This window comes from Ursus arctos, unplaced genomic scaffold (assembly GCF_023065955.2).
Source record: "Ursus arctos isolate Adak ecotype North America unplaced genomic scaffold, UrsArc2.0 scaffold_36, whole genome shotgun sequence".
Classification (NCBI taxonomy): domain Eukaryota; kingdom Metazoa; phylum Chordata; class Mammalia; order Carnivora; family Ursidae; genus Ursus; species Ursus arctos.
In genome coordinates this window covers 16,372,126-16,516,304 of record NW_026623050.1, presented here as the reverse complement: position 1 = coordinate 16,516,304, position 144,179 = coordinate 16,372,126, and the positions used below count along the sequence as shown (strand labels likewise).

The following is a 144,179-nucleotide window of genomic DNA, read 5'->3' as shown; positions in this document are numbered from 1 at the left end:
GAACCAGGAGCTTTGAAGCTTGAAGGCAATGATTTTAATTTAACTGAAAACCCAATATATCTTGGCTATCAGGGAAAGTAGCATCCAAGAAACTCAAGCTTCTAGATAATCAAGGAATTATTCCCTTACACATCACAACCTATTTCCACTCTTTCAGGCAGAAACCTTTCTAAAACGTACTTCTTCCCCAGCTTCCTATAGAGAATACACTATCCCTAGATCACCACTAAAGCCCTCAGTGTGTACAGTAATTATGTCACATAACCTCAAGTACCAATGGTTTCTGCTAAATGACCCCCGAGCCCCAAAATAGTTTAGTTCTAGTCCCTGCTTTTTCAGAATTCTTTCACTTTCTCTTTCCATCATTTCTCAGCTTTTTGTTCTTGTGGCATGATTAAGACAGGTCCCCCTAGACACAGGCCCTGAGATAGGATTAGAGTGCAAGTATTTGTTTGGGAGGTGATCCCAGGAAGCACCAGCAGGGGGCTGGAAGTGAGACAGGAATGGGGAAGCAGGCCATACAGGTGCATTACTTAACAGGTGCAAGTTACTTACCTCTGGGAGCAGCGGGGGCTCAGGGAACTGAGACTTCCACAAGACTGTGCAGAGCTGTTCCACATGAGGGGCAGGGACCTAGATTTTATCCTCAAATCCTGTCTGTCCTTCTTTAAGGGCTGCTCCCCCTTAGCAACCTGGCACTTCCAGAAGCCTGCAGGTGTTTGCAGGAGGAAGCCAGCAGGATATGGGGGAAGGTGAGTGTGAGGGACAGAAGCTCTGCCACAGCTCTGCAGCTGCCACCCCTCCCTCTTATTCTCACACCAGAATCTCAGGGTAAAGAAGGAAGACTAGACTATGACTGAGAGCCTAAGGGACCCTCCTTTGGGTAAAATATATCTTCTATGATAGTCCAGGAAAGTCTAACTTCTTCCGGTTCTTGGTTATATTCTTAAAAGGTGCTGTACGACAACTGACAGTTTTTTTAAAAAAATATTTTTTAGCCACTCAAAAATATCCAATCACACTAATTTCTGAAACAAAATAAGAGTCCACAAATTGCAGGCTGTATTAGGCAAACTCTCTAGAGATGAAAACTGCCTTGTTTGTATTACCTCAAATAATATGATATGGCCAGACCTCAGAAAGAGCCAGTGTCCAGGGTGGGGTTACAGTCTCAAGAAGGATGCATGAGTGCAAGTGGGGAAACTGAGGCAAAACCAAGCATACTGCTTCAAGCATACACCTTCTGTCGGGCAGAGCCAAAGGAGAAACTGTGGGTCAGTGGATATGCAGGGTTCAGGGTATGCTGGATGCCAGGTTACGAACAAGACTCATCCCCTCCCTCATCTTAGTGGGGGAGGGGACTTGGTCAGGACAGGCGCAGGCATTAGCAGGGAAGAGAGGAGCCTGTTCAAGACATGAGAGATGGCAAGCTGAAGGTCCTCAGAACTCGCATCTGAGAAGGGCTGTGACAAACATTCCTGACCTATTTAAAGTCACGTATCAAGTTCATGAACAGCTAGGGCAAAAACCCAGGTGTCTTCACTCCACCACGGCAGAAATTACCCAACAGCTAGTGGTCCCAAGGCAAAGCCAAGAAGAAGATGTGGGTTCCAAGAACACCAGGGCATGCTGGCCTAAAGTTCCTGCAAGGATAATTTCAGGGAGAAGGGCCCCAGGCCAGGCCAGAGAGTCAAACAAACTGAGGGTTTCAGAGGGGAGGGGGGTGGGGGATTGGGCTAGGCCAGTGATGGGTATTAAGGAGGGCACATATTACATGGAGCACTGGGTGTTATATGCAAACAATGAATCATGGAACACTACATCAAAAACTAATGATGTACTGTATGGTGACTAACATAATAAAAAATTTAAAAAAGAAAAAAGAAGAACTCCAGCCACCAAAGTGAAGCACCCTGGCTGACAGGAAGGAGACAGGCTTCATGCTGGGGAGAGAAGGAGCAAGGAGCCTGCACACCAGGGAGGGGGCTGCAGCAAACAGAGCCAGAGAACTTAAGTGTGCACCAAGATGGAAGCAGGGAGAGACTGAAATGGGGCAGACGTGGAACAGACCCATCACTGCTTAGACTCTGGCTAGTTCTCTGTTTTGATATGTATTCAGGGTTCTTCCGTGCATGGGGAGCAGTGTAGGATAGGAAAGACATAAGCTCTCAGATGAGAAAGACAGAACTTGAGCTCTGGCTTGGGTGTAGCAGCAACAAAGCGTTGCTGACACAGGTGAAGTGCAGAGAGGAGGGAGACTGCAGATTTGGAATGGAAAAGGTAAAATCAAGAGAACTGTAGAGAAATGGCATAAGAATTTGATAGGACTGGAGATGCCAAAGGGAAAGAAAAACAAAAGTCTGGGAACTAATCTGAAGACTATGAGCCTGGGGAAATGGGGGTTGTTGGCACCTTGGGTGCTGATGGAGACTCTGGAAAGATGTGATTATTTGGAATGGAGAGTCCACGTGGCGCTGACCCCAGCCTGCACTCTGTATCTGGGCGAGGAGAGTATGATGGGGCTGGGATCCAGTGTCCAGGGCTGACCTCTCTCCTCTGTGCCACTCCCCATTCTTGCTAACTCTTACAGCAATGTCACCGCACTAAGGAAGGAGACAGGTGTCCCCTACACTTGTTTTCTGGGACAGAAACCCAATACTGGATCCTTGGACTCATCAACTTCACCGAAAGAAATTTAAGTATGAGTTATAGGAATGTGAAGGGTGAACTGAGTTCCTGGATTCTTGACAATTATGTGACTTGACAAAATCCACATTGGAAAAAAGTAACACAGAGTTTGGAAGGATAGAGGAATTTAATTAAGCCAACTGGAAATATGGTGTTGATGTGTCTGTTCAGGGGGAGGATTAGTGCATCTGAACAAGGTCACTGTGACTCAAATATCGTACTGTAATGATGTTATCCTGAAAGAGCGTCAATAAATCTAACCTCTTGTGAATGTCCAGATAACACAAATTTGGAAAGATCTAAAAACCAGCTAAAACTGATACTGACAGCCAAAGAAGAAAGTTGTTGAAATACTGAAAACTACCATGGGATGATATGTGTTAATAGTTTGAACTAAAATAAATTTCATATTTGGGGCTAGAGAGGATTTCCCATCTATGCCATACCGTCTGAGATGTTAACATGCTCACATCCACAGTCAAGAGGCCAGCGGAGTAATAGAGATAGGCCCAGCGGTCCTTCTAAGGGATGACATTAATTTATGGCTTTCCTCAGAAAATGATCAAAGGTTTATGGCAACCAGGAATCAGATACAGTGTTTGAAAGATTTCTCCCTTAGAAGTGTTGATGGCTTCAACCAGGCAGATTGGCTTTGAACACAGAAGGGAGGAATCAATTAAAGAACAATGCTAAGGGAAGACTTGGTGGGAAAGAAAATGTTGGCTAGTAAGGAAAGAGAAATGGAAATTTTGAAAATCCACTAGAGAAGGATAGGGAAGGGAAGAGAAAGGGGAAGGGAAGAAGGGGAGGGGAGGGGAAGAGTTGGGGAGGAAAGGGGAAGGAAGGGAAGAAGGAGGCGAGAGGGGAGAGGAAGAAGTAGGGGAGGGAAGGCGAGAGAAAGGGAGGGGGGAAGGAGAGGGGAGGGAATGGAAAGAGGGGAGGAGATGGGAGGGAAAGAAGGGAAGGGCAGAAGAAGAGAGGAAGGGGAGGGAAGGGGAAGGGAAGAAGGGGAGGGGACAGAAGGAAGTCTTTGATGAGATGAAGAAATTAAAGAGGGGTCGGTCAAGTCCTGCTTTTGATAATTCCATTCCAGGTGGAGATGGGCTACTACAACACTGGTATGCAGGAGGTGATAAAAGGGGGAAATATCAGTATTAAGGAGAGAGATTTGGAAGCAGAAGTCAGAAGCAGATTGAAAACCAGATGTAGTGAAGAGTAAACAGCACGTAAAGGAGCATGGTACTATGATGGTGTCTTGAACTAGGGTTGGAGACCTGGGTTCTAGTCTCACTTCTGCCTCCAACTTTGGGCAAGTCACTCCCTCTTCCTGGGCTTGCCTTTTTATATGTAAAGTGATGGGCTTAGACTAGGTGACCTTGAACACACCCTCCCTCTTCTACAGCCCATAAACTCAGTGAAATGAGAGACTTACATAAATGGAACCTTCCAGACTGGAACATGTATTTAGCTTTCCTAAGTAAAAAATTCTTTGAATGGAGGGAAAAAAAGGTTCCATTCAACACTTGGCGAGCAGTATTTGCTCTGTAAAATAATTAGCAAGTAAGCATTAGTGAACTGGTTGTCCCGTAATTACAAGAGGAAGGAAAAAAAGAATTTAGGAGACTCAATTTTCCCTCCCATAGATCAGAAGAGTGATTCACACAAACCTTGGGTGGATGGTTAATGAAGCTATAAACAGGAGGAGAAAGCTAAGATCAGATGAAAAGAGTGCTAGTCTAGGGGTCAGGAGCCTTGAGTTCCAGTCCTAACTCTGACTCTTCCAGGATCTGGACAGGTTCTTTCCCCTCTGTGCCCCAACTTCCAAAGAAACCTAAAGATCATGGACGGCAGCTTCCCATGACATGTTCATCTATCTGTACTCATTAAAATAGTCCTTCTGCTCTCTGTGCGTCTATACTAAGAAGGTGCAACGAGGAAGGCAGAAGCTAGTTTATGTATTTTCAGTAGCACAGGGACCTGGCCACAGAGGTGACTGAAGAGCTGAGAAGCCAGACAGAGGACAGTGAAGCAAGAGACATTAGCAACAGCAGGGAGTCACTGCCACCCTGGGCTGGAGGGACAGAAGGAAGGCGGTGTTATTGCTGGAGCCCAGAGGCTGTGGTCACCTGAAAGAGGCTCAAACCACAGCGGGTCCATCTAGTGGAAGCTGGAGGAGCCACGGAGGAGATGCGGCCACTGTCGGACGTGCCAAGATCAACTGCAGGGGTCAGCGTTTCTTCCACACAGAGCAGGGAAACAGCAAGGAACGGATCTGAGGACAAGCAGGCCAGGACTGGCCCAAAATCCAAAGTCCACTTTCTTACAGTGTCCACCTATTGATCCTGCATCGGCCTAGAGTCTGGGTCTTCCACACATTTGAGGACAACATCCCTCCAGTCATCCCTTGTTTTTTTTCTTTCCTAGCATGATATTCAAACTTCCTCACACAGAATGGTTTCCAAACCTCTCTCATCATCCTGGTCCCCTTCCTCTGGGAGCAACCTGGTCCGTCTCCCTAAAATGTGGCTCCAGATGTTCACAAGACCCCAGGTGTCCATAACACCAGCTCATACAGAGGACTATTCCAGCCCTTCTCACGGCAACACAGCTGTTATCCCACTGTTGACTCATGTTGAGTCTATGGACAATCAAGACAACACATCTCTTCCATGTGATTCCAAGTCTTCTCTGACTTGTCCTAGCAGGGTAATCTACATATTTGATAAACACAACTAAATTCATCCTTTAAATCACTGATTTAAAAAAAAAGTGGACTAGACCAAGGACAGAGCACTGTGTCACTCCACTTGAGACTTCTGTCCAAATTAACTCAGAACAATGAATCAAGGCTCACCAGGTAGGGTTGTTCAACCAGCTCCAGATCCACCCTAACAAGAAGAGAACTGGGCAAGACTTCATCAAAGTCTTTACTTAAATAACAACTTACAGTATCTGTGGCAATCAGTTCCCTTCACTTTGCACCTGAAACACAGAGGGTACTCAACTAATATTCACTACTTTGAAGGTGAATAAAGTTATCTTGATTTATACACCTAGACACCTACTGACCCTGTTTAAAGGAAGTTAGCATGGTCATTTTAATAAGACATGAGAATGTACCCATGTTGGCTGCTGGTGACCACCATTTTCTTCTTTAAGTTTGTTCCAGACTTTTGCTAGAGGGTACCAAAAATGTCACCAATCTGTTATTCCTGGCATTTATTCCTTTCTTCCTTTTGAAAACTGGGGCAATATTGCCCTACCCAGTCTTTGAGTACTCTCCTATCTTCCTGGAAACTCTAAGGACTCTGCTGCTGCTAATGTCTTATGGGTCTTAACTGTCTTCCCTTCAGTGGGAATAATTTTTGACCCTTTCCATACCACAGAGTTGCATAAGGGTCCAGGATGACGGGAAGGCACTGAGCACAGCCGAAATAGTCACGTAGGGTGCCCACATCGGAGCCCTGTGGATCCGTGTAAGAACAGCCCCAGTACGGCACAGTCACACCCCACAGCCCCCAGGGTGAATGCCAGAAGCAGAACTAGACACCACACCATTTGCGATCAGGAAGACTCCCAGCGAGGCGGAAGCCTATGATCCTGGTCCTGCTGTTTAAAATGCTCACAAATGAGACCAGAGGAAGCTGGGCCAGAGCACAACAGAGATCGGGCCCATAGAGCTTTCTTCTTTCTCCCTCTTCCTCTTCCCTCTTTCTCAATTTACTTCTCCCCCTGAATCAGTGCGTTTGTTCTTTCTTTCTTTCTCTTTCTTTCTCCCTTTCTCCCTTTCTCCCTTTCTCCCTTTCTTTTTTTCTTTCTTTCTTCCTTCCTTCCTTCCTTCCTTCCTTCCTTCCTTTCTTTCTTTCTTTCTTTCTTTCTTTCTTTCTTTCTTTCTTTCTTTCTTTCTTTCTTTCTTTCTAGTGGGAGGTGGAGGAGGGAGAGAGAGAGAATCCTAAGCAAGTTCCACACATAGAACCCAGAGCCACATGTGGGGCTCGATCTCACAACCCTGAGATCATGGCTTGATCTGAAATCCAGACTCGGAGGCTTAACCAACTGAGCCACCCAGGCACCCATGAATCAGTACTTTAGAGTCACTATAACTGCATTAGCTGCTCCAGACGCTATCCTATAGCCAGCTCATGAGAGCAAAAGCTAAGAACATAGAACAGCTTGATGCCCAAATTGCCCAGTTGCCCACACCCTGCCTCCCACGAGGTGTCTGGACTTAGGGCTGTGCAAAGGACACACTGCCCACAAAGAAAATGTGAAAGGAAATTTTTCACTCCTCTCCTCAACCTAGAGGAATCCCCTCTGGGCTCAATCAATGTTTAATAAACGCAAGAGCGAACGCAAATAACTCACCCCCTGCTGAATGGGGATCATGCCCATGAAAATTCTTAATAATCTTAAAGTCTTGAGATATATACAGCAATTATTTTGTTAGCCACAATCTTCTGTCTCTCTCCCCGCCAAAAAACAAATGAAGCTGCTGAAGGTTCACAGACATTGATTAAAGATATATGCAAAGATTTAGACATGAAGATGTTTACTAATGCTGTCAGTTACATCAGAAAATTGCAAGCAACCTATATGCCCAATAATAGAGGATTGTTTAACTACATTATGGTACATCCATACGGCAGAACATTGCGCAGCTACTAAACATGTCCAGAAGCAGATGAAATGATGTTCATAACATAAAATATGTTCATAACATATATTAAAAGGAAAAAGCAAGTTAAAAAAGCGGAATGCTACACACACAAAGAGGGAAGTTTTTCAAAAAACGCATTAACAGTTATTGTAACTAGTGGAATTATGAACGGATTTTTAATTTTTCTGCAGTGATACTTTTGAAATAAGGGATGGAGGACAATAAAAACTTATTTTTGCCAGCCAGAAAGAAAGAGGGAAAGCCCCCTCTTTCAAGGTTGTCTTCAGGAACCTTGTTCTGCCGGATGAATATGAAGCCAGTTCAGACCCCACTGCCCAGCCTGTCTAGATTCCCATGAAGGCCACCTTGCTCTGGGCAGAGCTTCTTTGGTGCCAGGATCTACCTGGAGACAATTATTAAAAATGGGGCTGTCCTGGCCAACCTCTCATCCCAAAACACCAAGGGCCACTTCAGCTTAGAAAAAATGGCAGTACCAGAGCCCTGTGGGGTTCTGAAGCCGAGCAGCAGCCCTAGCCTGTGAGAGGAGCCTCCCTCCGCTCTCCAGGCTGCTTGCCCGAAGGTTTACAGACAGCTCCCTTTCCATCCCACAAGAGGAGACAGGCAGATGAGTCATAGCACTGGCTTAGATTAAAGGAGTATTATTGTGTTCGCAGAAATGGATCTATTTTATTATCCGTTTCTTGACACCTTACAAAAAGATAGGCTTTTCCCACCAGACAGGCAAGTTCCTTAAAAGGCCAAGGACTTCGTTAGCTAAAGCTAAGGAATGACCAATAAGAGTTAGAAACTCATGTGTCTGAAAAGCAGCCAGGCTGAAAAGATGTAGTGGAAACACTGAGGAAAGTGGTTTATAACCCTCAGACTCTAGATTCAAGTCTGCAAAGTGATGCCATTCTTCTAAAAATACACAGAGGAACTACGGAAATCCTTCCCTCTTTCCTAAGAGCTTTTTCTTTCCTTCTTTTTCTTTTTAAAGAAATATACGAGGATTGGCTTGTAAAGGAGATTCACCACCTCAGATTTCACTGTTTTCGTGGGGGTGATGGTCATGAGATACTATTTTCAGGACTTCCTTCTCTTATACAGATTTTTCCACACTGGGAGGACAGATAAGGTATGTTCCACTAATGTTCCTCATTAAACACACATGCGTGCCAGCAGTCATTTCCCTTTGTCTTGCTATCCCATGACAACAGATTGCATATCATAGGAAATTGGAATGGAGACCTTATTTGGTTTGGATCTCTCTTCTCCATTGTTTAATTTCACATCCAGTTTTTCATTCTAGTCTCCCTTTTTTTTTTTTTTTGCAGAAATATACTATGACCGAATATAGGAACAGATAAATGAAAGGTGTAGTTTTTCTGAAGACTCACATCATATGCTTTTCAGAAGCCCTTTGACCAGCATCCTCCACCCCCAGTATTTTGTCTCTGGGCCAAATGTACTAGTTATTCAGTAAAGATCCAATGACTGATGGGCCTACATGTATCATAAATGTGTGCTCTCCATACCTTGTTTACTGTTAATCAAGTTCCAGTTGTGAGCTTCCCTATTTCCTTTATCGCTGTGACGTACAGATACCTCCATGGGATTCTGTATCTCTCACCCTTCAACCTAGACCACCTGTCCATTAAAACAAACAAATAAATAAACAATCATAAAAAAGCTTCTACCATAATGAATCATGGAACATTGCATCAAAAACTGGGGATGTACTGTATGGTGACTAATATAACAAAATAAAAATTATTAAAAAAAAAAAAAAAAAGCTTCTTCCAAGTGCCAGGAAAGGAGGTTTAAGGGAACAGAGAAAGTTTCACATTTCCTGTTGTTGAATCTAGGCTTGGCTTTCAAAGGAAGCTGGATGTCTTTTCAATCTAATATACTCTGTTCTCTGATGCTACCATCCTTGTTTTTCTTAAGAATGCAAAGCTATGGGGCACCTGGATGGCTCAGTCGGTTAAGCATCCGACTCTTGATTTCAGCTCAGGTCATGATCTCAGGGTCCTGAGCTCCCCCCACCTGGAGCTCTGCACTCAAAGCGGGGTCTGCTTGGGATTTGCTCTCCCTCTCCTTCTGCCCCTCCTGCCACTGGCATGCACTGTTAATTAATTAATTAACTAATTAATTAAAAATCTTAAAAAAGAAAGAATGCAAAGCTATGATGGCAAACTTTTTAAAGGATCCCAGCTATTTATTTTTTGAGTATCAACTTTTATACAGATGTTGCTGTTACTTTTTTCTTTTCATTTAAATATATGATCTTAAAATATATTTTCTAAATGGGATCCATTAGATCTAAAAGGTAATGTTCCTCCCACTTATCAAACATTAACTGTGTGTCAGGTATTGAGTGATAGCTTCCACACTCATTATTTCATTTACTCCCTTACAACCACCCTGTGAAGGAGATGCCAACACCTGAGGAAAATGAGAGAGGTTAAGCCATTTGCCCAGGATCACACATCTAGTATGGGGCTCTTTTGACTGTTGCACAGAAACCCGTTCAACTTTTGTCAACTAAAGCCTATGAGTTTGGCCATCTAGAAAATGTTATTCTGGGGACGCAAAGTACAACTGTATTTGTACTCTGTGAAGCCCATACGTTCGCTAAAGGAGACAGCCCTCAGAGGTAGACAAGACGCCAGACTGACCTGTGCCACTACACCCTACCAGTTAGGAGCAGGTCTGGACATCAGATAAGCCTCATTTCAAGTCCCAGCTCACCCACTTCCTGGACGTGCGACCACAAGGAAATTATTTGCTCTGAGACTGTTTCCACGTGTATAAAATGGAGACAGCGATATAGGTAGAATTCTATGAAACTGCCAACTTCCAGCTATTTTTGAATTCCCAAAAAGCATCTGCGCGTGGTTCAAGCCAAACTCTTCACTGGGTCACTGTACAGATTAAACAAGTGCCCATAGGAAACAATGAAATGGAGCTTTCGAGTAGACTTTCTCCTCCTGACTTCATTTTGCTCACGTCAATAAAGTTAGTTTGCATTTTCTGTGGCACTTTATATACGGAGAAACTGGCCTGAAGTTACGTAAGTGCTGGGCGTTGATAATTCAGGGAGACGGTGAGACTGCAAGGACCGTCGAGAATTAACCACCAACGATCTCCTGAGTCCTGCTCCTGCTCAGGGCGTTCTCCCCCGTCGTTTTGTCTCCTAATTACTAAGGAAATTCACAAATACCTCTTTTTCGAAAGTGAAAGGGTCGGGGCTTTGGAGCGTGTTGAGCACTCCTTGGCAAGACGAGGTAGAAAATTCCGGTCTTGGCCCGAGTCGGGCGCGCGCAGCGGCGGGCGGGGGGCTGGCAGGGCGTGTGGGCCGCGCGACGGCTCCCAGCTCGGCCCCGCTCCGCCGCCGCCGCCCCGCCCGGCCCGGCCCGCCCACGCGGGCAAGAAGCGCCGCCAGAGCGAGCGTACCTGCCGAGTGCTGTTCGCTTCCTCGCCAGGTGCCAGGCCCTGCTCTCGGCTCCTCACGTGCATTAGCTTATTTACTCCCCCACAACATTCCCGGTGAAGGGCAACTGTCATTTCCCCATCTTCCCGGTGAGGAAACACCTCAGGGAGCTTCAGTCTCTCGCCCAAGGTCTGCGAGCGGTGGCCTCGGACTCCAACCCGGGCAGCCCCAGGACTCCCACATGGAACCTCTCTTTTTTCTAACTGGGCAGAGGCGCTTTTCGCCTCAAAATCCTCCCAACTTGGCCATCCGCAAGAGACCGCGCTCGGCCTCGCCGACCAGCAGGACCTCGCCGCGCGCCTCAAGTCCAGGGCGCCGGGCGCGGGCGCAGGGAGCGGGGCGCGGGTAGGAGGAGCGGCACCGCCCCCGGGGTATTTAAGCCGGGTCTGGAGCCCGCGGGGCCGGACGCTCCCGCTCCTCCCAGCTCGCGCCTCCCCTCCTCCTCGCAGCTCTCTCCCCGCGCGCCCCCACCCTCCGCCCCGCGCTCGCCTGGCGCGCAGGCACCGGCCGGCGGGGCGCGGGGAGCGGGGCGCGGGCGGTGCTCGCCTCTGCGGAGCCGCCCCCCGGCCGCCACCGCCGCGCATTGCCCAACCCGCGCCGCCAGGGCTGCCGCCGCCCGGCTACACGCACCGAGTGAGCCGCGGCAGCCGGAGCCCGGACGCCGGCCCCGAGCGCCCCGCGGACGGGCGGGCGGCTGTGGAAGTCCGGCCAGCAGCCCGCAGCATGGATTCGGATTCCGGCGAGCAGAGCGAGGGCGAGCCCGTGACAGCCGCAGGTACCGAGGGGCCGCGGCAGCCCAGCCGGGAGGACCGGGGGCGGGAGGAGGGGAGGCCGGGGCAGGAAATCTCGAGTATTTCTCGGAGCTGCCGGGCGGGAGGCCGATCCCTTCCAGGCCAGGACTCAGATTGCTCCGCGCTGTGAGTTTGCTGTGAGGCTTTCCACTGCACTTGGGCGCGCGGGAGGGAGAAGAGGTGCAACTGCGGGTGGCTCTCCGCGCAGCTGCGTCCTGCAGCGGGCTCGGGTCGCCCGGGCTGGGTGGGGGTGGGGAGGGGTTCGGGAAATCCGCGTCCCGTAGTTTGCTGCAGCGAGGGTTGCAACACATCTGCCCTTTGAAATAACTTTCCGAGTGCCGACCCCGTCTTCGAACCCGGGCGCCAGGGACGCTGCGGAACAGGTGACCCGGTCCGAAGGCGTGACAGGGGACTCCGGAAAGAAAAGGACCCGCGGGTGGACGGGCAGGGGTCAAACCACAGCTAGTGGCAGCGGTTCTCGAGACTGCTACACGAGCGGTGCAGAGGGGTTCGCCCATCACTACCCCGCACAGGCAAGGAGGTCCCGGCGGAGGGGTCCGGGAACACAGCCGCGGGGTGGGGGCGGGGGGAACTTGGGAGCCGGGCTTCGCCTTTAAGAGGCGCCGCCGGCTTTTCACAATCGATAGTTATCGAAGCAATGGGTGGATGCTTACTTTGGAAAAAATGAATGTCCTCCCCCGCCTCTCCCTGATACTGAGCAACAGGAGGAAGCCTCCCACAGCCTTGGGTCGACTTACCGCTGGGCTCTGCCCACCTTCACCGGCCGGCTCCACCCGCCGCCCACGGGTCCACGCACCGGAGACCTGACCGCCCTCCCCACCTATCCCCGGCTCCCGGCATCCTCGAGGCCCTGAAGGCTAGCCCCCGCCAGCCCGCAGACCTGTGACCTGAGACCCTCCTGTTACAGACCCGAGGTCCTAGACTAGTCCCCACTCTTCCCTATGTCAGACCAGCATTCTGAGAGTGGGGACCAAGTGCCAGGAGGCACTATCAGCCCAGGCGTGGGTGTAGGAAAGGCAGGCTCAGAACCAGACAGGACAGCGCCAGGCGCTGTGCCAAAGGCCCTACATAGATGATTCCCCTTCGTCTTCACAGCATCTAGCTGGGTGGTTTATTAGCTCCATTTTGCAGAAGCCCAGAGAGGCTAAGTGGCTTGCCCACGTCTCACAGCAGGGAGTAGCCAAGGGCAGAGTGTTTCCCTGTCTATTACATGGTACCCCTCAGCCTATCACAGGGCGGCTGTGGTCAACACCTTTGGGTGGGTGGGAAGAGCTGAGGCTGGCCAAGAAGAAAGATGGCATTACCAAGTTGCCTGTGTTGAGGATTCCCGTGTGTGTGCAAGGGCCACCTCCTTTGTGCAGGTATGTGTGGATGTAACTAATTAACCTGAGCCCCTTGCCTACTTGTATGTTTCTGTGGCTACGGAGCACCAAGATTTTGTTTCACAGGGGGCTTGTGGATCTCCTCACATCTTTTTAAGTTCCAGTGGGTGCTTGTGTGTGTACCTATCTGGAGAGCTGGGGCTGGATTGGGAGGAGGGCTGCTGACCTTGACACTTTACTGTCTCAAAATCCCAGGAACTAACATGCTGTCCCCATCCCACCCTCAGATCTCTTATGCAGGTTGATGTTTGAAGGAGAGGAGAAGGAAACTTAGAGAAAGAAGAGGGAGGAGAAGAAGGGGGAGGAGACACTCCAGAAGATTTGGTGCTTGGGTAAAAGGAGAGGGAAGGAGTTCTCAAGGGTCCTGTTTCTTTTCCCCTAAGCCTGCCGAGCCCAGAGTATCCCAGATGTGTGCATGTCCGTTTGTGTCAGGCCTCTGCACTGCTCACAGCGGACCTTACCCCTGAGGTCAGATGGATCCCATGAAGAATAGAGCAGCCAACTCTGTGAGCTGTCGCCATGTGTTTGCACCTTGCTGTTTTCTATAGTCATTTCTTCTTTTCTGTGTGTGCATGAATCTCCCAAGCTGAACATTTAATTGAATATCACAAGCCGTTCTGCTAAATGGCATTCCATCTCATTATTCTCAGTCTTAAACGATTTTTCGTGACAAAGCTTCAGAACTAGATGCTAATTCATTGTCTTGCTGTAGCTGCATCCTGTCAAATGGAAACCCTTGTGGCAGCTTCAGATACAGTTTAAATGACAGATATGTTATCCTTAGGGGTTGACCTTTGTCTCTATAAGTAATGAGGCGACCTGTATCTATGCAGGCTGGATGTGTTTGTAACCGGGGACAACAGAGAAGTAGGACTTCTTGGAGTATTCACCGTGTGTGTGTCTGTGTGTACCTACCTCTTAGGGAGTTGAAATGTAAGGGTTGCTCCCTCCTGAGTGGCCTTCCCTTCTAGAACTTGTTAAAAAGAAAAAAAAAAAAAAAAAAGCCTTGCCATGAAGATGTACCCTGTTAAGGTGAAGAGCCTGGACTCTGGGATCGGAAAGACCTAGGTTTCATTCTCTACCTGCTGGGCAAGTTACTTAACCTCTCCAAACCTGTTTCTCCCTCTGTAAAATGGGGATAACAGTAGTACCACAAGGAGGTTGTGAGGGTTAAATAAAATACCACATGAAAAGCGTTCCCTGTAATGGTTCAGTACATGGTAGCTGCTATGTTGATTATCACCTGACTGGAGTATTTGTTGTAAGAATACTGTGAAATAATGTGCCCCAGTGTTTTATAAAATGTAAATCAGTAGGCGTATGTAACACAATTAGTATTATTGTCATTATTATCATATTAATGTAATTGCCTGAGCAAGTTTGTTTTGAATTTTCTCTCTTTTATTCTCTCATTCTCTCTCGGGTGTGTGTGGGGGTGTGTTTGTATGTGTGTTTGCTCGTTGGTTTGGGGGAGGTTATCTTTAATTTACCTCTTCTTATCATCCTCATCTTCCAGCTCAAAGCGTGACGATGGGGACATTCAAAGCTACTACTTTTACCCCCCCTTTTCCTCTAGCTCTAGGTAAAGTTGTACAAAGCAGAGAACCCCTTTCCAACCCACCGGCTAACTTGGAGATAGCCACTTTCATGCCATTTCAAATAAAAGGAGAGGTGGTAACCCTTCCCAACCGGTGAACCATTTTCCTTGAAGGTAGCAGGAGGCCTAGGAAGTCCTCGTCATTCCCCTTCCCTTTTTACCCATCTCAGTCACCTTCCCAGTTACAAATTACCAGAAGAGTGAGAAAGTCTCCAAGGACCACCCACTCTTTACTGTACCCCTTTCAAGAGACTTTTCCAAAGATCTCCCCAGTGCCTGCGGTGCACTCATCAAGGAACCCAACACTCTGCGTAAGAGGGTGAAGAGGGGAGATGAGATTTGTCTCGAGCTGCATTTTCTGTTTTTCAGGAAGCGCACGATGATGCTTCTATGTCATTCTGCTGCCTGAAACTACTCTGCCTTTCTGTCATTTTGGGTTCTTTCTATGATTAGGAAGGAGGCAGGGTTTATGGAACACTGGATTTGTTCCAGAGACCCAACTTGGCAGTCTATCGTTTGGCAAACCCACCATCCATCACTCAGAAATCCTAGCACTTGGTATATTAACTTGACAGTGATTAAGAGACTTTCCTAAGAAACAACAAGCGAGTAAACATTAGCAGTGTCAGCTTTTTCCTTTTTTGGCTTGTAAGACCAAGGTAGTCTACCCAGCTGAGGGCACACAATCTCCTTCCACCCACAGCTAGATGGTGCAGGGCAGTCAAGCTGGTGGGGCTTCTTCACAGCTGGGCAGGTGCTACCGAAAAGCATTTCCATGCAATGGACTTGAGATATGGTAGGGGAGCTCAAGACAGTAAAAGAAATGGGAAGACAGCAGGCCCCTAACCTTGCTTTTGCCATCCTTCCCATCACCTAGGTCCTAAGCTTGGTCCTTGTGAACAAAGTGGCAAGGTGGATTAGGGAAGTAGGATTCAATAGGTAGCCAAGAAGAGGAAAGGTGTTCCAGAAGTCAGCCACCACTTGAGCAAAGGCACAAATAAGCAGAGAAGTGACTGGGGTGGAGGGCATATACTAGGGAGTACTAGGAAATAAAGTTATAGGAGTGTAGGGAGGGCCACATAGAAGAGGGTCTTAGTGACTGGTCCTGAGGGTGCCAGAGGAGCCCCTGTTGAGCTGATGGTTGTGCAGACAGGACTGACTGAGAGCTGGGTTTGCAGGAGCCACATCTGACAGACACACAGTGCGGGACTGCCTGGGCTCGGAGCCTCGGCGACCAGGGGTGGCCGTGGCATCGGAGCAAGTGGTAGAGGCAGAAGACGAAGGATGCAAGTGCATTTCAGAGAAGCAAAGAACAGAAGTTGCTGACAGACTGTATAAAAGCAGTGAAAGGAGAGGGAGAGTGACAGGAGCCTGACATGTTGAGTTGGGGTGAGGGTAGGGAAATGCAGGAGATGGACTCCCCCACTCAGGCTTCCCAGCCCCCCCACTTCTTTCCATCAGACATTTAGCGGTGATATTTTGCTTAAAGACCCTTTCCCCCCCTTAAAGACTAAACAGTAAACCATGCTAGGGCACTGGCTTCAGGGGATTGTGAGGTTCTGGAGTCTGTTGATTCTCATTGTTAGTTTCCTCGTGGAGACTGTTGAGTAATCCTTGTTGACTGACAGATTGACAGTGGATGGGCTGGCCAACCTGGGACAGAGACCATCTGGGGATCAGGTACCACTTGCCCGTTAGTCATTGTTCCATGTCTTGTTCCTATTTGTGAATGTTTTCAGGGGCCTCTGCCTTGTCCACACAGTGTCCCGTAACCACTTTAAGGGTCAGGACCTTGTCTTGTGCTTTCATGTTCCTGAGATTCTATGGGCATAACAAATGAATGTGCATCTTCAGGAGCCTCCCGGGAGCTCTGCACTGAAAGGCTAGACAGCCAGAAACCTTTCCTATGTGGTGGAACTGCCAAAGCTTTCCTTCAGTGTTTTGTTTTGCTTTAGTGTTCTAAGAGTTCTTGTATTGTCCGGGACCCTGTGTTGGGAAAGTATGGGGAAGGCAGAGAGCTAAGGACACCGTCCAATCTGAATTCCAGGGCTTAAGAGCAGATGGGGAGACAGGACACATACACCGATGGCCACAGCCTACACCAGTGCATGAAGACTCCTGACCCCCTTGCCCTGGGACTATACCCCGGCCAAATCCCTGTTGTCTTAATAACAGGCACTTTCCATTATGTGCTTTATGGTTATTCTGGTACATATCTCATCTCTTGTACTGGGTTGTTAGCTCCCGAAGGGCAAGGATTGGGTCATTTTTACCTGTATCCCCTCCCACCAGCACCTTGGATATTGAACACGCTGGGAGGTTTCTGGCTGGCTGGCTGGCTGACTGCACGGGTAAGTGAATACAGGCACAGCTCAGAGATACTGCAGGTTCAGTTCCAGACCACTGCAGTAAAGCAAATATTGCCATAAAAGGTAGTCCGATGAATTTTTAGGTTCCCCAATGCATATGAAAGTCATGTTTACACTGTATCGTAGTCTCTTATGTGTGCATTTGCATGATATCTTTTAAAAAACAATTCGCATACCTTAATTTTAAAATGCTTTACTGCTGGGGCATCTGGGTGGCTCAGTTAAGCGTCTGACTCCTGATTGCAGCTCAGGTCATGAGCTGAGGGTGGTTAGGTAGAGCCCCACATATGGCACTGTACTGGGCATGGAGCTTTCTTAAGATTCTCTCTTTGCCCCATCCACCCCCATCTCTCTCTCCCTCTCTAAAAATAAATAAATAAAAATAAAAATACTTTATTGCTAAAAAATGCTAACCGTCATCTGAGCTTTCAGTGCGCCATAATCACTGATCACAGATCGCCGTAACAAATGTTAATAATAATTTAAAAGTTTGGAATATTGCAAAAATTACCACAATGTGACACAGGGCATGAAGTGAGCAAATGCTGTTGGGAAAATGGCACTGCTAGACTTAACTCCACCAGGGTTGCCACAAACCTTCAGTTCGGGGCAAAAAAAAAAAAATCTGCAAGGCACATTAAGCGAAGTGCAACAAAATGAGGTGTGCCTGTGTGTGGACAGATGGATGGATGGATGCTGTTGTCAGCTGGTTCCCCTGGAAGCGGACTCAGTGATAGAGGTTGGCATGCAGCGGTTTCTTTGGGGAAGGAAAGGGGAGCGGAGGGCCACCGCACTAGGCAGTGAGAAGCTGAGCTGCAGTGCACCCCCAACAAGAGCGTCCAGCTCTGGGGCTAGGATAGCCCTTCAGAACTGTTCTGAGTCGGGGTGAGGGGCCAGGCCTTCGCGTCCCCTTACACCGCGGTCAGTCATTAGATGCAGGCCATCCCAGGGAGCAGGGTGTGAGCTGGGGTGAAGCTGTCCCCACCAGCCAAGGGCTATCTGCAGACCCCCAGCAGCTTGTGGCGTGCTTGGCTGTTCGTTCTCCAGGAGGAACTGGGCCAGTACCCTGCAACACCCCCTGCAGGTGGGCCCCAGAATCCTTCAGGAATGTTTCATTAGGGATGACAGCCCTGTCTAGCGGCAAAGGTCAGGGGATAGTCGTTGAGCTGTAAATTTTATCTAGACCTCACTAGGACAATTTAGATTGCCAGATGAAATTAGCCATTCCAGACCTCATAGCTCTGCACCCAGTTGTTCAATCCCCTCAATCCAAGAGATATTGGCCGGTCATCTGTGTTGTGTTCAGAGTGGTACAGGGTGCTCTGGTCACATAGAGAAATGGAATTCGATGGGACCCTGCCCTCTAGAAATTTGCAGCTGTGTTGGGGAGAGAAAACACCCACCCAGAACTGAATCTGCAAGACTGGGTGGCATCAGCTATAAATGCTGTAGGATTTGGAGCGTGGGGCACTGTGGTTTGGAGTTCTGGTGGGGAGACTTCATGGAGGAGATGGGCCTTGAGGGTAGCCTTGAAGGAGTGAAAGATTTCGATTGGGGGGAGAAAAAAGAGAGGGTGGCAAGGCCGGGAGCCTGTGAGGCACTTGGCCTGACCCAGTGGGGATCTCCTTAGAGGACTAGTGGGAGAAGGGAGCTGTCATACTCAAAAAGTAAAATTGGGTGTCGTGGTGATGCTTGTAGAGATGGAACGAGAATATGTGTGAATGTGTAAATATAAAGCCCTATTTCCTGTGCTATTTTTCTCTTAAAAAATATGGCACCTGTTTTTTTATTTGTCAGCAAAACCAAATTATAGTCACACTTTGCATTAGCTCTCTCCTCTGACTGGTTCCTTTTCCTCCGGAGTTACCATTGGCTCCCACTTGAATTCACATGGAGATCTCTATAAAGACACTATATACATAATTTGATTTTGTTTTTTTTCAGTCACTCAGCTTCCAACTCTATGTAAAATGCCTGTGTAGGTGGGTGTTTGGGCTGTATGCTGTGCAAGTATAGAAATAAAGGATAGCAAAGAATTTAAAAAACAAGTTTCCTCTAACAAATTCATCTAAGAAAATGTATAAGAACGGTGAATACCCTTGTCCCCCACATATATGAAGGCATGCCAAAAAATCTATTACTTTTTTTATACATCAGAGATGGGTTTTTTTAGGCAGTTGCATGGTCCAAATTCTGATGCTGCTTTCGAACAGTCTTCACTTTCATATTGGGTTTTCTAAACATCATTGCCTGGGAATAAATTTGAGCCTGTTCATGGAAAATCTAGTGTGCAGACTATAAAAGTGGAAGGCTTGGCGGCACAGAAAGTGCTAGACACACCCTAATAGAAACCAGTATTTTGTAACTCGGTTCTCCAGAAAAAAAAAAAAAAAAGACACTTTGGTGGTGTCCAAATACTGGTTTAAACTGTTGAAAAACCACACAAGCAGCCACCAGCTTGTAAGTTCTCTTCTCAAAAGTAAAATATGCTTTCTGTGAGACTGTTCTAACCCGGAAAGGAAACATTTCGGTGATACGTAGTTTTATGGAGATTCCCAGTTGATATTTTTATAGTAGAGGCATCCAGTTTTGTGTGCAGGAGGAAATTCTGTCAAGGGCTGTTCTGGTGAGCACGCACATCACGCAGGCCTGATTTGGGGCCTGTGGGTTATGCTGGGAAGGTAAACAGAGATTTCGGCGCAGACCACGGGAGGGAGATGATGGGCAGGTCTGCAGGCCAGGCCTCTGCAGCAGCCGTCGACCACGTTCCAGTCCGCTTCCTCAGTTTCCCTAGGAGAACACTGAGACAGCCAGGGAGAGAAGGCTGGGGTTGGAGTTACGGAGTAGAGGACGTGGGGTTTAAGAAATTGTGGCAAACATCACACAAGATGAGACACTGTGAGGATGGTCTTTGGCAGCCCGAGTCCAGTCCGAGAGGGCTAGTCCTGAATGTGAAATAATAGTGTTTTGAATTTTACTTACTTATTTCATGTTAACTAAGCACATACAATGTATTCAAGACTGGATTGATTGTTTATGTGATATTTAACCCTTATAGCAGCCTTCTGGGATGGGTGTTAGAAATAACATCATTTTATAAACCAGGAAACTGAGGCACAGAGAGGTTAAGTAACTTGCTCAGAGATGTACAGCTTGTCAGTGGATGTGAAGTCAGTCTAACTCTTAACATAGTGCTCTTGTACGAGGTAGATTAGGTACTTAAGTTGATGGATGCCACCAGGCTCCTTTGTATTCCCCACCAGCGCCCATGGCACCCGGAACCCTGACCATTAGGTTCCTTCATGAGGCTCCTTCTGTTAGGACATTCCATTTCCAGAAGATCCTGTGTTAAGCAGCAGACATTACCTGCATTAGCCCAGTAGCACATGGGCCGGGATTGGCTGGCACAGGTTCTGGTTCTAGAGCTGGTGAAGGGCGGTTTGGGAGGGAAGATGGGGAGAGGGGCGCAAAGCTCCTGCCAGGGAGAGAGGGTCATGGGAGGACCCTGCAGCCATGCACATCTCCAGAGCCATGGACCTGGTGGGTGGTGAACGTAGCAAACACTGAGATGGGAGAAGGATTGAAAAGCAGAGTCAGGAGAGGTGCTGAAGACGGACAGACATTCCTTTTATCAGAGTGTACTGAAGCTGGGTCCTCAGGCATTTTATTAAGAATCATCTCAGATACAGAATTCGCAGGGCATGGTGACCCGTTGGATTCGAGGATGAGCGAAAACCCAAGGATGAGCCTGCCTCACAGTGAAGAGAAGTTGAGATTCAGAGCTAGACGACTGGGGTTTGGGTGTCCAGCGCTGTCTCTTACTTGCTGCTTTTTAGTAACATTAGGTTCTGACCAAAGGAATGCAAGCTCATGGTAGAATATGGGAAAACAGTACAAAGAAGAAAATTAGATGGAGCCCTAAGAATAGACGTGCTTTTCCAAAGCCAAAGAACAATCCTGAAAAGATGCAAGGGAGCTTTATTTGGGGAGGGAGTGGGCTTTTTAAGAGAACAAAAGCCCCCCCTTTTGCAGGGTTTTCTTAGGGACACTAAAAACATCTGGTTACGCTGCCAGGCAGTGTCACAACCAGAACTGGAGGCCAGATCCTCTAGCTTCTCTGTCCTTCCCAAAAACATACGTAATTTTTAAAAAAGGATCAGCGTTATTCTGGATGTTTGCATATCAAAGGGACCCCTGCTCTGTTTCCTTCCAACACCTTGTCCTGGGTTCTTGCCACCCCCTCCCCACCAGGCACGTCTGTCCAGAAGTGAGGCCACCACAGGCCCACACCAGGCCTTACCCCTCTGCCCGGCCCACTCCTCCCCCTGCAGTCAGGAGAGCCTTGCACAGAGCCCTCAGAAGATGTGTATAGTTTTTAATAGCCAAAAGGTATTTACTAGGTTTTACAGATGCCCAGTGACAATTGCAAAGGTTAATTTACTTTTGAGTTTAGTAGCTACCAGCTTCAGGGACAGATTTATTGACCTCTGGTTCTCCGGTTATGTTTTTTATCTTTGTTTGGATCGACTGTTTTTGTAATGAAACAGGGAAATCTATTCATCTGTGTTAACCTCTCTACCCTTAGGATTTAACTTCATAATCCAGTGACTCAATCTCAGTGAAACAAGGCAGGCAGAGTTCAGTTAATACAGAGTCAACTTCTAGAAAGCCCAGAGCAGTATCCGATGGGAATTCAACAGTAATTTCTTGACTTTTTTTTCCTTTCGACTTCTCCAACTATATATAATCCTAGTTTTCTTGCACCCTTCCTCCATTGCTCCTCCTGCGTCCATCAGTAATGCTTTTTTCCTCTCGGTGTCTCCTCAGGCTGAGCCCTCAGCCTAGTCTTTTCTGACAATACACTTTCATTTGGGAGAGACCATCCGTTCTCACGGCGCAAAGCCAAAAATTCCCAAAGCTGCAGTGTCGCCCAGTCCTCTCTCCCAAGCAAGAATCCTGCCTTTCAGGGCATCTGGCCAGGAGGCCCCTCAGCTCAGCACCTCCACACCCAGACCATTACCCCTCCCTCAGCTTTTCCCAGCTCTTCTGTGGCCTCCTCAGCCACCAAGTCGTTCAGAGTAAAACAACAGTAAAGTCCTAAGAACTATGAAATATCCCATGCACTTGATCCGTGGCAAAACGAGGACATGGATAAAGCAGGTATTATTATTCTCAGTTTACAGATGAAGACACAGGATCAGAGATTACCCCAGATCACAAAACAAGTGGTGAATTTTCACTATTGAAAACTACACCCCCCAGAATGGGGCAGCAACAAACCTATGTATCCAACCTAAAAACCAATATTCTGTCAAATAGCTACTGAACGACTAAATACATAACGACATTTCCACACAGCAGAATATTATTCAGCTGTTAAGAAAAATTATTGTGAAGAACATATAATAATATAGGGAAGAGATTGCATTATAATGGATAAAGAAAGGTTGATAGCTGTGGTCCCAATTGTGCTACATACATGCACATACACACATATTATATGTACGTATATTTATTTAAATGCACACACGTCTCCATACATACATACACATGCACTCCTTTTTCTAGAGAAAAGGGGAAGAGACTCCCTTACATTCATTCATACACATAAATCTTTTTTTTTTTAACTTTTTAATGCTGGAACAGAATTAATCACTATATGATGAGTTTATAGGTAATTATAATTTCCTTCTTTGTACTTTTCTTCCAGATATTTCTGCAATGCGTGTGTATAACTTTCAGCAGTAAATGTCATCGTAAAAGCAACAGTCAAGTGAGATCCAATAGTCCACTGCTCACCCTGTGGGCTTCCTTGTAGTTTTGTCCCAGGTCCCTCCATCTTCTTCCTTGAAACTGGTTCTTCCCTCACTTTCCTGTGATATTCTTTCCTCTCAGACCAGTCCTCCCTGGGTCCGTCTCAGGGCTCCTCCTGGTGGGGGGCATGTTCCAGGCTTCTCTCCTCAGGCCTCTTCCTGCTCACCCATTGCCTGGACTTTGGGCTCCCCTCTCCCTCGTGCCTCCCCCGCATTACTCTGTCCCATCTAGGCCCATCCAACCTGGGCCTTTGGGCCCTCGTGCCATGAAGAGGAAGTGTGGACCGTCAGAATGGGTAATAAACCCATAGATTTGGGGGCTCAGAGTCTGACACAGGGCACCAGAGCCTCTCAAGCTGATTGCAGTGCTGGGTGAGCTTGCTGACTCAGCCGTCCTGGCCCTTGAACGCAGCCTCCCTGTCGCTAGCTGACTGGCGTATGCAGCTGGCGTCCCTGACCCTCATTCCCTCCATGACCCTTTCTCTGCCCCTGACCTATAGCTCAAGTATGAGTGACTTTCACTTTCTGTTCTTTCATTTACACATTGATTTTTTGTCTTTATTACTTTTACAATTAGAAAAAAAGAGGGGTAAGCGTTTAAAATTCTGTTATAGCAGGATTATTAGTTTTTAGAAGGTATTGGTCTGCTACCACCATTGGTCTGCTACCACCATTGGTCTACCACTTTGGGAGTGAATTAGATTCCAAAAAAAATCATTACTGAGGAGCTGTATGGTATTAAATATAACGTATATCTATTTCTAAATGAATTAGAAATTGAGGATTTCTTGTGCATCTTGGAGCTGAAAATAAGAGACATCGTGGCCCCGATATTCTTTACTGCCTCCCTATCTCCACCTTGTTCTACTCTAGCCAACCAAGTAGGGGTAGCCCAGTCAGGAAGCTTATAGGAAACAGAAGTGCTAACCATTTAGGTTCACGTTTATCGGAATTTTTAACCTTGTTTTAAATGAGCTGGGGCTAATGGTATTCCCCATCAGCCATGATTCTGTCTACTTTCTTGGTTTATATTATATAAATGATTATTTTTATGTCTTTTCAGATATAAAAATATATATTGACTATGTATTTTCATCTTTCCAGAAAAGTTCATCCTCCCATTAAAAAAAAAATCACTTACTTAATTTTCAAGTGGAAAGCAGTATCAGTTCTTTATTAAGCAGCCATATCTCCTTCTTATAATTGCAAGTGAGTGAATATGGCCACTGTGATTGTTAAAAGAGAGATCAGGGAATAGGAAAGGCAGAGTAATCAAGATAGGAGTGAATTCTTAGAGAAAGTAGGCATTCATTGCCAAGAATGATGAATGATAGGTACATCCTAAGACCAGCATTTGTAGTAAGCACCCAGGTGTTATCTCCAGAAAGCTGTCACCAAATACCTCTACCCTGGGCTTTCCACTCACCCTAGGAGGAAGGTCAGTGATGGACTAAGGCTCATGGGTGGGATGAAGATGTCTGGTTCCAACCATCCTTGGGTTTTGTTTTTTTCATTTTTGTTTAAAAAAAAAATCTCCACACAAAAATAGCTCTGCCAAATTGTCATAACCCAATGAGAGTAACTGGAGTCTGAGCAAAGTCTGAAGATTGTTGATAATTAGGGGCCAAGTCCGTCTTAAGGCAGGCTGGAGGCTGGCGAGGACAAAGAGCAGCTGGTCAGGACATCAGGAAGTCGGGTCATGTGGCAGGGAGGCCAGAGGGGCAGGGGTCGCAAGAAGAGCCATTCTCTTGAGTCACTTGGCCTCCAGTGGGCCTGCCAGTCATGGCTGCCCAGCCTTCTTGGGCCTCTTCACCTGCCGGATAATCCCTCTTAAAGAGTCCAACACTTTGAGAAAAGCTGTCTCCCCAGCAGGGGCCTCCTGACCTCTTACCTCCTGCCCAGAAGCAAGTCCTCCTCCTGACCTCTCCCCTTCTGCCCTGTCTCCCTGGCCGCAGATCTCTGCCTCATCCTTGATGCTTCCCTTCCCTGCAGCCTCTCCCACCCAGGTGCTTCTCTCCATTTCCTCTCCCTGAGCCCCCCACTCACCTCAGAAGCCCTCCTGGGCATTAGAGGGATGAAGGCAGGGGAAACTCTGGGACCTGTGGCCATGACTGGTCATGAGGCAAAGATCTTAAAGCTTCCAGAGAGAATCACCAGGCCCTTTTACCAATGGACTAGTTTTCCAAATAGCAGCACCAAGAGCTAAACAACAGTGGTACAATGCCTTGGAATTCTCAAGGCGAAGGATTTCCCATGTAGAGTACTGAACCCTGTCAAACCATCAGTTGTGTGGGTGGAATAAAGTCATTATAAGATACATTAGGTCTCCAGAAAATTACCATGTTCCCTTCCTTAGGGAGCTGCAAGATCAGGAGTCAGCCAGCTGAGGCCCCCAGGCCAAGTTCGGCGTGCCACCTATTTTTGGACGGCCCACGAGCACTTTTACTTTTTTTTAATGGTTGCATTTAAATGGTTTATATTTTGCATTTTGGCCCTTTATTCTCAGGCCCTTCCAGGTAGTTTGCTGTTGCCCGTGTTACACTAAGTGTCCCACTGAAACGGGGTGTAAGGTAAGAAAGAGGAAGCTATGAGATGGACACAGGAGAGCAGGGATAAAGGATGGAGGGAGAACCAGGGTGGCGGCCTAGGGCGGGCTTAGAGGGAGAGATGCCCAGATTTGAGCCAGAGCACAGAGAGCTCCCTGGGGGAGTCTCCAAGAAAGAAAATGAAAGTAAAAGATGAGTTGATGTGTCTGAGCCCATTGAGAACTCTGTATTGTGCTAGGAACTTTGGGAGTGAATTAGAGCTAGGTAGATAGAAAACTAACCAAAAGAAAAACAAGGCAGTGTTTAACTCCTGAGGAAACACGATGAATAAGAAAGGAAATGCAGTCACGAAAGTGATAGAACATGCATGAGTCAGCTACTAGTGGCGTCCAAGTCATGGTAATGTAAATCACTGAAGTTTGATTTAACCAAATGTTATAAACCAGAACTAAATGGGAAGGTGGCAGGAGAAATGAACGGGAAGAGAGCTAATTTTTCACCCTCCATAATAGGAAGTTAAAAGCAAATAAAGTTGAGGACTAATAGTATAAGCCTGTAATTTAAATATAAGGAGGTAATTATTATTTGGAACAGCTATAAGGGTTTGGAGCATTTGCCATGAAAAGCCAAGTGGGCCAGAGGATGCTGCGTTTTGGATAAGCCCTAGAATGACTTGACTTCTAAAATGATGTACCCGTATCACTTAGAAAATAGATTTCTAAAATAATAAAAAGGAAATGCGACTGGTGGGCCCAAGGAGTGATGTCCTGGCAACCATGCCCAGGTGGGAACGAGGCGCAGTGAGGGTGACCGGCCGGAGGATGCAGGCTTCAGTCCCCAGGGCCACGCTTGTTCTGATTATCGTTATTGCTCCCGACGGGAGTGTAAAGACATTTCAGTAAAATGTCAAGACTGATAGCCATTCGTTCACACAATGAACAGTCTCTGCGTTTCGATCCCTGGCTGGAGCCGTTGGAATGAATACGTCATGGTCCCCACCCCCCGGCTGTTCACAGACGGGTGGTACGTGAAGTCACTCCTCCAGCCGGCGTGTGACGGCTCTGCACTGTGATGAGTATACTAGAGGGAAGTGTGATTGCAGGGACAGGTGCTCAAAGGTCAGAAGTCCTTCGTGGAGCCTGGCAGGTCGCATAGGAATCGGGAGAGAGGGGGGTGAGGGAGGCGCAGATGTCCAAGCGCCAGGGAACAGGATGTGCAAAGGCACTGAGAGGACCCGAGAATGCTGGATCCTGGGACAGGGGGGACCTGGGTGTGGCCAGCAGTCAGGAGCTCAGAGTCTGTAGAGGATGAAGCTGGAGAGGGGAACAGAAGATAGATCTCGGCTCAGCAAGGTGGCATTCCGTGATAGAGTCTGTCCTTGTCTCTCCCCCGGCAACGTGGCTTCCTGGACTGACCAGTCACTACTGGTTTTTTGAGGTTTAAATTTATTTGAGCTCCTACTATGTGCCAGAGACACCACTGTAGACCCAGCAGTGCAGGTCCCCCCGCTCTTGGAATTTGCAATGGACAAACCAGTGCAGCCAGATGGGAGGTCCTTAAGTAGGCCCTGGGGGGTGGGGGGTGTTCTGGATAGAAGGAGTGTTCAGGGGAGGGGTGGAAGGGAGAGCAGCAGGGCATGTTTGCATCCCAGTAGAAGATGCATAGAGTAGAGCATGTGGGACTGGGGCAAGGATGAGCCACTTTCTGTTTGGGCAGAAAGGTGGGATGACAGGGATGTGAGGCCTCTGAGGAAGAACTGGCCTTGGGGGTCTGGGCACAGCTCCCCTCGGCAGCCGTGTCAGCACAGGGCGGCCTGCTGAGGCTGGCAGTCTGCGGCTTGGTCTGTGGGCGCTGAGGCCAGCACTGGGGGAGGCCTTGGGGAGAGTCTGCTGACCGCCTGCTCTGTGGTGAGCCCAGGTTGTGGTCTGATGGAGGAGGCAAGGGCCCCAGGAAATTGGTGGAGGGGGCATTTTGGAGGGAAGCCACAGAAAAGGAAAGCTGGAGGCTCTACGGTCAGTGCCCCAGGTTTTTCAAGGAGGGAAGAGAGGAGGCCTTCCATTGCTGAAATGGGCAGTTGCAGAGCTGGGAGAGAGCTTGGTGGATGGAGGGGAACCAGTGTGAGAGAAGGAAGCCTGATACCATCCTATGGATACCAGTTTGTATCTCATGTATGCCTGGTGCTGTTCTTATATGGACTTAAAAACTCAATTTCTGATTCTAAAGAAGTTAATATAACATTAGCAGAATCATCTAGTCCAGCTCCCCTATTGAACAGACCAAGAACCCAGGAAGGTAAAGACTTGGGCCCATGATATGCAGTGAGCCCACTCGGGGCAGGGGGCAGGGGCAGCCTGGGCGGAGCTCTGTCCTCCACCCCCTGCTGGGCACAGGAACCGCATCCCCTGTAGGTGGGGGGTGACTGCATGGCCACAGTTCTGGCATCCTGACTCCACAGGACAGCCAGTATCACATCTTGGGGTGACCACACCAGATGACTTGGTTTGAAATGGTGAAACCTTCTGGTGGTGCTTCCTTCTATTACCGTGATGTATAAATAATTTAGAGACATTTCCTGCCTTGGGACAAGTATGAAGAAAGTTTAATTTAGAAAGGAAGTCTCAGAGAAAGACACATTAATGTGTAACTTCCAGGAACACGAGCCTCCACGGCTTGTTTGGTTCCTGAGGGATGTGAGTGGGACCCTCTTGGCTCACAGGGGTTCTGTCTGAGGAGGGGTCCCAGCCGAGCTCAGGAGTCCACCCTCAGAGACCTCGCAGGTGAATGAGAGATCTGCCATCGCACCTTCCACCTGCAAACTCCATTCCCCAACACCGTCATTCCCCTGGGCCAGAAATGACCATGGCACCAGTGAATTTCCAAAACGTGGCCTGATTCATGCCGTAGATGTCAAACCCGTGGACAAAAATAACCAATTACTACACGAATATATGTAAGGGGTATTATAAGTGATATATTACATGTGCCCCTTTCCTGTTGTTCTACTTCCAAATTGACTGAAATCCAAAAATGTCATTGTACAAAATTTATATTTCACTAAAAAAAAAAAATTAAGTAGAACATTGAGCAAGGCACGGTGCTGTCTGGCAAGTCATCTCCCATCCAGAAGTACCTTCTGGTTTCTTCTCCCTCATGTGTTCCGACCTCTCTAGTACAGCTTCTGTTTGTTTATTTATTTATTTATTTTAAACTCACTAAGCTGTATTAATCTAATCACAGCACCTTCCAAGAGCCTCATTCCTTTAGGCTTACATGCCCACTATCTCAGGCCATATTTTGTTTATTTTTTTTTTCCAGTATAGACTGGAATGTGTTCCATTTTATTGCCTGATTTTTTTTAACGTTTAGGTTTTATATCTACACTCCAAACACTGAAGCATTCCAAAGACTGACATTTTTATTACATCAGTCTGTTTACTAATTTCCCATATTACCAAGTTGGCATGTTCCCATGGCTCTGAGGTGGCATCCTACCGGTGTCCTTGCTAGCAGTCTGCTGGCCTGAGCCTGGGTTTCCAGCACCTGCCGCAGCGAACGGTTTGGGAGCCGCCAGCAGAGAGAGGGGATCGCCCAGAGAGACAGACGCGGCCTGTGCTATTCTGATCCCCAGCAGCTCCTGAGTGTTAAAATAGCTGGTGAGTGTGAAGGGACGTGAATGGGGCGGCTCCGGGGGCGGCAGGAGGGTGGGTGCTGCTGCCATGGAGAGAGGGCTCCTGCTGGAATTGAGCACGGAGGGCGTGGTGGGCGGCACAGCTGGCACCCCCGGGGATGCTGCTGCCTATAGGGGTGCAGACAGGCGGAACCCCGCTGGGCCACGCAGGTGCCCCCTGGGGAGAGGCAGGGCACGGACCTCGTGCTGAGCTCAGCAGGTGCTTCATGCGTAAGCACGTCGTGCCAGCATGTATCCCGAACAGAATCTGGGCCTCAAAGCATGAGAAGGAGCACTCTACATCATTCGTCCAGTTACTCATTTACAGACATTTATCGAACAACTTGTACATGGCAGACGCTGTCCTCGTCGTGAGGGTACACAAGTCCTCCGAGCATCAGTCCTGGAATAACTAAGTGCCGATCCCAGTACAGCACGGGAAAGGGCTATGCTAGACTTGGAGGCAGGTCCTTCCTTCCTGGAAGGACGTGTGGCCCGGGGCTCAAGGACAGAGGAAAGCATCGCTGTTCCTCTGCCACCTAGGCGGGGGTCCACGAGATTCCGCTGTGGGCACAGAGGGCCGGGGCAGCCAGGCTCAGGGCACCTGCCCCAGGGAGAGCAGACTGAATTTCTGGTACTGCTTGCTTGTCACCTGCCTGTCTCAGCCATCCATGTGAAGGGATGAGCTGCCCTTTGGCATCTGATTTCAGCATGTCCTCTAACATCCAACGAGCAGGTGTCTGATGGGTGGGCTGGGATGTGGTGGACAGAGCCAGGGGGTCTGCGTATGGGGCTCCTCCTCAGTGTCTCCTGCCACCTCCTGGCTTAGGAAGGGGCAGTAGAAGGGAATCCTGCTATGTGCCAGTAGACAACTTTGGACACCCTTTCCCCCATCACGCAGCCTGCTGCTGGCTTATTTGTTACTTTCCGTAGATTAGAATATGGTGTTCTTCGCTCATGTGTCTGTGAATGTGGAAGTGCATATGCCTGGGAGAGTGTTTGGTAGAATACATACATGGTAACTGTGATGCTTGGTGGGCTTGTGGGGGACTCATTTTCTTCCTTTATGCATCTTTTCTGACTTTTCTCAGTACTCCTTAATCATTTTTTTGTAATGAAATTGTTAAAGAAAATATTTTGAGAAATAGATACTTGGTTTCCCCTCTTAAGATAAAACACGGAGAATAGCATTCAAAATTACACCAGTGGATGGTGCTTACCTCTTTATTCGAGAGTGATCTATCATTCACAGTGGCTACCTACTTTGTGGGTGCTCTAGGGAAAAAAAAGAAAAATCTAGAGAGCTTAAAACAGTTGTTAAAAAAATCATAAGTATGTGTTGATTTTAGGGGATTATTGCTCTTCTACACATGAATAAACATTAAAGAAATTGATTCTCCGCTCATCCCCAGTCTCAAAACACAACACTTGTCACAAGTGGCTTTATGGGTGAGTTTTACTAAACCTTTAAAAAACAAGAAGGCTACACAATCCATTTCATGAGGCTAGGTTACTCGAACATGAAAATCAGACAGGGAATGTACTAGGAAAACGTTAAAGGCCAATCTCACCTTTGAGCATAGTTGCAAAATGCTAAATACGATACTATGGAATCCCTCAGTATATTATAGGCATGTATATTACATACATACTTATACACTATAATATATACAATCTACATATGTAATATACATGATGATGAAGTGGGGCTTATTGTGGGAAAGCAATGATGATCTAAATCAGAAAGTCATTTGATAATTGGTTAAATTCACATATTAAAAGGGATAAACCATATGGTGATCTCAACAGGTACAAAGAAGGTGTCTGATAAAATTAGATACATATTTCTACCTTCAAACAAAGCCTTATTAGCAAAACAAGAACAGACGGAATATTGTTTAACTTGATAAGTGGTATCCAGCAAAAACCCACAGCAGAGATCATATGTGGCCAAGGCAGGGGGTGGGGGGAGTGGCGGGGAGGATTTTAGAGGCAATTCTGTTAGTTGGGAACAAGACAGGGATGCCAAATAGCACCCCTTATGATTCAGCATTGCCCTGGAGGCTCCCACCAGTGCAGCAAGGCAAGAAAAAGAAATGGGAGGTAGAAGAAAATCATTTTGTGCAGGCAATGTAGTTGTCCATATAAAAAAATCTGAGAGATGCTACATAAAATCAATTAGAACTAATTACAGAACTCAGCAAAATTTCTCAATTGGAGATAAATATACAGGAATCAGTTGGGTTCCTATATATCACTAATAACCATTTAGAAACTGTAATAGAAAAAAATTATACTTGCAGTAGCAACCGAAACTATATGGTACCTAGAAGTAAATCTAATGAAAGATATGGAAGAGTTTCATGCAAATAACTCTTAAAGCATCACCGAAGGACACAGAAGATCTGACTAAGTGGAGACATACATCATGTTAGTGGATGAGAGGCTTGATATCATAAAGATATCTGTTTGCTCTATAGATTCATACAGGGTGTTCGTGGCATTTGGTCAAAAGATCCTAAAATTCATATGGAAGGGTAAAGGCAAGAACTGTCAGGATATTTTTTTTTTAAGATTTTATTTATTTTTGACAGAGACAGCCAGCAAGAGAGGGAACACAAGCAGGGGGAGTGAGAGAGGAAGAAGCAGGCTCCTAGTGGAGAAGCCTGATGTGGGGCTTGATCCCAGAATGCCGGGATCACACCCTGAGCCGAAGGCAGAGGCTTAACGACTGTGCCGCCCAGGTGCCCCAAGATATTTTTTTTTAAAGATTTTATTTATTTATTTATTTATTTATTTATTTATTTATTTATTTGAGAGAGAGGGAGACAGAGATAGCAACAGAGATAGAGCACAAGCCGGGGGAATGGGAAAGGGAGAAGCAGGCTGTCCGCTGAGCAGGGAGCCCATGCGGGGCTTGATCCCAGGACCCTGATATCATGACCTGAGCCGAAGGCAGATGCTTAACCGACTGAGCTATGCAGGTGCCCCAGTCAAGACAATTTCTAGAAAGAATAAAATGGTGGTGGGGGGGGACCTTCCCTATGGCCTATAGTTAATACAGTGTGGTGCCAGTACTGAAATAGTTCAGTAGAACAGAGTAAAAGATGCGGACCTGTGCGATTTGGAAATTTGATAAGAAAAAGGTGGCCTAACAGGTCAGTGGGACAGGGTTGAACTAGTCAATACATTGAATAAATTGTGAGGACAAAAAGTACCTCATGCAATATGCACAAATAAATCCCAAATGGATTAATGACCTACATGTGGGAAGCAAAACCTTAAAACTTCTGGAAAATATATGAGACTCACCTCATGGCAGGAAAGGTTTTCTTAAAATTTAGATACAAAACCCACTAATAAAGGAAAATATTGATAAATTTGTGTTAAAAATTTTTACTTCTCTATGACTAAAGACACCACAAATAAAGTGAAAAGGTAATGCTACAGACTGGAAGGAGATAGTTGCAACTCGTGTGATCAGCAGAGGACTAGAATCCATAGCGTATCAAGAGCGCCTGCAGGGGCGCCTGGGTGGCTCAGTCAATCTGCCTTCAGTTTAGATCATGATCTGAGGGTCCTGGGATGGAGCCCCCTGTTGGGCTCCCTGCTCAGCAGGGAGTCTGCTGCTTGTCTCTCTCCCTCTGCTTCTCCCCCTGCTTGTGCTAGCTCGCTCTCTCTGTCTCTCTCAAATAAATAAATACAATCTTTAAAAAAAAAAAAAAGCCCCTAGAAATTAGCCAGAAAAAGATGTACAATCCAGTGCGGGGTGGGGGATTAGTAAATTCTATGAATAATTCACAGAGGAAAGACCCGAATGCTCAAAATACACAAAAATACATTAAATTTCCCTAGCAAGAAAGATATATTAAAACAAGATACTATTTTGTACCTATCAGATTGTAAGAAAATTAGAAGGTGGGCTATGTGAAGTGTTGATGAGCGAATGGAACTGCAGGCTCATGGGCTGCTGCTGAGAGTGAAAATGAGCGCTGTCTTGCTGGGAAGCCACCGGCAGCCTCCGGCACAGGCGCCGGCAGTCACGTTCTAGACGCAGAACCCAGGAGACTGTCGTGTGTGCGCACAGAGAGACAGGTCTGTGGACTTGACTGCTTGCAGAAAGGGGAAAGAACTTGGTGTCCATCATCAGGAAACACGGGGACAGCGTAATTCACATAAGGAACCACAGGATGAAATTCGATAAATCTTGAAAGCATGATATTGAATGAAGAGTTGCAGAAAAATGTGTAGTACGGCACCCTTATCTGAAGTTTAAAAACACTCTAAACAATATACCGGTGATGCATGCTTACTCGTGAGGCAAAACTATAAAAACGTGGAGGAGACAAGGACGCATCAGCTTCTGGAGTGCGATGAGCTCTGGGGAGATAAAAGGGGGAAAGAGGGAGCAGAAAACGAAGAGGGCTTTTTACCTCGCTCGGTCTCCGAGGATGAAATATTGAGATTTATCGCATCTGGGCAGTGGCTAAACGAGTAGAGTTTGTTAGATTAACTTCTGTTCTGTCTACATACTTGAAATGTGTCATGGTTTTTAAAAATTAATTTTTCTGAGATAAAAAAAAATGTCCCTTTCCAAGTCGGCAGTAATTCAAAAAACATTTGAACTGATTGCTGTTGGCCACGCACGAATGGCAGTTTAGTACGGTGGGTTGAAGCTCGGGGCTGTCTTCCAGGTGCGAACCCAGCCCGGCTGCTTCCTGAATGGGGGCTTCCCACGAGCTGTTTAATCTCTCTGCCCTGGGTTCCTCGGACCTAAGACGTAAAATGCCACGGCTGCTGCCGTTGATGCTGGTGAGGATGATGCAGATTAGTGCGTGCTCACAGAGTGGTCACAAGGGTGTGACGAGTTGTGTGCGTAAAGCACTAGGGAAGTGGACTCTATCACTGTGCCTGAACGTGACACCACTTACTTATTAGATGCGAGGGAGAGTGGGGGAGGGGATGACTAAGCTTGGTTTCAAGAACTCGTGCAAGTAGACGTTGCATGTGGTGATGGTTGGTCTTCTACTGCAGTAAGACAAAAATATCTCTCAGCTCTCCAAAATTAACCTGTGGGGTTGGAGATGATTCAGCCCCCAGTGACTTCACACGTCTCTGCCTCAGTTAGCTCTGGTAAGTGAAATCGTCACTCATTCACTTTTCAGAGCTGGCGATAAATCAATAGGAGAAACAAAATCAACATGGAACTCTGTGGAAACATAGAGAATTCCCTCTAAAAATGAAAGCGGCATCTATCTTCAGGTTTCGATGAATATGTGGTATTGTTCTCTCACATAATAAGAATGGCTTTTTTTGTATTTAAAAAAAAAATGATGACATGTAAATCTCCTTGCTAGATGGGGATTTAAACTGAAGCCTATTTAATGTCTCAAATAAGTGAGAAATCACAGACATTAGGGAGCCCAGGATGGTTTTCTGAAAGCAGATGCCAGAAGGCAAAGATTGCAGGCTTTGTCTGGAGTTGATCTGAGCTTGGGCCCAACTGCAGTTCTGCTGCTTACCAGCCCCATAGCTTTGGGTGAATTACTTAAATCTGCTGTGGCTCGGATTCCTCATCTGTAAAATGAGACTCCCCAGCCCTCTTCTGAAGACTCTTGCAAAGATCAAATACATACTGTCCACCACCCCAGGAACATAATCTGTGCTCAGTAGTTAATAGTATCTGTGACATGATTATTAATTAACCTAGCTGCTCAGTGCTGTTGGGTGGGTTGATTGGAGGGGTCTCAGACAAAATGAGATAATGAGCTGGTAGGTCTTCCTTACAGGTGACCCTGCCAGTCTCTCTTCACCTTACTTGGAACAATAAGTTAGTTTAAGGCCCAGGAATTTTTTGAAATGAAAAAAATACTTGGTCTTCTCCTTAAAGATGATCAAATGCTGGGGGCGCCTGGCTGGCTCAGTCGGTTAAGCCACCAAGGGCAACGCCCAAACTCTGTGCCTGCTTCCAGGTCTGGGCCAAAGGCAAGATTTCCAACCAAGCCCGAGCTGGAGGGGGAACGACTGATCAGTGCGACACCCCCTCCTCTGCATTTGCTTGTCTGGCAACTCGGTCCTTCCTCCTTCCACTTAACCGAAGCACTCATCGTCATCCTGGACTCATCCCTGCCCCCCCCACCGCAAGTCATCAGTGCTGTTCCTGAGTGCCCCTCCCCCATAGGACAAGCTGAAATCAAAATCACAGCGCATTTTACTGTCTCACTAATCGCCGTGGCTTCCTGCTACCTTGGGGGAATATCTCAAGGCACGTAAAAGTGTTTCAAATCCTCTTATTAGAATTTCTGAAAATTTTATGGCCCATTTCTTGTCAGATCTGATTAGATCATTACTTTTACCTTATAATTTGGCTGCGGAAAAGCTCTTAGGATGAGGAGGAGGAGCGCCAGCTCTGCGTGTCCTTGCTGTCCACTTATGCTGGCATGACGAGTGCATTGTCTTCAGTCCTCAGTTTTGTTGCTTGCAGGAATCTTCTGAAATCATTGGTGCGTTTTGTGAGGGTTTAGTTAAAACTAAGTAATGTAATCACTGAGTCTGTCTAACCAAGCACACATAAACAAATGCTGAAATAAATCAAAACTTTTGAAAGGGGATAAACAAGTGAGGGATACACTACATACCCCAAACCCTGAGTGGGGGACTTTCCACACTTCCCCTAGAATGCTACACACCAGTGGGTCCCCCGGTCAGCCTGCATGTTCAGTGTTAGGAAAGCTTAACTTCTCTCCTAAGAAAACAAGGGGACAGGAACAAAGGTTCTAGTATTTTCATTTTGCACACCGTGGAGTGTTACCCAGCAGAGGCTGCTGCCCAGCATGTCATGGCGACCCCACCTGTAGGACCCACAAGTTGCTTGCTTCTTACTGCAGAAGTGGAAATTAAGGGGACCTCAGGTCTCAGCTGCAGAGGTGAGCCCAGGGGATAAGCACTCAAGGCAGTGGCTCTCTTGGAAAGGGTAGGGGAGGCCCAGCCCGGAAGAAGGCTTAAGGGTGTGCTGGACTGACCTACAGTCAGAAAAGTGCATTCCTAACCCTCCCAGGCCATCCAAGTTCTACTGTGATGCCTTTTAAAATTTCCAAAAATATCTTTTCTAAGCCTCAAAAATGCCATCTCATTCAAGTATGAAAGGGACTAGCCCAACAAAGCCTTTTTTCCATGGGCTTCTAAGCTTTGATCATTTCTCTGTGGAGAGAGGGGAGGATCCAGGTGTTTGCTTGTCCCTAACTCAAAGACCCCACCATCCCTCAACGGTCTCCTTTCATTGTACCTCCTCCAGTGCCATGTTTTTAATATTCCAGGATTATACAAGCCACAGCTTTCTACAAGGGAAGGACGGTGTTTCTAGTTTGACTCCACTGGAGATGCAACAACTCAGTTAGTAGTCTTCCTGGAAACCATAACTCTGTTGGGTTCGCATTTCAAAACACTACTTAAGGTTGCTTAATAGTCTGTCCCCATAGCTACATAGGGACAACCAAGAACTGAAGCAGAGGCCGTGTCTTCTCTAGAAGGTGTTTTGTCATTGTCATGGATATCCCATCCTGCAGACCACTGTCCCCCAAAGCCAACCTCTTCCTCATCGTTCACACAGAGAACAGACAAGGAAGCAGGCAGGGAGGGGAGAGGGTGTCGCTCTCCCCACTGGCTCCTGGCCCCTTATCAGTAGTGAAGGAGGGAGCCTGAGGGACATGACCAGTCCCTCAGCTTTTCTAGGTGCATGTGCAGGTGAACAGAGAGACAGGTGCTCATCATGAAAATTCCAGTAGTTTCTGAGGCTGCTGCATCTGAAGGAGGCTTGCTTGCACTTTTTCCCCAACAGTTACATGTAAGTGATTGAGGGCCAGAAATTTGGACTGCCACTAACCGCCCTCTGCTCGGGATCTGGCCCTCCCACGTTCCTCGGACGCTGGGTCTCCTGCTTTGACAGATGGTGCTTATTTAAGCTGCACACATTGTTTTGCTCCGGGTTCCGTCTCCACTCCTAACTTCTACTTCCCACTTTCAGCTGACTCTCTCCCTTGCCATCATCATCTTAGGCTGTTTACAGAAGTGACGCGAGCCTGTGTGTAGCACTGGCTGTGATTAAACAGATCATTTCCGATTATATCATTTTGACGCAGCTATCCACACTCGCGTTCACGTTTCCCACGCACCCCTTAACTGGCAGCAGAGAAGTCCGGAGAGTATGAAGAGAAGGGTGCAGTCTGTCCCCCAGCCCCTCTGGACCTCAGCACATCCTGGGCGGATGCTCAATGCTCTTCGCCCCTCATAACCAGCATATGCTTTATTCTGCCCCAAGTGAACGACCTGCTCTTACCGCACTGGAGCGCGTCTGCCTCGTTTCTGCCCGCTCACCCGGCTCCGTAAGATCTTCCTGCTGTGTATCGCCACCAGTTTGGCCTTTCACCGCCTGGGAGAGCTTAGTGTTGTCTAGAGATGTGGAAACGTCACTCGTGCTACAGCTGAACATTTATAGAAGCATCAACTCAGGCCAGCCCCAGCCCTTTCCCATTTAACGAGGGACCCACTTAAATTATTTTTTGCTTTCTCCAAACTAGTTGGCTACCATTGTCACGCCAATCTCCCAGCGTAACTCTGGTACTTTTCTTTTCCTTGTACATATTCTAAGAGGGCTTATTCTCAGAGCACTGACCCCACATGGCTCTCACTTGAGCTTCTCCATCAATCTTGGTGCAAGGAAGCCCCTGTTTATGCTACAGTGATCAATTTCACAGCGTCCTCCATCTTGTCTCATGGTACTGGCCAGGGGAGCTCTATGGTAGCTGCATAATCACATTTTTGTCTCCATTCTCAGATATTCTGAGGTGCCGTAAACAACTCTTTAGCTTTCGTGGCTGGGGAACGGGAACTTTTGTACAAAGACGGTTAAGAGAATTATCCCTGGCCAGAACAACCTTCCGAAGGCTTGTCCACAGCAATAAGGGGACGGTTTTCGCCAAGACCCAACCTGGATCTCTTGGTGTTTTCCCAAAACAAATATGTGTCTACCGGTTAGGCCTGTTTCCCCAAATATCTAAGTCCACTCCTGATCTTGGCTCCCAAGACTCGTGTTCTTCCTTTCAGCCAGCAGTGTTGTTCCCTGAAATATCACCCACATAGGCCCCTGCAGAAGGGTGAGAGAGAAGAATGGATGAAAGGAAGCAGGCCCAAGATTTCTCTGTGCAGAAGTCTTCTGAATAGGACCGCCCCTCTGGCTCTCCCTCATGATACACGCCCTCCCTTTAATCATGCACACATGTTGGAGACATTGGTTCTCCTCACCCCTGCCCAGCAAATCCCTGGGAGTTGTCAAAGTTGACCAGAGTATCTTGATTTTATTTCTCCCAATCCTATCCCAGCATTTCTCGTAATATTTACCACAAGGTGATTGTGTGTGTGTACAAATTTTGTAAGGTTCAGTAAGTTTGAGAAGTGGGTAGACTAAACAAAACTACACAGGTATCTTTACTGTGGGACTTCTCAAAGCCTTTAATAAGCTTTGGCAAATCCCCAAGAGCCAACCATAATCTGTGGTCATCCACAAGCTCGTTGTAAGTGACCACAGACCCTTCTCTCCCAGGGCACCCAGCGGGACTAGTGTTCGGTCGGGTCCATGCTGGGGCATGTCCTGATCGGTGGGTCTTACAGGCAGCATGTCAGAGCCACCTAGGGAGTTTGGGATTACCAGCCCTTTCCTGCAGATTTTCATCCTGGCAGTCTGGGGTAGACTGGGAGAATCTACTTGTTTGTTGCTATTTTTCTTAAAGCTTTCTTGGTGATTTTGATGATTCATAGCACATGGGCTCCTCTGCTGTAGGCTCTTCATATTTCAGGCTTCAGAGACGCTATACCCGTGACCCTCCTGAGCCGTCACCCTGGAAGCCTGTACCCTAAATCCCCTTATAGGTAAATAACACATTCTTATACAGTAGACATGGCTGAAAACTTAGCAGGAAAATCACCCGAAGCCTTTGCGATCAGGGGGAAATTACCGGCCTGTATCTTTGACTGTAGAAACCACTTTGTAACATGGTGGCCATCCCCATCTATCCACATTCAAGTCTGCCATTAGCTGTCCCCAGCTGTTCTCACTCAGGCCGTTTGGGGCTATTTCGCATGTTTCTGCATGTTGTTCCATTTGTCTGTGTCTCCTGTCCCTGCAGGACCATATTCCGAGTGGGACCCAAATGGATACTTTGGGTGATTTCCCCCGTAGCACTTCATATAGAGCCAGACTCACAGGAAGTGCTCAGTAACTGCAGAGCAACCAAAGGACAAAACTTTGCCCAAAATGAACAAAAAAGGGTCAGGCTGACTACAGAAAGCAAATAGAGAGGGGTGGTAAATCGGTAAATGTGGCAACGTGAGTGTACAGCTTACCTGCTGAGATGACAGGCGGGTATGTATGATTTTCGGCCGCCCTCTGGAACTTGTATCACTTCTCTGTTCTTCAATTTTTAACTCAATGATGTATGCCTCACTGGTGGTTTCAGAGAATAGGGTGACCGACTTGTCCCAACGTGCCTGTCGCTTATCTAGTTCCGGCACTGAAAGTCAGCTATATGGGAAACCCCTCAATCCTGGCAAACCAGGGCAGTTGATCGCTCTGCTCAACAGACAAAAAGGATTCCTTCACCAGACGAACTTGGGAAATGCTACATCACTTCCGTCCACCTGAGTTATTGCTACCGTAACAAAGCAAATCGGGGCTTCAAACAACACAAATACAACATAAATGTATCCTCTTACAGCTCTAGAGATCAGAAATCCTAAGTGGGTTTTACAGGGCGAACAACTCAGTGTGTCCCCAGGGCTGCATTTTTCCTGGAGGCCCTAGGGGACGTTGTGTTTCCTTCCCTTTTGCAGCTTCTAGAAGCCAGCCACATCCTTGGCTGGTGGCTCCCTCCTCCGTCTTCACAGCCAGCGATCACACCACTCTGACCCTTTACTTCCACCATCACATCCGGCCCACTCTCTCCTGCCTCCCCTCCTTCACTTTGAAAGACCCTTGTGATTGTATCAGGCTCACCGGATGATCCAGGGTAATTTCTCCATCCCCAAATCCTTAACTCAGTCACATCTGCAAAGTCTCTTTTGCCGGGTCACACTCACAGGTTCCCGGGACTAAGATGCGGACATCTTTGGTTATGGGGTGGGGTGGGGGATTATTCTGCCTACCACACCCAGCCCTCTCAGAGAGTCGACAAAACACCTTAATGTATTAAAGGGGTATTTTAAAGTCTCACAGGAAAAGAATCTAATTGCTTAACCCAGGATTTCCCAACTTATTTGGTCAAGAAACTCTTTACCCTCAAGGAAGTCTTCTTGTCATCTCTTGGAACACTGCTGCTCTCACTGGAGGAGAATTCCATGCAGTGTGCACACCGCCGAGAGTCCAGAGGCTTCCCATGTGATGTGCAGACAAGGACAATTTTGAGGGAATTGATTTATAGAGCCAATTCCTCTTTCTCTCTCACCTCAATACCTACTCTTTCTATGCTTTCCTGCCTGAGAAACAACGTGAGGTCAAAGCGTGGTGGACCTCTCTCCTTGCCACTGTTTTACAAGTCAGAGTTCTCACCCTGAAGACTCGTACTGGGACAAATATATCACCCTGCAGGGCAGAACCTCCCTGATGAGACACAGGGAGGAAACGAGGCCCCAGTGTTGGTGGTGCCTCTTTGATCAAGGTGCCATAATCCAGCCCTACACATCTCATTTGGAGGTGCATTTCCAGTAAAAATTTACTTTTTATGTTTAGTATTTATCAACATTTTAGTATTTTATATTCTACCCCAAAATAAAATAACTCACTCTAGAAGAAATGTTTTAAGGCTTGGAGATTTATGATCACTGGAATCGTCTTTTAATTTAAATTTCAATTTGTATGCATCCTTTGGCTATAGAGAATTATGATGAATTGATCAAATAAAACATTTTCAAGCATAAAAATATATTAAGTTAAAATTCTCTGATGTCATCATACATGATACAATTTCAAGGGGGGAAAAGAACAATTTCTTCTAATTTTTTTTGAAGATTTTTATTTTTTTGAAGATTTATTTATTTGAGAGAGAGAGAAAGAGGGAGAGGGAACACAAGTGGGGGGTGGGTAGAGGGAGAGGGAGAAGCAGACTCCCCTCTGAGCAGGGAGTCTGACGCAGGACTCGACCCCAGAACCCTGGGATCATGACCCGAGCCAACGGCAGAGGTTTAACCAACTGAGCCACCCAGGCATTCCTAACATTTCTAATTGTTAAAGAAGAGCTTGCTCCTATCATTTTAAAATGGACAATAATGGTGTGTTATATCACTGTAGTGCTATGTTATATTGGACATATTTAAAAGAATGATTTAACAGGCTAATTTTTAAATACTCCCTTTATAATATCTAGAAATTATATCTATTCACAAATTATAACTATTTACCCTTGCTGTCAAGTTAAGGGTGCAGGGAGGTGCGTAGTTCTTCAAAATTCTTATGGGAATATATGAGCAAAAGGTGTGACAGCTACTGGTCGAGACAAGAATGTTGGGATTGCTGGAGGGGAAAAGACTAGCAAGGAAGCCTTGATTAAAAATGCCAGCTTCACCCAACAGAGTGAAAAACCATGAAGCGCCTGGCGCAGAGCCAGCCAGCACTCCCTTCCTCCCCCCAGCACCTGCCCCGCGCCACCAGTGCGTGAGGCACCGGGCACACGGCAGGGCTTAGACACAGGTCCCCACTCTCACAGAACGTACATTCCGTGGGCACGTGCGTATCTGATCTGCTGCCTCTGTGTCGGCACGTGCTTGCTGCATTCCTAGAGCGCCTCTGAATGTACTTCATTCTCAGGCAGCTTTTAGGAGCTGTATCTACAAAGAAATGACTCCTTTGTTTATATTCTAGAAAGGATCCATCTCGATTCCATTGTTCCGTCAGCAGAATACCTGAGTAGGCAAACAGCTATCCTAGTGCAGGGCCCCTACTCAAAAGTCTTCCGTGGGGTTGCCTTCTAAGCCCACGGCACAGCCGTCTGAGCATCCCCATACGTGCAAATATTTGTCTTTGGAAAACGAAGTTGTTGTTTTGGGAACAAAAGTCATTCACACAGAAGTCTGGTGACCATACTAGATGGTCAGACGGGGCAGAAACATGTTTTGCTACAAACTCTGGGAGGGCATAAATCGGGCGGCCTGGGCCTGCTCATGGTAAAGAAGAGTCAAGAGATGCTGTTGATTCCCTCTGCACCTCGACTGAAGGGAACGTCCCACCCAAGTCTGGGTCACTTGCCTGGGAAGTTGCTTGAAGATTCCGTGGTTTCAGACTTGAGAGAGAGCGCACTCCCTGGGCTGTAGGACGCCCGTGGCCCCGACTGCCTTACCGCTGCTGATCCTGCCACACCAGCCCCAGTCCGGGCCGCGCCCCTCGGGGCCTGTAGCTGGAAGCCTGAGAGCAGAAGCCGCTGTCTTGGAAGGGCCTAGGGCTGAGGGAGCGAGGCGGGGCCCGTCGTGAGGAGGCAGGTGGGTGGAGGAAGTGCCTATGAGCCCTGTTTGAATTGTGTGGGAGTGTTTATGGAGCCTGTCGGTGAGACCTGAGCATCGGGTGTTAATCACTGTCCATTGGGCGAATGAGTCCAGGGTGGGCAGGTTGCGTGGAACATGAGGTGGGGCAGCCAGGCGAGGCCTCTAGAACCTGGTGTGTATGGCCACGTGTCCACTCTGCCTGTCCCATCTGTCAATTCCCTGTGGCCACAGAGCACTGGATATAGTCTCTATGGATCCTAGAAGGGTCTTCAGTTCTCAAAGGAAAACTATTTCTTTAAATATGAATTTGCACTGTATTTCACTACTTTTTTGTTCTTCTGCAATGTTTCTCTGGTATTTTACCTAGCAGACACCATTTCATCCTGTGCCCAGAACTGAGCTGGGGGCTGTGGGAGACACTGTCTCCGTCCTCGGGCAACCTGCCTCTCTTCTGGAAGAATAATACACATACATACTGTAGAGTGACAGCCAGTAGGTTTCTAATGCCAGCTCTAGCTAATTGGCGACTTCATGGACTATTTCATCAAATCTAAGACATCGTCGATTGTAAGATGCTATTTTATGTGCTCTTAAGAAAGAAACATGTGCTGCCAATTAAATTATGAGTGACTGCTTTCTTTTTACTTAGAAATTTTATACTTATTGAAAGATCCTTTTGGACTTACTTAGACGTAGTGGTTTTTTTTTTAACATCTATTACTCTTGTTCATTCATAAAGTGGGAAATAAGAGAAATTAATTGACTTTGGTTGTTCTGAACTTCTTCACATTTGGAGTACTACTCGTCTGAAGCATCTTTGACTTGGAGTTGTCGATGCGTGTGTTTCGCACACAGTGCCCTTTTGTTCTCTATGCCAACTGAGAGCTTTGGTGAGGCAGTATTTCTTCGGGTGCTCTTGACTTTTCTCCCAAATCTCCAGCTCCTGTTGTGCAAATCCCCATGCGTGTAGATAATGACAACCACAGCACAAGTGCCCCCCGGCAACAGTGACTGTAAGACACGTATCAATTTCCAAGGTAGGAAACGTAAGAAAAATACACCTTAGATTCAAAATATGGATTCTGAGGCTCAGTCAAAAAGACTGCCATGATCAGCTACCCATGTCCACCTGGGAATGGCATTGGCGTTCGTGCTACGTGCTTGTCATTAAGCAGTAATTTGCACAACTGAATGGTGGAGCTCCCTGTGAGCTACTAGGGTCAGGAAAGCCTTATGCAGGAAGAGGTCTATAAAGGTGAGATGTGGCCCGGAGAAGAGGCGGCCACTTCCAGAGAAGGAAGAGTGCAGTTTAGAAGATCCAAGAGGGTACATAAGCCTGGTATGTGGAGAGGATGCTGGAGCAGTCCCAGGTTTTGGTGGCATCTGGTGAGGGAGCTGTGGGCTAGAAAGGCGTGAATTGTTGCTCTAGGAACGTAAGCTCAAATTAGTGTGTTTCACTTGTAGAAACGTAATAAATGGTTCTATTTCTATAACTTTTCTGTCTTGCCTCACGATAGGTCCTGATGTTTTTAGTTCCAAGAGCCTTGCCCTTCAAGCCCAGAAGAAGATCCTGAGCAAAATAGCCAGCAAAACCGTGGCGAACATGTTGATTGATGACACCAGCAGCGAGATCTTCGATGAGCTCTACAAAGTCACCAAAGAGCACACCCACAACAAGAAGGAGGCCCACAAGATCATGAAAGACTTGATCAAGGTGGCAATCAAAATCGGAATCCTCTACCGGCACAACCAGTTCAGCCAGGAGGAGGTGGTTATCGTGGAGAAGCTCAGGAAGAAGCTGAACCAGACCGCCATGACCATCGTCAGCTTCTACGAGGTGGAATACACCTTTGACAGGAACGTGCTCTCCAAGCTCCTGCACGAGTGCAAGGACCTGGTGCATGAACTGGTGCAGCGACACCTGACGCCCCGGACCCACGGGCGCATCAACCACGTCTTCAACCACTTTGCCGACGTGGAGTTCCTCGCCACCCTTTACAGTCTGGATGGAGACTGTCGGCCCAACCTCAAGAGAATGTGCGAAGGAATCAACAAATTGCTAGATGAGAAAGTCCTCTGAATGCCTTCTCTCCTCCTGGACTTTGCCGACTCCAGTCACAGCGCCCGGTGTGGTCCAGGTTAGAGCCCAGAAACCAGGAAACCCTTGTCCCAGATGCCCGTGTCCTGCCCTCGTTACCTGTCTGCTGTTGAGGCCGGATTTCACTCAGGTGTGTTTTCCCCCTGAGCCCACTGACGAGCTCTGCACTTCCAGTCACCTTGGTCTGCCAGCCCGAAGGACATTTCATCTCTTCTCAGCGGAAGTCTGCTGGGCCCATCGCGGTGAGCTCGCTTCATCTCGTGGCGTGACGGAGCCCTGGACCAGGAGTTGGAGGACATGGTTCCCAGCTTCACCAGTACGGCCATCCTCGGGATCCTGGGACCACGATGCCCGCCTGCCTACCTCCCAGGGCTGCTGTGAGGTTCAGATGAGGCCGCGTACGTTCACGCTTTTGAAACTCTAACGTAAGGTCTTATATTTTCTCTCTGGAGTGTGAGAGGGATCGACCTGGATCCAGACTACTGCAGTAGCAGAGAAGAAACGAGTAATAGTGTCTGCTGGGCCGGGTTTACGGTCTGTCTCTACATGTGCTGTTTCAGAATGAATACAAAGGTATGAAGAAGCATAGCTGCAGATTAGAAAACTGTTTTCCGAGAGTTGTGTTTTTTAGGTGCCAGGTGCAGGTTTATGATCCTGCAGAGGGAGTCTTCCCAGCGGGGTGGGGTGGGGAGTTTCCCACTCCCGACACGGGGGGCAGAGAACTGTGCCCCCTGCAGGCCCGGCCTCCCCCTCCGAGGGGCGCCGCCCATGAGCTGCGGGAGGGCTCATCCCAGCAGCGCGGGAGAGCGGGCAGAACGAACCCCATCCATCCCTCCTGGCCGTTCACAGTCCCATTGTGCTAGTTTCTTTGGTTTGTCAATAAATTGAAAGTACCCGTCAAACAAGAGGTTTTGGAGTTGTGATTCCAAAATAAAACACCTGGGAGTTCGATACGGCGTTAGGAACAACGGGACTGAAAGGCAGACAGGGATATCAGGAGCTGTGCATGCAGACCCCCGGGGGGTAGTGGGGGGGACACGAGGTGGGGGCATGGGCAGCTCGCTCCCGGACACACGGCCGCCTCCTCTGACCGGCTCCCAGCCTCGCTTTCACGCTGTGGCTTCTGACAGATTCTTACCAACTCAACAAACATCAAGACAGGGCATTTGCCGCCTTCTCATGTTGTCTGCAGGCACCTTGTTAGGAGACTTGCTCTTCCTGCATCGCCTCCCATCCCACTCTGCTTCTATACCTGAGGATAATGTCAAAATTCCACATTAGCTCAGCCCATGGCTCAGCCCCTCAGAAGATGGTTTGTGGGAGGGTGTGAAACGACATCCTGTGAGCCTCCAGTGGCCACACAGCCTCACGTCAACATCAGTGCAAACCACAGTTAAGTTCTCCAGCTACCACACTCAAAAGTAGTTCATAGGAGGGGCGCCTGGGTGGCTCAGTCTGTTAAGCATCTGCCTTCAGCTCAGGTCACGATCTCAGGGTCCTGGGATTGAGCCCCATGTCGGGCTCCCTGCTCAGTGGGGTGTCTGCTTCTCCATCTGCTCCTTCCCCCAGCTCATGCTCACTTTCGCTCTCTCTCTCAAAGAGACACATTTTTAAAAACAAAATAAAAATTAGTTCATAGGAAGGATGTCCGGGAGAGAATAAGGAACAGGTAGGTCAGCCTCCAGCCCCTCCTCGAAGACCTGAGGACTGAACACTGATGCCCTGTGCCCTTGTGGCCTGGGGAGGTCGTTCTGGCAACGGAAGCTGCAGGTGACAGGTTCCTTCCTTCCAGGTCGCCCACCAGGCAGCAAGCAGCCCAGCAACAGCTGAGTTTTCACATAGAGTCTTCAATGCCTGCCTCGGTGTACTCGTTGGATTAAGGACTCCTTTCTAGTTTGAGAGATGGTTCTAGAAGCAGCAGGTCCTTTTTTCACTAATAGCTACCTGGAGAATTCAGACCTACCAGGAATGGATGGAACTATCTTCCGTCCATCTGCGACACAGCAGGGAAGAAGGCGGGATCCCCATGTTCTCCCCACTCCGCAGGTCGCACACATCAGTGCCTGACAGCCTGTGAGTCCTAAGGAAACTGGGTCCTCCTTGTTCTCGGCAGAGAAGGACCAGCACTTCCACCAGCATGTCTCAGCAAGTGCAAAAGCAGAGGGTAGACCAAAATATGTTCGGCTGCCTTAAACCTCCCCACTGAGGCAGCCACGGGGCTCCCTGGTGAATGGCCAGTTGGATGCATCTCAAGCTTCTGAACAGTAGCTGGGGTGGGGGGGGGAGGGAAGGGCTGGGCTACCCGGGCACAAGTAACCCATACGCCTATAAAAATAGCCCAGCCCAACCCCATGTGTACATTTTAAACATAACCATTGGCATCTAAACTCCAGTGATTATCAAGTTTCATCAGCCAGCTAAGAAGCTTACATATTTCAAACACTTTACATAACAATCTAGTGAACCAAAAAAAAAGAATCGCATTATTGGTTTATCCTAAGGACTCTACCCACATCACTCTGTGGCCCTAAAAGGCTGTTTTGGCTGAAAAAAAAAATGCTTGATGCTTTCCAAAACAGTGCTCTGTAGATGGCATTTGTGCTCAGAACTGTACAAAATTTTCAATAATGAGAACCCGCAACAGCAAAGTTGGAATATCTGCGTTCAGGTGGCACCCAAAAGAACGCCGATTTCACGAGAAGCAGCAGGACAAAACCACCCCGCTGAGCAGGCCCCGCGGGCGCGTCAGAGCAGTGCCTGGCTCGGGGGCAAGCGTGCAGACAGCGCTCGCTCTTTCAGAGTAGGGGAGGCAGGAGCAGTCTGCCCCCGTCGTCGGGAAACATCCCTCGGTCTTCAGCCATCTGTGAGCACCCAGGTCTGTCCGCTGGGAGGACAGAGGACTTGGGCTGAAATCCCCGCCCTCCCATCCCGGGGTGCGTGTCCTTCCTCAGGCATCCGAGCCCTGCAGGACCCCGTTTCCTGCCGGCTGGGCCTGCCGTGTCTGTGGCGCCCTTCCTCCCTGGCTTTGCATCTGTTGAGTCTTGACACCCTCAGCAATCCAGGTCTCTGCTCAGTGACAAATCAAAATGAAAAGACTTCTCCATCTGTGCTTCTCCTCCAAACTCCCATCTCCCCATCTGTACATTCTTCAGAAGCAAATCAGTACATTCCCTGGCTACTCAATGAACTTCTTACATCCATTTATATTTTTTTAAAAAAAGAGAGCTCAGGGTGCCTGGGTGGCTCAGTCAGTTGAGCGTCTGCTTTCAGCTTGGGTCATGATCTCAGGGTCCTGGGATAGAGCCCTGTGTTGGGCTCCTTGCTCAGTGGGGAGTCTGCTTCTCCCTCTGCCCTCCCCTCACCCTTTCTTGTGTTCTCTCTCTCTCAAATAAATAAATAAAATCTTAAAAAAAAACAAAGAAAGGAAGAAAGAAAGAAAAAGAAAGAAAGAAAGAGAAAGAAAGAAAGCTCAAATCAGGCTTGCATACCCTTTGCCCCATCATCTTTGGGGGTGGTTTTGTTTTTTAATTCAACAGGGTCTCAGGTGTCAAGAACAAAACCAATCAGTGAAAATTCTAAGTCAGCTAACTTTGGCTGTGAGGACACTGCATTAGCAGGAGCTGTCCAATAATGGAAAGGGACGTAGACAACAGTCATGAATCAGATGGCCTTGAAGTCTGAGAGGTCCCCAAGGCCCTCCCAACCCAGAATTGTGTGGCCAGTTTCCCTTAATTAGTCTGTGCTGTGGGGGCCACAGACCAGACCCACCTCCTGCTCCTTCCTTAGAGGGGAGGTTTTTTGTGTTGGGGGGAAGACTCTTCTACAACCCATTCCTCAAAATGTCATCCAGGAGTCCCCGAGAGTTCTGGCAAGGGCTTGGGGGAAAGAAGGTGTGGTAGCAGGGGAGAGGAAAGAGGCCATGAGTTGTAAAGGGAGTTGGGGACTTTTGTTTCATTCTGGCAACTTTTTTTTTTCCCAAATAACATCAATATAAGTACCTTCTGAATCTTATGGGGGTGAGACTTTATAGCTGGAGGATTCCACCTAGCCTCAGGGTCTGAGTTTCTCTTTGTGTTTACAGTGTCATTCTTGCCGAATGATCAACTCAAGTAAAAGAATTTAACTGAATGTATTTTTGCAGCTAGGTGGGTCTGTAGGTCTTCAGGGTCCATGGGTTTTCAATTTTGAGAAATGTTAACATATGAACGTGTAAGCTTGCAGAGAACAAATGTCACCTTGCGCTTGATGGTGACTTACAACGGTTGAGGGACATGTAGGCCTGCTGGAGAAAGAGGCGGACTCCCACATGTCCTGCCTGCCCTTTGAAACTGGCCAGGAAAATCTACCACATATAAACCAAAGAATTGACCAACCCATCCTGGCAATCCGAATAATGAAACTCAAAATAACAAGAGAGGCCATCACTAGAGACTGCAGGCCCTGTTCCCTCCAAGGAAGGGAACAGAGGAAAAACCTTGCAGGGAAGAGAAGTTGCCTGCACCCACTCACATTCTATCCCAGTGCCAGCTTTACTAGAGTGCAGAATCCCAGGCGTGAAGAGTGTGTGTGGTTCTGGGATCCCAGGAGCTATTTCCTTGGCTGAACTTAAGAAGAAGGCACATGGCACTCAGGTACTGGTGTCATCGAATTCCTCCACACCCAGAAGAAGGAAGAACCAGCCAGAGTAAGCGATCTCTGCCTCCCCACCCCAAACAGCCCCTCAGTGCTGCTACTAACCTGCCATTTCCCTTCCTTGTCCTTCTTTTGCAGTGCTGGGGCAGGGCTCTGCAGAGTAGGGGTCCTGGCCACCCAGCCAGGCAGCCAGAGCTTGGGCAGCTGGGCCCCCCAGGCCGTGGTATAAAGCTCCTCCTTGCCGACTGCCAAAGCCCTTCTGGACCAGTTCCTAGGACAAGAGAGTCTGGGGTTTGGCTCCCAAGGAGGGGCTGGATGGAAGCCAGAGCTTGGCACGGAGCGAATGCTGGAGGCTAGCCGGGGAGCGGCAACTCGTTATGTTGTGGAGGGAGAAAAGCACTCTTCCAGGCTCTGTCACTGGGAAAGGAGGAGCCTGTGGGCTGCTTCCCCCTGTGTGACTGGGCTCCTTCCGCCTCCCAGAGCTGCGTTTTCCTGGGGAGAAGGTCTTACTCCTTCAGTGGTGGGATGGGGCAGCCCCTTTTGTGGTTCAGAAACAGCGACTTGATTTTAGAAGTAGATGGTGGGTTTGGTTTGGGGGAGACAGGTATCTGGGGGTTTCTTTGTGGCTTTCATAGGCAGTGCAAAGTGTAGAACATGGGACGAGTCAGAAGGTTTAGCCTCAGCTCACCTGCTACCTGGTGACTTTCCTGCACTTCATCTCCCTCGGGTCATGAACACAGACAGAGCTCCCCAAGATCTCTAAGAACCCTTCTTCTTCCATAGTTCTGTGTTCTGAGGATCGTAGGAGAGAAGCTCTGGGCAATTTTTCCTTGTATGGTTCTTAGAAGGAAAACAATTCATTAGTTAAATGAACCAATAGCTTCCAAACAGACTGAGAAATGACTCCTCAATGATCCGCTTCAGGACTTTTGATCAAAGATATAAGTTCACGGTTTTAGAGGGGAAAACCTTTAAGCTAGAAAACGCAAGGTAAAATTAGGACCCCAGGGGCACCTGGGTGGCACAGTGGGCTAGGCATCTGACCCTTGGTTTTGGCTCAGGTCGTGATCTCAGGGTCCTGGGATCAGGCCTGCACTGAGTTCTGCACTCAGTGTGGAGTCTGTTTGAGATTCTCTCTCTCCCTCTCCCTCTGCTCTTGCTGCTTGTACTCTGTCTCTCAAATAAATAAAATTAAAAAAAAAAAAAGGATTCCATAAGGACCAGAGAAGGGAACAATGTGAGCCAAGGTAGAAAGCCAGTCAGTCAACAGCTTAGCTGGGGCCCACTGGGATTCAACGGCAGGACCAACCATCTCCTGAGACATACATTTCAAACTGAGATGCGTCGGACTCAGTAACGTATCTCTGTAGAGATAACAGGGTGATAAGCAAAGTTATAAATAAGTCATTACTGATTTGAGGCAAATATCATAGGAAATTATCAGAATTATTTTAAAGTACATTAATATAGCCATTCCCTCAACAAATGAGATTTGTATGGAGTTCTCAGATCGTTTTGTCCCTCGACTAGTAAAACTCGATTTCCCTCTATGCGGTAAACACACCGTGTCACTGAGATAACACTATATTCGTATGTACAAATAGCATCCTTTGAAACATCTTTAACACGTGTCTGTACAGAGTGTATTTCCCGCACCTGATGTCATGAACTTTTTCTTTAAACAGCTTTATTGAGGTAGAATCCGTAAAACATACTATTCGCCCACTTAGAGTGCCCAGTTCAGTGGGTCGGTGTGTATTCACAGACGTGTGCCCGCACAAGTACACAACTTAGAACATTTTCACCCCCTCAGAAGGACACCTGGCCCTCCAGCCGTCGCCTTCCTCCCCCGCGCGGGCCCAGGAGCAGTAGCGAACTTGCCCTGGCCCTGCCCAACAGCACAGTAATACTCTCTCACCATCGGCAGTGCCCTGGGTCATAGATTCGGAGCAAGCACATCCCAGTGGCCTGCGCGACGGAGACCCGTCGGGCTGCACGGGGTGGAGGCTCAAGCATCATCTGTGTTGTCCCGTGAGAACAAGCCTCAGCAGCCTCCTGACGGGCGGCCTCCGTGGGTCCGGCTAAGCGTGAGGACGGCAGGCTCACGAGACGCCTGCAGCTGGCAGCTCCCTCGTCCTTTTGCTGCCCCAGCACGGGACGCTGAGTCGATGGCCATGTGCCGAGGGGGGCACAGAAGCAGCTCGGGCATCGTGAGGCAGAGGGCCTCAGAGTGTGGACCCTGAACCACCTGCATCAGAATTTCTGGGGACAGGGAGTGGTTCCTTGAAAAATGCACGGTCCACCGCCAAAACCACTTGAGCCAAATCTCTGCATTATGATCAGACTCCCTGGTGGTTTTTAGACACAGAGCTCGCTGACCCCGGTATAGGGGGCTCGACTTGCCATCCTTTCCATCTCTATGCTTCTCAGAGGAGGTGTTTTTCCCTCCTGCCTCTTTCAGCTTTGAGACTGAGTCCCTCATTCTCCCTTTGTGTCCACGAGGCCCCCTGGATACTTGCTGTTCTCACGTACGCCTTCCCCCCCGGGGCTATCACAAGCCCTGTCCTCACCGGCTGCAAGGGCCTGAAGGAGAGCAGTCTTTGCTGCAGTGGACACCATCCGTTTGCTCCAGTGCCGAGAGCCATGGGAACTACGGGGAAGGTGGCAGGAGGTGACCCATGCAGTCCTGGCCATGCTGTGAGTTTCACATTTGCCATGGTTTTTTTTTTTTTTTTCTATTTCTTGTCTCTCAATTAATGAATTACCCTCTAAGGTGGCTCTCTGAAAATTTTCTTCTAAGGAAAATGACCTAGGATGCTGATCTGGAAATGTGATTTGATCCAGTTGCTCCAAGAAGACTAAGAGTCCCTCAGGGGCACGTTAAAGATGGCATCCTCTGCTAGGCCCCTCTTGGGCCCTTTTCTTTCCAAGGTCCCCTCTGGAAATGCCAGTGAGGGGCAGAGTTCTTCTGGAACCTAGAGGTAAAAGGAGCAGAAAGACCTGCCTTTCTTTCAGCTCATGGAGAAATGATCTTAAAGTCCAATGTGGGCTCAGACCAGTCATCCACAGGACTCCCAGACAGGAAGGAAGAAAGGAGCCAGGGCACACAGAGACACAGGGAAAGGCTCCCAGGCACATGGACGTTTAGTCCCACACGGTTGCAAGTTGATCAGGGCTACCCACCCCCTTCGGTGGTCCCTATCCAAGCTCTCTTGCAGCAAAGGGGAGCTGGCTTTCTGCCAGAGGAAGAAAGCTGGAGGCTACCTTTCAGAAAGGGATCTTGTAGCCGATGAAGCAAAAAAGGGATGAGGGAGCTCCAGCCATGTTGTAGGGGTGAGTGCTCACAGGCCTCCCCGAAGAGCCAAGTACACCCCACTCTGGGTCCACTAGCACAGGGAAGGACTAAGGTGCTGGTGTACCAGGCCCCTCCTGGCCAGGGCTAAAACCCCACAAAAGTGAGGGCTTACCCAACACCTCTTGCCTCTGATCAGACAATGGCAGCTTGTTTCTGGAGAAACCAACCAAGTGATGGTTCAGATTATGAAGCCATATCCTGATGATTCCCCAAATTCAATCAATGAAATTGATTTCATTGAAATCAATGAGCTGCTTCCCTCCATTCTATGTCGATGGAGGCCCCTTTGCTCATCATTTATTTGTCAGGGGCAGGGAATTTCAAGTGTTTCCATCTTGCTTCTCCACACCATGGCAGCCATATTCACTTTTTTCCCGCAATTTTTTTTTTACTGTAGTAAAATACACAGAGCATAAAATTTAACGTCTTTACCATTTTTGAGTGTACAGCTCAGGGGCATTCAGTCTACTCACACTGTTGTACAACCATCACCACCAACCATCTCCGGAACCCTTTTCATCTTGTAAAACTGAAACTCTGTACCATTGAACAATAGCTCCCCATTCCCCCTCCCTCTGGCCCTTGCAAACCACCATTCTTTCTGTCTCTATGATGTCGATTACTCTGAGCACCTCCTCTAAGTGGAATCACATAGTATTTGTCTATTTGTGGCTTATTTCACTTAGCATAGTGTCCTCAAGATTCACCCCTGTTGTAGCGTGTATTAGAATGTTCTTCCCCTTTAAGGCTGAAGATTCTGTTCATTGTGTTTGTACCGCGGCGTGCTTATCTGTTCATTCATCCATGTGCACTTGGGTTGTTTCCACATGTCAGCTATTGTCAATAATGCTGCTATGAACATGGGTGTACAAATGCCTCTTTGAGACATGCTTTTAATCATTCCACCCTAAAGTGGTATTGTTGGATCATATGGTAATTCTGTTTTTAATGTTTTGAGGAGCCACTCTTCTGTTTTCCACAGCAGCTGTACCATTTTACATTCCCACTGACAGTGCACAAGGGTTCCAATTTCTCCACATCCTTACCAACATGTGTTATTTTCTGGGGCTTTTTTGATAGTAGCCATTTGAATGGGTGTGAGATGGTATCTCACAGTGGTTTTGACTTGCATTTTCTTACTGATTAATGACGTTCTGCATCTTTCACGTGCTTATTGGCCATTTGTATCTTTGAAGAAATGTCCATTCAAGTCCTTTGCCCATTTTTGAATTGGGTTGATGTTGCTGTTGCTGAGTTTTAAGAATTCTCTATATATTCTGGGGGGCGCCTGGGTGGCTCAGTCGTTAAGCGTCTGCCTTTGGCTCAGGGCGTGATCCCGGCGTTCTGGGATCGAGCCCCACATCAGGCTCCTCCGCTGGGAGCCTGCTTCTTCCTCTCCCACTCCCTCTGCTTGTGCTCCCTCTCTCGCTAGCTGTCTCCATCTCTGTCAAATAAATAAAAACTCTTAAAAAAAAAAAAGGAATTCTCTATATATTCTGGATATTAATCTCTTCCCAGACATATGATTTGCAAATATTTTCTCCTGTTCTGTGGGTTGCCTTTATACCCTGTTTTCTGATGCACAAATTTTTTTTTTTGTAATTTTCAGGAAATCCAGTTCTTCTTTTGCTGCCTGTGCCTTTGGGGTCATATGCAAGATATCACTGCCAAATCCAATGTCATGAAGTTATGGCCCTATGTTTCTTCCAAGAATTTTATAGTTTTAGGTCTTACATTTAGATCTTTGAGCCATTTGAAGTTAATTTTATTAGCACTTTATTGTAGTTTTCATTGTACGGTCTTTCACCTTGTTAGTTCCTATTTTTGATGCTACTGTAAGTGGAATTATTTCCCTAATTTCCTTTTCAGATTGTTCATTGTTAGCATATAGAAATGCAACTGACGTTTGTGTGCTGACTTTGTATCCTGCTACTTCGCTGAATTCATATATAAATTCTAACAGGTTTTTCTGTGGAATCTTTAGGGTAGTTGCTACTGTACTAAGAGCTGAAATCGACCAAAATTAACCATCCAAGTCCTCCTTGGAAGTTGCAAGATGGTCTTACTCAGTAGACTCCAGGGTTCTAAAATAGTTAGATCAGACAGATTCTTTCAGTGCAATTGTTGTCTAGCTGGGGAGATAGATTCCTGGTGCTTCCTGCTCCACCATCTTCCCAGAATCCTCAGTGGTGCCTTCACTCTTGGGTCTCCTGCCCTCTCACCCAATGCCCTATCATACCTTTATATGTATGACCTCCAGATTTCAGGCTCACCACCTGCAGGGATGTTAAAACCACTGATGAGGTTGTGAATTCTGCTCAGCAGTGCATCTCCTGGTTTCATCAATCTAGGAGAACCAAAGGCCCACCTCTTTAAATCCTCCTCCTCCTCACCTTTTTGCAATCAGGTATCTTTTTCACATTTTTGCCCAATTCCCTACCAGTGTGATCGAAATCCCAAGAAAAGGAGAGGCGTCTTCATGCTGTATGTATTATGTATACCCATGTGTGGGACACAAGCACCTGCTTTTCAAATTCCCAAAACCACAGAAAAATATCTTTTTTCATTTTTTAAAGTCAAATCCAGTTGACAAATTTCCCAAAACCCTCCTAAGTTAACTACAAACAACAGGAATGCTTGAAAGATTCTTGGTAGACATTAAGCTTTTCAAGAACGGGAACAAGAAAAACCAGCCCGTGGGCTCGCATGTGTGGTGCCTCCAAGCCTGGAGCAGGTCCTCTGACCACCACTAGCGGAAGGAAGAAGTGGTGACATTTCACTTCCCACCTCTCCTCTCGCTGTCTCTCAACCTGAGTGATACTGATCTCATTTGTGAACTAATTAATGCCAGGTTGATGTGAGGGGAGACTGTAGCCCCTTCACCCAGGAGAGAACTGCAGCTTGACTGGGCTGCTGAAACAAGGCCTTTGTAGGAAATGGGTTCCTCCTGACTCTCCTCCCCTACATTGTAAATGCCAGGAAGAAAGGACCCACAGGGGAGTGGGTGACCCTCACAGTCGTGGCTGGCCAATTCCTCACTTGCCTGAGAGTTCCCAGAGGAAATGCAAACAAATCAGACCACACTTGGCTGCTGGCCAATGAATCTTTGAACTTCTTCAATAAAAAGTCTTTAAAACTTTGGTTCTGACCCAAATCTTTTGCTGCAGCATAAAAACCGCTAGGCCTCAAGTCTCTGTGTTTAGGGAAACAGTGTGTCTGTGGCATTTGAATAAGGGTGTTTATCTCAGAGATGGTTCCTTGAGTTCCACCAGGTTCTATAAAAAGTTCACTGTTCCTCACTTTCAGTGTCCAAACCTTCCTGAATACTCCACCCCTTACCTGTCGGGTGTATCTACTTGTGACTGTTCCTAACTCCATCCTCTTTCTTGTAAGCCCCCTATTGTGCTTTATAAAAGGGCCCAGAGGTTGTTGAATTTCCACTGAAACCAGGACGAGAGAAAAACTCTCCAGCAGGCGGTGTTTAAAAGGTATTAGTCAGGGCACCTGGGTGGCTCAGCCGGTTAAGTGTCTGCCTTTGGTTCAGGTCTTGATCCCAGGGTCCTGGGATCGAGTACCACATCAGGATCCCTGCTGAGCAAGGAGCCTGTCTGTATCTCCCCTTGCCTGGCTCTCTCTGACAAATAAATAAACAAAATCTTAAAAAAAGAGAGAGATTCTCTCTTTCCCCCAGCGCCTCCCCCCACTCATGCACGCATGCTCTTTCTCTCTCTAAAATAAATAAATAAATCTTAAAAAAATAAATAAATAAAAGCTTTCATCACTGGCTATCTAAAGGGGTCCTGGAACTACCACCGTTACAAAAAATAAATACATTTAAAGAATTTGTGAGATATAAGATGTCATGTGTTTCTTTTACGCTAAATTGTATATCGGATTTTTTTTCATTCCCCCTTTGTTGCTGCTTACTTCCACAGCAGATAACATGGCAGGTACCTGCCCTCCAAAGCCAAATCTCCTGCCCTTATAAACAGAAGTCTCAAGAGGAGGGAGAACCAACTTTTCCAGATCTAGGCAATCCTCTTAGTCCCATGTGTCCTCCAAACCAATACCCTTACTGCCTCCACTTCCATACCTTCCTGGAAATAATATTGAGTCCACTTGGAGCCTTTGAGAGGAAGTCTGGAGGAAGTGAGTTGCCAGCAAACCACCAAGCAGTGATTTCTTAATCTGCTCTATCACCAGTTTACCTACACAACACGGACATTCAAACAGCAGCTGAACCCTCCCCAGTGTGTCCCCTGAGTACTATGTTTGAACCTCCGCAACCTGAAATCTGCCTGCGCCAAACCTGTAGCACACCTGGGAATCAAAGGCATCAAGAAAGTTCCCCAGAGAATCCCAAGTAGCTGGAAAAGGAGAGCAGGAGAGGATTCCAGACTCCAAGAAAGAAGAATCACAGATCATACCCTAGGCATATTTTTAAAGAAAACTAGAGTGAGCAATAATTGTTAACCCATTTCCGTAATTGTGCCCTTAATTAACACCTTCATAGAGTCAGGCCCAAACTGTTCATTTTCGCCTGAATGATTTTTAGTGACAATCGATGGGAACCAACTCCATTTCAGAATTAATTTTCTTCTACGGCACATGTCCAGATGCGTCACAGGGCTTTAAGTGTTATAAAACAGTATTTTCTGTTATTCTTGGAGTGTCAGTATAAATTCGTATGTACATAAATGTACCAGGTCCAGTATTTTAGGACAGCCCCAAATCATTTATAAGAATGTACATCACTAACTAGGGAAAAAGAGGTTCTAAAGAGGCCTGCTGCTTGCTTCCCTATTAGGCATCCTTTCTTTTTGGACCGGTGGCAACACACGTCATCTCCTCCCCCCCCAGACAGATTTACTTTAGCCACCCATAAAACAATTTCACATTCTATCATAATATTTGTGGATTAAATGTGATCTTTGACCTCATTTTGTTCAATTTTCATGTTTTTCTTGCCATTATACGTATATATTTACATGGAAACTTCTAAAATTGGCCAGAACGCTGATGGAGCAGACAAATTATGAGAGCAGATGAAATAACATATTCATAGATTATTTATGATGTTGTAACTTTCTAAAGTGTTGTGAAGCCAACCCCCCATAAGATGATAACATTGCTGGTGCTGGTATTTATGGCAAGTCCTAAATGAACGTGCTGGATGCCTGTTTTGGGTAATGGCAGCTTTTAGGACTTTAGAAGAGTCCTTCACTGCAGTCACTTTGTTTGACATTATTCTTTCCTCTGGGAAATTTCTGGGTGGCTGTTGAAGAGGAGGCTGACCCTGGAGGGAGGTGGTCAGGGCTGTATATAAGGAGGTGAGGTCATCGTCACTTGCCTGGGTAAAGAGTTGTTTCTTAGGTTGTAGCATGTCTCATCTTAGGCTGCCTTGACTCTCACACATTGCTGATGGGAGTGTAAAATGGTGTAGCCACTGTGGGAAACAGTGTGGTAGTTCCTGAAAAAATTCAACACGGAGTTACCATATGACCCAGCAATTCCACTCCTAGATACATACTCAGGAGAACAGAAAACATAGTCTCATAAAAATCTGGACACTAATGTTCACAGTACCATTCATAACAGCCGAAATGTGGGGCGCCTGGGTGGCTCAGTCAGTTAAGCATCTGACTCTTCATTTTGGCTCAGGTTGTGATCTCAGGGTCATGAGATCGAGCCCTGAGACGGGCTCTGTGTTGGGCATGGAGCCTGCCTAAGATTCTCTCTTTTCCTCTCCCTCTGCCCCTCTACACCCCCTACTCATGCCTGCTCTCTCTCAAAAAAATAAAAATTAAATTAAAATAAAACATAATTGCCAAAAAGTAGAAACAATCCAAATGTCCCTCAACTGAAGGGGATAAACAAAATGTGGTATATCCATACAAAGGAATACTATCTGGCCATAAAAAGGAATGAAGGATTGTTAAATGCTACAAGATGAATGAACCTTGAATACATTATGCGAAGTGAAAGAAGCCAGACACAAAAGGCCACATATAGTTTGATGCCATTTTTTAAAATGTCTACAAGTGGTAAATCCATAGACATAGAAAGAACATTAGCTGGTTGCCAGAGGCTGGGGAGAGGGGAAATTGGGACTAACTGCTAATAGACACAGGGTTTCCTTTTGGGTTGATGGAAATTCTGTAGTGACGATGACTGTACAACATAGTTAATATACCAAAAACCACCGAATTATACACTTTAAAATGATGGGTTTTACATTATATGAATTATATCTCAATGAAAAATTGCCAAAATCTAAGGAATATAGTATAGTCTTCACAGAATAATATCAACAATGTCAAACTTAAGAACTACAAAATGCAACTCTGAAGGCGACTGCAGGCAATTTTAAGGAAAAAATTAGTAACATATATCTTCTAATGCATTCTTCAGAAAAACATCTCTGTTTTTTGAACAGAAGAGTTGCTGAGGTTTTGAGGACAGAAATAGCTAACAAATGTGAACACAAGAAAAATAATTCTGCTTATTTTTTTTAAATGATCATATAATCAATATAAAGACATTAACTTTTGCTTTAATGTAAATAGTTATGTGTTCCAAAAATTTGTTGGAAACAGCTTTTTATTTATCGATTTTATTAATCCACCAATAAGCCAATTTGTTGATCAATGAGTATTTTTTATATTTATATATAAAGCTCTCACTTTCAAAAGTATCTTAATTTCCACTACTAATGACATGGTCACCCTACTTAGAAAGAAATAATCCAGAGTAACAGGTAACAGCTCCTTTGTATGCTGAGGAACCAAGATACTTCACAGCCTTACTAGGGAGAAGGTCCCTTCTGAACAGCTTGTGGGGCTCCTGCAGACATCTGTGTCCCCACCCTTGCCACACTCTGCCATCCAGATAGTTCCCCCAAATCAAGAGCTCCCCAAAGGCAAGGATCTGATCTCATTCCCCAGGACCTAGCATCCTGACTGACCTATAAAAGGTGCTCAAATAATGAAAGAAAAGAAATAAGGGAAGGAGGAAAGATGACCACTTTTTGTCAGCTCTGTGCTCTGTTCCTGCAGCCCCAATATTCCAGGGCTCATGTCCCCCTCTGTGTTCTAGTGTGGGGTCTGGGGAGAACTGGGGGAAGCCCAGCAAGAGGACCAGACTTGCCCCCTCTTCTCTCTGGGCTTCTGGGACTGGCAGCCACACTTTTCTGGACCAGTTAGTAAAGCCTCACAGCTGGCCCATCCCCATGCCCCAGACTCACACCCCCTGAACTCTGGTCCTGCAGCCCTGGGCTTGCTCCCAGCACTCCAGTCAGGAATGGGTGGTCTGATGATTCTACACTATACCCTGCTGGGAGCAACCAGGGCACATTGGCTGAGAAACTATACTCAGAGTTACCTCCTCAAAAGTTGATGTGCTGGGGGGTGCCTGGGGGTTCAGTTGGACTGTTGATTTTGGCTCAAGTCATGATCTCAGGGTCATAAGATTAAGCCCCAAGTGGGGTTCCACGTTGGCCATGAAGCCTGCTTATGATTCTCTCTTTCTCCCTCTACACCTCCCCACGTGCGCACTCTCTCTAAAAGAAAAAAAAATGAGGTGGCTGAAATAATCATTAAAATCATTAAAAAAAGATCTTTCACATATACATATAAAATAGTTAATAGTTTGAAACATGTTTACTTCAGTAAAGAATTATATAGGTGCCTCTCTGTGTATCTGTATACGTATGATGGATTAATCTGCTTATCATTTTTTTGTGATGATTGTTTTCTAATACAAAACAATAAAAACAGTGAATCATCAATCATCAACGGTTAACTTGTTGAAAATAGTTTTCTTCTGGCTTTATAATTACCTGCTTCAATTAAATAAAATAATCACAGCATTATTTAATTTCCTGACCCAATTGCCAAATTAAAAACAAATTACTGTAATTTCTCAATTTTCTTAGGCTACCTGGACTTTCAGCATTCTGAGTGGCTTCAAATCTGTAAGTAACCAAGAAAAGAAAAAACAAATACGTCTCTCTCCAGTCAGAAAAGCCCTCCCTGTCAGTCTGCTCACAGAAGTTATGGCGCCCGCTAACTGGCCGAGCTCCCAAAGGGCCAGCAGCTCCTCACCAAAGCCACAAGGTGTGGAAGAAGAAAAGGAAAAAGGAAATAAGAAAATAGGCAGAGGACATTCAAGGATGATCATAAAATCCCTGATGTCCTAACTCTACTACTAGGTATCTGTGTGACCTCAGACAGTCACTTCAGCTCCCCAAGACTCAGTTTCTTCATCAATAAAATAGGAAAATACAAACAGGGGTTTGGGGGACTAAGCACATAATAGTGTTTGGAAGAGTTTCCGACCCAGTGACACTCAATGAATGTTACCCTGTTATGATGACAAATTACTTTTCCTTGGAGGCCTTCTGGATTTAATTAGGGGTAGACAGTCACTGTGGACGGGAAATAAGTCAGAGTAAGAGGTAAGGCGGAGAGCTCCTTGTAGCAGTCTACAAGTTGGGAATCCCCTAATGTGAAGGAGGTTGTTATAAACTAATTACATACTACTTAAGATAGGATAAATTGGCTTCATTTTGAGGGGTAACTCAGACTACCTACTATTTAAGAAATGGATACCTACAGGGCTATGGTTGGAAGGATTCTGAAGCTGAGACTTGAGTCCAGAAGCAGGAGGGATGTGATAGATGGCACCGTCTGGCATTTTCATTTATAAGTTCAATGTCCACGGAAGGAAATTTCAAGAAACAACAACCCTCTTCCCTGCTCCCCCTCCCCCAAAAACCCTATTATGCACAGACAAATCAGCAGTTCAAACTCCACAGTATTCTCCCACAAAAAACATTCCCAAATACCACTCCCAGTGCTGGGGAGAGTTCAGCTCAGGCTGGCCTACCACAGAGCTCTTAGCCTGGGGCTGCTCCAGGCAGAGGCCAAGGCTCGTGCCCTCCTGGCCTGTCTGGCATTGTCTGTCGACACAAGTCTTCCGAGACTTCACACTGATGGAAAGATTTCAGAAGTCCTCTTCTACTCCATTCTGCTTTCTTAACCAGCGCTTAACTGCCACAATAAGGAGCTCTTCCTTTCAACGCTAATTGCATCCCCCAATTGTAGGTATATTATCTTTTTTTAAGAAAGATTTTATTTATTTATTTGAGAGAGGAGGGAGGGGCTGAGGGCGATGGAGAGGGAAAGCTGACTCTGCACTGAGTGTGGAGCCTGACACAGGACTCGATCTTATGACCCTGAGACCATGACCTGAGCCCAAACCAAGAGTCAGACACTCAACCAACTGAGCCACCCAAGCGCCCCAGTACATTATTTTTAATAACCTGGCCCAACCTAGAACACACAGAGGAGTGTTCCAGTTCTATGTTCCCACAGAGTAAAATGTGCCTCTTCCTTCCAAATTCTATACTGAATTTAATCAAGTGACTCAGGAATTCCTAGAATAGGATAGGAATATGTCCTTCATGAAATTAAAACCTAATTAGGGTAGTACCTCTTCTGACCAAAAGGACTAGATTTATCCTCCTGCCTTAAACAACCAGGAAACTAGAGAAATTACATGAAATCATGATCTTTAGACACTGAAAAACCACCATCACAGGACTCTGATTTCTGATTTTGTTTCACAGGAAAACAAAAACCAAGGCAAATCCTGTGATTGTCCCAGCTGACTGCCTGGAAGCAGGTTCCAGGGCACAGGACAGGGAAGGAAAAATCCTAAGAGATGGAGGAGGCCGGGATGGCTAGAATTTGGGATGGAAAAGTTTGTTTCCACCAGCCAAAGTGCCCTCATGAGACAGAGGTAGTACCTTCAGAAGGGTGTTGCCTTAATGGTGATAAATTAACCCTAAACACTGCTCTGGACTCTGCCTAAGAAAACTTAAAGGCAGGTGTTGAAAGGACCAAACTGATTCTAAGTAACTGCACCAGAACAAACTCCAATTCTCTCTGAATTGCCATTAAAGTTTAAGAATAATGGATTTAATATCAGGATTAGAGCAAGGAAGGGAGTTTTTTTTCTAGATTTGACCTTTATGGGCTATAAATCGAGATCTTGGTTGAAAGTTAGATCCAAGATAGTGCTAATAGAAATATAATGCAATCACATACGGAATTTAAGCTTTCTAGTATCCTGCCACATTAAAAACAAAAAGAAACAGGTGAAATTAATTTGGGTAATATACTTTTAGTCTCATATATCTAAAATACTATTTTAATATCCTTAATATAAAAATTACTTTACTTTTGGGGCACCTGGGTGGCAAAGCGGTTAAGCGTCTGCCTTAGGCTCAGGGCGTGATCCCGGCGTTACCGGATCGAGTCCCACATCAGGCTCTTCCGCTATGAGCCTGCTTCTTCCTCTCCCACTCCCCCTGCTTGTGTTCCCTCTCTCGCTGGCTGTCTCTCTCTGTCGAATGAATAAATAAAATCTTTAAAAAAAAAATTACTTTACTTTTGCACTAAGTCTTTGTTTTTGTTCTTGTTTTCTTTTTAAAGATTTTTATTATTTATTTATTCGACAGAGATAGAGACAGCCAGCGAGAGAGGGAACACAAGAAGGGGGAGTGGGAGAGGAAGAATGGGGCTCGATCCCATAACGCCAGGATCACGCCCTGAGCCGAAGGCAGACGCTTAACCGCTGTGCCGCCCAGGCGCCCCTGCACTAAGTCTTTGAAATCCAATGTTTACACTTCAAAACACATGTCCATTTTATACTTCAAACACATCTCAATTCTGGCCACATTTCAAGAACTGCCACATGAAGAGATACATATGGCAAGGTCCGAAAGGGTACTGAGCATGGGAACTTCTGTCCCCATGGAACCGGGGTCCATCACCAACATGGGAAGTTCATCAATCCTATTCAAGAGTTTTTACAGAGCTTAATCTCCAGCCGCACTGCCCCTCTCTTTTCCCTTCCCAGAGGTAGGTGAGCAGGGTCTGAAAGTTCCATCCCTCTGATCACTTGGGGCTTTCTGGTGACCAACCCCATTCTGTGTCACTTCAGTAGCATAAAATCAGGTCTGCTCAAAAAGGCTCCTTATGAATAACAAAAGACCCTTATCACTTCTGTAGATGAAGACTCGTCCAATGATTTGGAGTTGGGTCCAAATCATTTCATTTTTCCCATAGCTCACAATAACTCTTATTTAACCCCAGCAACTATTAATCAGTGAACTAAGATGAAAAAATAAATTCTTAACCTTATCTATCAGGTCTTATACCTTGCTCATCAGTGGGGACCAGCTTGTTCCACTTACTGGTTTTGCCCTTAACTGCATTGAAGCGTACAGCAGCAATTCAGACCAAGCCCCTCCCACTAAGAATATATCACACCTCGCCTCTGTTACTTTCTACTTGTCACACAATATAAGGAAATATAAGGAATGGAGATGTGCAATCAGATTTCCAAGTACTTTTCTTTCACTGAAATACAAAAAATCTCTGGGCTCTAGTCTCTGCCCATTTGGCACATGTCCTGCCAGACCGCATCAGGGAAGAACTTCCTAAGGTCAGCTGTTTAGTGGCATTGACAATGTGTTCTGGGGAATGAAAAGTACTCATCCACTTAGGAAAATGGTTTAAAATAACTAAAGAAAATTGATTCCTTTCTTGGAAAGAAGGCCACAATCTAGCTGCAACCGCTTAAAAGAACTCATTATATTTTCAGCATTAGAGATGTTCCAGGAAATTCATGCTGTTTGACATTATCCGTCTTTTCCCCCTGCCCAGGTCTATCTTCCCTGTATCCAGGCCACAATCTTTAAGACCTCAGGGTTCTCTGGACCCATCTTTTGGGTGCCTTCCTATCTTGGATCCAGGCATCTACCATGAAGTTTCCCATGTGATGCCTATGAAAACATATTTCTTTTTAAGTAATTCTGTTTCCTGCTGCTTATTCAGAAGACCTGTTCTTCCCCAACCTTCCTGATGCTGTTGGCCTTGTTAATGTATAGCTGTCCCTCCGATTACCACAGTGCTCACTCTTCTAAAGAAACAGGCAATGCTAACTTAGCTGGTAAATCTGCTTTATATTCATTAGCCACCTATCTTCAGCTTCACTGGTCAAATGTCCACTGCTTTCTGTCCTAGAACAAGTTCTTTTAGCTCAGTACAACTTCATGGACATCTTCCATAATGGAGGAAAGTGCTCCTCCACATCATACTATCTGTAATCACACGATACTTGCACAGAGATCTCTTAAATGACATGGCGCCTTCTCACAGGACTTAGCTTTCAGGCGGTAAAGGTCCCATCAAGCACTCATGCGTCCTCTCCCCCACCTGGTAGAAATTGGCACAAGCTAGTTTTACCAGAACCCCTTTCTGCTGACTTACATCTATAAACTAGATCAGATCACTTTTCTTTACTTCTCGGAGAGCCACAGGATTGCTAAAATCAACCCTTGGATATTACCTGGTCTCAGATTACTTATTTCGAGGTGACAAGTCTTTTTAGTCATTCATTCAGTAAGCTGAGCCCCTATTACCAAGTGCCTATTATGTATTAGACAAAAGGAACATAAAATATACACATGGTCCTTAACCATAAAAAGTTCATAGTCTCATTATGCAAGCACATAAACAAGTAACTTTCATACAATCATTAATCCTGGCCCATTGGGCAGCAGCGGCTCCCTCCCTTCAAAAGCCCCTTCTTTGCAATTACTGCAGTGGGTGTGGTGAATTTAAACCTCCTTTACCTTCAGTGCCCCAAAAATGGGGCTTCAGGTCTCAGAATTTGTCTGCTATACATTACAGCCAATAACAGGCATAAATTGCTGAGATTCGAATGCCATTTTTGATCTAGCTTTGTGTTTTAGGGTACACATGCAGAGATGGCCAGGAGACGCAGAGTCTTTGGTCACTAAGTCACCATCTGACTACTACGTTTCTTGCATCTTGTGGTGGCTGTAAGGAGAGGGCATCATAGAAACAGAACACTGCTTTGAATGCTCTGGTCAGGCTAAAATGAAAGCAGGGGATTTGGACACGCACCTGAGGATCAATCCACACTCTAACCTGGCTGAACCCCACAAAGCTCTCTTTGAACATCACACAAAAACGGCAGTATCTTTACTTTTAACCAATGAGACCACATTCTTTGGGACTGTAATGAGTAAATCACTCCTTTCATCCCATTCCAGTTGTTTCTGTTCTTTTTCACTAAACCTAACAAATTACTGAATAGTATTTACTTATTATTCAGCTATTTGGATAATAAAAAAATACATAGAACAAAGGACAGTATAGATCATTTTGTATTTATTACATATTTAACTGAAGTTTTTCCAATTACAGAATTCAACTCCAAAACAACGTAATTAATGCCTACTAGGCTGTCATTCTCATTTGCATTTTTCCTCCTAAAATTTTAACACAGCAAAACACCTTAAAGACATGTGAATAGGTTCAGTGCACTTTCAAGTGGCTCACGATCATGAGGCAAAGACCACATTTATCCATAAAAAAGAAAACAAAGAGTTCAATATTTTACAATATTACTGACATGAAATAAATGAAAAGAAAAAATACAATACTGCATTTTCAGCACAGGTGTTTTGGTAGAGGCTAGTAGGTTACTGTTTAAAACAATGCCCCTGTGCAGGGCACACGCTGTGCTTGGCATGCTTGGCACACTCGCCCTTGGTAACTGCTCAGCTTCCATCTGCAGTGTCTTCAGAAGGACCCTCACTTGGGGCCCACCTTCCCCTGAGCCTGACCTGCCCACCTCCACAGGGATTACTCTGGTGGGAGCCTGACCCTTCTTCATGCACCTGCTCTTAAGGCTCTGCTGTCTGCCCTGTATCCCGCCCCCCCCCCCCCAATCCATGCTTCCGCCTCCAGCACTCTCACACAGGTGAGTATCCCCACCACAGCCCTTACTCCAGGTGCTCGCCCTTCCCGTGACTGAACCGTGACTGTAAGGCAAAGGGATCACCCACCCACAATAATCATTCTCCCTACTTCATAGTCACAGCTCCTGCAGTGCATAAAAGCTTGGGGATGCCTGATTTAGAATTTAAAACATTGAATTTATCTAGGCAGAATATATACTGCTCTGAAGTTCTTTAAAATTTACTCTTTCCTACTGTTATTTTTAAAACCATAAAAATATAAACATTGTAAACAATCTACTAATCATTTTAGTGGAAACTCTGTCACCCTACTTTCCCTTCAGTGAGTTCAGAAAGAACAAAAGTGGCACTAAGTTCCCTTTGGCAGGCCAAAATGATGCCCCCCTGCCCTAACCGACCATTACACGTGTCCCACCATTAGACAGCTCTGTTGGCCAAGCCACATCCTGCATGACAACTGCTGCTGCCACTCATGAACAACCTTGCAGCCAAGCAGCACTGCAGTTCATGGTAACCTCTCCCAGGTGGCTGTCCATCTGCTTGCTGGGCACCTTACACCCACCGCTCCGTACTCAACCCAGCCTTGGTGATCACACAAACACACAGAAGTAAGGACACAAAAAAATTAGAGCACCTCCTTTGCCATACACTGCACTCCTCTACAAAGTGAGAGGGTATGTCCTATTTCTTTGTCAGAGTAAGAGCAGAATCGGGGGCTGTTGTTGAAAGAGGTAGAAATAAAGAAGCTGGTAAGTCTAGCCACCAGTGTCCACTACACTCCAGAGAGCTCACTCCCTTCACCATGACACTGCTGGGAACCCGAACATGAATCTGATCTTCTAGTCAAAAGGAGAAACCTAGGCAGGAAATTCCAGTCACTTACCATTGCTTTTGTAGCAAGGTTTTACTGCATGTTTCTAAAAGCATGAAATTAACAAGGTGCTACCTTTTTAAAAATGAATAACTTTAAAATTAATTTTTAAAAACAGTGCTTTAGTTTTTAGGGGGGAAACTAATGAAACGAAAAACTAATGAAATCTATCAGCTCTGGGGAATCCCCTTAGTATCTTCATCAGCTATGATTAGTGAGATAATTTAAACCAGAATCCCACACCTCGGTGACAAACAGTATTAATTAACCAGAGAATTAACTGCAATGACTTAAAACTATATTACCGGAACAGTCTCCATGGTGAAGCGTCAGAAAAAGTGAAATAATAAATATTTTCCACAGCACCATAAGATTTTATAAAATACTTACTATTTCAGTTTTAACTTTAACGTACAATCTCAAGATTGTGGTCCGTCCTTCATAGTACGCTTAACCTCTTACTGATCAGAGTTCTGACAGAGCCATAAAGGTACAGCTACAACATACAAATGATATATTTTACTGAAGAACCTGTATGGTAGAGTTAAGCAGTCACTGCTTTGGTTGTATCCACTGAGTACTAGTAGATTCAAAAGCCAGGAAAGACAGCTTTGCCATTTATACTCACAAAATTTAATCTGTCAAAAGGACCTAAATGGTAACTAAGATATTCATCATAACTAAAAAGTCCTTTGATAACTGTTTGTTTTATTACTGTGTGCTCTTACAGGTTGTGTTTCCACATGACAATATTTTGTAAATGGCTCTGGATTTTTAAAATAAGAATACAGTGATTTACTCCGAATTTTAAAAATAAATGCAAGTGGGAAAACAAATTTTGGAGCCAAATTATCTGCAAGTATGTGTATCAAGTTATCTACAATAGAAACTCTATCACGGATTGAATCCCCCCATTATCCAGCATGCTCAAGGATCTCCTGAACTGTTAGTGTGTGCTGTGCCAACTTAGTTCAATACTGATCTAAGCAAAACATAACTGAAAGTAATGGCTTGCCTATCAAAAAATTTACACTGCATTCCAAAGCCAAGTATGAATTAGGTTTGGGATTATCAATGCCATGTCTGTCTCCCCTCCATTAGTGCAGAGAACTGAGACTTGGCTTTACTACAAATCAGCTAGCACTAGAGTAAATTTGCTATAAAATTATTTATAACAAAATAAATATTTTCAGTCCCTCTACACTAAGTGACATATAAATCATTAGCAGTTTATAACATTAGTTTAGGTCACTTTTTTGGGACCCAAACATACTGTACAATCCTGAGTAAAAGGTTAAGGATACAGTTCTTTGGGGATCTTTCTTGATCAGGTTTCATAAAGAAAACACATAGAACCACAGCTTATAATAATCCCCATTTTCATTAGAAGTACCAAGAGTTCTTTTTACTTTGGTAAATAAGTTCATCTATGTAAACCACTTATTCTGATGGAGTAAAATGTAAGTAGAGCTTCTGCTAGGATCCCTCCATCACCTTTTGACACTGATACAGTAAATAGTCAGGAAGAGCAGAGCAGGAGGATCGGAACCACAGGGCTAACACGTCTCCATGAACTCGAAAATGCAGCAAGCAGGGGATGGATGGGAGCAGCTGACAGGCCAAAAGCCCTTCATTGCCTACAACAAAACAAAAATTAAAAATTCTTTAAGACAAAAGGACTTAAATAGACATTTCTCCAAAGAAGATATACAAATGGCCCATAGGCACGTAGAAAGATATTCAAATCATCGATCAGTAAAGAAATGTGAGTTAAAACCACAGTGAATTCCTACTCATATATGTAAGATACACATATATCTCATACACACACACACACACACACACACACACTCATATGTATGTATAACAACTATTGGTGAGGATGTGGAGAAATTGGAACCTCTGTGCGCTGCTGGTGGGAATGTAAATGGTACTGATGCTGTAGAAAATTCTATGGCAATTTCTTCAAAAATTAAATATAGAATTATATAACCAAAAGAACTGAAAGCAGGGACTTGAACACAGATTATCTGTACACTCAGAGTAGCATTATTCCTAACAGCCAAAAGGGGGAAGCAACCCAAGTGTCCATCAACAGATGAATGGATAAACAAAATGTGGTACATCCATACAATGAATAGTATTCAGGCTTAAAAAGGAAAGAAATTTTGACACATGCTACATGAATGAACCTTGAAGACATTAGGCTAAGTGAAATAAGCCCATCATAAAAGGACAAATATTATTTCACTTATATGAGACACCTAGAGTGGTTGAATTCATAGAGACAGAAGTAAGAATGGCGGTTGCCAGGAGGTAGAGAGGAAGAGGGAATGACGAGTTAGTGTTTAAAGGGCACAGAGTTTTAGCTAGGGAGGAGGGAAAAGTTCTGGAAGTGATGGTGGCAATGGTTGGACAACATGAATGCACTTAATGTCAATGAACTGTACACTTAAAATTGGTTAAAATGGAAACTTCTGTTCTATATAACTTAGCACATAAAAAAATTATTTAATAATGTCTGAACAACACACTCATTTGAAAGATACTCATAACAGGAAATATAGCCCTAAGAAATCTGATATTCATAAAAGCTGATTTGTGTTCTGACTGTGAGAAAGCCCCTATAAACACAAGATTGCCTTTTCGCAACTCTACGAACCTATAATTTCAACAACATGAAGTCTCAGTTTCTGCTGCAGGGTCTTCAGGGCAGAAGGCAGAGTAGCTTGAGATTCTGACACTTTTACATTCTGCTTCACATCATTTGCAAAGGATAACCAGAGTTTGCCAAAGTTTTCAGTTGAGATTTTTAATGGTCTGTAAATAATTTTTAAAATTAGATTTATGTCCAAAAGAATGAAATTAATTCTAAACAAACAAACAAATACATTTCAAATGACTCATGGGAAAAGAACATAATCATTGTAAATCTGGGTCCCACAAAATTTGTTTTAAAATTAACTATGATTAGAATGCTTACCATCATCCTCCAAACCGATGAAAATACTGAAAAAAGATGTTATTGAAGTATAAATGTCTTTTCAATAAATCACTCAGTTCTCTTTTTGTCTATTAGTCATTTCACTAAAATTTTACCAGTAATTCCATGAATCCTTCAAATATAAAACTTCCTTTCATGTATACTTTGGATTGGGGATAATAAGACACTATCAACATCATGTACAAGAGTGCCAATACAAATATCTAGCACCTTACGTAAATTAGACCAAAGAAAAGAATTTAACAAATGCATTTTTGAAAATGGTTCATGAGACTTAAGATCAAATAGTGAACACTGGGTCTCTGGAGGTAGAATTATAAGGAACTTTTTCTTATTCTACTTATATTTTTCTACAGCATTTGAATTTTTATAATAATTACGTGCTTATTTTATAATTAGGGAAAATATTTTTTAAAGATACATGGGATTTTATTAATACACACAGAAGAACTATTTTTGTACATACTGCACTCACGAATGTTCACCACGGGACATACCTTTACAGTCAGAGAACATAAGGCTTTAGGGGGCTGGATTCTATCTTATACAGCACCATAGGCAGAAATATATTCTTTAACAGAGTGAGAGACATGTTCTTACTAACAGATTTTAAAGAGTAGGCAAAAATTACAGCAGTGTAACACAAATGAATGTGTGAAGGTTAAAAAATTTCAGATATTCATTGGCATTCTGCATTCTTGGTTCAGGCAGCCTTCATTAAAAAAAAAATGTTTTAATACAGTACAATATATCCATAAAACTAAATGAGAACAGAAGAGTAAAGAAGTTGTCTTCAATTATTCTGGTAACACTGCATAGTGTCTAGCATAATGCTAAATACTGACTATATCTCTAATAAAAGTTTAATAACTTTGAGTAATTTTCTTACAGATCTCTAAAGCTTAATAAACAGATTTTATGAAAGAATTAATCAAATAAACGAAATATAAATAAGAGAAACTTCAAAAGCTTTTTAGAAAAAAGCCAGGCAGAATCTCTGAAGTAATTTCAGCTTAAACATTACTTAAATATTACTTTCTCTCAGAGGTTTTCCAAGATTACTAATCAACCCCAACCTAAATCAGGTCCCATATTATAATTGCTCTTTGTACCATTTACTTTCTCTTCACAGCACAATTCTAAATTATATATGCATTCATGTGATTGTTCAATGTCTCTTCCCTAGACTGAACACTCCCTAAAGGTAGGGACTATATCTAGCTTTAAATTATTTTACTCCCTAGCACTCAAGCACAGTGTTTCTTTCCAGAGAAAAGGTCTAATAAATATTTGCTGAATGAATAACTTAACTTTCCAGAAAATATTTACCTAATGAAATCTAATAGTGATAAATTTACAGAAAATTCAAGCTGAACAGAATGAGTATCCATCATTTGATAATTTATAAAACCAGAAAGATTCCCTTCTGTAAAAGGTTTCTCCATCTGCACGCTATATTGAAAGGTTTTGATGCTTTCTGCTTCTATTACAGGCAAGCAGCATCCAGGTTGCTCAGTGATCTGTAAATAAAATTATAAAAGTATTGAAGACAGGATCAATACAGACTATCATATGAATATCAATTTTCTATTTTATTGAAGTGGTACAAAACACACTATTGTAAGATGTTAAAAACAAACCACATTATGAAAATGACAACTTCACCTGAGAAAAATTCACAGATAATTAAGAAACAGTATACAGGTAAAAGTTATGTACCAAACTGCAGCGAAAATCTCTGTAAAATTTAGCAACAACAATATAAAAATTGTTAAACTTGTATCTTTTGGTTCTCAATCCTGGCTAGCACCAGATGCTTAAAGCCAGGAGAGCTGGAGCACCTGGGTGGTTCAGTCAGTTAAGCCTCCCGGGATCAAGCCCGGAGTTGGCGGGGGGGGGGGGGGGGGGGGGTCCCTGCTCAGCAGGGAGTCTACTTCTCTCTTTCTCCCTCTGCCCCTCCCCCTGCTTGTGCTCTCTCTCTCCGTGTGTGTGTCTCTCTCTCAGATAAATAAATAAAACCTTAAAAAAACTAAATTTATTAAAAAATGCTAGGGGAGTTAAAAAAAAAAAACGTGCACACACACACAGGCACAGACACACACAGGTGTCTTCACTTCTCAATCTACACGGTTACTCAAGCTATCAGGGCAGAGCCCAAACAACTGGACTGGACTTCTTGCTTTGCTTTGTTTTTAAAAATTCCTTAATTTTTTATTCCTGGTACCACTACCACAATTTACAGGGCAATATACATGATGTAATGAAAAGAAAAAGAAAAAGCTACAACAGATAAAAGACCTCAGGAATGTACATCTAATTGATACTACCCTGCATTTATCAATCGCTGCACTTTTTGCAAACTGTAGCTATGACAGTCCTGAGCAAGAAGGGCTTCCTGTTTAAGCTACAGTGACTTTTCCGACTATGGATCATCGTTCCTTCTGTGGCAGATTTTTACAGTTCCTCTAATGCGTTTGGGACAACTGTCTCAAAGTAACCTGCAGCTTTCCTGACAACTCCTCCTTCTCTCTCCTGCTAAGAACTGTAGCCCTTTTCTTCTGATTTTTTTTTTAGAACCTTCTGCTACCATATCCACCACTTCCACCACTAGATCCATAACCACCACGATAGGGACTGCCCAAGCTTCTTCCACCAAAACTGCCCCCCTTCATGGGTCCTTAATTTGATTGTTATTGTCCACTATAATTTCCAAAATCATTACACTTCCCACCATCACAATAGTTATCACCTCCAAAATTTCCTCTTTCATTGTAACCATCATACCCCCTCCACCACCACCACTACCACATCCGCCTCCTTGGTTTCCATATCCTGGTTGACCATAGCCTCCTTTACTACTATAACCAGAACCACCAACCATAGTTGCCACCTCCAAATCCATTATATCCACCATCACTTGCTCCATAACTAGCTCTGCTACCACCACGTCCACCACCTACTCTTCCACCAAAGTTTCTACCACCTCCAAAGTTTCCTCCACGACCCATAAGTTGCCAGATCCACCTCCATAACCTCTTTGTGATCCAACTGACTGCATTTCTTGTTTAGAAAGGGCCTTCTTCACTTCACAATTATGCCCATTAATAGTGTGGTATTTCTGAACAACAATTTTATCAACTGTATCATGATCATCAAAAGTTGCAAAAGCAAATCCTCTCTTTTTTCCACTCTGCCTGTCTTCCATAACTTTAATGGTTTCAATCCTGTCATACTTTTCAAAGTGAGATGTCTCTCAAATTATATTTTTCTGTATCTTCTTTAATACCACAAACAAAAATTTTCTTCACTGTTAGATGGGCACCAGGCTTTACAGAATCCTCTCTAGAAACAGCTCTCTTTAGTTCCACTACACGTCCATCAAACGTGTGTGGTCAGGCACACATTGCTGCATCCGCCTCTTCCACACAAGAGTAAGTCACAAAACCGAAACCCTTGGAACATTTTGTTTGGGGGTCTCTCATCACCACATAATCTGTAAGTGTACCCCATTTTTCAAAATGTTCTCTTAAAGTATATCTGTAGTTTCAAAGCTCAAACCACCAATAAACAGTTTTCTCAACTGCTCTGGTTCCTCTGGATCATGGCCCTCCTCCTGGTGGTGGTGGCGGCGGCGGCAGCGGCGACAGCCAGAGTCAGCCTGGGGGTGAACGTGCGGCGGTTTTAACTCCATCTTGAGACCGGACTCTGTTTTGTTTTATTTTTTTAAGTTCCACTGGTGATCTTTCTTTTTTTTTTAAAGATTTTTATTATTTATTTATTTGACAGAGATAGAGACAGCCAGCGAGAGAGGGAACACAAGCAGGGGGAGTGGGAGAGGAAGAAGCAGGCTCATAGCGGAGGAGCCTGACGTGGGGCTCGATCCCGAAATGCCGGGATCACGCCCTGAGCCGAAGGCAGGCGCTTAACCGCTGTGCCACCCAGGCGCCCCTTCACTGGTGATCTTAATGCCCACCTAAAGTCAGGAACTTCTGCCCTGGTCAGTGGTTCACGCAATATCCTATTCAACACATTTCAGCCCAAAGGAGAAATTGGGTCAGTCTTGTGGAATAACTGATCTACTGGTCAAATCTCATTTCAACTCCACCAAGGACATCCATACAATAACGTAATTAAACATATTTCCAGAAATCACAATGGCCATCTCTTAGAGCTAGGAAGAAATACAGCTGATCCCCAAGCACTCAGTATAGAATAATAAATCAATGAAAGAAAAAAGGCAGCAGACAAGACAGTATACACATTTATCCTTCAGTATTCTTACTCCTTGACGTTCTGCTTTGTTAAACTGAGAACTTCGTCTCAGTGTTTAAAACAAGAATGAATGAGCCACTTAAAGAGTACAAAAACCCACAAAATACACACTGAAAATAATAACATGATAACACTTACCATGTGGCAGGTACTGCTTGTAAGCATTTTACAGATATTAACTCATTTTGTCCTCACAGCAACAGGCAGACGCTATTAATATCTTCATTTTAAATGTGAAGGAACTCAAAAGTTACATAACCTGACCATGTAACACAGCTAATAAGTAGCAGAAGCAAGATTCAAAGCCAACCATTCTGAGTCAAGAGCCTACCTTTTTAACTACTGTGCTCTATCAATATTTGCTTTATATTTATGGCCTTCCCCAATACAGCTGGAAAATCTTTGTTTCCTTGTCTCTTTTGAATAGTTCATCCCTACTCAAAATAATTTAAAAAAACCTGTCATACCTTTGGGATTTCTTTACTAAAGAAAAAAGGGTGTGAAGAAATTTATAAATCATGAGAAGATCGAACAGCAGAAAAACTAAGTAAGCATTGTCCATTTAAGGCAGAAATAAGGAACCATTCATTGTCTTACCTTGAAATTTTCTGCTGGAGCAATTTCTAAGTTAGCACTTTTCAATTCCAAACCACTCTTATTAGAAACTGACCAGACTATGAATAAACAATCATCTTTCCAAATTTTGTAAGAAGACACTGATATGGTCTCATTATGACAGACCTCCACAAGCTCTGAATGCATGTGTTCAGAAGTTTCTTCCAGCAAAGAAGAAGCTAAAGAGGTTTCAGGAGCAACTGAGGGTGCGGTGGACTGAGAAGGGTGAAAACCTTCCATATTGTTATCAGTAAACAAGGAAGGTGAAGAAGACAGCTTGCAATTGGAGAGTTTCTCAACTGAGGGCAGTTCTGTGAGTGACTCGGAATCCAAAAGTTCAGAGTTGAGAGAAAATTTATTTAATTCTTTGTCTCCTCTATCCTGTAAAGCATCCAAGTAATAATCATCTTCATAAGTTGCATTTGACGAAGAACTAAAATAAGAACAGGTCATACTATGAGCACTGGTTGTTTCTCCACTTTTGGTTTCCTTGACTTTTGGTTTCCTTCTGAATTTGTGAGATACTGTATCTGCTTTTCCTAGCTGTAAAAATAAAACATAATAATAATATTTAAAAACCCATTCTACCAGTCATGAGTTTTAAACATTTTTCTATAATTTCAAATGAGCAATTTACTAACTTAAGATTCTATCTATAAAGCATAGATTAACAAAAGAATCAGAGATGAATAAAATGTTAAGCCCTAAAATTCTGACAGCTACCTCACTTTGAACTATTAGCTAAATCTTATTATTAAAAACACATAAAATTAAAAAAAGAAAGTCAAAAAGTCATTTGTGAACAATTCTAAAAACTTGTTCAATTTCAGAATGCTAGAGTACAGATTGCACAAATTAAAAACAGCGAGGGGCACCTGGGTGGCTCAGTTGGTTGGGTGTCTGACTTGATTTTGGCTCAGGTCATAATCTCGGGGTCATGGGATTGAGCCCCGCATTGGCTCTGTGCTGAGCTCAGAGTCTGCTTGAGATTCTCTCCCTCTCTCTCTACCCCTCCCCCACTGCTTGTGCACACTCTCTCTAAAAAAATAAAAATAGGGCGCCTGGGTGGCTCAGTTGGTTAAGCCTTCAGCTCAGGTCATGATCCCAGGGTCCTGGGATCAAGCCCCACATCGGGCTCCCTGCTCAGTGGGGAGCTTGTTTCTCTCTCTCCTGTCCCTGCCACTCCCCCTGCTCTGTTCTATCAAATAAATAAAATCTTTTAAAAATAATAAGAATAAAAAGCAGTAAAATTTTTTAAAAATAAAATTAAATAAATGAATGAATGAATAAAAACAGTGAGAAACCTAGCCATTTTTTGAGTTTCCAGAGTTGTCCTGTAAAAGAGAAGATACCTTCAAATACAGGGATGGCTCAAACTCTGGTTTGGTAGTCTATAATAGCCATGATTTCAAGGCCCACAAGTCAATAAACAGAGAAGAAAAACTGATTTTACCTCAAGAACCAACTGGCAATGGCTGGCACAAACAGCAGTCAAGAACTCTATCAGTGACTAGTGATGTTTCCTACAAACTCAGGAAATGGAAATGGCAAATCTGCCATCATTGAACCAACAGCCCTGGGGAACGGTACGCAAAGAGTGGAGTGATGGCTCACAGCTCCCCCTTGCCCTTCACAGTCCTATCTGGAATCAGTGCAGCAGACTGGCACTACTCTAAATCCACGTCTCCACCCTCCTTGGGGCAGTGTGGCTGCCATTCACATGATTCTAGTTAACCAGAATTCTAGTTCCTCTTCCATACCCTTTCATTCCCTCAAGTCTCAATACCTCTTCCAACTCACAGCAGATTAGTGTGTCTCCTATCTCTCAATTTAGAAGCCATCAAACAAGAATTAAAATTTTATTAACACAAAAATGAAAACGAGTAGTGGGTGAAGGCCTTCCATTTTCAAGTAGCTTTGGGACTTGAATTAGACATATATTAGACTGTTCAGTATTGTTCCTCAGGTCACTGATGCTCTGAGGGTTTTCATTTGTTTTTTGTTTTCTCTTTTCTGTGTTTCATTTTGGGTAGTTTCGATACTTTATCTTCAAGTTTAATAATTTTTTTCTTCTGTACTGTCTATTCTGCTGTTAGAAGCTACACAAGCCATAAGATACTAGAATGACATCTTTGCTAAAATATTTAAAGAAAAGAAACAGTCAACCCAGACTTCAGAGAAAATAACTTTTAAAAATAAAGGTAAAAGAGAAAGGAAAACCAAGAAACACACTTTTAACTACAGAGAACAAACTAAGGGTTACCAGAGGGGAAGGCATGGGGGGATGGGTTAAACAGATGCTGTGGATTAAGGAGGGCAATTGTAGTGATGAGCACCAGGTGTTGTATTAAGTATTAAATCACTAAATTCTACACCTGAAACTAATATTACACTGTAGGTTAACTTACTAGAATTTAGATAAAATCTTAAAAAAATAAAAATGAAGATAAAGTAGAAGGCAAAGATGAGGGGGGGGAAAGCCTTGATCCTTAAAGTGAATTATGTAAAAAAATTAACTCAAAAAGGATTTAGTATACCTCAAATGGAAAAACAACCCCATTACATTTCTGATATCAAGCACACCACAAAAAAACAAACAAAAAACAAAAAAACCCAAACAACAACAACAACAACAAAAAATTCCTGATAATTAATTTGTCATACTGAATGTTTTCTTGAGAAAGACTGTTTAACTGAAAGCTTTGCACTTTGTTGAGGGGGCAGGAACCCTTCAATACCAGCCATGGGATTCACAAATCAGGGCTCCATAAGCCTGGGTGCACTCTGACCACTGACTACTTGCCCAGCGGTGCCAGGGCATTCACGAGTGCTCTTACCACAGCCAGCTGGAACACCTTAAAGGCCCAAGATGATAAGTCACTTTGCTGCTGAAATGCAAATGCTAAGACAGCATTAAAATACATTACTTATTAATACATCCAGATTGAATTTTTTTTTTCCTTAGGAGGGAATATCAAGTCTGATAGAAATGGGGTCTAGAAAAGAGAGAGAAAACAGGCAAAGAGTATAGGGATAGAGAGAAAAATCCACCAAGGGAGAAGGAAGATGAAAGAACTGGAATGATGTAAAACTGAAGAAAATGTAGCTCTAATCACAATTTTCTACCAGGTAGGTCCATCAGTCCGCCAAATGGAAAATTACATGGAATTCTCAGATGCTCAAAAATAGCACCTGCCCTTCACTCCAATTTTTCATTCTTTTACTATGATAATAATATATCAGCATAAAAAGTTTTGAAAATCATCATAATCATAATGCCTGAGTGTAATTTTCATTTTGTGTAATTCCTTTCAGTCTCAACACACTTTTATCTTAACAGTTATAAACAAAGTGTAAATAAAGCTTTATATTCTGCCTTTTTGTTTAATATATCACATGTATTTTTTTATTTTACAATGCAGTATTTACCATTTTTAATGGCTGAGTAATATTCTAAGCTAATATAATTTATGTACCCATTCTCCTACTATTAGACATCTAAATTGATTCCTATTTTTTACTATTAAAAATACAATTTTGAGAAGTACTTTTTCCATAGACATACCCATATTGTTGAACTACTATTATCGCCAATACTTCCATCGAACCCCCTTCCCACTGAGAACTGTCCTATCCCCCATGGGAGTAATACCTGTGGTCATATTTGTAAATTTATTTGGACCCCGACCCTTGCCCCAGCTGGCTGAGCTACAGAAAACACCTGACTCAAGCTAAACCAATTAGAATTTCTCTTTCAGGAATATAAAAAGCGTGTCACTGATGGCTCTGGAGCTGGGGAAGCCATTTCCCGTGTGTATGGAAGCCGAGAGCTTCTGTAGAGCCAGTTTTTTGGTACAAGACAGGGACACAGATTCCCAGAGGACTATAATGGACTACTTACCAAATTGATTGTACTTTCTGATCCTAGCCCAACAAATAATGATGATGCCAGCAGCTGCTTTTCCTTCTCCTCTTTAGATTGGGTAAGGACTTGACACTGATCCTTTTTTGTTACAGCTTGGTCTACATTCTCCATTATTATACTCTCTTGAGGAACAGGCGGAGCTTCAGTTTCATCCCCAGTTTTGCCTTCCTTCTTGGGAAGATAACCCTCTTTCCCCCACAATTTCTTTATACCTTCCAGCTTCAAGCTATTTGTCCTAAGGAGATTAAGAATGAAATCAAGTCAACTTAAATAACTGCTGAAGAGTTACTTTCTCGAGGCATTTTTTAAAACACATCATTGCCATGGCCTCTTAAAAACAGCTTTCAGGGAGACCTGGGTGGTTCAGTCGGTTAGGCATCCAACTCTTGATTTCGGCTCAGGTCACGATCTCAGGGTTGTGAGATCAAGCCCTGCATCAGGCTTTGCACTGGGCATGAAGTCTTCTTGGGATTCTCTCCCTCTGCTCCCACCCCCTGCTCACACGCTCTCTCTCAATCCTCTCTCTCTCCCCGCCAAATAAATAAATATATACATACATACAGCTTTTATACTGTACTCCATATGTCAGGAAGTAAAATGTAGATTTTATTTTAGCTTCAGCCAATGCCCCCTAACCCCCCAGCTAAAGGATTGAAGGCAAAAGAACTCTAGATTTAGTTAAAAATTTCAGATCACTTGATTTTCATTTTACTGTTTGAATAAAGTTATCCAAAAACAGAACTACTATAAATTAGTTCCTTTCCTCCACTGACTTTTCAAAAATACCTCTAATGCTGATGAGTTAAAGATCAGAAATGACTCTTAAGTTTCTTAGCCATAGTCACCCAATGAAGGAACTGACCCTACATAAATTCATTAAATAAAATCCTGTTGAAAGCAAAAAATCATTCAAATCCATTCCTATCCAAAAAGTTTTCTTAATGTGAACACTAGATACATTTTCAACTATTATAAGTGTACTTTTATTAAAATGAAATGAGGTTTGATCTATAAAAGAAAAAAGAGTTTTGGAAAAAGCATGTAGATGAGTTTTTTTATGCTCGAACTGAAGAAGAACTAAAAGTAGTGATTAGAATTTGAACTCACCTCCTACTGTGTCAAAAGTTACAGCTGTGAATAATCCCAAGTGCAGGCTGAAACAGCCAAAGATTACCTTTATTGTTTTCATATAAGAACTATGTGTCCATTGCACTTGGCTCATTTAAGCATCACTGTCATTGTCCAAAACAGCATTTTAAAATTTGTACCACAAGATAACCAGATCATGAAATGAATCTAAAAGAAAAACTCAGAAATATCTTTACTGGTTATTAGTCCCTTCTAATTTGTTGGAATCACGATCAATTTAATTTTCTATACTATGCCAGAAACAGACAGGTGGTTACACTTCATACTGAGTGAAGAACTAATGCTATTAAATACTAATTGGCTGAAAGAAAATCTGAATGTTAATAAAGAATGCCCTAGAGGGAATTAGTACAATCCTCCTCAATGAATTTTACTGCCGACTGTTCCTTTACAAATATCTTGATTTCTCCCTTTCTTTCAGGCATCCAAAATAGCCTTCTAAAAAAGTTTTTTTTTTAGAAAAAATAAAACTATTAGTTATCCATCAGACCTCTTAGAAGAAAACCAGGTGTTCTTGCATGAGCAGATCCAAAAGTGGTCACAGGAAGATGCCCCCCAGCATCTCTAGGATGCTCAACAGCAGCAACTCAAAGGGATTCATAAATGCCCACAGTGTTTCTGTAACCCTGTTTATCAAAACATATCCTTTAATTAAGAAGAAAAAGGGCAACTCCCCAAGTTTTACTAATAAGTAATTAAATATCAGTTAACAAGTTAAGTGTGGTGGACCCTGAGATGCTCCATCCAGATCATCCTTCAATAAAGGACTTGTTGCCCCAATTGTTGGGAGTACAGCCCTCTCTGGGATTGCCTTGGCCGCAGAGGGACACCTTGCCTGAGACCATACCTCTCCCTGGGCAGCCCATACCCAGTGACTGATGAACAGAAGTACAGAGTCCTGGCCACCCATGTGGACCCAACTCAGGACAACTCTGAAGGGCCACTCTAACTTCCGAGCTCCCCATGGGGTCAGCAGAGACTGCTGTTAGACTGCATTGCACCTTAACTTTTTCCTCTGCCCAAACCTGCTTCTTTCTCCTTCCTTCCACAGGTGGTCATCACAAGGGCACTCCTTAATATTCTGCATGCTAAATCCATCATGAGGGGCGCCTGGGTGGCACAGCGGTTAAGCATCTGCCTTCGGCTCAGAGCGTGATCCCGGCGTTATGGGATCGAGCCCCACATCAGGCTCCTCCACTATGAGCCTGCTTCTTCCTCTCCCACTCCCCCTGCTTGTGTTCCCTCTCTCGCTGGCTGTCTCTATCCTGTCGAATAAATAAATAAAATCTTAAAAAAAAAAAATAAAAATTAAAAATAAATAAATAAATCCATCATGGAATGCACTTCCCAGGGAATCCAATCCACAACAGGCAAAATAGGAAAGGAGAGGAAAAATAAGACTGAAAGGAGCTTTAAGCTACTTTAAAAATTTTTCTGGCATATTTCAATTGCATACATGCCTATTATCAACATAAATTCTTTCTGTCATGGATTATATATCGGCAGCCTAAAAAGCAGGAAAAATAAACAAGAGCACAAAATATGCTTCTTTATGATATGAAACATACTTTTTTTTTTTAACATGAGTCATCTTTGCCTGGGTTTTGACAACAATGTAACTCGTGGTTTTACGTGTTATACCTTTGTATTGTTTTTAATCAGATCATTCAAAGACAGATGTAAATTCTGGCCAAGCTAACCTTCAAAAAACTAGGGATACACTTTAATTCAGCTCTAGGAATTCCCTTTTGAGATAGCCCCCAAATAGGGCCTAAGGTAAGAAATTCTAAATTGGGCTTGCTACTACTTTATTCTCAGCTCGCCAGAGATTGCAGAAGAGTGACAGTCTGCTCTGTAAAGCTGATTTGCCTTGTCAATTACCACATAGGTTCCCAATTCTGAAATCAGGCGTGAGCTGTGGTCCTCTTCGGAAAGAAATTTTAAATTCATCCCTCATGTTCCATTTCATGGTAACACAGCATATGTATTATTCCTTAGCAGCTCTGCCAAATGTCATTTCTCTCAGAGCAGTACGTGTATATGTATAGGACTTACAAGGATCGTCAAGTCCCCCAGATCTTAGTTCAGTACTAAACAAACAGATGCTGTCACCTGTTGTGCATGTAAAAGAGACCTAGTTTCCTCCCTGTGTTTAGAGGGTTCCTGTCCTCTCCTTCCCTTGTCCCGCTGTTCTGTTTGGGGCACTCTCCATTCACCTCTACATTCAAATGCTCACAAATCATATCTGTTCCCCATACTTGGAATACCAAAATTAAATGTCTGGGAAAGAAAAAGGTGTCAACAGAGCAGGAAAAAAGGCTAAGAAAGAGAACTTCATTCAGCATATCATCCTATATTCCTCATCATCTATGTGTCATTCTTCTGGTATATATTCTTCCAACCATCGTGCTGGAAGACTGACAAATGCAGAGACGAACATAAAATAAAGTGAGTGACTCCATAATGAACCTATGAGGACTCAAAATTCAAATGTCATCTTTCAAAGTTGCCACCTTTGAGATTTTATTTCATTTATTCCAACAAAGCTACCATTATTCAAAACATTTTTTAATAAGCACTGAATAATATATGGAGCTGGTGAATCACTATATTGTACACCGGAAACTAACGTAACACTGCATGTTAACTACACTGTGATAAAATTTTTAAAAAGTTTTTTTTAACTCTTTTAGAAGCTCCTTCACAAACAAGGAAGCCATTTTCATTACTTTATGTCACATCAATAACCAAAGTTACCCAGAATGATCACTAATTTCATTTGGTTAACTCAGCTTCTGGATATTGATAATGATGGCAATGACAATTAGTATTAATAGTAGCAGCTACCATGTATCAATCACTTATTATGCACTGGATTTTATGAGGCACTTTATATATATTATCTCACTTTTTTAACTTAGTCACATTTCTAAAATTTACTTCTATTTCCAAAATAAAAATCTACCTAAAAAGACTGAAGATTTGGCTCCACAGAAGACATTTAGATAAATGTATCACCAATTTTCATGGTGGCAGGAAAGCAGCTCCAGAGGTATTTTGAGCAAAGTATACAGCTTACTTAAATGAAGTCAGTCATCTTATTTTATGTTCATCTCTGTACTGCCAATCTTCCAATGAAATGGTTGTAAGAAGATTATGGGGAATGTAGAATGATATGCTGAATACTCACCTGTGTATAAAAGTTCTCACACACTTCTTTAAAAAAATGTGTGTGTAAACATATGTGTATGTCAAATATATGTATAAATGTGTGTATAACACACATACAGACATACATACACATACATACACGCAATACACAGTAATAACACACACATCATTATTATGTGTAAAGCCTATATATATTACTGTCTTGGAAGTAAGCAAGCTCTCTACAAGTTCTCTTGTACAACATCGACACCTTGAAAGCAATAAACAGAAACAACTGAAACAACAGACCATGCAGAATTCAGCTTTAAGGGACGCTTCTACATTTAAACACATTTAAATACTCCTATGCTCTCAATTTTAATACGAAAGGAACTTACTCTTTCAGCCCAGTCTCTGCACTATTCCCAGATATATCTGAACCAAGAGAAATGCCAGCAGGAGACTGTCGTCCAGTGAAGCCAGATGAAGAAAAGGAGAGTCCATATGGTTCAAAATTGAGAACTAGAATTTTAAAACAATAACAGAAGTTCATACTTAAAACAAAGCAAAAGTTAGGGGGGAAAAGCAGAAATTATCAAAGTTACCATTCACTACTGAAATAAAATAACTGAAGGTTAGAATCCAATGAAAACTTTTATTTTTTTATTTTATTTTTTTAAGTAACCTCTACACCCAACATGGGGCTCAAATCTACAACCACAAGATGAAGAGCTGCATGCTCCACCAGCTGAGCCAGCCAGACACCCTTCCAATGACACTTTTTAAGCTGGAAGGGTCTCTGAGATGATCTAATCAAATAATTCTAGTAATAATAATAAAGTAGCTATGATTTATCGAATGTCTATACCATTTGCATGCTATTAGTTGATCAAAGACAACGGTACTTCACTTTTATCTTTTCACCACCCTTAGAAGCTAAAGTAATATCCAATTAGGAAAGACAACTGATAAACCAGGTCACTGAAAAGTGGCTGCTCCCAGACAAAAATGTTTAATGAGCTATGAATGAAGACAGAACCATGCTTTTGTTTAACAAAATGCTCTTACGCACATTCCTATACTGAATGGACTAATGGAGCCCTCAATGTGAAATTTCCCTTACTAAAAAGAATACGGTTTACTCAGGTTCAGATTCCTTTGAATCTGTATTCCCAAATGAATTCAATCAAGAGCCATAAAAATTCATATTGTTATTATGGTGGAGCAGATGTCAATATCCATTCTCCTCCTTTAAGTAACAGAACCCTCGCTTCTTAGCTAGGTACATCGCCACCCAGAAAAGAAATGACATTTCCAGACTCCTCTGCCATGTGCTTGAGCACTGGCCAACGAAATTACGTACACATTCTGTGCACAACTTCCGGGAGGATCTTCCTGGAAGAAAAAAACATCTTTCTTCTCTCCCTTCCTCCTTTACATTCATGAAGGCATCATCAATCCTTGGCTGCCTACTTCTGGAATTTCTTTAACGGAAAAGAGCAGTAATCTTCTACCTTGTATAAGGCTACATTGTGTTTGTTTTCTAATATGCTATGTAGCTATACCTAATCCTAATGGGCATATTTTTATCTTTCTGGACTATCTGGATTACAATACAAGGGACCTTCTTAAATCATAAGAAGTGCCTTATAAAATATAAATGTGAACTTCTCTAATTATTATCTTAGAGAAACTGCAGCAGAGTTTAACATGAACTTACAAAAGATCACAAAAATAGGAAAAATGATAGAGCCAGATAAGAAATCAGATACCCTGGTTCTAGAGGTCCACTCTCAAGTATTCTATTATATTGTCTCCTCCAGAAACAGCACCTAATCTAAAGAGAACTAAATACATTAGTTTAGGATAGAATAAATAAATTCTATATCTAAAAGAATGATATAGAAGAGAAATCGACATGCAGTAGAAAAAAAAATAGGCTCATTAATAACCAGGAGAACTGAGTTCTTGATATACATCGGGTATGAACTGGGTACATGAACTAGACTTTAACTTCTCTGTCTGTAAAGTGAAGAGTCTGGGCTAAACAGTTTCCAGATGCTGACGGGATAACCAGGATCAAGCTGACTTTGTAGAATCTCCCACATAGAGCCAAGCTTTCATAGATTCACAAACAAAAGACACAGCAGTAGGGCTCAAAAATCTGTATCATTTTTTAAAACTCTCTGTGATTCTGATTCATAATCATGTTTGGAAATCACTTCTCTAAAGACAATTATCATATCGTTTCACTCATATGCAGAACATAAGGAACAGCGCAGAGGACCACAGGGGAAGGGTGGGAAAACTGAACGGGAAGAAATCAGAGAGGGAGACAAACCATGAGAGACTCTGGACTCCGGGAACCAAACTGAGGGTTACAGAAGAGACGGGAGTGGGGTGATGGGTATTAAGGAGGGCACGTGTGGTGATGAGCACTCAGTATTATATGAAACTAATGGATCACTGAACACTACATCAAAAACTAATGATGTACTATATGCTGGCTAATTAAACAATAAAAAAAAAAAGAAATCACTTCTCTAAATCCTTCCAAGGTCTTTTTCAACTAGAAAATCCTCCCATCGTAAACTTTTCAATCATGTAGTTTAACTTTCTGTGCCATTCTGACCTCTTTAGTAGCATCTGTGACAGTTATCAAGCCTCTGCGTTAACAAAGCAGCGATGAAGAGTTCAAGAAATGCTTCCTATGCACAAGCAAAATCAGAGTTTAAGCCAAAGATCAAGTAAAGATAAGAGTTTAAGCAAAGAGCAGAAAGAATTCAAAATCAGAGGTAGAGTTTAAGAGTGGAGAGAAAAAAAAATTGACATAGAAGGGGACAGCATCTGGAGACAGATAAAATTCCAAACCTGAGACAACAGAATTAAGCACTGTCATCTAAGGAAGGCCTGGAAAGGCTCGAGGCTGAGAATGAACTTCAAATCACATTATTTTCATTCTTCAATGAAAATTTCCCAAGATCTTTACAGAGGTGAATGACAGGGCCAAAGATTTTTTAAAAGTTAACTAGACATGTAAGAGTTCATGTGCGTGTGGGGAGCAGGAAGAAAATAACAGTATGCAGAAAGAGTCAGAAGAAGGCAATAGATGGCTGAATTGAAATTTATATTTTTTTGGTGTCATTTTAAGATAAACCAGTTGGTTGTACTCATATGCCTACCACAGAGCTTGGAAAGTACTCAACAAAATCATGAGATTATGAATGGGGAGAAAAAGAGCTTTCAGCATTGAACTTCTCAGTATTACCATTCTGAACTCCTACAAAGATAATATTCAGTGGTCTTCTATTTACTCATATGCATACTTCCCATCCACCATCCAAACATCTCAATGATTTCCTCTTTACCAAAATCATGACAGGCATCTTTCCCTGACAGGCTACATTTCTGAAATTTAAGTTATTCTTTCTTTTCTTAGCTGTTTCTAACTTTACTGACCAGATATTTTGCTGGAGGGAAGCATTCTAACACAGTTTATATAAGACTGCTTAGAATGAAAATGAAACTCACTAGTCCATGGTAACCAGATTTTTTTTTCAAACTTCTCCACAGACATGCTCGCGTGAATATCTATCAGCTCTCTATCACAGTGACCCAACATGATAATTCCACCTTCGAGTTCTTTCAAAATTCCAGAATGGCACTTATATATATATGGAGCCTAAGACTTTGGGAATATCTCTGGGCCAACTTCTTTTTTCTGGGTATCCAAAGACCTAATCAGGGTAAACAAGTCACAGGCAGATTTAAAGAAAGATGATAAAAGTAAATATCCTCAGTTATTTACATTACATGACTATAGTACCAATTGCATAAAAAAATGATTCCCTATAATTTAGCTTGTTACGGACCTACAAAAAATTACCTTTTTCCTGAGAAAGCTTTTCCTCCTGCCGTTGGTGGTGAGGTTTGTAAGGTGCTGCCCCCTGACTAAGTTCTTCAGCCACAAAACCATCCAGAAAAGATAAAGAAGCATCTACCTATATTAAAGTGAAGCAAAAATTAGAAATTAAAAAATTTACCCTAAACAGTAGACTGTACACTCACATAACTAATTCTGACTTTTTATTAACATACAATGAATTATTTGTTTCAGGGATACAGGTCTGTGATTCATCAGTCTTACACAAAACACAGTGCTCACCATAACTAATTTTAATCCATATGTCCTAAAAATAATTTTTAACTTCAATTCTGAAAGGGCTACCAGTGCTACCAAACTCTCTAACTTTCTAAAACATCTATATTCAAATCACTTAGCTATGAATGTAACAATGTAGGTCATCTGCAGTTGTGATCAATTTCACTGCACTGCAGAATAAACTGAGCATCCAGTATGTTAGAGCATCATATGTTAGGTGCTATGACTGAGACAAAGACAGTTCCCGCCTTCATGAGAATTGTAACCTACTAGAGAAGACACCGACACCAGGAGCTGCAGGGTCTGTATGAGTTTGCTGCTGGAGGCTAAAAATAAGGTGTTGCCAAGGCTAGTTCCTTCTGGAGACTCCAAGGGAGAGTAAGTTCCTTATCTCTTTCACTTTCGGAAGGCACCACCATTCCTTGGCTTGTGGCCATATCTCTCTGATCTCTGCTTCTATTGTTCGTTGGCTTTCTCCTCTCTGACTCTTTCCTCACTTTTATAAGAACTCTTGTGATCATGCCTCTGGACAATCCAAGATAATCTCCTCATCACAAATCCTTAACTTAATCACATCTACAAAGTCCTTGTTACCAGGTAAGGTTCCAGGGATTAAGGTGCATACAACACCCATGCGGAGGTCATTATTCAGACCCACAGTGACTTTCCTGTTCTCTTCTACCTGAAAATGCTTTTTCACAAATCTATGGAAAATTACTTAATTTCAGCAGGAATAGAAAGGTATGAGAGAACTGATTAAATGAAAAGAAATAAGTGATGAAGAAAGAGTAAGGGGAAAAGGAGAAAAGAAAAAGTGAACAAAGAGTGAGATCTACACAAAAAGACATGGCAGTGGTAGCTTCAGGTTTGCTTCTCCTGCTTTAGCCAAGTGTATGCTAACAGCTCAGATAATTAGAAGAACAGGTGAATCTCAAAGAGTTAAGTGGCACATCACACTCTGAACCTACAAAGGTTTAGTTTCATTAAGATTCTCACAAAATGAAGCTATGTCATCATCACTTTCTTCTACTAGAGGAAAGAGGAAATAGGTTACTTCCTAGTTTAATAATGTGTATAGCATATTTATTCACCATGTCAATGAATGTCTCAGGAATGCCTACCAAATACGAAAGCAAGGCCTCTGCCCTTGAGGAGCTATCTGTAAGAACCAATGAACAAAGGTTTAAAATGAATACAAGCCATGAAAATCTGAGTCAGAATTAATAGGAATGCTACCCCTCCTCTCTTCTTTCTCAACAATATGACATCTGACAAATAAAAATTTGTACAAATCTGGCTTCCTTTTGGCAATTTCCTAATTCATGCCAGTCTGGGGGAGAGACCGGTATACACTCAGAGGGTGGGTAGTAACTGAGCCCATTAGGTTAAAAAGGGTGGTGGCTAAAAGTTAGGTGGGAGAAGGAAAGGTGGGTAATCAGGTTCCAAAGTGGGAAAGAAGTTTGATACCAGGTAGACAAAATGCAACAGTATTATTTACATTCTCAAAGAAAACACAGTAATAATTAAATGACATATTAGAGAAGTTCAAAGGAAACTAAAAATGTTTAATTCTTGAATTACCGTATTTGTTAAAAGAGACTGTCACAAGATATAAATGCCTTCACTGCAGTTCTCCAAAAGAGACACTCCTCTATTCCCGACTATTTAGGGTCGCTACTGACCTAGACCTTGCAAATTCTCTCATACTAATGTGAGAAAAGCTCCAACCTTCATCTTTAACGTTATGGAAACTATATTTTGATATATTCCAGATACATCACAAATGCAAGAACTATTCTGTTTATAGACAATGCGATTTTTACAAAGCTAAAATACAGATGCCTTACCACCATGTCTTCACAGCTCTTATCAACTGGAAGCAAGCTCTTCATAAGTTCCACATTCTCACGTAAGTGTTTTAATTCAAACGCATGCTGTCTCATACAAGTATCCAAAGATATGGTGAATTCCTGGATTAATCTCTCAACTATGTTAGAAGAGTGTGCTTGGGATGTCAACTTGGTAACAGCAGCGATTAACCAGGCTTTTGTTTCTGAAGAAACCGAGTCATTCATAAGTAACTTGTAGAGCTTGGTTAGAACTTCCTCTGGTGTGTCCTTATCTAAGAGGTAGTAATACTCCCCTAACACCTATGAGTAAAACAAAGAGATGTTTATATAGAAATATCAAGTTACACAGCAAATTGTACTCAGAAATCCAAACAAAGCAGCTACTGCTGGAGTCAATTTACTCTAGATTAAACATACTCTAATGGCGAATTATTAGATAAGGATAAAATTACACATTTTAGGTTCAAAATTACATAAGAATTGGAACTCGATACAAAAAGGTTTTCCACATCTTTATCATTAACAATATATAAAGCAGCATACCTTTACAAGTTCGCTTTCTTCTGAACTTCAGGTTTGGTTATTGCTTTTTACAAGCATGTCCACATTCTGCTACTGATTTTGCAATAAGCACTTAAACCAGGGGTTCTCACATGCTAATATGCATGAGAGACACCCGCGGTATTTCATAAAAATACAGATTTCTAGGTTCTACCTCCAGATATTCTGAGTTAGTATGTCCGTGGTGGGGCTCTACAATACACGTTCTGAACCAGCATCAGCTGAGTCTGATGTACACGATCCATGGAAGAACCTCGGAGGAACACTGATCTGTGTTACATATCTTTTCCTTACATTTAACTTATTTAGGTGATACATAATCCTACGGGCCTAAGAAACATTAATAAACTGATAATTCATGGAGTGTGAGATCTTTCCTAAGTGCTACTTATGGAGTGTTTTCATGTCTTTGGCGTAACATTGGCATCAGCAGGGAAAAAAAAGGGGGGGGTGAGGTGACAGGCAAGGAAAAATTAATAGCTAGTAACAAGAACAGGAGGAAAAATAAACAGAACTAAACAAGTTCAATTTTTAAAGTAGCAAGAAAATTTTTGGTGTGGCTTAATAAGATGGAAGATAGCTCTAGAAAAGCCAGTAATCGCAATCCCAGTTCAAAAATTAATGGGAAGATGGAGTAGATGCATTTTCCCCTATTCTTCCCAATAAGTACACCTAAAACCCCTTGATGTTATATATGAAGCACACATAAAAAGACACTGATAGATGGAGAGAAGAAGGCTGACTGCTAAGGACACTGGGACAGTACAGCGGGTTATCTGCTGCCTCATACACCCCAGACTGGGTACTGGTAAGCCAGCAACCTGGAAACACCAAAGGGCACAGACAAACCAGCCCCAAGAAAAGCCTGCCCTCTAGCCAAAGAGCCAGTAGGCCAGAAAACTTTCAGACAATAACCCTTCTACGCCAGCCAAGCACTGCACAGGAAAAAACCACAGACCCACCCACACCAGCAAAGACAGAGTAGAGAGCCAAGACTTCCACCTCTACCAAACTGTAAAAGACACTCCCATTCCCTCCTTCTCTGTGGTGACAGAGAAGACCCAATGGGGAGCCAGGACTTTCATCCCCACCAAGCTGTAGAGAGGCCCACTCCTCCACAGTCTCCATGAAGACCACATATGAAGCCACCTCATCTCTACCCAGGTATAAAGAGGGACCCCTCCCCCACTGGGGTGGTGTCAGGAGAAGCCTAGTAGAGAGTCAGGACTTTCACCACTGCTCAGCCATAGCAAGACGACCCCTTCACAGTGTCAGTGGAGGCCACATAGTTAGAGATCTCAACACCTGTGTCACAACACATCACCAAAAGAATCTAATCAACATTTACTGAACACACCATCCAACAACAGCAGAATACCCATTCTTTTCAAGCACCCACAGAGCATACAGTGAGACATACCTTGGGCCATAAAACAAACCTCAACAAACTTAACAGAACTGAATTCACAGAGTATTTTCTCTGATGACAATGGCATCAAACAAGAAATGAGTAACAGGAAATTTTCCAAACACTTAAAAATTAAACAACACTCTTCTATACAATTTTTCCAGAACATTCCTGACTTCAGACCAAAACCAAACCAACAGAGTAGAAAAAAATCTCATGAACAGAGATGTAAAAATTCTTAACAAGGTCTCAAGAAAACTACAAAAAAAAAAAAATTCCTAGATTAATGAGTTCAGCAACATTGCAAAGACTGCAAAGCAAGATTGCAAAGACAAGATCAAAATACAAAAATCTATTGTACTTGAATAAACTAGCAACAAAAATGTGGGAACCAAAATTAAAAATACAACTTATTTACTACTGCTGTAAAGAAAATGAAATGTGTAAGTATAAATCTAACAAAACCTGTACAGAATCTGTATGTTGCAGAAAGACATAAAGGCAGTATAAATATATGGAGTGACAGAGGAAAAAAACGAATGGCGGCCAATACAGTAACCCAGGTAGGCAAGGATTACCAATACTAAAACCATTGGTGAAAGACAGATGAGGAAAAGATGTTCATGCACAGCCACACAGAATCACCTCACAGATTAGTAATAAGTTACTAAGGAGAAAGGGCACCTTTACAATGGAGATATCTAAAAGTCATCTTAACCAAACAATGAAACTTAAAATCACCAATGACTAGAGGAACTGATATGAGATGCATCCTGATGATGTAGTGGGAAGTACATAATATTGTCGAAGTAGTATTCTTGCTAAAAATGTTTTACCAGACCAGAAATATTGAGGCAAATTCACAATGGTGGATATTCTATAAATCAACAGTATTCATCCAAAAAATCAGTGCCATGAAAATAAAAAGAAACGGAGGATCAGTATAAAATAAAAGAAGCTAATATGACAACTAAATGTAATTTGTGAACCCTGAATGGATCCAGGATTGGGAGTAGCAGAAAAACAGCCATAAGAGACCTTTTTTGGACAAATGGATAAATGTAAACATGGACTATAGAGTAAGTGATATTAATGGACTAATGTTACATTTCTTAGGTATGATAATGGTTCTATGACAGGACAATGTCAATCTTAGAAGATCCACACTGAATTTTTTTATGGAGTGTCATGATGTCTGCAAGTCTATTGTAAATAACTCCGCAAAACACACTGTACATAGGTAGCTCTACATAACAGATGCAGTAAAGCAAAAGTAGTTAAAAATATTAACTGGGAATCTAGATGAAAAGTATAGAGGTATTTATTCTACTAGTCTTTCAACTTTCCCATATTTGAGGAAAAAAAATTCTTAAAAATCTGGGTAAAATTTAAGTTAACATGCTAACATTTGGCCAAAGTATAAAATATTAAAATATGTATATCCTATGATCCAGTAGTTGTACTTCACCAAATCTCCCCCTAAAGAAACTCACCCATATGCACACCAAAAAATACACAGAGTGACAGTATGCATGCAATTACCTATGATTGTATTACATAAAATGTGACCTTCATTGACCTTCATCTTACAAAGAGATGATCTCCTTTGCTGGCTTTGATAAAGCAAGGAGGCATGTCGGGAGGTCCACATGCAAGAAACTAAAGGCAGCTCTAGAAGCTAAGGGTAGCCTACAGTCAACAGTCTAAACCTCAAACCCTCAGTCCTATAGCTGCAACAAACTGATTTCTTCCAACAACCACATGTGCTTGGAAGTGGATCCTTCACCAGTCAAGATTCAGATCTTGGGATCTGGGAAAGAAATTGACAGCTGAAGGAGTCAGCAGAGTAGAACTGAATGACTTCTGAAGGAAATATATCGTTAGTATTTGGTTTTATAAAAAATAATGTTATAAATACATATGATCTAATGTACTTTGCTCACCCAACTCATAACTTGAAGAAATTTCTGTGGATAGAACACATTTTCCACATCTAGTAAAGTGAGATAAGACTGAACTGCATAAAGCCTTAATTGTCGATCTTCTGTTTCATCATCAAAACCTACAAAGAAATGGATACATCATTTTAACTTCCACTAAATTCTCTAAGGACTCTGTAATAAAACAGTTAATTGTTGGATCTCTATTTTACAGAATGCAGTAATTTACTAACCTTCCGCAAGCAGTCTCATAAAGTTATTGGGAATATCAGGATGCATGACATCTCCTCCCACTGAAAACACAGCATTCATTGTCTGAATAAACCAAGCATTATCAGGGGCATATGTGTCCACAGTGTTAAGAACAAGTATACTTCCAAATGCCACTTATTAAAATTATCTTTTCTGCATCAACCTTGTGAAGAATAACCCCCAACCCATCCTACTTTGTCATTTTTCTCTTAACCTCTTCCAATAAATTATTCTATACTCCAGTTTTATGTAAAATAGGTGCTCAGTAAAAGCTTATTTAATAAGCTTAATAAACTAAGTTCATGTTGCTTCATCTAGCACTGTTCCTTGTACATAACTAAGCATCCAATAAATAAGTGTGAAATAACTTAATGAAATGTTCCAGCTGACTAAGGACAAAAAATGGAAAATGATCTACACTTCAAAGAGGCTTAAATGTGGTGTGTCTACTTGAACAAACTGTTTAACCTCTTTTCTAATCTGTTCCACTTCTAAAATTCTAAAGTTCTAAAATTCTATCATTCCGCTGGCTACAGCTATAGCACTGGCTAGCACGAAACTATTCTTAAGCTATTTCCAAGACAACTGTCTTAACACTGTGCGTTTACTCTTAGATTTAAATAAGACATCTTAAAAAGAATAGGATCTCCTTGTGACCTACAAAGTTACTCTAACTTTTAAAAAGCAAATGTCGGGGCGCCTGGGTGGCTCAGTTATTAAGCGTCTGCCTTTGGCTCAGGGGATGATCCCAGGGTCCTGGGATCGAGCCCAGCATCAGGCTCCCTGCTCAGCAGGAAGCCTGCTTCTTCCTCTCCACATTCCCTCTGCTTCTATTCCCTCTCTCGCTGGCTGTCTCTCTGTCAAAAAAATAAATAAAATCTTTTAAAATCTTTAAAAAATAAATAAATAGATAGATAAATAAATAAATAAGAAAAGTGACATGCGAATGGAGTTCCCAACCACCTTACTGTGACAATTTCCAGTATAAACAGTGGAAAGGATAAATTTTAGCATGCTGATCCCTACTCCCAAGGCCCCCTTGCAGAACAAGAACTTTTACCAGAAAGGAAACTAAGTGTGAAGTAAAGTCAAAGATAAGGAGGCACTGGGGCACACGGATGGCTCAGGCAGTTAAGCGTATGTCTTCAGCTCAGGTCATGACCCCAGAGTCCTGGGATCGAGTCCTGCACTGGGCTCCCTGCTCAGCCGGAAGTCTGCTTCTCCCTCTCCTTCTGCCTCTTCACCCCCCACCCCGGCTTGTGCTCTCTCTCTCGCAAATAAATAAATAAAATCTTAAAAAAAAAAAAAAAAAAGATGAAGCGGCGCTGAAAGAGGAATCAGGCAGAGGTTCCTGTATCTTTATGCTCATAATACTGACCAATTGAGGGGAACCTGGGTGGCTCAGTCGGTTGAGCATCTGACACTTGATTTCAGCCCAGGTCATGATCTCATGGGTCTTGAGATCAGGCCCACGTTGGGCTTCCCGCTCAGTGGCAAGTCTGCCTGAGATTCTCTCCCTCTGCCCCTCTCCCCATTCTCTCTCTAATAATTAAATAAATATTTTAAAAAATCCTGACCAATCAAATGAAAAGAACCAGGAAAAAGACTATCCACTAAGAAGCCTACACAAATTCCTGTTTTTGATAAGAAAGGCTTAAATATCAGGTATGGGAAAAATTATCGCTGTATCTCTGAACTCAACTTGCAAGTGACCATACCTAAACCAATCATTCTAAAGTCACTGTGTAACTAAAGGTATTCATGACTCATGGTCCAAACAAAGGATATTTCTCAGCAAGCTCAGCTATTTTGCCAACCAAATTGACGATAATATATTCTTCTTTGCTCTGATGTAAATATTCAAGCATTTTCTGGACAATCACTGTTATATTTTGTGCATTAGTAATTCTGTAAAGAAGTTCCAGAGTCTATTTAAGAAAGAGGAATAAAAAATTAAAGGGTTTATAATCTATTTTCTTAAAATAGAACAGCTACTTAAACCTGTATTACTTATGCCTGTCTGTGCATGTGTATATACACACATACATACACATACAAAAATCCAGTCTTGCAAACTATATTTTCCACACTACCCAAACAATAGAAAACAGCCCTTCAGTGGGTTTGTCAGCTGAGGGCAAATGGCCTCTCAACAGACAAAGGCTGGTGGCTCAAGTGCTTCAAAGCCTTACAAGCCCTATCAGAATCTCAGGCAGCAAGGAAAAACCATGTTAGAGCTACTTTCACAGTGCTCAGGAACATACCTCTTACTTCTTCAAGTAAGATGAAGGAAAACCAGTACCATGGTAAGCTCCCATTTGGCTGGACTTTCTGAGGACCTACATTAAGGTTCTAAAAATATTGTAACTCCCAGAAATCAGTATGAGACCAAGGGCGGTACTGAGAAGGTATCATTTACTGGTATTTTAGGATCAACAACATTAGCTGCAAAAGAATTTCCATATATCGTATTTGTCAAACTTGTTCAAAATACCTTTAGCGCTCTTTATAATTTTTCAATCTTTACAGCCAGGATTTCAAGTACAAAAGATACCTGTTTCAGTTAATCTTTAGCTCCATTTAAAATCTACAAAAACACAGGTCCCCCTATCAATAGTTTTCAATTTATCTAGCTGTCTCAGACATGCTCCTTGTAGACTCTGAAGTATACATTATATATTTTTAGATAATTTACACCCAATTTATTTCCTACTCTAAGACCATGCAATTTAGCATTTCCAGAACTGCATGGGATATGGTATTAGGAACTGCATGGCTAGAGGTCTTTTATGCTAGCTCCTTCTTGTCTTCTTTCTCCCTGTAAGAAAGAAAGGTAATAAAACCAGTGAAAGGGAATCCCAGTTCGAAGCAACAGGCTACTTCATACCCAGGGACCAAAGTTCTTGATATGCAATTACTTATAGAGGTTAGATGTGACAGTGGCACCCAAAGAAACAGTACTGCAGTGCCTTCTTGGGGCACCACTGATATTCAATACCTTCCCCCAAAGAATTCAAACTACTTTTCTCACTACAGGTAAAAGACAAACAGATCAGACTTGATAATTTTAAACAGGTCAGACATGATAATTTTATTTTCCCTTTGACTCTCATTTTTAAATGAGAGCCTCCAAATTAAATATAGCAATAAGAAAAGTGTACCTAAGTCAACTCTGTTCAATTTGGTAGCCAATCACACAAAGAAAACACTTGCTCTATGTCTGTTCAAAGTGGAAGAGCCATATAATTATTAGTTATTGTCCTTTGGTGTCTTATCATTTTTCTGGGATGCCCACACATAGGAATTAGTATATCTATAAACTTCCCAGATTCATTTGAGGCAGGTAACAATTTTGGGAAGATTAAAAATATGAATGCAAAAAGAAAAAATATGGGACACCTGGGTGACTCACTCAGTTAAGCGTCCAACTCTGGATTCTGAGATCAAGCCTCACCCCAGGCTCCATGCCTGCTTAAGTTTCTGTCTCTCCCTCTCCCTATGCCCCCCCCTTTTCTGCTCTCTCTCTCATAAAAAAAAAAAAATATATATATATATATATATATTTATGTAGATGACAATTTCTCAAAAATACGTTTGTTTCAAAATAGCACCTTTTAGGGGCACCTGGGTGGCTCAGTTGGTTAAGCAACTGCCTTCAGCTCAGGTCATGATCCCGGGGTCCTGGGATGGAGCCCCACATCGGACTCTCTGCTCAGTGGGGAACCTGCTTCTCCTTCTTCCTCTGCCACTCCCCCTGCTTATGCTTTCCTGCTCGCTATCAAATAAATAAATCTTAAAAAAAAAAAAGCACCTTTTTAAAATTCAAAATGTATAAACTTATCTTTTAAAGTTATAATTGCTTAATGAAATAGTGTTCTTTCAATAAGCTATTTTCACTCATTGCTTTTAAGTAATTTAGATGTTCAATAAATTAACTTTATTATTTTTTAAATAAAAAATAAAAATATCTACTCATAGGTCCCATATACCATTTTAAATGAAGGTACAGAGTAATTTCTTTCATGAAAATTAACAGAAATACTTATATGGACACTCAAGTGGACACTGAAACTATTCTACAAAAGGAAAAAGTTGAAAAAAATTAAGTAAATTATACAACTTTCCTTCCAAGCAGTTCAAATCATTTTGGGGATATTTTTACTAATTCTTTCAAAATTCCTACATAGTTAATAAAGAATGCATTAGCCTACTTTACAGATGTTAAGGAGAATATGAACAAATATTAATAGTCATAAATTACACTTTAAGTTGTGTTAACAGAAAGACCTGGAAACAGAATTCAATTCTTCTCTTGGACCAAAAAGATATTAATGAATCCATACAAGTAACTGAACCCAGATCCTCCAACTCATAGTTTAAATCCATTTGTGAGGATACTGACACAAGGCCTTTTTAGAAAAGCTCCTTAAATTTCAGTAGAAAGAATAAAATATACTCAAAAGTTAAAATACATGTCTGTGTCTATACATATACACATACACAATGCCCACTACTCTATTCTCTTCATAATACCAAAAAAAAGTTTAGAAGTTCTAACACTCTGCATACGCTATTCAAAATAACAGTTTACCTCTCTTTTAATAATGGGATCAGGATGGTCTAAGCATTCAATTATTGTCATCTGGTGCTGAAGAGCCAGAGTGGGATCCTGTTGGATAACATAGGTAAGAGCCTTCAGTCCTAGAAACAAAGATTAAGTTATACAACTGACTGGAAACAAATAACCAGCAAATTTCAAGAGCTCTCTTTGTAATTTCTGTCAAAATTATCTAATCAACTTGGGGCATTTGGGTGACTCAGTCATGATCTAAGGGTCATGAGATTGTGCCCTGTATCAGGCTCCACCCTCAGCAGGGAGTCTGCTTGAGATTCTCTCTCCCCCTGCTCTGCCCCTCCCCATTCACGTGTGCATGCACGCACGTGCTCTCTCTCTCTCTAATAAATAAGTAAAATCTTTTTTAAAAATTATCTAATCATCTTACCTAAATATTTGAGATTTATTTTAGGTGACAGAACAAATTTTCCAATGCACTTGGCCGCCTTCTCAAGTAATTCTGATTTAGGATAAATAGAATAAACTGTATGTACACATTCAAACAGAATAGCTAGAATAGAAAGAAAATATAAAATATCAGGGATCACGTTAAGGCATAATAAAGGAACATACTTGTATAGAATTCACAACAAAACAAACTAATTAAAGGTCAGTTTTAGTAAAAAATCTTATTTATGGAAAATGTTCAAAGATAGGAACCTTGTTGTTTTCAGGCTTAGAGTAATTAGGATTATGTTACCACAGCACAATCTAAAGAGAATTATCTATATATTAATAGATAAAAATGATGAATTAATTCACGAAACAAGTATTTACTGAACACCTCCTATGTGCCAGGCATTGTTGTAATAGTATGGATACAGCAGTGGGGAAAAAAGACAAAAACCCCTGCCCTTAAGGAGTTCACATTCTAATGGACACATAGGTAATGTGTTCATTATTCCTATACAAACAGATATTTCCAACACTCCTTGAATACTTTAAAATAATTTGTTTTTAGGCAGTTTCTACCACTTATACACAGAAACAATATATGTAAGTTTATTTTAATATAATCATTTTAGAATGCTATAGCATTCATTTCAAAGTAGGACCACTTCATGAAAATCCTCAAGTCAGTTCTTTAAAGCCAACCTCAAAGAACATAGAACCATCAACTGAACATCTTGATAGTGTCCAAATTTGATTTTCTAACATAAAGATCTGATAAATCTGATAGATGATCAAAGTTGACACTAAAATTTTTTTCAAACTCTTTTGAAGAGCCTGAGTCAAGGAGCTGGAGCCTTGCCACGGTAAAGAAGATCCAGTGAACTATCACTACGTCTGGCACGTGCTGTGGAATCACAGCGATGACAAGGGAGACATAGAATCAGCAGACTTAACAGTTCTACTACAAGTTGAAGCATATCCAAGTGTCCTTGATAGGACCACTTCTCCATTTCCAAAAGCCTAAAAAAACAATCGGATACTTTTTTGTGTACAAGACAGATCTTGAGTATTCAACTAGCTATGTTTACACTGCTAAGTTGCCTATCAATTGATTCACACCTAAATTTTGTGTAAAAAGCTTTATACAAACCTTTTCTATGGAGAGAGAAAGAAAATAAATCAGAAATATAAATTTCTCTTTAAGAAGGGAATGGACTTTAAAGAAAAACTTACAAAGTAATTAAATCTAAAAAAAGACTCTGTATATTCAGATGTTGTGCTGTAAAATGTCCTTACTCTATGCTATGAAAAAAAGAGACTTTATGAGTTCATGAACTAAACAAAGAAAGGCTTGGTCAAGTGACTACCAACTAAGGCAGAAGTGGATAAATCGCTACTAAATCCAGCCCTTGCTCTACTTTTGCAAGCCTGTGAACTAAGAATAATTTTTACATTTTTTTACTGAGATATAACTGATATATAACTTATATTAGTCTCAGGTGTACAATTACATTTTTTAAAGGTTGTGAAAAAGGGGCGCATAGGTGGCTCAGTCAGTTGGGTATCTGACTCTTGGTTTTGGCTCAGGTCATGAGCTCAGGGTCTTGAGATCGAGCCCCACGTCAGGCTCCCTGCTCAGTGGAGAGTCTGCCTGAGATTCTTTCCCCCTTCCACTCCTTCCCCCTTCCCCTCAGCTCCTCACCCCTCCCTCCCACTCGCACTATCTCTAAAATAAACAAAATCCTTAAAAAAATAAAAAAATATAAATAAATTTTAAAAATTAAGGTTGTGAAAAAACAAAGGAGAATTTATGACAGAAACCTATGTTACCTACAAAGCCTAAAATATTTACCACCTGGCCCCCTTCTGAGAAAAAGTTTGCCAAACCCTGAACTTACAGGCCAGTCCTAAGTAAGATTAAAAATAATGCTGCTCCAGAGCACCTGGGTGGCTCAGTCAGTTAAGCGTCTGCCTTCGGGTCAGGTCATGATACCTCCATCCTGGGATTGAGCCCCACATTGGGCTCCCTGCTCAGTGGAAAGCCTATTTCTCCCTCTCCATCTGCCCCTCCCCTCCACTCATGTGCTCTCGCTCTCTCTTAAATAAATAAAAATCTTTGAAAAAAAATAATGATGCTCCATTTTCTACTGTAATTGACATGGTTTCCTTTACAGATCCCTGCCAGTCAGAACTCTTCTGCTATCTGTGTTACTACAAAAGGTTCTCATTACTCACCTAAACTTTTTTAGATGCTTATTAAGATTTCTGGAAAGCTAGTACAGGTAAAATTAATAGTTAGAAAATTGCACTTATTAGTCAACTTAGGCATAAATGAGCTGAAAAAGAATTTAACAGGTTAATTATTTTTCCACTGGAACAAAGTCCTTTTATTCCTCAGCTCTACAAAAATCTGAGTATAAGTCTACAAAATGAAATAGCAGCCACCCTGCTGTCTCCCCTCTACAGTGGTTTCAAAAAAAGTGCTTCTGAGGATTTCTAAACATAAAAACACAATGTGAAGTTTTATTTTCTCTTCTAGAGCAACCCACGTCCTAACCAAAATATCATCAAGTAAAAATTATCAAATTAAAAGTTAATAACATTCTAACATTCCTGACACTGTGGTTTTATCATAGGTATTTTGGGTTGGATTATGCACAAAATTTGAAGTTCCACTCATACCATATCCTTCAAACTAGACTTCACTTTCATATGAAGTAAATCTCTATCTACTGATCCGACTCTGGCAGGGAGATGTGGGTACTACCCTATGCGAGTGGAAGCCCAGGTTCTCCTTTGATACTTGGGAGAAGCAAGGGATCCTTGTTCCTTCTGGGTGGGGGATGGGAACATCTGCTGATACTATCCTGCTTGGGAAAGGAAGGGGCATTACTTCATTAGTACTCCCTACATGGCCTCCACTGACACCACTGGGGTGGCCTGAGTATCCCTGACCAGTGGTGAAGGCTCCAACTCTCCACTAGGCTTCTCTAACACCACCCCAGCAAAGAGGGGAGAGGTACTTTGTTAACCCCCTATTCTTAAATATGTGAAATCCAGGCTTCCCACATCATGAGGAGGGTGTGCCCCTCCTCAACACCTGGCAGGAATGAAATTCTGGCTCTTCTCTTGGGCTTCTCCACCAGGAGTCCAGTGGAGGGTTGGGAAGCTGGTTACACCTGGTGAGGTGGAATTCTTGGCTTTCCACTTAGTCTTTTCTGCCATGATATAATTTGTTGTGTATGATGCTTGGCTGGGAGAGAGGCTACTGTCTAAAAGTTTTCTATCTTGCTACTTTGCCCTTTTCTTGTCAGTCCTTTGGCTAGACAGCAGGCTTTTTTCTTGGGGCATTTTTGTCTGCGCCCATCAGCATTTCCAGGTTGCTGGCTCTCCAGTACCCAGTTTGGGGACTATGAGGCAAAAAGAAAACCCAGGGTACTCACCGTGGTGTTGTTCCTTGCATCCCAAGGTCCCTAACCAGTCTACCTTCATTTCTCCACCTTTCAGTCATATGTTAATTTTACATATAATATCCACTAAGTGGGAAAAACAGGGAAATGCACGTCTATCTACTTTTGATGGTTCTGTTCCTTGTACTCCATTTTATATAATCTCCCAATTTATTAAACAGCTTACTAGTACCCTGCCTAAAAATCTTCCATATCTCTGGATTTATACAGTATAAAGTCCAAATCCATTTGGCTCCCGCGAGAGGACCTCTAAAATATGGCCTTTCCACTGCTCCCACTATGAACGGTCCATGCAGGCTGTGGTAAGTCAATATGCTCTGAAACAGTTTTAAACATCCCCACTTCTGCACCTTCTCTCTCATGTTCCCTCTGCCTAGACCGCCTAGACTTCCCTTCTGGCTATCTGAATCCTACCTACCTTTCAGGGCTCCATTACATCAGTAAATCCTTATGTGTGGCCTCAGGCCCACAGTGATCTCTACCACCTCTGGACTCCTGTAATATTTATTCCCCGCACCACCCTCTTAGCATTCTACCTTATACTGGTACTATGCTTTCATATATAAGCTATTTCTCCCATTATACTGTAAATTCCTTGAAGGCAAAGACTGTATTTTACACTTCTTCATATGCTCTATATCACTTTGTACAATGCCTGGTACATAACAGTAGTCAATAAATGTCTATGATGTGCTTTATGTCTTGATTTAACATTAAGGTAAGTTGTAATAATAAAACTGTCATAAAAATATGGTTTAGAAAGTATAAAGACTAAAATCCAATCCGATAACTGATAAAAGTAATCTTCTTTTCCTTTAATTCAATTAAAACATATTACTCATTGATTAACCCAGTGCCAGATACTGGGTAGACACAGTCTCTTCCCTTATGAAGTTCATAATTTAAAATTCACATTCTTAAGCAATAAAATATTTATGTTAGCACTACTAGAGAACAGTCTACCATTGATAAAATCACTGTAAGTTATAAACCATATCAATACAAAAAGGGGGGGGAGCCTAACAATGGAAAGATTAATAAAGGAAACAAACAATAAGGTTTCCATGTCAAGGTGAACACTGGACTGACAGCCTACAAAGAAATGAACTGATGGTGTTGGTCCCAGAAATCACAATAAAGGAAAGGTGCCCTAGCGGAGAACATTAAAAAATATTTCCTCAGGTATACAGCATTCTCCAAATCAAAGGAACGGGTAACAGTGGCTATCTCTAAGAAGGGGAACTGGGTGGTGGGTGGTAAGGGTCAAAGAGACACTTACTGTTCACTGTATACCTTTGTGTGTACCTTTTGAATTTTGAACCATGTGCATACATTACCTATTCAAAAAAATAAAATTAAAGCTGAAATGTCAATTACCAAAAAAACAAAAACAAAAACTTTCTGTAAGAAAAAGAAAAGCAGATCCTTGACTAATTCTAAACAGAATTCCTTGAGAGCCTTTTAAATTCATCCTACACGCTAATTATATCTCAAAACTTTTTAACTTGGCTGCCTGCAAAGACTCTCACACTTTTCTGGATCTTCTGACAGTTCCTAGCCAAACCACCTGTGTCAGTAAGGACCATCCTTACCTCTGGCCTGACTCTTCTCATTAGACAGCAGGATCCTGGAGAGTATCAACTGATCATTATGCTATACACTCATAAGGGCAGGGACTGTGTCTACCTCATTTTCCTTTAATCTCCCGGACTCATCATGGAGAAATAAATCAATCAACTCTTTTCTCAATCTCTCCCTAGTTTACAAATCAAGTTTTTGTTTTGTAAGCCTTCAATAAATACTGGTTGAACAAATGAATAAATCACTTTTATTGCCTTAATTACCATTTATACATGCAAAACATAAATCTATCCTTTAAAATTTACCATTTCAATTCACTATCATCTACATTATCACGCCCGTACTAGTCTTACACATGCAATCCTTTCTTCTTATTCCTACTTCATCTTTGTCAAGCACTTTTGCTTACAGTTAAACTGGTGCAATTTCTGCCCTCTAGTCCACCCTATGTTTCTACAATCATTGTCCTTAAAGATTCACAGCTTATCACTGACTGAAAGAACAAGTAATGATCTTCCTCCCTATTTCACAGTACTTTACTAGATTAAGAAATGACTTCTCATCTGAGTTAATCTCTCAATGTCTCTTTACTGCTCTTCTCCAGAGCACGCAAAATTCAAGCTGTTTTACTTTGCTTCTGAATATTTCCAAATAGCCCAATTTCTTTAGTGAGCTTTTTCAAACTAATCAATAAAGAACTAATAGTTCACCCCTTCACAGTCAATTAGATGCTTAGTGAATAGAAAACAATTTCAATAGAAAAACAATTTCTATTAAAAAATAAAATATTTAGAAAAGAGAGATAATTTTAATAATGAACTTAGGTCAACATTTAAAACAATGCCGTAATTTCAAATTATTTCTATTAGTTATCTAATGCTTGCATTGAAAAATAATAACCCAAAGAACCATCTTAAAAATTAACACACAGAATTCTTTTGGAATTTACAGTATTCTAACACACATTTTGCTACAATCCTGAAAAACACTGTTAATCATTAGAGTAGCATTTACATGTTACCTACCATATGTGACATTGTGATTTAACTCGGCTCTTCGTAAGGATTCATCAAGAACATCATACATTAATTCACTTGTCCTGTTTAAAAGATATTTTATTTGCAGTAGAATTATAGTATTATAACTCAATAAAACAGTTTTTCAAACTTCTCTCTCTTTAAAACTGAGGATCTACAGAAAAGAAGTGAAAGAAATTCATTTTATGAAGTTATGGGAATTTCACTTCTTCAAGATTCCATTTGCTCTTTTTCATGAGTTTAATTTCCTGCTTTATCAAAGCTGACTAGTCAAGGGAGAGATAACCATAAGTCAATCAACTCTTTCCTCTACCTGTACCTAGTCTATGAATCAGGCTTTTGTTTGGTTGAACACACTACCTTTCATAATTTCATTTATAATAAAATAAGCTACCTGCTTCAAGTTACTACAGTAATACCTCACACATCCAGATTATTCCAGACAGTAACCATATAGTTTTTTAAAAATATTCAAATACTTTCTTTGAACAGCACCAAGTTCTCTGGAAAAAAAATTGTAACTTTCATTCACATTAAATATAAATTACGTTTTGTGAAATGGGTTTCTACCATTCCTATGTCTTCACGGTTACTGATTACAGTTACAGTAACTGGACTGAGGTAGATACTGTAAGAAAATGCAGTGCTTTGTAGAGCACTCTGCCTCCAAACCTAGAAAAATCCTCCGCAAGAGGTCAGTGTGAAACTATGGCTTCTCAACTGGCATTTCTGTCTATGTTTTATAAATTCAAAAAGCACTAATAGAAAAAAAACTACCATCAACATACAATACACAGAGTAGTCTTGCAGAGAAACTTCACTGTAAAACAAACAGATCAAAATCATACGAGGCTACACAAATAACACATGATGTACGCTATATCTTTTTCAGAAAATTTCTTTTTTCCAAATACACAGCTGTAAAATTTAATTTGAAGTCCATGTGCTTTTGTTCTGTCTTGACTAAAGTGTAACTATCCAGTGAGAATCCTGAACCATATTCTAAAATCCCTCATTTTATTGTGTAAGCACTTTTTCCAGCCAATAACCACAAAGCAGACATTACTCCCTCCCCTGCCCCAAATTTGGTAATACTACACCTAGATTACAGTCTAGTTTCTCAATTTTAAAAGCCAATGTCTGGCATAAGAGTCATAATTAACCACATGAAAATGTGGAAACATTTGCAGACATGATCAAGAACATTAATAACCTAAGACGAAGAATGCTATAAAACACAAGAAAATATTCAAACGATATAAAAGAATATAAATATAAGAAGACTTTTACAGTAAATTAGCTCTTTTAATTAAATACATTAGAACCTGTTATAAAATGACATTTTTACTTTGCACACTAAGCTAAGCATGTCTTGAGAAATACAAAATTTGTGTTAACGTGAAATCTCAGAGTTGGGACAACAAAGGAGAAAATATTCTAATGTTCCACAACATCATAAGAGTTCCACTCTTTATTCATTTCATTGAGCCTAATTCTGTTCAACTGAGCTCTCTGGAGGTAAGCACTCTCTTTGTACATATTCTTTGTAATTGTACATATTCCCCAAATTCATCCATAAAGTTCGAAAGAAGAAAGATACTGACTTAATGAATTTAGTAAACTCACTAAATGCCTCCAAAGTTACTTCATGACAACATATGGTCACTGGATCTTTTTAGACCAGCGAGGTCTGGTTGCATTACCATGATATTCGTGATTTTAAAACAGAATTCCAGTGAACTCCAACTAGAGCTACACAAAAGGACAGGCTGGATTATATAAAATAAAATTAGGACAAACATTTCTAATGTGCGTATCTACTCTCGTCACCTCCAGGTTTTTTTACTTAGGTTTCGATCAGGCATTGAGATTCAGAAACACATAAAAAATAACATGGCAATACCAGGAGTGATATAGTCCAATTAGCTCTCATTAGGAGCTTGCAAACAGATGAACACTGACATGACACTGACAAGGCATTACTAAGAGCAAGAGCCTAGAAGACAATCCCTTTGTAAAGCCAGGCTAAAGAATTAGAAGGTACCCCACTGCATGGAGGAGAACCACCTCTCATAAAGTCAAAACACTGATCAGCAAAATTTTTTTTTTTTAGCAAATATTTTCTTAGGACAGAAACACATTAAGGACTCAAGCTATGGTCCTTGCTCTCAAGGGAACTAAAATCTAGTTGGACTTGCTCTTGAACAGTTCAGGAAAAAAATTTTAAAATATGTGCGCACACATGCACATATATAGAGAGTGAGAAAGAACAATTAACAAATGCAAATAAATGATGTCTGTAGGTAAAGGGTATAAGGAAGCTTCTCATACTGTTCTTGGAACTCTTCTATAAGTTTGAAAACCATGGCAAAATAAAAAGTTACAAAAAATATATATAATTGAAAAGACACCCATAAAAAGTTTAATATGAAGTACTGGCTAAAAGAGTAACTCAGACAAATGAATTAAGATGAAGCACTCACACCCAACCAGAGCAAGAGTCAGCAAACTATAGTCTGCGGGCCTGTCCTAGCTGGATGTTTGCTTTTGTATGGCTGCAGGATAAGAATGGTTTTTACATTTTTAAATGATTGGGGGGAAAAAAATCAAAAGAATAATATTTCACAACAAAAAAGATTATATGAAACTCAAGTTTAATGTCCATAGAAAGTTTTTTTGGAACACAGAAATGTTCATTCATTTACATATTGTCTATGGCAGCTTTTAAGCTATGCAACAACAGGCTTGAATGGCTGCAACAGACAACATACAGCCCACAAAGCTTAAAATATTTATTGTCTGGCCCTTTACAAAAAGTTTCTCGATCCCTAAACTAGAATGATTAAGAAGGCTTCATGAAAGATATGGAGCCTCAAAGGTCCCTTTCCATATGAGCAGGATTTAGATAAGCAGAGAGCTAGGATTATCCTAGCAACCTGTTATGTATTTCTTACGGTAGTTTATTTATCATTATTAAGCCAATTAAACACTGGGAGAATCTGACTTATGAAACTTCTAGGTGAAGGGCTATCAGGGTATCAAATTTACTTAGAATTAGTTTACCTTTGATCATCTTTTCCTAGAAGACCTAGTATTCTCAAGAGCTGGATTTGTATCCATGGCGCTGGCACACTGTGGTAATTGAAATCTACTGGGAGCTTTCCTCCAACTACTTGCTTCAATATTGTTACAAAACTCCCCGTCAAGTCTTTATATCCAGATGAATTCTCCTATACCCAAAAAACAAAACAGAAAATGTTCTGTTAATAATAATGTCTTATCAAATATTAAATAGACCTGGTTGAAATGCCATACAGAATCTAACTTAGTATATGTTCAGTTAGAAGTTTCATGTGCACATTTAATAAACAGTACTCTAATCTAATTAGTTTGATTTCTTCCTTGATGAAACTCCCTTGGCTACCTGATCCAAAGCTGAATCATCCCCCAAAAAGCTTCCACCAATAGCTACTTGTCCCCACACAGAATCTTAATCACATTTCATAAATTCTTATAATTACATCTTATATAGAATTTTACTAGCCAATATCAGCAATTAAATCGAAAAGGGAAAAGAACTGGCATACTGAAAAGGGACAGCATTATTTCTACTTTTGATGAAAATCAAGGCCCGTGTGCAATCTCTGAACTTTGTCTGCAAAAAAGACTTCTCACGTAAACGATCTAAATGTGCTCTGGGTGGAAGAGCACCCAGCACAGTCAAGACTCCTCAAACATTCAAACCTCCCCAAATCAGTGCATCTGTCTTTTAAAAATTAACTAACACCATAGTATTTAAACATACTTGTGTTTCTGAATGAGTGTGCTTTGATTATCCATCTACTAATCTCTTGGACTGGGGAAATTACATACACATTCCTCAAAGTAAACATCAGATTCTTCATTGTAATTTTTATTTCATTATTAAGGACATATTTTTAGAAGGGAAATAACAGCTCTTTCAAAGTTTAGTGAACATTAGAGGAAAAATAAGATTTAACATCAAATATCGATTTATACCAATCTATTTTGGAGCACAATGCATAAAAATGAAGACAATCTTCAATTCTGTAATTGTAAACTGAATTCGATAACATATGCCATTTTGTTTTATAATACTCATGGAGTCTCTCACGTATATATAAAACATACAAAGGGTTTCAGGCAATACACTGGGGCTGAATTAGTATAAACCTGTATCACCACTGAGAAAATTTTACCATACCACTCAACCTTCCCTTTTCATCTGACACAGTATCAGTGTAAGGAGTCAACACTGTAGTCTATATACCTTGCACAACCTCCATTGACTCTCTTCATTCCTATAAGCTGTTAGACATCTCAGGAAGTTGTATAAAAGAAAGTCACTGCTTCGGACACCTGGGTGGCTCAGTTGGTTAAGTGTCTGCCTTTGGCTCAGGTCATGATCTGAGAGTCCAAGGATGGAGCCCCATACCAGGCCCTGGGTCACGCTCCGCGCTCAGGGAGGAGTCTGCTTCTCTTTCTCCCTACGTCCCTCCCCCACTTGTGTGCGCTCTCTCTCTCTGATATAGAAATAAAATATATTTCTTTTAAATTTAAAAGAAAGTCACTGCTTGAAAAATCACAAATCTGCAAATTTCAATCACGTTCTATAGCTACCATTTTTCCATGCATCTTTAGTAACTTAAAAAAACTTGGTCCTTTAAGAGAGACTAATTCTGTAATACGCCAACAACTCATGCTATCAAACTACTTGCAAAAATTACTATTAAATAATCAATAATAAAAAATAGTCAATAATAAAAACTTGAAATATTAATTAAGCATTTTACTGAAAAATCTGAGTTTTCTTTTAATTCCATAATTACACTTTTCTAATGGCAACTACTAAGTACCTCCTGACATTTCCAACTCACCTTAATCATCCTAAAGTATATGTGCAAAGAAGCAGCCATGACCCCAACATCTCTGTCACAAAGTGCTTTCCGAAACTTAATGTGAATATGCTGTACTTGATTAGGAGCAATGAGATGGAATTTATATAATGCCAGAACAGCTTTTCTTCGTATGATCTCCCTAAAGATAAAAAATAAAATTTAAACAAACCATCTGACTTGTCAGGCATTTAGTCTGAAAAGACTGTAGATGAGACGATTTCAAAATATCAGCTATTACCTTATTCTTTATTCTAATCCACCAAACTATATAAAGTGGTTATCTCCAAGAGGTAAGACCTCAAGAGACTAACTGCCCACGTTATATATTTCGTTAGCTACATAATTTTTAGTAACAAGCATGTATTTATTACTTTTGAAACCAGAACAAACAAGGAAGATAAGCTCCTTAATTCCCTAATTCCATTTTTGAAAGCCATCTCTCTAGGAACTGGGAAAAGAATCAACAATTCTAATCTGTAAGAGGTAATTCTGCCTAGTAATATTGAACAGTTTCTTTATTGATATTGAAATTCTCATTAACATTCTACCTTTTAAAATTTCTTTTTCTGTACCATGGGCAAGTATATTCCAAACACTTCAGGGAGGCAGGGCAATAGAAAGGGAGACTCACATTAAAAGATGTTACTCTTCCCTTTGCCCAGTTCATGTTTCAAAAATGTCATTCCAGTGAAGGGGATGGTAGGAGCACCTGGGTGGGTCAGTGGGTTGACCGTTTGCCTTCAGCTCAGGTCATGATCTCGGGGCCCTGGGATTGAGCCCCGTGAGCCCCGCATCAGGCTCCCTGCTCAGTGGGGAGTCTGCTACTCCCGCTGCCTCTCCCCCCCACACCCACTCCCCACTCATGCTTGCTCTCTCTCAAATAAATAAAAACTTAAAAAAAAAAAAAACTTAGTTTTTTTGACTGTTTCCTTGGCTGTGCAGAAGCTTTTTATCTTGATGAAGTCCCACAAGTTCATTTTATCTTTTGTTTCTCTTGCCTTTGGAGATATGTCATGAAAAAGGTTGCTGTGGCCGATGCTGCCTATGCTCTCCTCTAGGATTTTGGTGGATTCTTGTCTCACATCGAGGTCTTTCGTCCATTTGGGATTTATCTTTGTGTATGGTGTGAGAGAGTGGTCAAGTTTCATTCTTTTGCATGTAGCTGTCCGATTTTCCCAGCACCATTTATTGAAGAGACTGTCTTTTTTCCACCGGATGTTTTTTCCTGCTTTATCAAAGATTAGTTGCCCAAAGAGCTGAGGGTCCATTTCTGGGTTCTCTATTCTGTTCCATTGGTCTATGTGTCTGTTTTTGTGCCAGTACCATGCTGTCTTGGTGATCACAGCTTTGCAGTACAGCTCGAAATCCGGCATTGTGATGCTGCCAGCTTTGTTTTTCCTTTTCAACAATTCCTTGGTGATTCGGGGCCTTTTCTGCTTCCACACAAATTTAAAGGCTGTTTATTCCAGTTCTTTGAAAAATGTCATTGGTATTTTGATCGGGATAGCATTGAAAGTGTAGATTGCTCTGGGTAGCATGGACATTTTAACTATATTAATTCTTCCGATCCATGAGCATGGAATATTTTTCCATCTTTTTGTGTCTTATTCAAAACTAAGAGGCAGCCCACGGAATGGGAGAATATATTTGCAAATGATACTACAGATAAAAGACTATTCCAAGATCTACAAAGAACTTCTCAAACTCGATACACGAGAAACAAATAAATCATAAAATGGGCAGAAGATATGAACAGACACTTTTCCAATGAAGACATACAAATGGCTAACAGACACATGAAAAAATGTTCAAAATCATTAGCCATCAGGGAAATTCAAATCAAAACCACACTAAGATACCACCTTATGCCAGTTAGAATGGCAAAAATTGACAAGGCAAGAAACAACAATTGTTGGAGAGGATGTGGAGAAAGGCGATCCCTCCTACATTGTTGGTGGGAATGCAAGTTGGTACAGCCACTCTGGAAAACAGTGTGGAGGTCCCTTAAAAAGTTAAAAATTGAGCTACCCTATGATCCAGCCATTGCACTACTGGGTATTTACCCCAAAGATACAGACGTAGTGAAGAGAAGGGCCATATGCACCCCAATGTTCATAGCAGCTCTGTCCACAATAGCTAAATTGTGGAAGGAGCTGAGATGCCCTTCATCAGATGACTGGATTAAGAAGATGTGGTCGATATACACAATGGAATATTACTCAGCTATCAAAAAGAACGATTTCTCAACATTTGCTGCAACATGGACAGCACTGGAGGAGATAATGCTAAGTGAAATAAGTCACGCAGAGAAAGACAATTATCATATGGTTTCTCTCATCTATGGAACATAAGAACTAGGAAGATCGGTAGGAGAAGAAAGGGATAAAGAAAGGGGGGTAATCAGAAGGGGGAATGAAGCATGAGAGACTATGGACTCTGGGAAACAAACTGAGGGCTTCAGAGGGGAGGAGGGTGGGGGAATGGGATAGGCTGGTGATGGGTGGTAAGGAGGTCACGTATTGCATGGTGCACTGGGTGTTACACGCAACTAATGAATCATCGAACTTTACATCAAAAACCAGGGATGTACTGTATGGCGACTAACATAATATAATAAAAATATTATTATGAAAAAAAATTTAAAAAAATAAAACAAGACAAGACAAGCAAAAAAAAAGAATTCAAAGTTTAGGAGAATCTAAGAGTTACTCGAAAATTAAGCAAAATAAAACATTTTTACTATGTAACTTACACCTCAGTTGAAAAAAAAACAAAAATCTTCACTGATGATTTAACTGTGAAAACTGACAAAACTTTGTACATTAACAAACTACCACTAAAGTTTAAACAGCTTAAATAATCTTTAATAAATCATGTGAAATTTATTCAAGGTCCTAATGTCCAATACTCCTGTCAATGTGAATGTTCATCATGAGATATTAAAAGGAGCACCTGCTTTCAAATCTTTATCCTAATAAATGTATACCAGCAAAATAAAATAAATAAATAAATAAAAATAAAAACACAACGAAGAGGGAAGTTTACACTAATCTACACTTAATTTGTAACAGATAATGTCTAGCACATAAGAAGCAAAAATAACAAGTTGCTATCCTATATTCTAATGTAATTTCCAAGGAAGTATATTCCTTGTTATTCTCACTCATACCTATTTCTAAATATTTCATATTTGCAGGCTATGCTGGCAGTGCTCATAACGGCAGCAAATGTCACAAAAGTGAAGTATTTACTTTTAGGGTTCCTTAATACGTATTTCTGTTGCTTAAAATCATAGATTTCAAAATTGAAATTATTCAATACAATCCTGTGTTCCACTCAAGAATACCTTTTATAAGATTCCTAACAAATGTCAAATTTAGCATCTTCTAAATTCCATTAACAAGCAACTCATTATCTTCCTAGACAAACTATGCCATGATGGAAAAATTGTTTTACAGAGAAAGCAAAAGCAGATTAACAACAGATTTGCCATTAACATTATTAATACTATGGTGACTGTAAACTACATCTCAGTGTATTGCTATTGAGTGTTAACCAATTTCAGTTCTGAAGAGAGAGTAGGTAAATGAACTGAGATGAAAGAATGCAAACACTCAACAGGCTCAGGAATCCGCAGGCCTGGCCCTTTGTGGTGGTACTAACAAGACATCAGGACACCTGGATTGAGGCATGGTGAAATTCAAAAGTCAAGTCCAAGTACCATCTTCTTTGTGACATCCACTGGCCTACCTATAGCTCTGACTCAAGTTCTTCTGCATGGAGTTAGGTATGGCCATAATGGCAGAAGCAGAGTTTCAAAAAGTCTAACTGGTGGAAGACACGAGAGGCCAGGATTTGAAATCAGAGTACATGGGAAGCAATACAGAAAAAATTCAGTTCTCAGAAGGATCTCATACAAAGGCTCAGTATTTGATTACCATGAAACAGTGAGGGTATGGAAAAATTACATAAAAATAATGTTCTGCTATGATCAGATCAACCTGTAATCATTTAAGAAAAACACTATTTTATTTTCAGTAATAATTGTCTATAGTCATCATTTGTTCTGAACACAGATCTGACATAAATAAAACATTTAAACAAGTTTGAAAAGCCTACAAAGTTATTCTAGAATTCTTGATAAAAGCTATCATTTTAGCCAGAAGATTCATGGTCCAAAATTTCTGAAAGAATACAAATCGTAAGACATTTTATAATCTCAGAACACTAAAAATACTAGCTTAAAGAGACATGTAAAATAAATATTGTATGAATAACAAAAAATATTAAGAATGCATGTATAACTAAAATACTGTAATCACCAAAAAAAAAAAAAAAAAAAAAGGAAAGAGTGATTGCAAACTCTTCCCTAGCTCTAAAGGTTATGAAGTTAGGGGGCTTGGTCAAAAACAGAACAAGAACGAAATAACAAAACAAAACAGGGGCGCCTGGATGGCTCAGTCGGTTAGGCATCTGCCTTCAGCTCAGGTCATGATCCCCGAGTCCCAGGATCGAATCCCCACATCGGGCTCCCTGCCCAATTTAATATTACTAGGCAGAATTACCTCTTACATATTAGAATTGTTGATTCTCTTCCCAATTCCTAGAGAAGTGGAGAGCCTGCTTCTCCCTCTACCCCTCACCCTGCTTGTGCTCTCTTGCTCTCACTCTCGTTCTCTCTCTCTTAAATAAAGTCTTTTAAAATGAAAAAAATTGGTGAAAAAGTAAGTCAAGCTGATAAGGAGAGTTAAGGCATCTTACAAGATAAGATTAGCAAAATACTACAAGTTAAAGTTTATCTGGATATATTCTGCTATAAAACAGAATTTGAATGCTACAGTTTGGTTATGGCATTCATAGCACTTCAATCACTGCTAGATTTTTTCCATTATTTCACTTTATCTTCAAAACAACTCTGTGAAAACTAACATGCTTCAACCAACCCCATATAGCCAAAGGAAAAACAGGACCACTGCTGGTTAGTGGTAGAACTGGGAGGAAAGCCACAGATTCCTGACACTAAACCTCACTGCCTCTCAGTTTAACTTTAGAAAGCTGCTGGCATTTTCTCGAACCCACATAAAATAAAGGATGATGCTATCAGGGATTTTTGCATTATATCTGGCAGTCAAAGATATCCTCCACCCTGATAGTTATAATAAATTTTTGTTAAAGTTTTAATAAATTTTTGTTTTGAAATAGTATAGACACATATCCAAAAATAATTTACTTACTTAGAATGTTGAAGTTTATCTTCAATTAATGGAAGAACAGCTGGAATCATTTCTCGAGGGAAAATCTGGCTGACGATAGTAAGAGCCATGCATACTTCCACCAGGTTAGTGCTTTGCAAGTCCTAATGTAATGATTAAGCAAACAAAACATTCAGTGCAAATTCTGGAACTTAGTGAGTTCAACACTGCAATGGTCCTATGTAAGAGTTTTCTACTAACTTTATAATTAATTTGTACATTCAGAACAGATCCTGGAAAAAAAGACAACAGCTGGAAAACTGCATCTGACTAAAATTCTGGAGATCTGCTTTCAAATGAAACCCTAATAGCAGCAGGAGCATGTTTCATTTAACCCTTACCACTGGGTTAATTAAGTTCTATTATTAGCCTCATTTTACAAACTCAGAAACTGATTCATCAAAAGATCTTTCTAAGCCCATTCTGTAAGCCTGGCTTCTTCTGAAAATATCTATTTCAATATCTAATTCAATATCTAATTCAATATGATTGAGGTGAAATGTCAGATGCCTGGAAGAATAATTTAGGACTTCATATTTACCAACATATAATACTGTACCTTTACAACTGTATTCACAAGGAGAAGCAGCAGTTCATGATTTTCATGTAGAAATAAAGAAACAGCCAAATAACCTATAAAATTTGAGGGGGAAAGTCTCGTTACTACCTGCCAAAAAATGAACTTTTCCCGAGAAATTAAACAAAGCAATAATATATTTGAAAATGTAAGTGTCAAAGATTACAGCTACAGGTAACTATAAAGACAGATTGCAAAATATGAGGTTCTAAAAAAGATTTCAGGCATTCTTTATCCTGAAATATTTCATAATTATGTAACACAGGATACACCTGAAATGGAAAAGAGGCTACCTATACCAACTTAAAGTCCTATAAATGACATAAGAAATATATGCCTTCTATCTTCTGTGCATATCTCTACACAATCAATCAAACTATTTTCTATCTTGTAGCCAAACATACAACTATTCAAAAACTAAGAGCTACTATAGCTACTAGGGAGTTACTGGCTATTTGTTATTATTGAATGAGCCACCCAATACCAACCCATATGACGTAAATCATATATTAAGCCATAAACAACATCCTATTTCCTCAATACGAAAATATACTACTGAAGAAATAACAGTTGTTGAGGAAAGAAACACTGTCTACCACATTAAATGTACGCATTTTTATTTCAATATTAAAACATAAAAGAGTACATCTTAGGATTGAGAAAACGTATTAATACTATGACAAATGCCATGTATATGGACTTAGACACTCCACGTCATTTTCTTTTCTTTTTCTTTATTTATTCTTTTTTAAAGATTTTATTTATTTATTTGACACAGAGAGAAACAGCCAGCAAGAGAGGGTACACAAGCAGGGGGAGTGGGAGAGGAAGAAGCAGGCTCCCAGCGGAGGAGGGAGCCCGATGCAGGGCTTGATCTCAGGACCCCGGGATCACGCCCTGAGCCGAAGGCAGACGCTTAACGTCCATGTCATTTTCTTGTCCCCCTTCATACTGATAACGTGTTAGACAGTTACTATGGATCAGTACATTACAAGCCTCATCTCATTCAATCCTCACAATTCTATGAAGTATTATTATGCCCCAAAAGAACGTGAGGCCAAAAAAGGGTAACTGCACAAAGTCTGTATCTATTGCATGGTGGAACCAGCACTCAAACCCAGCCAGCAGGAGTTGAGCTCAAGTTTTAATCCCTATGCTGTCCTGTCTCTCCACACAGTCTACACTGAGGCCCTGTTCCCTGACTCCCACTCTCATTGTTTTCCATTCTTCTCAGTTCTTTCAGTCCCCTCTTTAGGGATTCTAATGTTAACTGTCCCCATCATTACCCACATACTGTGTGTGTCTGCTGAGAACAGCAGAGAAGTAGCAAGCATGACCCCCTGCAACATCTTTACCGAAGATAGGAGCAGCAAATGTGAGAAAGAAAAAAAGAGTATAACCAGGGGCAAGAAAGAGATGAGAAAAACCCTAGGGAACATTTAAAGAGATTATGTCTTATCAGATTGCTGAGAACTCCTGTAATCAGCTAAGGTATCACCCACACCCAAGTCACCAATATCAAGGTAGGAGATGAATAAATTCAAAGACCATCTCAACAAAACCTTAATCCTATCTGTTACAAAAAATATCCTCACTATTTTTGACCCCCAGGAAACAGGGGACAGAATATTTGGTGACTCAAGATGAGAAGGTTCCAGAAGACAAAGAATAATGACTATGATTATGGAATATGTTTGATATAAAAGAGTGATATATAAGATAAGAATACAAGCTTTGACTCACAGAAAGATGGGTTTACATTCTGGCTCCACCATTTATTAGCTGTATGACCTTGGACAAGTGACTTAACCTTTCTGAGCCTCAGTTTTCTCCTATCTCACAAGATAAAACACCTAACATAATGCCTGACTTAAGTACTGAAAAGTATTTATTCAACAATATTCACATAAAAAATAAGACAGCATCTCCATCAGAAAAGCACCAAAGCTAGTCTGAGAAATCTCAGAAAAGCTGAAGAGGCAATAGTACCAGAGTGAAGACATATGGAAGGTTTAAACGGTATCTTAAAAAAAACAACTTCTCATAAGCACACAAAAAATTTCTGATACCTACAGATATATGTCCCTCTACATGGCAATAAAATATTTCCCTAAGATCATAAACCTCAATACAAATGACTCCGAGGTCTCTGTTAAAATCAGTTTCCATAACTATGAAGAACACATGTACAAGGTTATTCACTGCAACATTATTTACAAGAGCAAAAAAATAAAAAATGACCCATATGACCACCAACAGAGACCTGGTTGAAAAACTATAGCCTATCCATCCATCCAATGAAAATGATGCAACTGTATAAAAGTATGAAGATGTAAAAACAAGGTGTAGAATAATCTGTACAGCTGTGCTATCTTTTGTGTAAGAGAGAATATTTGAGTGTACACCAGTGCATTTGCTTATTTTACAAAAAGAAACAATGGAAAGATTAATCAGAAACTAATGAAAATAGTTACCTATGGGAATAAGGAACAAACTGGGTAAGAGGGGCTAGAGATAAAAGTGAGACTTCTTTGATTATACCTTTTTATAAGGTCTTACCTTTTGAACAATGTAACACTTCATCTATTTTTAAAATGAAATTAAATAGAAAATGAAAAAATTACATGAAAGTCTAAGAAGCACTACATAGCAACAGCTGTACAGAATTATAGCACCAAGTTTCCTTGCCTTTAGGAATCTTACAATTAGTTCGAGAGCTAAAACATTAATATATGAAAAGACAACACCAAAAGATGACAGGTGGTAAGAGCCACCCACGTGCTCACAGAAGAGTTAAAACTTGATTTGGAATGCGAAGAGGATGCCAGAGGACATTCCCCTTGGAGGGAAGAATACAATAAATCTCGAAGAGTGGAGTTTCAATAAATAGAATACTGGGTACACCTAATCTCAGAATCTTTACCAAAATACCTCCCTCCCGCATCCCATCATCTGACAAAGGTGAATATAATTTGTGAAGAATGCTGATCCTTGAAAACATGACACTATCAACTCCTTTGAATAAAGAACATGTTGTATTCCTATATTACTCTAATGTGTTTCCTTCTTGGATTATGATACACAGCTGAACCTATATGAATAAAATATTTAAGACCTTAATTTAAAGGATATTTCCTACTAGCCCTAAAGGAGGATTAAAGAGACAAAATTTTTTAAAAGATACCTCTAATCCTCACAGCTAACATTTATGAAACTAAGAACAGTATATTTAAAATTATTCAAGTGAATTTCAGTTTTTATTCTATAAAGAAACATTTTTGATCATTAAACTGGTGAGGTCAGACAAACTTTAAAATCAGCTTTGTTGAGGTATAATTTACACACAAGAAAATTCACTCATTTTTAAGTCTATGGTTTAATGAGTTTTGACAAATACATACAGTCATCTAACTATCACAAACACAGGCAATTTTTAATCTTCTCCATAACTCCAAAATGCTATGGATCAGTAAGATTGATTTCACTTACAGGCTTTGAGTTTTTGAAGTGTTCTCTTCTAAAGCTTCGGAAATTATAAGGCAATGTTCTAAAAACACACTATATAGCTGCCATCATTCATTTTACACAGTTGCTAGAACTTTAAGGGCAACATTAAGTATAAAAATCTTACACACATACATACCTACTCTTTTTTCCAAAAGGTTTCCTTGTTGTGCCAACTTGATTGCATGTATGTAGCCAAAGGAAGCGTCATATCCAAGCATTTCACAATATATAAGTCTCACCATACATTCCTTCATCATTCTCTGCAAAGCAAAAGCAAAATATCCAGTAACTGCATAAATAAATAGAATACTTTGATTTTTTTAAAATTATGTTGCAATCATTTCACAGGGGAACCCTTAATCCTGGCGCTGAAGATATAACATATACACATATTATAAATTCATAACCTGAAGTCAAACTTTATAAATAAAAGTTGCTCCAAAACTTAGCTTACCAACAGTACTGATCTTAGTAAAATAATTTTAACATTTTGTTAGTGGTAACATTATAAAATAAATTAACTGTAGCTATTTCTTTTTTTTTTTTTAAGATTTATTTATTGATTTGAGAGGGAGAGAGAGAGAAAGGGAGTGTGTGCAAGCAGGGTAAGAGGTAGAGGGAGAGGGAGCAAGAGACTCTTAAGCAGGTTCCACACTCAGCACAGAGCCCGATGCCAGGCTCATGACCCCAAGATCATGACTGAACCCAAATCAAGAGTCAGACACTCAACTGACTATGCCACTCAGGCACCCCAACTATAGCTCTTTTTATTTATTTTATTTTTTTAAAGATTTTATTTATTTAACAGAGAGAGAGACAGCCAGCGAGAAAGGGAACACAAGCAGGGGGAGTGGGAGAGGAAGAAGCAGGCTCCCAGTAGAAGAGCCTGATGCGGGGCTTGATCCCAGACCACTGGGATCACGCCCTGAGCTGAAGGCAGATGCTTAACGACTGAGCCACCCAGGCACCCCTCTTTTTAATTCTAGGTGTCCCTGTGTAAAATCTAGTTATAATGTGAGACACATGGTCCTCAAACAAAATTTCACTCATGGTAATATGAATTAGCTTCTAGATTAAAGCACATCATTTTAATATACTTTGTCAAATGAAAACATCCATAAAATTCCCTTGAATTGGTAATAATTTATAAAGAAAATAATTTTTATATTTAAAAACCAAATTGCACCCAGACTTTCTTCAGAATTATTTTGCTGTACATAATATGCAATAGTTTTTTTTCCAGGCATTCTTTTTAAGTAACTCTCAGTTATTAGGAACTGAAGGGCATGGTATCATTAATGGTATAGCTATTACAATATTTAATTTTTTAACTGGGTCTTTCAATATTTACAACATAAGCTGATAAGTTGTTTTAGGAGTTTCTATAAATTTGTTTTATTAATATAATAATATTTGCATTCTCAATATTTATAGCAAATTTTAATCATAAAAATATAAATAAAATGTGTTTCAAAATAGGTTCACAGCCTATTCTAATATCTAAAAATTAACTAGGGTTAGTGTATAACACAAAATACTTAGAAAATAATAAATATCTAGTAAGAATAATATTTAATATTTCATTCATATTTATATATGTATATCATTTTTATATATGTATACATGAAGAGTTTTAAAACAAACCATAGGAAAATCCTTGGAGAATAAGATTCAATTCAGGTCACTTATGTTTAAAGCAATAAAAGTTAATTCATTAGTATATTAAGACTACTAAATACTGAAAAAACAAGCTTAAAAGATACTGGAAGTTCCTCTTCAAAGGCATTCACATCAATTAGGAGTGAAAGTGTTCAACTAATCCAACTAATCCAACAAAAGGTTTTGTAACATTTTATCTCAGAGTCTTTCAAAGGTCATTATGAGCTCTATTTAATTAAAATGATATTGCATACATTATTATTCTCCTAGTTTTGGAGAAGAAAGTCTATTCCCCACTGCAGAAATTTTATTTACAATTTCCCTAACAAACTGTCATGCAACCTCTACACAACCAGCTCAGGGATAGAGGGGCACCTGGGTGGGTCAGATGGTTAAGCATCCCACTCCTGATTTTAGCCCTGGTCATGCTCTCATGGTCACGGGATCAAGCCCTGCATGGGGCTTCATGCTGAACGTGAAGCCTGCTTGGGATTCTCTCTCTCCTACTCCCTCTACCCCTCTCTATCGCTCTCTTTCTCTCTCTTAAAAAAAAAAAAAAGAAAAGAAAGCGTGCCCACAGCTGGATGGCCATAATTATAAAATCTTCCTTCCAAACTCTGGCTCCCTAACTTCTACCTATTTATCTCATTTCTCCAGGTGTGTCAATTATAAAAAAATGGAAATCAAAGTAAGAGAGAAACCATTTCTGCTTTACGTTTCTATCAAGTATCAGGAATAAATATTACAATGATTTCATACATATACACACATATACATTATCTACACACACACACATATACACATAAATGTATCGGATTAACTATGCTTTGAGCTTCATTTGTCCAAATATTACTATGATCCTAAAAGGAAATATACACATTCTCTTAGACTTTAAAAGTGTTACTCATGTACATAATCATGTGCTCATGCAAAATAATCAACCCAATATTTTCATTAGAAGAGGGAGACTACTCCCACAGTGACTTACACACAGAAAGCACTCATTAAATATTTGCTGAATAATGTTGCTTGGCAAAATCTCATTATATGAAACCACATGAAAATTAAAAGAAAAAAAAATGTAGGTCTTAATCTAACAATGGCCTGCATATAGTGGCTACTCATTAAATAGCTGCTAAAAGAATGCTGTTTGAAAAACCAAGTTATATGAAACTCAAGTTCTAAAATAACTGGAACTTGATTTAGCTGCCATGCAATACACTGTTTTACAGCAAGAAAACCATTTTTTTTTAAAGATTTTATTTATTCATTTGACAGAGACAGAGACAGCCAGCGAGAGAGGGAACACAGGCAGGGGGAGTGGGAGAGGAAGAAGCAGGCTCCCAGCGGAGGAGCCTGATGTGGGACTCGATCCCAGAACGCTGGGATCACGCCCTGAGCTGAAGGCAGACGCTTAACGACTGAGCCACCCAGGCGCCCCAAGAAAACCATTTTTCTACCTCGTTCACCTACATTCCAAGATGTAGAATAGTAAAATGAGAGAGCTATAATACACCAATTCAGGACTGAAAATATTACTTTAAATGATATATCGTAACCTTTTCTCAGTGCACAACATTAAAACAGTAAGATCAGCACTGGGGTCCCATGAGTATTGCCACATTTATGAAATCATCATCACGTGGCCATCCATAACTGATGTGACTATGATAAATTGGATTTTAGCAAATGATCAATTAGATGCCACTACAGACTCTGTAGTGGACCAGATTTCAAATATAAAATGTGCTGGCACTGACTGTGCAAACTTACCAGTGTTGTCGTAGGAGCAGAAACGGTTGCTTTCAGATTACTCAGTTCCTGCTGGATTAGTTTCTCTTCCTCCTGAAAAAGTTGAAGTAGTTAAATGCATGAATAATGGTCTTTTCAAACTGTAACAGTATTTCTTAAGAGGAAAAATATAATTTATAATACTTTCAACAACAACAAATGTTATTTTAAAGGACAGTTATAAAAATTATGTGCTTAAGATTAGCCTAAAGGCAGTTCCCCAAACCCTCCCAATCACTCATGGAAAGAATAATCCACCATTCCTCTTTCCTTCACTTAATTGCTGTCTCCTGAAGGACAGTTTAGCAGAAAATGTTTTGTTTCGTTTTGTTGTGTTTTGAATTAAAGGTGGAGAGAAAGAAGAAATTTGTCATGTACTGATCCATGGGTTCTCACACCTTCCCTTTAAGAGTACAAAGTCCTGGGGCACCCGACTGGCTCAGTCAGTGGAGCATGCAACTCTTCACCTTGGGGTTCTGAGTTTGAGCCCCACATTGGGTGTAGATATAACTTAAAAATAAAAAAATCTTAATAAATAAATAAAGTTAAATGTATTCATAGAATAGAGAAATAGGGTAAGAAGGAAGAAACAGAAATCGGGTCTTTTTCCCTCAAGCTATATACTCTTCCCTCTTCTCATTCCTCACATCCTTTCCCTCACTTCCCATCTCTCTCTCTCATACATACAATAAATACACCAATGGGAATCACTTCTACTAGCCTGTATTGTATTTCATCTCCTTAGCACACTTGAATATTGGCCCCATGTCTGGCTAACATAATGCTATCTTTAAATTACACACTGAAGCAGATGTCCATTAGGAAGCTTACTCAAGAACTATTCGTGATGTACTGCCACGTTTAGATACCTTATGTAGTTTCAAACTGCAATTTAAGACCAAAAATAACTTTTTTTAAATTTCACTCAGAATCTCACAGAAATGAGTAAAGGACAAAATGTTAAGACAAACAATGTTATGTCCATAAATAATGATTTCTGAATGTGAAGCAGAAATACAGCATCCAGTACAGCATCATCTTTTTTCAGCTTAAAAAGAATGTTTTAAACCCCAAGGCACTTTGAAGAAAATCCTCCTGTCATTCCTTCTCCCTGGGGACTTACATGTCACTGTATATTGCTTATACCTGTCTTAAGCCCAAGATGAAGGACCAAGTCCTTGAAGAAAAGAAAATTTGTTTTACTCTTTTTCCTCAGTGTCTAACACATAACCTCTTTCATAAATAACTTTTGAACAAATTACGACCTAACAGAGTATCGTACACAATCCGTTCAACTACCAAAAGTCTGCGGAGACTTAATACCTTCTATTATAACTGCCCATTTTCAAAGCCCATCTGAGGCTGAGACAACAAATTTTACATTTGGGGAGAATTACGCTTTTTCTTTGCCCACCCGGTTGGCCTAACCTAAGAACCTCAAGCTCCCCAAAGTTTTGACCAACAGGTTCAGATGGCAGGGTCTGTTCCGGTGTGTGAAAGAACTGGAGAGGAAGAACCTGCAAAGAAACTTTGTAGAAGGTAAACAATGCTGACACCTCCACGGCACTCGGTGTTTTCACTCGCTTGATGGCTCATCTAAACCTCGAAACAACCTATGGTAACGTAGTGGTACTTTTCCACTTCAAGTTCAGGAAACACACAGAGGCTCAAAGGTTAAAGAGACCAGCCCCAGATAAGAATGACACTGTCACGGCCGACTGTGGAAACTTGGCCTCCCAGTCCGGGATTCAGGAAAGGGACGCTTCCAGACAGACGCGGGGACGGACTGACACACACGCAGTGCCTAAGCCCCGCCGGAGGGCCGGCCCCGGAGGCTCGCCGCCGGACTCGGGCCTCCCAGCGCAGGGGCCTCTCCCCGGGGCCCCTGACCTCCCGGCCCGGCGAGCACGTACGTGCTTGGAGGTTAGCGCGGTGATTCCGCGGACAAGGCCGCCCAGCCGCGAGGAGAAAGACGTCTTGACGCCCGCGGGCCCGCCAACCGACTGGTTCTGCAAAAAGAGTCCCGGCAGGGCCGTCAGCGTCTTCTCCACTATGTCGCTCATTGCCGCCGCCGCCACCGCCCGCGATCTGGTCGCCGCCCGGCTTCATGCCCGGCCCCTGCCCAGCCGCCGGCCCGGCCTCCGTAGACACTTCCTGTTTGTTTGAAGAAGAAATCTTTATTCGCGTCCAGCGCGGACAAGGACAGTATCGTTCTCGAGAGAGGCCGCGGGAGGGCGCGAGAGTCCGCGCGGTGAGGCGGCTAGCCCAGCAGGCGCGCGGAGGTTGCTTCCCGTGGAGAAATAGAAGGACCGGAGGGTCGGGTTTCAATGGCAACCCGGGGTCTCACGCTCAGTCCCGCCTGAGGTAGCCGCTGGGGCCGGAGCCTCTCACGCTTCGTTTTCCAAGGTCTCCCTTTCTCTTTAGCCGCCCCCGAGCCGTGCGAGACCTCCCCGGGAGGCGCAAGTTCCTGGCCCCCGTTCGGCCTCCGCTTCCAGGCTGAGGGACTGCGGACAATCCGCCCACCTGCCTCCCCCTCACCCCCGAGGGGCGGGACGGCGCGGGTCCCCACTGCCACGCGCGGCCCCGGCCCTGAAGGTGCTGGGGATGCTGGCGGTGTCGAATGACAATGCGGCTGTCCTGCGGCGTCCTCGCGCCGGGGTGTCGCGGTCACTGCCGCTTCCTAACCACCCCTCTTCTCCGGGGATTTGGGGACGCAGTCGGGAAGGGGAAGGAAGTGGTCGCGAGGCCACCCCCGCCCGGGGCCGACTGCGGCTCAGCGGCTGCAGTTTAGAGGTCACTGTCCTGGAGCGGCCTCCCCAGGCCGGGCAGACGAGGATAGGTGTTCCTGCCGTTCCGCTCCCGGCGCTGCGTTCTTTCGCATTTCGGAGCTGATCACCGTGGCCGCTGCATAATACCTTATCTCCCTGTGGAGGGGATAGTTTATCTACTGCTGTTACCCCAGCTTCTACCTAGAACAGACGCTAGTACAGAGGTTCTCAAAATGCGGTCTGGTGACTTCTGAGGGTCTCTGAGACCCTTCCACGAAGTCCGAACTATATGCCTAATACTACTTAAATGTTTGCTGTTTTCGCTCTCATCCCCTCGGGAGTATACAGAGAAGTTTTCAAGAGGATAGTTGACTTAAGAGCTTTGTTGGCTGGTGAAATGTGTGCTTGAGTACCCCTCAGTTTTCTAGAATCTTTTGAGGTTTAGGGTATAAATATGTGCGTTTTCAGAGATTAACTCAGTTTTTCCTTAGTACTTCTAGTGTGTTCTTACAAGGTATCTTCCCTTATCCCTAATCCCTGTAACCCCATCAATCATCCAACAAACTCCTTTTTTAAATCCCTAAACTGTCCTTGCACCTATGCAGAAATACGAGAAAAAAGTTCGTTTTATCGACTTGTTTTGCAAGAATAGTTTTTAATTTATTGAAAAAGTTTCTAGGGGCGCCTGGGTGGTGCAGTCTAAGCGTCTGCCTTCGGCTCAGGCCTTGATCCCAGCGTTCTGGGATCGAGTCCCACATCAGGCTACTCCGCTAGGAGCCTGCTTCTTCCTCTCCCACTCCCCCTGCTTGTGTTCCCTCTCTCGTTGGCTGTCTCTCTCTGTCAAATAAATAAATAAAATCTTTTTTTAAAAAAAAGTTTCTAAATGTTTACATTTTATTTAAAATTGTTATTCTTTTAGAATTTAGTATTTTATTCAAAATACAGTTTTGTTTTACCCTTTTTTAACTTTAGGTTCTTCCATCGGCTTACAAAAGGGGGATTAGAAGACTTGCTTTCTCAATCTTCCCACATCTAAAGATGCTGAAAAATACAACATTGACCTCAGTTATCAGGATTCGCTGACTCAGGTAAAGGGAAGAATCTGGGTGAAACTGTAAATAAAGGAAAGGGAATTGAATATTTTAAACATGGTAGGCTCTTTAAAAGTCAGAGTGTTTTTGTTACCACTTTTCAAACTAGAAATGAAAAACCCACTGAAACATCTTACAGCTTAAATTATTGTGTTGCACTGGCTGCAAAAGGGCATATGATAACGGAGAGACTAATAAAGCCTGTACATTACTTCAAGAAATGCCTGCTGGATGAAAAATCAGTCAAAAAAAATCATGGCCACGCTATTTTCCAAAGATGCAGTAGCTCACCAAATTAGAAATTTAGTTGCAAATGTAAAGACTGAGATAACATCTCACCTACAGAATTATATGGACCCAAAAATTATATAAATGTAGATATAAGCTAGGCTTGTTGCTTTGCTTGTATCTATCCAGAGTCAGCACTAATACTTGAAGATCTTTTATATAATGCTTGGCAATAAACACAAGTAGTGCTGAAATAGAGCACTGACCAATTTTTTAAAGTAACTTTATCCTGGAACAACTGTGCTGACATGTGCACTAATGGTATAAAAGCAATACTGGGCAAAACTGCTGGCACCTTGGCACAAATCAAAGCAGAGGCTCCAAACTGTGCTCTTCACCACCGTACACTCCCATTGGGGAAGGGAAAAAGCCAGTTTACCTTAGAATATCTTTAATAAAGCAGTAAGAATTCTTAATGTTATTAAATCTCAACCTTTCAGTACATTCCTTTTAAATACTGTGTGTGACGAAACGGACAGTACACATCAAGCAGTTCTGATGCACAACCAGGGTTCCCCAAGGAAAAGCACTGGTGTATTTGTTTGACTTGAAGGCTGAACCAGCCACTTTTCTTCATTTATTAATCAACAGTGGCTTTCTTGAAAATGAACAGCAAGTCTGTCACTTCAAAGAAAATCACTGAATTTGTTGCCACTGATAAAATTTAAGCTTTCATGTGAAAATTATGATTTTGAAGAATGTGTTTCTACCACCAGGAGTTTGATAACTTCCCAATATGTAAGAACTGTTTTGATAAGATTGGAGGTGATATTAATGAATATTATTTTTTGATCATATATAATTAAATGTGTCAACATTTGGAAGATCTATATAACGCAGTGAACCAATATCTTCCAAATGATCAATGCATGATGTTATAAAATTATGAATGAACGAAAGATCCATTTAAAGTGCATATAGCCCAATGATTTTAATGTAACCCAGTGAGAGAAGTTCGCTGATACATTTTCAAATTCCATATTGCAACAAACCTTTAAAAAACTACTTCTTGTTGAGTTTTGGTGTTGTACTAAAGAAGAATGTCCACAATTATTTGAAAAGGCTATAAAAATACTCTTTTTTTTTTTTCCCCAAACTGCATATCTGTGTGAGGCCAAATTTTCTTCATAAGCATCAAACAAAATCACAACCTGTTGTCAGCTGATAATGGTTCCCAAGGGTCTGTCCCTGTCCTCAGCCTTGAAACTGGTGAATAGTGAAACTTGTGCTGGTGGGACTGGATTAAGGATCTTGAGATAAAGAGATTATCCTGGATTATCCCAGTGAGGCCTATATGCCATCACAATGTCCTTATAAAAAAGAAGCAGGAGGAGATTATCCAGCACAAAGAAGAGCAGGTGATGCAGAGATAGGAGAAGAGATTGAAAGGAGGCATCCACAAATGAAGGAATATGTTAGCTGCCACCAGAATCCGGAAGGGGCAAGGAGAGAAGTTTCCTCTGGAGCCTCCAGAGGGAGCGCTTTCCTGCCCACACCTTGATTTTGGCCTAGTGAAACTGATGTTGAACTTCTAGCCCCAGAACTGCAAAAGAACACATTTCTGTTGTTTTGAGCAGCCAAGTTTATGGTAATTTGTTATGGTACCCCCAGGAAAATAATACAAACCCCAAAGCAACAGATTAAATAAAGAACGAGGCATGAGAATCCAGCTGTTTTATGTTAAGCCTGACAGTAAAGAGATTTGCAAAATTGTGAAAGAGTGCCATTCCTCTCACTATTTTTTTTTGTTCTGAGTATATAGCTGTTTTTCATCTTTTTAATCTTATTAACATATTTTTTGCTATTTTAAAATTAATTAATAGTTTAAGCTTTTCTCAGTTTTACTTTTTAATTTAGCAAATATATATAGGTATAACCCATATAAACAAAAGGTTTTGGAGGTCTCTGATAACTTTCAAACATGCAGAGAGGGTCCTAAGACCAAAAAGTTTGAAAACTATCTAGTACTTGGTAGGTACTCAATTATTTATTGAAGTAATTATATGTATTATTCAGTCACATCAATTGATACATGAGTATAGGCCAATGAACAGCAGAAGAGTTTAGGGTAAAATGAATGGTTGCAAGAGAAGAAGACAGAAAAGTTCTTTGAAAAGGGAAACTTGGGAAAAAGACAAAATTATCTCCAACTGACCCAATTACGATGGAGAAGTTACTGGAACAACTTCCAGAGCTTTCTACCCAGTGTGTGGCCCAGGCACAGAGAGTATTGAAGCACCACCAATTTCTACCATTCCTCCTCTAGGTTACATCTTGCAAAGCTAGAGTTGATAATAGACGTAAGAAACAAATGTCAAAAGCCCAGAAGTGAAATGCCTGTTAGGAAAAGCTGCAGAATTATATAGCAAGACTTGCTAAGATTTAGAATTATAGGATGTGGAAATTGGAAGAAATTTGGATGTCATCCACACATCCAATCACCTAATATTACAGAAAAGGATACTGATACATAGGCTATGGAAGCCACTTGACCAAGGTCACACAATCTTAGGGGTAAAACTGAAATTGCAGTCCTAAATCTAGACTTAGAGCTTGGAGCATTTTCCGCATACTTTCACGGATTGACAATGAAGAGGTCGCCTGTGGCTTCCTGTTCTGAGACTCTGGCTCCAAGTCCTGCCATGAAATGAAGGGGGTATGGATGTTCTCTTTGAAGCTTGTAATTTTAGACTGTCCATTTTTTCTGTAAATATGGGCTCTTCTTTCTCCTTTTCCCATCTCCACCTTTATCCCAGGTAATTTCACTCAGAATGACAGGGATTGACCCTATTAAATTAAACCCTCTAGAAGTGGATTTCCTCTCTTCTTTCAGTCAGGGAGGAAGGTGGCTCTCATTGAGCTGAAAATAGGGCAGAGAAATGACTCAGTACATTTTAAGAAGGTACAGTGGTCCTAAGACTGCAGTGGGGCAAGAATATCAGTAGCCCCGCCACTTTCCAAGCAGGACTCTCTCGCTTGGAAATACATAGAGATGTATGAAAGGGTAATGTTTTTCTTCTGAATTTCCTCAGCTTCCTTTTTAAAAACTTTTATTTTGACTAGATGTTAAATTCTCTTCATTCTAAAACTCAAAATGTACACAAGGTTATACTGAGAAAAATCTTCCTCTCTTCCCATCTCCCAGCCGCCCACTTCCCTTCCCTAGAAACAACTGCTATGATCTATTTCTTCAGAAACATATTATACATAAATGTTAGCTTTCACTCTGAAAGTCTTAGATTCTACTGCGTGACCACAGAGAATTTAGCCCACTTCTTTTCAAGATGTATCTCTAGGGAATCATTCCTTCATAGAACGTTTTCCAAAACAATTTTGCCTTCATTTGATGGGACTATTAAAGACAAACAACAGTTGTTCATGCTCACTTATTGCAAGGTTGTCATGCTATCCCAGGAATGTGTCTGGCAACCACGTGAAGGGGTAGTTCCAAGGACATAGAAATATCCATGGCTCCAGATCTCACCTGTGTCCTCAACCAGACTCTCCCCTAGGCTCCAGGGGAGCCTATGCTATTCCTCTTTCTAAGTCCCTCAACTTCTTTTTTTTTTTTTTTAAAGATTTTATTTATTTATTCAACAGAGATAGAGACAGCCAGCGAGAGAGGGAACACAAGCAGGGAGAGTGGGAGAGGAAGAAGCAGGCTCACAGCAGAGGAGCCTGATGTGGGGCTCGATCCCATAACTCTGGGATCACGCCCTGAGCCGAAGGCAGACGCTTAACCGCTGTGCCACCCAGGCGCCCCTAAGTCCCTCAACTTCTAAACTCCAGTTAGCTTTCTTCATCCCTTTGCTCTTAAGTTTAACATTCGGCCATGTTTTCCCTGCAAAGCTGTTGTCAGCTCTCACCAATAATTCTGATTTCCCACTCTAGCTAATTTGCTTCCATTTACCCCTAATAACATGGTTAATACACCTTCAATTACTCCATTTCCCGTGCCGCTGTCTCTGTCCTCAATTATTATGAAAATCTTCTAATTAGTCACCCGTTATCACCAATTTCTTCTCTTTTCAGCCAGCCCTTCAGAGAGAGCTTTCTATCTCAGAAATCTGATCATGTTATTCTCAGTTCAAAATGGTCTGGTGGATAAATGCAAACTCCTTACGAGGGGGACATAGGCCTTGTTAGCTTTCCCATTGCCTGTCTCTCTGGCATTCTCTCCTACTAGGCTTAGGTTAGCATTTTTTGTTTAAGCAGGATCATGCTGCCAGCAGTTCTCCCAAGTATGCCATGCTTTTAATTCTCATGTTTTTGCATCTGCTGATTGCCTGGTATATTCTTCCACTCTTAACTAGAAAATTTCTATTTATCCTTTAAAACAGAACTCAAGCACTCATTTCCCCAATGAAGCCTTCCTTGCCCAACGTTTGTACCTTATAAAAGCCCTACTAAAATTGAATTGAAATGATCTATTTATATGTCTCTCTCCCCTGTTAGAACCGAACCCTCAGGGATAGGAGCATGTTTTTCTTATTCTCAATTCTAACACAGAATCTATATTTATTGTCATGGGAAAATATTCATGATATGTTGATATAAGTAAAGAAAACAGGTTATAAAACATATGTATGTATGGAGGCACCTGGGTTGCTCGGTTGGTTAAACATCTGACTCTTGATTTCAGCTCAGGTCATGATCTCAGGGTCGTGAGATGGAGCCCTGCGTGAGCCTGCTTGGGATTCTTTCTCTCCCTCTCCTTCTGTCCATCCCACCATCTCTCTCTTTAAAAAAAAAACACCAAAAAAACCAATAACATATGTGTATGGTTTGGGTCTGTCTTTGCCAAAATACATGTCAATCTCACACTTACCACAATTTGTAAGTATAAAATTATTTGCTGGATTTATTTAATGTCTTTCTCCCTCATTAGACTAAATGCAACTTGAAGGCAGGGATCAAGTGTTTACCACCATTTGCCCACCACCTGGCACAATGCCTGACACTTAGTAAGCACTCATTTTTCATTTCTTAAAGGGTGTACGTAGAAAAATATTTGGACACGTAAATACCCAAATGTTGAAAATGGTTGCCTAGGATGGTGGAATTATGATTACTCTGTATGTTTTTCTTTATATTTTTTGGTATTTATTGAATTTTTTAAGCGATAATATATTCATTTTATAATCATAAGGAAAATTAAAACCATTTTAGGAAGGAAGCAAGGAACTAGGAACTCAAAGGTCCATCCAAGTCCCAACTTGACCTTCTCTGTCAAGGTAGATTAAATGGGTTTGCCTCAGAAATGGGACTTGTGGGGGCTGAGAGTGTCAGGGAGGAGAACATCTGGTTATTTGTTCCCCACTACTGGCAATAATCTGTGGCAATATAAAGAAGTACCCATTGATGACCATCTCCACTATAACTAATCCCTAAATTTGTCCTATAGTCTAAGCAGTTCATTTGTCTTAGCATTTACCAGTGTTTCATAACTTGTTAATAGATACTGTAAAAAGTATCGTAAAAGGTGGCTAAATTAATTGGAAAATGCTGCATACTTTTATTCTACTCACAGCTCTGCTCTTAGAGATGTGCAGTGTATCTTGGCATATTCATGATCCTGTGAAGTCCTATAATAAAGAACCCTATTTAATTTTGTTTAACTCAACATTTCTCAAATTTGTAACATATGAAACAGACTTTTTACCAAACAACAAGCTAATCTCATAAATAACTGCTTGATAAACAAAATTTTATCTAACGTAAAAATGGGTTTCAGGGCAAGACTTCTCACATTGAAGAAGAAAGGAGATAAGCAAATCCTCTCTATGGGAAACAAGTATAAAGCAAAATTATCAAAAATATCCATTTCAGTGCTCTAGAGATCAATCAAATGCACACAACAAATTGAGAGTGTCAATTCCTTAAAAATTACTACACATCAGGTAAAAATGGCATCTGTGTCATTCTTCCCAGAGGCTACTCCTCCATGCCCCACTGCCCTATAAGTTTGATTGGTGGTGTAATCTATCAAGGTGGAGCAAGTCATGAAAACCTTATTTAATTTGGAGACAAATGTGAAAAATCCAGTGACATCTGCTGACCTGAGGTTGCAGTCCTGATTGGCGTAAGCAATGGATCAAGGATTAGTCAGTAATGTAAAAGAGAGATCAGGTAATAGATAGCCATAGATAGTGGCTCTCCATCCATCCCTGGCCGATCAGAGGCTACATGCACACAGAGGAGACACAACAGGAGACACAACTGTTGGAAAGTAAAAGGCAGATGTGAAAACTGCCTAAAATGTGAAAGTTCTCTCCAAACCACACATATATCTAATAGTAAGAATGAAGTCTTACAGGCTCTGGGTGTTTGTGTACAATCTCTGATGAAAACTGGGCTAACCACTAAGCTATGCAGGTACAGGATGACCCCTAAAAAGCCAGAGACATCAGTGAGCACACACACATCAGTGAGGGAGGCAGCCACAGTTTTAGTCCAGGCAAGTTAAAAAAAAAAAAAAAAGGAATAAACAGCAACAACTATCATTGGGGCTAGATATCAGAAACCGGATTTGCTACAAAATTTTATCTGAAATATCCAGCTTTTCTGAAGGCATCACAATTTTGGACCTCAAGTTATAATATAAAGCTATAGTGATCAAAACATATTGGTACTGGCAAAAAATAGGCACATAGGTCAATGGAACAGAATAGAAAACCCAGAAATGAACCTACAACTACATGGCCAGTTAATCTTCAACAAAACAAGAATATGCAATGGGGAAAAAGACAGTCTTCTCAACAAATGGTGTTGGGGAAACTAGACAGCAACATGCAAAATAATGCAATTGGATCACTTTCTTACACCTTACACAAAAATAAATTCAAAATGGATTAAAGACCTAAAAGTGAGACCTGAAACCATTAAAATTCTAGAGAGAACACAAGCAATAACCTTTTTGATACCGCCATAGCAACTTCTTACTAGCTATCTCTCCTGAGGCAAGGGAAACAAAAGCAAAAATAAACTATTGGGACTTCTTCAAAATAAAAAGCTTCTGCACAACAAAGGAAATAATAAAACTAAAAGGCAACCTTTGAAACAGAAGAAGATATTTGCAAATGACATACATGATAAAGGGTTAATATCCAAAATATATAAAGAACTTCTAAAACTCAACACCCAAAAATAAATAATCCCATTTAAAAAAATGGACTGAAGACCCGAATAGACATTTTTCCAAAGAAGACATACAGATGTCCAACAGACACATGAAAAGATCCTCAACATCACTAATCATCAGGGAAATACAAATCAAAACTACAGTGAGATATCACCTCACACTTGTCAGAATGGCTAAAAGCAACAACACAAGAAACAAGTCTCTTTTCCAGCTGGAACCATGGAGGGTGCAGAAGAGAGGAAAAAGAAGGATCCTGCTGTGCCAGAAACCCTTAAGAAAGAAGTTTGCCCAAAAGAAATGCAAGGATGAAGCTTATCTATGAAAAAGCTAAGCATTACCACAAGGAATATAGGCAGATGTACAGAACTGAGATTTGAATGGTGAGGATGGCCAAAAAAGCTGGCAACTTCTACATACCTGTGGAAACCAAATTGGCATTGTCATCAGAATCAGAGGTATCGGTGGTGTGAGCCTAAAGGTTTGAAAGATGTTGCAGCTTCTTTACCTTTGCCAGATCTTCAGTGACACCTTTGCTAAGCTCAAAAAGGCTTCAGTTAACATGCTAAGGATTGTGGAACCATATATAGCATGAGGGTACCCAAACCTGAAGTCAGTGAATGAATTGATCCACAAGTGTGGTTATGGCAAAATCAACAAGAAGTAAATTGCCCTGACAGATAACACATTGATTGGCAAATATGGCATCATCTGCATGGAGGATCTGATTCATGAGATCTATACTGTTGGAAAATGTTTCAAAGAAGCAAACAACTTTTTATGGCCCTTCAAATTATCTTCTCCATGAGGGGGAATGAAGAAAAAGACCACCCATTTTGTAGAAGGTGGAGATGCTGGTGAAGGGAAAACCAGATCAATACGCTTAATTAGAAGGATGAACTGAGGTATCTACCATGATTATTTTTGTACTCTGGTCAATTAATAAATGACTACTTTCAAATGAAAAAAAAAAAAAGAAACAACAAGTGTTGGTGAGGATGTGAAGAAAGGGGAACCCTCCTGAACTGTTGGTGGGAATGCAAACTGGTGCAGCCACTCTGAAAAACAGTATGGAGTTTCCTCAAAAAGTTAAAAATAGAACTACCCTACGACCCAGTAATTGCACCACTAGGTATTTAGTGAATGAAAACAAAAATGCTACTACAAAGGGATACACGCACCCCATGTTTATAGCAGCACATCTACAATAGCCCAAATATGGAAACAACCTAAATGTCCATCAACTGATGAATGGATAAAGAAGATGTATTATTTATATACAATGGAGTATCATTCAGCCATAAAAAAGAATGAAATCTTGCCATCTGCAACTACATGGATGGACCTAGCAAGTATGGTGCTAAGGGAAATAGGTCAGAAAAAGACAAATACGTATGATTTCACTCATATGGGGAATTTAAGAAACAAAACAAACGAGCATGGGGTGGGGGGAGAGGAACACCAAGAAACAGACTCTAAACTATAGAGAACAAACTGATGGTTACCAGAAGGGAAGGCACTTATTGTGATGAGCACCAGGTGATGTATGGAAGTGGTGAATCAGGAAATTGTATACTTGAAACTCATACTACACTGTATGTTAACTAACTGGAATTTAAATAAAAACTTTTTACAAAATTAAAAATAGAATTTCCAGCTTTCAACAACAAAATTATAAGAGTTTCAAAGAAGCAGGAAATTATGAAGTATACTCAGGGGAAAAAGCAGTTGATAGAAACTTCTCTGAGTGGGCCCACATGTTGGATTTAGCAGACAAAGATTTCAAAGCGTTATTATAAATATGTTCAAAGAACTCAAGGAAATCATGTTTAAATAATTAAAAAGAATATATAAGAACAATGACTTAACAAATAGATAACTCAATAAAGAGACATAATCTATTTTTAAAAAGAGAACTAAATGTAAATTCTGAAGTTGAAAAGTATAATAGTTGAAAATTTACTTGGGAGTTCAACAACAGATTTGAGATGGCAGAAGAACAATCAGTGAAGTTAGAAGTAGATCAAAAGAAATTATTCAATCTTTAAAACTGAGAGAAAAAAGAATGAAGAAAAAGAAACAACCTCAGAGATCTATGGGATACCATCAAACATATCAACATAAAGGTAATGGGAGTCCCAGAAGAAGAGAGAGAAAAGGGGGTAGGGTAGTAAGAATACTTAAAGAAATAACAGCTGAAAATTTCTCCCATTTGATAAAAAATACAAAGAGAAAAATATTCAAAACAACAAGAGAAAAACAATTATCATTTAAAAGGGAAAATGATTTCAATTAATAGCTGACTTCTCATCAGAAACAACGGTAGCCAGAAGGCAGTGGTATAATATTTTCAGAACTGAAAAATCAAGAATTATATATTTAGCAAAACTGACCTTTAAAAATCAAAGCAAAGGTCTTCATTTCCTTATGAAGGCTCCTGTGTTACCTAAAAGTTATATTAAATAAATCTGCATGGTTTTTTTCCTGTTTAAAAAAAAAGAAAGTGAAATAAAGACATTTCAAGATAATCAAAGAATTTGTTGTTAGTAGACTTGCCTTAGAAGAAATATTAAAGACATTTCTTCAGGGGCACCTGGCTGGCTCAGTTGGTAGATCACGTGACTCTTGATCCTGGAGTTGTGAGTTCAAGCCCCACATTGTGTGTAAAGTTTACTTAAAAAAAGGGAGGGGAAGAAATTTCTTCAGACTAATAGGCGATGACACCAGACATTAACTCAAACTATACAAAGAAATGAAGAACACAGGAAACGGTAAATATAAGAGTAAATATAAAGCACTATAATATTTCTCTTTTTTTGGTAAGAAGTCCTTTAAAAGACAAAAGATTGCATAAAGGAAATCATAACACTGTATTGTTGGGTTTAGAACATGTACGGATGTAATATGTATGACAGTAATAACATGAAGGAGCAATAAATGGAACTATATCAGAGCAAAATTTCTACATTTTACTGGATTAATGTTATTCCAGTTCTTATAAATCTGAAGCAGATTGTGATACATTAAGATACATACTATAATTCCCAGAGCAGGGGCACCTGGGTGGCTCAGTTGATTAAGCATCTGCCTTCAGCTCAGGTCATGATCCCAGGGTTCTGGGATTGAGCCCCGCATCAGGCTCCCTGCTCAGCAAGGGAGTCTGCTTCTCCCTCTCTCTCCCTCCCCGCTCATGTTCTCTCTCTCTCTCACTCTGTCTCTCAAATAAATAAAATCTTTGAAAATAATAATAATAATAATTCCCAGAGCAACCACTTAGAGAATAACTCAAAAAATATAGTAAAAAATTAACATAGGAATTAAAATGAGATAAAAAATATTTATTAAACATAACAAAAGACAACAAAAGAGGAACAGAAGAACCAAAAAAGAAAAAGATGTGATATATAGAGAACAAATAGCAAAATGACAGATGTGAATCCAACCATATTCATAATTGTAAATCTGAATGAGCTATTTCCTTCATTTTGTTAATGTGATATATTGCATTGATTGAGTTTTGTATGTTGAATCATCCTTACATTCCGGAAATAAATCCCACTTGATCATGGTGTATAATCCTTTCAATATGCTATTGTATTCTGTTTGTTAGTATTTTGTTGAAGATCTTTGCATCGATGTTCATAAGGGATGTTAGTCTGCAGTTTTCTTGTAGCGTCTGTCTGACTTTAGTATAAGAATGATAGCTTAGGATGCTAGTATAGGATGCTAGAATGAATTTAGATGTGTTCCCTCCTTTTCAATTTTTTGGAAGAGTTTGAAGAGGATTGGTGTTCATTCTTCTTTAAATGTTTGGTAGATTCACCAGTGTAGCCATATGGTCCTCGGCTTTTCTTTGTTGGGAGGTTTTGGATTACTGATTCCATCTCCCTACTAATTATGGATCTATTTTCTATTTCTTCATGATTCAGTTTTGGTAGGTTGTGTGGTATTAGAAATATATCCATTTCTTCTGGGTTATCCAATTCATTGACACACAGTTGTTTATAGTATTCTATTACATAATAATCCCCTCCTTATTTCTGGGGGATACTTTCCAAAACCGCTAGTGGATGCCTCAAACCACAGATAGTACCAAACCCTTATATAATATGTTTTTTCCTATACATACCTATCTATGGCAAGCTTAATTCATAAATTAGGCACACTAAGAAATTAACTGCAGGGGAGCCTGGGTGGCTCCGCTGTTAAGTGTCTGCCTTCGGCTCAGGTCATGATCCGAGGGTCCTGGGATCGAGCCCCACATCGGGCTCCCTGCTTGGCGGGAAGCCTGCTTCTCCCCACTCCCCTTGCTTGTGTTCCCTCTCTGGCTGTCGCTCTCTGTCAAATAAATAAACAAAATCTTTTAAAAAAAAAGAAATTAACTGCAATAACTAATGATAAAATAGGACAATTAAAACAATATGCTGTAATAAAAGTTTTATGAATGTGGTCTCTCTCCCTCTGTCTCTCAAAATATTGTACTGTACTTACCCTTCTTCATCTTGTGATGATGTGAGATGATAAAATGCCTACATGATGAGATGAAGTGAGATGAATAATGTAGACACTGTGATGTAACATTAGGCTACCATTGACCTTCTGATGATACGTGAGAAGAAGGATCATCTGTTTCTGGACAACAGTTGACCACAGGTACCTGAAACTGCAGAAAGAGAAACCACAGATAGGGGGGAACTGCTGTAATTCCTTTTATTTCTGTGGTAACAGTTGCAATGTCCCCTTTTTCATTTCCGATTTTAGTTATTTAGGTCTTCTCTCTTTTTTTCTTAATCCAGTTAAAGATTTGTCAATTTTATTTGTTAATCTTTTTAAAGAATAAATTTTAGTTTCATTGATTCCTTTATTCTTTTTCTTTTTTTAAAAGATTTTTTTAAAAAAGTTTTTAAAAGTAATCTCTACACCCGACATGGGCTTGAGTTCACAACCCCAAGATCAAGAGTTGCATGCTCCACCAACTGAGCCAGCCAGGTGCTCCTCCTCTATTGTTTTTCTACTCTTCATTGCATCTATCTCTGCTCAAATCTTTATTATTTCCTTTCTCTGTTAGCTTTGGGTTTAGTTTTCTTTTTCTAGTCCCTTACAGTTAGCTTATTGATTTGAAATCCTTTTCCTTCTTTAACGTATGTGGTTACAGTTATAAATTTCCCTATTAGAACTGTTTTGCTGCATCGGAGAAGTTTTGGTATGTTATGTTTTTACTTTTATTTATCTCAAGATATATTCTAATCTCCTTTGCGACTTCTTCTGTGACCTACCAGTTGTTTCAGAGTACGTTGTTTAATTTCCTACATATTTCCAGTTTTCCTTCTGTTAGTGATTTCTAGTTTCATTCCGTTGTGCTCAGAAAAGATACTTTGCATGTATGTGTAATTTCAACCTTTTAAAATGTATTAAGATTTGTGCTGTGATCTAATATATACTCTGTCCTAGAGACTATTTCAACTGCACTTGAGAAAAATGTGTTTTCTGCTGTTGTTGGGTAGAGTGTCCTGTATATATGTCTGTTAGTTCTAACTGGTGTATAGTGCTGTTCAAGACCTCTATTTCATTATTCATCATCTGTCTGATTTCTATCCATTATGGAAAGTGGATTTTGAAGTCTCCGACTATTATTGTGGCTCCGTATTTCTCATTTCAATTTTGTGATTTATTTGAATGGATTCCATGATCATGGATTAGAAAGAATCAATGTTGTTAAGATTGCAACTCTCCCTAAACTGATGTATAGATTCTATGCAAAACTACAGCAGCCTTGTTGGCACAAACAGCAAGCTGATCTTAAATTTTATATAGAATATCCAAAACAATTTTTAAAAAAGAAGAACAAAGTTGATGACTTACAATAGCCAATTTCAAAACTTACTATAAACCTACAGTAATCAAGACAGTGTGATATTGGTATAAAGACAGAAAATATATATTATGGACCATATGTATTAATGGAACAGAATTGATAGAAATAAATTCTTACATTTATGGTCAATTTATTTTTTAATTAATTTATTTATTTGAGAGACAGAGCATGGGGGCAGGGGCAGAAGGAGAGAGAAACTTAAGCAGGCTCCACTCTGAGCTCATAGCCCAACATGGGGGTCATTCTCACCACCCTGAGATGATGACCTGAGCCAAAACCACTTAACCAACTGTGCCATCCAAGCACCCCTATGGCCAAGTGATTTTCAGTGACGTAGCCAAGACAGTTCAATGGAGAAAGGACAGTCTTCAACAAATGATGCTGGGACAATTTGATCTCCATATGCAAAAAAAATTAACTTAGACCTTTATCTCACACCATACCCCAAAATTAACTCAAAATGGATCTTAGATCTAAATGTTAATATAAAACTATAAAAGTTATAGAAGAAAACATAGGAAAAATTCTTCATGACCTTGGGCTAGGCAGAGTTCTTAAATAAGTCATCAAAAGTGCAAACCGCAAAAAAAAAAAAATCGGTAAATCGTACTTCATCAAAGTGACAACTTCTGGGCTTCAGAAGAAACTCTTAATAAGTTCAAAAGATAAGACATAGACTACAAGAAAATATTTACAAATTATATATCTGGTGAAGGAGTTGTATCCAAAATACACGAAGAATTCTTATAACTTCGTTATGAGAAGACTAACAATCCAATTAAAAAATGAAGAAATGCACATGTCATCAAAGAGGATATATGAATGGCTAAAAAGCACTTGAAAAGATAGTCAACATTGTTAGTCACTAGGGGAATTCAAATTAAAACCACAATAAGATAGCATTATATACCCACTAGGGCTATAATCAAAAGAACACACAATACCAAGTGTTGAAGATCATGTGGGGAAAGAGATCTTGAAGATCTCTTCAGTTGTAGCAAACTGTCAATCAGTAACGAACAAGCATTTCTGAAATTCATTTAACAATTTACCAGTTTTATTGAAATATAGTTTACATACCATAAAATTCACCCATTGTAAGCATACGGCCAATGGTTTTTAGTAAACTTATAGTGCTGTGCAACCACTGTTACTATCTAGATTTAGACACGTCCAAAACCCCGTAAGTTTCCTTCATAAGTATTTGCAGTGTATCCTCAATTTCACCTCCAATTTCAGGCAACTACTGGTCTGATTTCTGTCTCCAAAGATTTACCTTTTCTGGTCATATCGTATGCATGGAATCAGATAATATGTCGTTTTTTTTAACTGGCTTATTTCACTTGGCATACAGTTTTCAAGGTTCATCCATTTTGTAGCATGTATCAGGGCTTCATTCCTTTTTATAGCTGAAAAATAGTCCATTACATGGACATATGACTTTGTTTATCCACTTCTTAATTGATGGTAGCAAAGATCTTTCAAGATCTTTCTGGGACGTAGTGACCAGAGATGCATGCAGAAATGGAAAGAGAAACGAATCTGTTTAGAAAAATTAATACTTTAATGAGGGTCTATAGGGAGTAACCAGAGAAAAATTTCAAGAGAGAAGGCTTGGGAATGACCAGAAATTGTTCAGGAAACTCTCCAGGCTGAGAGGCAAGGCCTAGAAAAGGAGACATACTGGATAGAGTTGTGGGGACTGTGATGGTGGGGATTTAGGCAACTTTAAAGAACGCAGTTCCACCTTCATACTCAAGGGGGCACCAGAGGAGCATGTTCCAGTGTGACTGCAGCCATTTCCAACCCCTGAAGGCAGGGCCCTCTCCTGAGTTCATTGAAAACCTGACCCAGGTTCTTCAGAGACCTTGACTCTCAATTTTCTTGTATTTTCTTTCTTGGGAGGAAGAGGGAATTTGCCTGAAGGTGGCTTCCTTTTAAGTCTGAAATGTGGCAGGAAGAGCCAAGAGAGGCCCTGTGACTCTCTCCAGGGGAGAGGCAGCGATTATAGCCAAAAGAAACTGCCCTAAGAGGAGCTTTTTCAGAGTGACACATGCTATTTTCTTCCTCTCCCTCCGTGACTCAGATTCATATTTCACACAGACCTTTGCCTGTGTTTTCTTTCCTCTGCCTTGACCGCTAGCCAGCAGACTGTGTCCACACTGTTTTCCCACTCCTGCTCCCCAGTCTGAATCAGTCTGGTAAAAACATTAGCTGGAAAAGATCTGGTGTTTACCAGGTAAATTCCTTTACTAGTACCTTTGCAATGAAAACCTCTATTTAAGAGAGTCCTCCACAGCCCAGCTTATATCTCACCTAATTCAAGTCATAGTCACTGAAACAAAATTCTAATCCATACCACATATTTGGACAGTCCAGTGGCACTTACTTGTAAAAAGATTTGACCTATAATACTTTCTTTTCCCCAAAGAACTTAAGAAATAAGTAGAGGCAAAAACAGAGCCCCTTCTGTAGTTGGAGAATATTTTCCCACACACACTTGTTTTAAAACTCCAGTTCCCAGGAAATCTCTGTAAGGACTTTTCCCAATAGTCTACCCAATCCTGGACAAGAAAGAGATAGGCTCTAGATTTGATAAGCAGGGATCATGTCAGAAGGAAACCATGGGAACTTTCTCAGTATTCAAGCAGGCCCTGGTCCAGAACATTGTAGAAAATGATCAAGGGATCAGAAATGAATCTAGTTAAAGGAAACAAAAGTGGCATACCAAAAAAGTGAGAGTATGTTGAAGCCTGAGGCCATACTAATGTACTAATGAGACTCAAGTCTTTAAAAATACAGTACCTGCAGCCACTTTGGAAAACAGTGTGGAGGTCCCTTAAAAAGTTAAAAAAAAAAAAAGAGCTACCCTATGATCCAGCAATTGCACTACTGGGTATTTACCCCAAAGATACAGATGTAGTGAAAAGAAGGGCCATATGCACCCCAATGTTCATAGCAGCATTGTCCACAATAGCTAAATTGTGGAAGGAGCCGAGATGCCCTTCAAGAGATGACTGTATTAAGAAGATGTGGCCCATATATACAATGGAATATTACTCAGCCATCAGAAAGAACGATTACCCAACATTTGCAGCAACATGGACGGGACTGGAGGAGATTATGCTAAGTGAAATAAGTCAAGCAGAGAAAGACAATTATCATATGGTTTCACTCATTTATGGAACATAAGAAATAGCAGGAAGATCAGTAGGAGAAGGAAGGGAAGAATGAAGGGGTAAACAGAAGGGGGAATGAACCATGGACTCCGGGAAATAAACTGAGGGCTTGGGGGGCAGGGGGACTGGGATAGGCTGGTGATGGGTATTAAGGAGGGCACATATTGCATGGAGCACTGGGTGTTATACACAAATAATGAATCATGGAACATTACATCAAAAACATCAAAAAGGATATACTGTATGGTGACTAACATAACATAATAAAAAATTATTATAAAAAAATAAAAGTGAGGGAAACATTTAAGAAAAAAAATAAAATAAAAATACAGTACCTACATCATATGACAGAATTAATTACATCAGTTGTTCTTACACAGTGCTAAGAGCAAGATGCTTAAAGGGCATCATTACTGGGGGAAGCCATTTTCTCCCCCTCTCAGCTCCATAAAATAAAAACTTCCACTTCTTCGAAATTAGAAAGAGCATTTGCCTTCCTGCTTATTCTCCCCCAGTTGTCCCCAAGGAAGGCCTGACTTACCTGACTGTGGCACTGGGGAAGGAACTAAGCATGCTCAGCTCCTTCTGCACCTTGTCCTGGGACTAGCCTGTCCACACAACAAGTGCATCTGCACCCTGAGTCCCAAACACACCCATGTGCACCCACACCTGCCTCGCCAGAAGTCTAGAGTAGAGTATTAGGAAGTGTGGTTGTAAGCCCTGACACGTGGCTCCTCCACTTTGGCCTCACTCCCATCCAAGCTAACACTTTTCTCTCAATATGTCTAATTTGTGTGTCTGTTTCTCAAAAGCTTCTGAACACAGAGAGGGGTAGAGCTGCAGTTTATTGTCTTCCTTAAAGCCTCCAAATCAAGACTTTGAGTAACCCTGCCCATGGAAAGTTTGAAAACCAGTGAATAACCTGAAGAAATGACTCTCAGGAGACTAAATTTACCATATGCCCTTGAGCAAGGGGTAAGCTCCTCAGTGAGGAAGGGAGGCCACCTCTCCCAGAAGAGAGTGCAGCTTGAGGCGCTTGCACATGGGGCAGTGAGGGATGAACAGGCAGCTTCCCAAGAGCCTGGAGTGGGGAGACCGTCATCACTGCTGGATTCTCTCATGTCTAAAATGTGAAGTGGTAGCAAGAGCCCCGAATTAGGACCAAGAAAACTTGTACTGAAATCCCAGCTCTTATCAGATGTTCAGCCTTCACCGATTTTGAGCCTTAGTTGCCTTACTTATAAATGAACATAAATATCATTCCCACCTACCCTGTGGGGTTACTGTGAGAATCACTACACCATGTATGTGAATGTTATATGTACACTGGAAAGTACGATAGAAATATAAGATCATATGAAAAAATGGTGAGGATAAGGTATTTGAAGA

General features: G+C 41.8%; 3 protein-coding genes and 2 pseudogenes across 4 annotated transcripts; 2 read left to right on the top strand and 3 right to left on the bottom strand.

Moving 5' to 3' along the window:
- Positions 1-8,629: 8,629 nt before the first annotated feature.
- Positions 8,630-11,422, bottom strand: LOC125282838 (uncharacterized). The gene is made up of 2 exons (XM_057306157.1): positions 10,802-11,422; positions 8,630-8,992 (listed from the first exon to the last, which is right to left on the bottom strand). The coding sequence occupies exons 1-2, from the start codon at positions 11,420-11,422 to the stop codon at positions 8,984-8,986; spliced, it is 630 nt and encodes a 209-aa protein (XP_057162140.1). The 3' UTR covers positions 8,630-8,983.
- Positions 11,395-48,782, top strand: TNFAIP8L3 (TNF alpha induced protein 8 like 3). The gene is made up of 2 exons (XM_026518472.4): positions 11,395-11,613; positions 44,066-48,782. Exons 1-2 carry the CDS (start codon positions 11,562-11,564, stop codon positions 44,626-44,628), a joined length of 615 nt encoding a protein of 204 aa, XP_026374257.1. The 5' UTR covers positions 11,395-11,561; the 3' UTR covers positions 44,629-48,782.
- An 8,909-nt stretch (positions 48,783-57,691) lies between these two features.
- AP4E1 (adaptor related protein complex 4 subunit epsilon 1) lies at positions 57,692-124,606 on the bottom strand. 2 transcript variants are annotated; one of them, XM_057306322.1, is made up of 22 exons: positions 124,365-124,606; positions 122,434-122,505; positions 119,138-119,261; positions 115,477-115,550; positions 114,900-115,021; positions 109,645-109,804; positions 107,810-107,976; positions 104,735-104,808; positions 98,654-98,776; positions 98,242-98,351; positions 95,439-95,578; positions 93,632-93,744; positions 93,402-93,520; positions 89,487-89,789; positions 87,364-87,478; positions 83,876-83,999; positions 79,155-79,413; positions 75,236-75,796; positions 71,696-71,886; positions 70,025-70,182; positions 68,857-68,999; positions 57,692-58,103 (listed from the first exon to the last, which is right to left on the bottom strand). In XM_057306322.1, the coding sequence occupies exons 1-22, from the start codon at positions 124,512-124,514 to the stop codon at positions 58,020-58,022; spliced, it is 3,486 nt and encodes a 1,161-aa protein (XP_057162305.1). In that variant the 5' UTR covers positions 124,515-124,606; the 3' UTR covers positions 57,692-58,019. The 2 variants fall into 2 exon arrangements, with proteins under 2 accessions (XP_057162305.1, XP_026374253.2); XM_026518468.4 differs by lacking the exon at positions 57,692-58,103 and having other exon boundaries at positions 65,877-68,999.
- On the bottom strand, positions 72,276-75,229 carry LOC113269618 (heterogeneous nuclear ribonucleoprotein A3-like; annotated as a pseudogene).
- Positions 124,607-124,646: 40 nt separating the features above from the next.
- On the top strand, positions 124,647-142,852 carry LOC113269620 (60S ribosomal protein L7-like; annotated as a pseudogene).
- Positions 142,853-144,179: the final 1,327 nt, after the last annotated feature.

What these genes read in the sequence shown, in the direction of transcription:
- TNFAIP8L3 (XM_026518472.4), top strand. Translation starts at nt 11,562, where the DNA reads ATGGATTCGGATTCCGGCGAGCAGAGCGAGGGCGAGCCCGTGACAGCC. An exon ending in CGAGCCCGTGACAGCCGCAG is followed by an intron (nt 11,614 to 44,065) that starts GTACCGAGGGGC and finishes GCCTCACGATAG; the next exon opens with GTCCTGATGTTTTTAGTTCC.
- AP4E1 (XM_057306322.1), bottom strand. Translation starts at nt 124,514, where the DNA reads ATGAGCGACATAGTGGAGAAGACGCTGACGGCCCTGCCGGGACTCTTT. An exon ending in CCTTTTGGAAAAAAGAGTAG is followed by an intron (nt 115,551 to 119,137) that starts GTATGTATGTGT and finishes CAAATTTTATAG; the next exon opens with GTTATTTGGCTGTTTCTTTA. An exon ending in AGAGCTGTGAAGACATGGTG is followed by an intron (nt 87,479 to 89,486) that starts GTAAGGCATCTG and finishes ACTTTAATATAG; the next exon opens with GTAGATGCTTCTTTATCTTT.
- LOC125282838 (XM_057306157.1), bottom strand. Translation starts at nt 11,422, where the DNA reads ATGCGCGGCGGTGGCGGCCGGGGGGCGGCTCCGCAGAGGCGAGCACCG.